At 45.5% G+C, this 118,450-nt stretch overlaps 2 protein-coding genes and 1 long non-coding RNA gene across 7 annotated transcripts in view; all 3 read left to right on the top strand.

Annotated features, from left to right (window-relative positions):
- Nucleotides 1-11,535: 11,535 nt before the first annotated feature.
- LOC123766863 (zinc finger protein 723-like) lies at nucleotides 11,536-44,533 on the top strand. Of its 2 annotated transcripts, XM_069339329.1 has the most exons (4): nucleotides 11,536-11,726; nucleotides 11,832-11,948; nucleotides 12,157-12,234; nucleotides 29,009-31,787. In XM_069339329.1, the coding sequence occupies exon 4, from the start codon at nucleotides 29,312-29,314 to the stop codon at nucleotides 30,530-30,532; it is 1,221 nt and encodes a 406-aa protein (XP_069195430.1). In that variant the 5' UTR covers nucleotides 11,536-11,726; nucleotides 11,832-11,948; nucleotides 12,157-12,234; nucleotides 29,009-29,311; the 3' UTR covers nucleotides 30,533-31,787. The 2 variants fall into 2 exon arrangements, with proteins under 2 accessions (XP_069195430.1, XP_069195426.1); XM_069339325.1 differs by having other exon boundaries at nucleotides 11,536-11,948; nucleotides 29,009-44,533.
- Nucleotides 44,534-54,331: 9,798 nt separating this feature from the next.
- Nucleotides 54,332-82,085, top strand: LOC138373270 (uncharacterized). The gene is made up of 2 exons (XR_011231095.1): nucleotides 54,332-54,699; nucleotides 77,153-82,085. It is a non-coding gene; the product is annotated as an uncharacterized lncRNA (long non-coding RNA).
- A 33,090-nt stretch (nucleotides 82,086-115,175) lies between these two features.
- Nucleotides 115,176-118,450, top strand: part of LOC138373253 (zinc finger protein 154-like) — a 12,056-nt gene continuing 8,781 nt past the window's right edge. For 2 of the 4 annotated variants that reach the window (XR_011231092.1, XR_011231091.1), the window contains exon 1: nucleotides 115,176-117,107. Coding sequence is in view for 2 of the 4 variants with exons in the window: in XM_069339307.1 (XP_069195408.1) it covers nucleotides 115,775-116,612 (838 nt within the window). In the remaining 2 variants the exon portion in view is untranslated. The remainder of the gene's footprint in view (nucleotides 117,108-118,450) is intronic. The other 2 variants (XM_069339307.1, XM_069339300.1) reach the window with 1 other exon arrangement.

Raw genomic sequence — 118,450 nt, 5'->3', positions numbered from 1 at the left:
CTAAGCCCCGGAAGCACTTCAAGGTAATTTCAAGGTAGCTAGTTGAAATCTATGACCTCTTGTTCTTGAAGTTCCAGGTCTCGGGAAATCTTCCCGATCGATTTTATCAATTCCTGTTACAATTTTTATGTAGTGATCATATCACCTCTTTTTCTTCTTTCTTCTAGTTTTGGCATACAGTGGGGCCTCGACTTACGATGGTAATCCGTTCCCAGAGACGGATCGTAAGTCAAAATATCGTAAGTTGAAGAGATTTTTCCCATAAGAAATAAAGGGAATTGAATTAATCCGTTCCCCACCCTCCAAAATATTAGCTTACAAATACATTTTATGCTGAATACAATTTTGTTCTCTAACTACAATAGAATACATAAGTTTATCTTACCTTTATGGAGGACTCTTGATGGCATATGGAAGATGGTGATGAGAGGGAAGGAGGAGAGGTGTTACTGTTTGGAAGGGGGAGTCCCCTTCCATTATAAGATCAGGCAGTGATGACTTTTCTGGGATACACTCTCTGGCATGTTTTGCCTGCATACCACTAGGACCTGCTTGTGGCTCACTGCTTGCTTACCTAGAGGTGCTTCCGGGGTTTAGCGTCCCAGCGGCCCGGTCGTCGACCAGGCCTCCTGGTTGCTGGACTGATCAACCAGGCTGTTGGACGCGGCTGCTCACAGCCTGACGTATGAGTCACAGCCTGGTTGATCAGGTATCCTTTGGAGGTGCTTATCCAGTTCTCTTGAACACTGTGAGGGGGTTGCCAGTTATGCCCCTTATGTGTAGCGGAAGCGTGTTGAACAGTCTCGGGCCTCTGATGTTGATAGAGTTCTCTCTCAAAGTACCTGTTGCACCTCTGCTTTTCGACGGGGGTATTCTGCACATCCTGCCATGTCTTCTGGTCTCGTGTGATGTTATTTCTGTGTGCAGGTTTGGGACCAGCCCCTCTAATATTTTCCATGTGTAAATTATTATGTATCTCTCCCGCCTGCGCTCCAGGGAGTACAGATTTAGGCGCTTTAGTCAGTCCCAATAGTTTGGATGTTTTACCGAGTGGATTCTAGCAGTAAAGGATCTCTGCACGCTCTCCAGGTCAGCAATTTCTCCAGCTTTGAAAGGGGCTGTCATTGTGCAGCAGTATTCCACTCTAGAGAGCACAAGCATTTTGAAAAGTATCATCATCGGTATAGCATCTCTAGTGTGAAAAGTTCTTGTTATCCAACCTGTCATTTTTTTTGCAGTTGTGACGGCTACTTTATTGTGTTCTTTAAAGGTAAGGTCTTCCGACATGAGTACACCCAGATCCTTTACATTGCCTTTTCGTTCTATGTTATGATTTTTGTACGTGGTTTCCATTTTTATATTTTCATTTTTTCCATAGCGCATGAGCTGGAACTTATCTTCGTTAAACACCATATTATTTTCTGTAGCCCATAGAAAGGCCTGATCTACATCTGACTGGAGGTTTGCCGTGTCCTCTATATTGCCTACTCTCATGAAGATCCTAGTGTCATCTGCAAAGGATGATACAGTGCTATAGGTTGTGTTCTTGTCTATGTCCAATATGAGGATGAGAAAAAGTACTTGAGCAAGCACAGTACCCTGGGGGACTGAGCTCTTCACGGTTGATGGGCTGGATTTTATTTTGTTGACTATTACACATTGGGTTCTGTTGGTCAGGAAATTGTAGATCCATCTGCCTATTTTTCCAGTAATTCCTTTTGAGCGCATTTTATGTGCAATAACACCATGGTCACATTTATCAAAAGCTTTTGCGAAATCTGTGTAAATTACATCAGCGTTTTGTTTGTCTTCCATAGCATCTAATGCCATATCATAGTGGTCCAGCAACTGCGACAGGCAAGAGCGCCCTGTTCTGAAACCATGTTGTCCGGGGTTATGGAGATACTGTGATTCCATGTGTTTTGTGATCTTGCTTCTTAGCACTCTCTCAAAATTTTTTATGATGTGCGATGTTAGTGCTATTGGTCTGTAATTTTTTGCCTCTGCCTTATTTCCTCATTTATGGAGTGTGTTATCTCTGCTGTTTTTAGTATATCAGGAATAACGCCAGTATCTAGGCTTTGTCTCCACAGAATGTGGAGGGCCTGCGATAGTGGTTTTTTACAGTTCTTGATGAATATGGAGTTCCAAGAATCCGGGCCTGGTGCAGAGTGCATAGGCATACTGTTTATGGCTTCTTCAAAATCTAGTGGGGATAGGGTGACGTCTGATATATGATTTGATGTTGGCATCATATCCATGAAAAATTCATTTGGGTTATCAATCTTTAGTGTGTTTAGCGACTCGCTGAAAACAGAGTCGTACTGCTTCCTCAGTAACTCGCTCATTTCTTTGTTGTCATCGGTGAAAGTTCCATCTCCCTTTCGCAGGGGCCCGATACTAGATGTGGTTTTTGATCTTGATTTTGCATAGGAGAAAAAATATTTCGGATTTCTCTCTATTTCACTGATGGCCTTTTGCTCTCTTTGCCTCTCCTGGGTTTTGTATGATTCTTGTAGCTTCCGGTCAATTGTTTCTATTTCTCTACCTAACCTTCTTTGCCGTTCTTGAGATAGGATGCGACTCTCAAACTCTCAAGTTGTTCCGCGATTCGTTTTCTGCACCTATATAGGGAACGACGTTCCCGTTCCAATCTGCATCTCTTCCTCTTTTTTCTTAGGGGTATGCGGTTTGAACATATTTCTAGTGCTACTGAGCTTATTTTTTCCAGGCACTGGTTCAGGTTTGCATTTTGTAGCTGTTCTTCCCAGTTTATTTCTGTGAAGTCCTGGTTTATTTGCTCCCAGTTTATCTGTTTATTATTGAAGTTGAATTTGCTGAAATCTCCTCCACCGGGAATCTGGACTGGTTTTGAAGGTCTATTCCCCATGGTTGTCATAACTTCATTTAAGTTGTGATCTGAGTAACAGGTATTTGTAATCATTATGTTCCTGATCAATTCATCATTATTAGTGAAAGTGAGGTCCAGCGTGTTCTCCTTCCTAGTTGGTTCTACTATTTGCTGGTTTAAGGCAAACCTGTTGCACATCCGTAGCAGGTCATTTGCATGTGCCTGTTCATTTAGGCTACTTCCTGGTTTTCTTTCTGATATTACTGTGTTAGCCAGGTGCTTCCATTTCAGGTGCCGTAGGTTGAAGTCCCCAAGCAGGATGATGTTAGGAGCTGGATTTGTGAGGTTTTCCAGGCAGTGTTCTATTTTCATTAGTTGGTCTTTAAACTGCTGAGGGTTTGCCTCCGGTGACTTGTATACAAGGACAATAACTACATATAGAATCTCTATTTTGATTATCAGCACTTCCACCATATCATTTGAGGTGTTTAGCAGCTCAGTACAGATGAGTGTGTCTTTGATGTAGAGGCTGACCCCACCCTGCAGCCGGTGTTTCCTATCACATCTGAAAAGATTGTACTCAGAGATCCATATTTCACCATCATGGTAGTCCTTTGTGTGGGTTTCAGTTAGGGCTGCAAACACTGCATTTGCCTCATGAAGGAGACCAGCTATAATGTGAACTTTGTTGGATTTACGTGTTTTTATACCCTGGATATTGGCAAATATAAATGATGTTATCGTGTTAGTGGTAGTGCTGGAAGCCTTACTTGGTGTTAATATCTGAGGCTCTGGTAAGGAGGCCACTGTGTTTGCGTCCAGGGTGTGTTGTTTTGGAAGTGATTCGTCCAGTTTTGGTAGTAGGACGGGTATTGTGTGGTGTAGTACCTGTGTGGTTGTTAAGTTGTATTCCAGTCTTGTGGGTATCTCCGTTCCCCTCTGTAATCCTGTAGTGGTTCCATCTGACTGTTCCTCTCTTATATTTACTACTCTGTTTCTGCCTTCCTCTAAAAAATTTCCAGTAGTGTCATATTGATCTTCCCGTCTATAACGCTGTGTACCTCTCACGTGGAATTCCGGACACTGAAGATTGTTGCATTTTCTGGGGGGAGCCCCGTCGGCTCCCCGGAGCTATCCCAGGCTGATATGCTAATGTCAGACTTTGGCATCAGTCATGTGTATGGAGTTCTTAGGCCTACCGGGGACCACGGCCAGAACCGGGCCCCCTCAGAGAGGCAAGGGGAGCAATGGCCTATAGAAGCCCCCGTGTAGTTGGAAGCATTCTATGTCTGCCATCGACCGGAACAGGCACCCAGAAAGGTAAGCGCCCCAAAACAAACCCCTATTCTGGTTAAAATTGCTACCCAATACCGAACTAGTGGATAGAACTCCCCAACCGAAAACAAGCAAATTAGTGTGACGTCACACACTGCCGCGCCGCTGTCTGCGCAGCTCCCCCCTCCCCAGGAGGGGGAAGGGGGAGCCCCAGACCCCCCGCGCCGGCTACCCACACCTCAGTTCTTGAGGCTGATGCTATGGGCGATGGTCGTGTGCTCTGGCTCCGGTGTCGCTACTGCACTGTGCTTTGAGTGTGGTGTTAGTTTTGTGGGTGCGAGAGCCAGGAGTTATCTTCAGTACTCGGGCTGCATGCGCCTAGGGCTGCCTTCCCTAGGTGCCCTGTAAGTACTGCCCTTGGGGCTTGGGGCCACCTTCCACAGGCTCCTCGGGGTCTGCCTCTGCTGGTCCGTTTTACCTTTCGGTTTTTCGGCCGCCTGTTGGGCTCTTGGGTGTTCTGTTCTCCCTTGTTACTGGCAGGTAAGAGGCAGTTTGCACTGGTAGGGGCGCAGGGTGCTGCTCAGCTTGTAATTCCCGACATCGCGGCCGGCTCTGTTCCTTGGGGTTCGCTGTCCTCTTGCGGGGTTTTGCTTTTCTTTTTGCCTGGTGGGGGGTTCTGTCATTTTATTCAGTTTGTTTTTGCCCTTCCACTGTTCTCCTCGGTGGCGCCCCCTGCTAGGTCCCCGTGAGTGTACACGTCCCTGGGGTTCAGCTTTAGAAGTTTGCTTGGTAGTTTTGGGCGCCGGTTTGCAGCACCCTGCCTGGGACTACCTGAGCGCGAGTCCTCTTAAAGTAAACGCTCAGGACCCTGGGAATCCCCTAGGGGGCGCGTGGGTCCGATGGATGTGACCCCGGAGTCCCCACTCGCTGTGTGCGAGTTTGAGGGTTGCTCGGTCCCCTTGTCTCAGGGTGACCCTCATTGTTTTTGCCTCTGCCACGCTGCCTGTTGGGTCGGTGATACTTTCGACCCTGAGTCCTGTGAGTGTTGCTGCTTGCTTGTGACTCAATTTACCCAATCCTCTGATGATTCTATTCGGGTACAGGCGGCACGTGCGTTGCAGTCTAGGTTTCGTCTGTTGCAACGCGCTCGGTTGGTTGCTTCCCCGGATGCCCCGGGGCTGCCCCGCTTTGCTTTTCGAGACCTGGACTTGGGGGTGGGGGTCGTTTCGATCCTGGTTCAGTCCGCACCTCCTCGTCCTTCCCCTTCTGTTCGTTCTGGTCCCCCGCCCCTGCTTCCGGCCCCGAAGCGTCTGAGGGTTTCGGGGTCGGAGCAGGGGTTACTTGATCTCGAGACTCGGGCAGCTTCGGGGGTTGCCCCTTCCGGGGGGGCGGCAGAGGCATTCGAGTCTTGTCTCCCGGCCGAAGCTTCAGGGTCTGACCAGTGGGCCCCCCTTCCTCCAGCTTTTCCGGCTGCTCCGTCCTTGTCTTGTGGGGTCGGGGCTTGGGGAGAGGACTCGGCCTCGGGTCCTGTGGTGACGGACCTCGAGGCTGGGGAGGGGCTGACTTGGGGGCCTTGGGCCCCGCTGGACCCCGCCTGGGTTTTTCTTCCCACTGAGCGGGGGCTTATTGTTACAAGGAGTGGGGTTTTCTTTCCCCCCCTCTGCGTACGAGTTGGATTTGGTGTCGGCCCCTCCCCGGGTACGGTTCCGTGTTCCCCCAGGTACGTCGGTTCCGTCCTTCCGGAGGTTTTCGGCTTATCGCATCCAACCTGGTGTGGTGCGAGCGGCCTTTGCAGCTTACCTCCTGCGTGACCCGGATTATGCCTCGGAAATGGATCCGTCCACGTTCAGGTTTGGGGCTTCGTTCCCTTTCTGGCTCCGTTACGAGGTTCCGGAGTCATCCTGGCTAGCAGACTGTCCCTTGTTTGGTCTGGATTCCTGGCATTCCTTCTGTCGTTCCCGCACGCTGGAGTGGCGGGAAGCTTCCACGGTGCTTCAGGTTTTCCTGGGGGGTGAACTTGAGTACCTGAATGAGTGCTTGTTTGCCCCTGCCCTTCCCCGCGATGTGGGCGTTATTCAGCTCCATGTGCAGGTTCCCTCCCTTTCGGCGGCGCTCGTGGCGGAGGACTTGCGCGCTCGGGGCCTTTTGTGTTCGGCCTTACGGTTCTTTTCCCTCCTGGAGCTGTCTTCGGATTGGCTCGTGGAGGATGTGGGGACGCTTGGGTCCGTCCCGGGGTCCGGCACCTTGTCCTCGGCTGCGCGTTCGTCGGCTGCCTTGTTGAAGCTGTTCACGCCGATTTTGCGGGATGCAGTTTCCCTGTTCTATGCTTCCCGCCTCGCGTGTCGGCAGGCGGTGCTGGGTTCCTCCGTGGAATCTGCTTGGGCTCTGGCTCTTAGGCGTTCTTCCCCTTTTTGTCCTCTCCTGTTTGGGGAGTCGGCCGTGGCGCAGTTTATTCAGGCTGCGTCGGCGGCTTGTCGTCCGATGTCGGACTTGTTGGTTTTCCGGGGGTCCCGGGGTGGGTCTTCCCGGAAAGGTCGTGCCAGGGCTCGGGGTTCCTCTCGTCGTGGTAGGCCTCGGGTGTCAGGTTTGGGGTTGGCTCCTCCTGCGGACCCTCCCTCGTCTGGTCGGCGCGGTGTTCGCGCTGTGCGGGGTTCTGGGTCTCGTAAGGGTCGCCGGCCTTTTCGCGGTTTGCCCCTTTGACAGGGCGATGGGGGGGCGGCTTGCGCTGTTCGCCCGCGCCTGGTCCCACGATTCGTGGGCCTTTCGGGTCGTGTCTCGCGGCCTGCGGTGGCGTTGGGTGGCCCCTCCCCCCTTTGGGGGGTCGGGGCTGGCGGGGCAGGCTTCTTCCCCTGCGCTCTGTCGAGTCGTCTTGGAGTGGGTACGCTTGGGCGTCGTCGAAACGACGTCGTCCCTCAGATGGGTTTCCCGTCTGTTTCCGGTTCCGAAACGGGACTGCGCGGACCTGCGGTTCATTCTGGACTTGTCCCGTCTGAACCCCTGGGTTCATTGCCCCTCCTTTCGGATGACTACGCTGTCTCAGGTTCGGCTCCTCTTGGAGCCGGGTGCTTGGATGGTGTCCCTGGACCTCCGGGACGCTTATTGGCATGTCCCGATTCATCCGCGGTTCAGGGACTGGCTCGGTTTTGTAGTGGGGCGTCTGAGTTACCGCTTTCGTTGTCTCCCGTTCGGGTTGAACCTGGCACCTCGCGTGTTCACACGCCTTACACGGGTTGTGGTGGCTCGTTTGCGTCTCCTAGGTGTTCGGGTGTTGGCCTACCTCGACGACTGGCTGGTTTGGGCTCCCAGCCAGTCAGCTTGCTTGCTAGCCAGGGATTTGGTTCTTTCCCAGCTCGCCGGGTTCGGGTTCTTGTTCGGGTGGCCCGCGGATCGACGATTCGGCTCCATTCGGACTGCTCTCCGGTGGTTCATTGCCTGAACCGCGGGGGTTCGATGCGGTCCTTGTCTCTTTGGGGTTGGTCGCTTCGGGTGACTCGTCTGCTGAGTTCTCGGGGTTTGGCTCTCCTGGCGGTTCACGTACGGGGCGTGTCCAACATCTTGGCCGACGCCCTGTCTCGCTTCGTTCCCCTCTCCACGGAGTGGACGGTCGGCGACGAGTCCTTCCGTTGGCTTTGCCAGACGTTCGGGCGCCCCGAAGTGGACCTCTTCGCGTCGGCGTGGTCGCGGCGTCTTCCCGTTTATGCGGCGCCCTTCCCCGATTGCGAGGCCGTCGGGGTCGATGCCTTTCGGCTCGATTGGTCGAGGTGGGGGTTCCTGTACCTCTTTCCCCCAGTTCGGCTGTTGCTCCAGGTCCTGACTCGCTTAGAGACTTACCGGGGGAGAGTTGTCCTTCTGGCCCCTTGGTGGCCGGCCCAGCCTTGGTTTCAGGCGCTGGTTGCTCGGTGTCCGAACCCGAGGGTTTTCCCGCGGCTCCGCCTCTTTCAGCAGATCGGGCCGGTACGTCACGTGGCTGGTTCGATCTTCTCCTCGAGTCTTCGCGTATGGTTTTTTTGACTCGAGTCTATCATCATCTCTATGGTGATCAGGTGGCCTCCTTGTTGGTGTCCCACCTGAGGGCTTCTTCTCGGCGGCAGTATGAAGTTTCCTGGCGGTCCTTCCGTTTCTTTTTGCGTCTTCGTCGTGTTAGCTCCTTGTCTGTTCGGGTGGTCTTGTCCTTCCTCTCGTGGTTGTTTCAGGACCGTCATCTTATGCCTAACACTGTCGCTTCGTATCGTGCGGCGCTGGCGGAGCCGCTTCAGCTTGCTTTCGGTATCGATGTTACGTCTGCGCCGTTTCGCAAGCTGTCTCGTGCATTGTTTCACCTCCGGCCTGCTCATGCGTCGCCTGAGCCGTCCTGGTCTTTGGACAGAGTGCTCGCTTTCCTTTCATCTCCTCGTTTCGTTGTGGCCCCTTCGGTCCAGGATTGTTTTTCCAAGGCACTTTTCTTGTTGGCTTTGGCCTCTGGGGGTCGGGTAGGGGAGCTTCATGCTCTCCTCCGGCGCAGGGGTTTCTGCTCTTTTGGTCGTAGTGATAGTTTTGTTCGTTTGCAGCCGTCTCCTTCTTTTCTGGCGAAGAATGAGACTGCTGCGTTCCGGAGGGGTCCATGGGTGGTTGATGCTTGGTTGGTCAGGCCGGGGGTGCATCATGTTTTGTGTCCGGTTGCGGCGCTTCGCCGTTATTTGCGCGCCACAGCTTCTGTGTCCGGGGACGCGCTGTGGGTTGATCCGGTTTCCCTTCTTCCCTGTTCGCGGGTTCGGGTCTCTCAGGTCGTCCGCAGGGTTATTAGGTCTAGCCAGCCTGCGGTCTATCCCCGTGCCCATGACGTTCGTAAGTTCGCGGCTCTTGCTGCCGTCTTTGGGAATGTGTATTGGTCTGATATTCGGGCGCGGGGATTTTGGCGGTCGAACAGGGTCCTGGCTGCTCGTTACCTTGTGAATGTCCCTGGCCCTCGTCGGGCCTGTGTTGCTTTGGGTCGGCGGTTGCAGCCAGTTGTCTCGGCTTCGAGTTGAGGGGTGAGCGACGACCGCCTCCCGGGTAAGTCCCTCTTTTTCTGTCTGTGGGTAGTTAGCTCCGGGGAGCCGACGGGGCTCCCCCCAGAAAACCAGCGTTGAATGTAATGAAACGCCATTTTCTGGGTGAGTCCCGGAGGCTCCCCGGCATCCCTCCCTCCCTCCGGTCGGCGGTTTTTCGCGTTTTTGACATCCAGCCTCAAGAACTGAGGTGTGGGTAGCCGGCGCGGGGGGTCTGGGGCTCCCCCTTCCCCCTCCCGGGGAGGGGGGAGCTGCGCAGACAGCGGCGCGGCAGTGTGTGACGTCACACTAATTTGCTTGTTTTCGGTTGGGGAGTTCTATCCACTAGTTCGGTATTGGGTAGCAATTTTAACCAGAATAGGGGTTTGTTTTGGGGCGCTTACCTTTCTGGGTGCCTGTTCCGGTCGATGGCAGACATAGAATGCTTCCAACTACACGGGGGCTTCTATAGGCCATTGCTCCCCTTGCCTCTCTGAGGGGGCCCGGTTCTGGCCGTGGTCCCCGGTAGGCCTAAGAACTCCATACACATGACTGATGCCAAAGTCTGACATTAGCATATCAGCCTGGGATAGCTCCGGGGAGCCTCCGGGACTCACCCAGAAAATGGCGTTTCATTACATTCAACGCTGGTTTTTTGTCCCTAATTGAAAATTGACATAATTTAGGGTGGAAGTATCTACACCCTGTTCCAAAACGGCATGTACCCCTCGCCAACATGTTCCTGCTTTTTCGGGGATGCAGAAAATGGCATTTTGCTCCTAATTTTCCATATTTGCATATTCCTTTAGCATAGAATTTGCAAATGTGTTCCGGTTTTGCATTTTTCAAGGTATTTATATGCGTCTGTCTTGTCTACCTCTTTATTGGAGCCATCTCCGTCTTTCGTCTCAATTCCTTCATCTATGCACCCTGTCTCACTCTTGCTCTCATTGTTTATATTACCTGGCTCTGCAATATTGCTGTTATTTTGTACCACAATACCCTCTTCCTCCACACTACTGCTGCGGTTCTCTAAACTATCTGTTCCTGAGTTTTGGTCGTTATCCAATGTTGTCTTTTCCCAGTCCGCATATATCACTGGTAGCTTGTCTGTGAATGATAATCTCTGTGACTCGGGAATGTTTTTCATCAGTTTAGTTATGTTCTCCAACATTAATCTGTCATCTTTGCAAACCCAGTAAATTCCTTGCCTCTTTGTGCATCCTGGAGACAATTCTGCACAGCCCAGGTGAAATCTTATGTTACAGATGCAACACTTGACGCCTACATTACGTCCTCCCAATACTCCCGAACACTCGCCACACCTCTCCATTGTCTGATGTATTGTAGTGTATTTGTGGTTCACTGTATGGATCACTTGTTGATGTCAGTCCTTTTAACTCTTTATAAAATTATATGTATATATTTATATATTTAATATTTGTAATATTATATGTATACCGTATATTTGTAATATTATGTATGTTATTTTGTTCAAACTTTATGGCACGTACTTAGCGTAGGGTAGCGAAGCTGGTCCCCGGTCGGTATAGGTGACCTCTTGTTGTCCCAGGTTGATGTCACCAGTTTCCAGTTATTCGATTTATAACACTGATTTATTCTTTGCTTGTATTCTCATTGTATTCTTGCTTGTCTTACTAAGAATCTGTCAAAAACACTTTTTTTTTTTCCTACATTTTAACACTTGTCTGTACTAAGACATCACATTATCATTTAAAAGGTCAATGCAACGGCCTGCTACAGCTTTATCTGGTGAGTTTTTTCAACAAAACTTTGCAGTTCTTCCCATACTTTACACATTTTCTTATTGAGGAAGGGACATTCTCTACTGCCTCGACTCACAACTATTTTCTTAGGTTGAACCTTACCACTGACTTTCTTGGGACCCATGGCTTGATATATAATAATCAGTTTTATGTTCAAAAAACAAAAAATCACCACAAAAAAGGAATTTCTTAAAGGCGTGATCGTCACTAAGCGGGCAGCTATAGTAAACTGAGGCAGGTTGGCCCGCGTGACCGGAAACGTTCTCGGTCGACCCAAACGTGTACCAACAAATATCGTTAGTCGACGACACTATCGTAAGTTGAGACGCATTTTTCGATCAAATTTACATCGTAACTCAAAATTACCGTAAGTCGAGGTGCCACTGTATTTAATGCCTCTAACCTCTCCTCGTATCGTAGCTCTTGCCCTTCAGTTCTGGGAGCCACTTAGTAGCATGTCTTTGCACCTTTTCCAGTTTGTTCATGTGCTTCTTAAGATATGGGCACCACACAACAGCTGCATATTCTAGCTTTGGCCTAACAAAAGTCATGAACAATTTCTTTAGTATACAGTATCACCATTCATGTACAGTATTTAAAAGCAATTCTGAAGTTAGAAAGCGTGGCATAGGCTCCTCGCATAATATTCTTTATGTGGTCCTCAGGTGATTCAGTACCCCCCTACAACACAGCGAGATAAGGAAAAACGGCAGAGGTGTAGAAGGAAAGCAGGCGACCAGCGGGAGATCAACAAGCGGAGAACCATGAGACCAGACGCTCTCTCGCACCCTCACAGTTGTAGAACATGTATGGGTGTATTAGAGACAAGTGTTTACTTAACCCTTGTCTGGTGGGTATTAGGGTACTAAAGCATCATCTGGAAGTCTTCAGCAAGTTGTGTTAACATTCCAGCGTGAGCATTGCGTGGTAGGTCGGTGCTGCTCGAGAGTAAGAGAACGCGTGGTCTTGCTAGTGTACACAGCTGTGTACTGGCAGGTGATGGACCAGTGAACTGAGGGTAGTACCAAGGTGAGTTATTTAGGTATTGTTTGGTAGCATTTTGTCAAAAATACTTAAGTAAATAAATAAGTAAATGCTGTACTTAAGTAAATAAATGTACGGAATTCAAGAATTCCGTACATTATATGATATACATGAACAATATTGTTACTGAGCTGATCTTCAGTGCATTAATTTTGTGAGAAAAGAATGTGTTTAATTTAATTTTCCTCATCAGCTTGGTATCTGCTGCAAGCTTCAAGCATTCCTGAGATTTTCGAGATTACTGCAGTCTCCTGATTTCATTAAATATAAGGTTTGATAACTACTGTACAGTATTTTAAATTTATTTAAATAGTATTTTGAGTACATTATATATCTTAGCAGCCTATTATAATAGCTTAATTGTAAAGATAGTGACACCTCGGCTTTCAAATGCCCCGTTTTTACGAACTTTACGGGTGACGAGCCCAATTTCTTTGAAAAATTTGAATCGGGTTACGAACTTTGCCTCGGGGAAACGAGTTTGTTGATACACATATGGGCCGACCTATCGCGTGGTGGCACGGCAATCGCATCTCAGTTTACCAGTGCCTCCTGCCTAGTGACTATCACACCTGAATTCTTTGTAAAGAATTACAGTTTTCGGATTTTTGGCTATTTGAACATAAAAGTTATTATATATCTCGCCATGGGTCCTAAGAAAGCCAGTGGTAAAGTTCAAGGCAAGAAAACACATGTGAGAATGACCATAGAGGAAAACAAGATTTCATTCGTAGACATGAAAATAGTATGAGGGTTGTTGATGTAGAGTAAAGGGTGTTCCTTCCTCATTTATTAAGAAAATGTGTGCAGTATGGGAAGAATTGCAAAGTTTTGCTAAAAAGTGTCGTCCAAATCAAACTGTAGCAGGCTATTGTGTTAACCTTTTTAATGACAATGTGATGTCTCACTTCAGACAAGTGTTACAATGTGGGGAAAAACAAGTGTCGCTAGACATATAGTGAGAAAACAAGCAGTGAGCTACATGCAGGTCCTAGTGGTATGCAGGCAAAACGTCCCAGAAAGTGTACCCCAGAGAAGTCATCACGCCTAATGTTATAATGGAAGGGGACTCCCCTTCCAAACAGTAACATCCCTCCTCCACACAGTCTTCCATATGCCAACAAAAGTCATCAATAAAGGTAAGTAAAAACTTGTACATACTTTAGTACTAAAGATTTGGGTGAATTAAGTGTTAAATTTACTTTAAAGTTAATTTTTTTGGGAGTCTGGAACTGATTAATTCAATTTCCATTATTTCTTATAGGGAAATTCGCTTCAGTTTACGAATTTTCAGCTTACGAACCGTCTCTGGGGACGAATTAAATTCGTAAGCTGAGGTACCACTGTATGGCAAAAGTGTATAATGTTTGGTGTAACAGTCTGCTAGTAATTACCCAAGTATAGATGCAGGATAACTACACCATGAGCATAGCGCTCTGTAGTTAGAGAGCTATGATCGTGTTGTCCCGTCTTGCCAGTACTGTACTCTTGTCATGTGATGTTTTGAGAATACTGACGGTTTTGGCCTCCACCACCACCTTACTTAATTTGTTCCAACCATTTGCCACTGGGTTTGCAAAAGTGAACTTTCTAATTTCTTTATTTGTTTTTTTACACCTTTGTTTCCTTAGTTGAAACCTAGGTTTTCTTGTTCTCGAATTTGCAGTTTTTATAAATTCCTTTTCAGGTTTGTAGATTCCTGGTACTATTTTGTACGTACTGATCATCCCTCTTCTTTTTCTTCTTTCTTGTAGCTTTGATATACTTATGCTACTAACCTTTCCTCATAACTCGTTTCTCGGTTCCGGGAGCCATTTAGTTGCTTGTCTTTACACCTTTTCCAAATTACTGATGTGCTGTTTAAGATATGGGTGCCATGCAACTGCTGCATATTCCAACTTTGGTCTCACAAAGGTTGTGAATAATTTATTTAATATTTGGCCACCCATGTATTAAAAAGTGACTCTAAAGTTGAAAAGCGTAACATACGCTTCTCTCAGTGTTCTTTATGTGATCTTCTGGTTTATAATATTATTATTATTATTATTATTATTATTATTATTATCATCTAGAACCTCCTCTAGATCACTTTCTTTATCAGAATTCTTTAAAGCTTTTTCACATAATGTGAAGATTTTGTGTGGCCTTTTTTTTTTTCCTGTTCCATATTCCATAACGTGGCTGCTGGAATGTAATGGGAATAAATGCCAAGTATTGCTCCATACACTTATTTTGTTCAGGTCTTCTTGAAGGGCATGACAATCGAGTTTATCATCTTACCCAGTAGCTTTGCATCATTAGCAAACGTGTTCATACAATTCTGTATGTCTTCTGGTAGATTGTGTGTAATTACCTAAGTGTAGTTACAGGATGGGAGCTACACTCGTGGTGTCCCACCTTCCTAGTACTCTTGTCACATTTGCTTTGAAACTACAGATGGTTTTGGCCTCCACAAATTTCTCACTTAATTTTTTCCAACTTTCTACCACTTGGAACGCTTTCTTTGACAATCAAAAATTTGTTTCATCACCTTTGTTTCCTTAGCTTGAATCTATGACTTCTTGTTCATGAGGTTGCCAGTTTCAGGAATTCCTCTTTTGTCAATTTGGTCAATTCACATTATTTTTTTGTAAGTGGTGATCAGTGTGTGTGTGTTGCGTGCATATGCAAGCAACAAATGGGGAAAACGTGCCAAAGATATGCGACTAAAGGGCTTCCAGAACTGAAAGACAGAGTTATGAGGAGAGGTTAGAGGCAATAAATGTGCCGAAACTGGAAGATAGAAGAAAAAAGAAGAGGCGATGTGACCACTACGTACAAAATAGTAACGGTATTGTGCAAAATTGATAAGAAAGAATTCCCGAGCCCTGGAACTTCAAGAACAAGAAATATTAGAATTAAACTAACTAAACAAAGCTGCTGAAGAAATTTCTGGGGGAGCACCGTCGGCTCCCCGGAGCTATCCAGGCTGAATGAATATGTATATCTTTCTGGCATTAGTCAATGCATGGAGTTCTTGCCTACCAGGGACCACGAGCCAGAACCTGGCCCCCTCTAGAGACACACGAGGAGCAATGGCTTAGAGAGACCCCCCCCCCTCCCCTGTGGTTAGGAGCATTCTATGTCTGCCATCGACCAGGACAGACACCCAGAAAGGTAGGCGCCCCAAAACAAACCCCTATTCTGGTAAAACTATTGCAAGCGAAGGTCGAACAAGTGGACAGAACTCCCAAGTGAAAATTAGCAAACGAGCATGACATCATCACGTTGCCACGCTGCTATCTGCGCAGCCCCCCCCCCTCCTCCCTGGGAGTGGGCAGGGGGAGCCCTGGACCCACCCGCCGGCGACCCAACCTTCAGTTCTTGCCTGATGGGAGTCTAAGGATCTCTGGTCGTGCCTTTGGCTTCAGGTTTTGTTTGTCCTGTGCCTTGTGGTGTGGGCTCTCTCTTCAGGTGGTGCGTGAGCCAGGAGTCGTATTCGACGGTACTCGGGCTGTATGCGCCTAGGGTTCCCTTCCCTAGGTGCCCTGCAAGTACTGCCCTTGGGGCTTAGGGGGCCTCCTTCCACAAGTCACCTCGGGATCTACCTTCGCTGTGCCGTTTACTGCTTGGTATTTGGCCGCCCTTGGGGTCAGCTGGAGTTTTTCTTATCCTTGTTTGTCTCTGGGTAGGGGGTAGTTTTTGTCACTGGCAGGGGTGCGGGGTACTGCACAGCTAGTTTTCACCTATAACAGCGACTGGCTCTGTTCCGCCTGGGTACATTCTCTTCTTGCGGGGTTTTTCTTTTGTTTTTGTTTTTTGCCTGGTGGGCAGGTCTGCCTTTGTGGTCCCATATTGCTGTTCTTGGGGTGTGTTTGTCTGTATTCTGTGTTTGGTGGTCCCCCTGCTTGGCCCCCCGTGAGTGGACATGTCCCAGGGGTTCAGCTTTAGAAGTTTGTATTTGTATTTGTTTGTTTGGTAGACTTGGGTGCCGGTTTGCAGTACCCTGCCTGGGCTTCCCTTAGCGTGTAACCATGGCTAAGGGCCCTGGGAAACCCCATGGGAGCTCCGTGGTTTGATAGATGTGACCTCCAAATCCCCCTGCTCATGTCTTGCGAGTTTGAAGGTTGCTCTGTCCGCTTGTCTCAGGGTGATACTCGCCTGTTTTGCCTCTGCCATGCTGCCTGTTGGGTCTTTGATTTTGATCCCGAATCGTTCGATGTGTGTTGTCTGTACGTACTCCAGTTCACCCAAGCCACTGTTCATGATATGCAGGTGCAGGCAGCTGCGGCTTTGCATGCTAGTTTAGGTTGCTACAACGCTCTAGGTTGGTTGCGGCCCCGGATGCCCCAAGACTGCCCCATTTTGGTTATAGGGGTTTGGACTTGGGGGTGGGAGTCGCTTCGGCTGCGGTTTTGTCCGCTCCTCCTCATCCTTCTCCTTCTGTTGTGCATACTTCCTTTCCCTTGCTTCCGGCTCCAAACCGTAGGCGGGTTTCGGGGTTGGGGCTGGGTCTGGTTGGAATAAGACTCGGGTGGTCTCGGGGGTTTTCCTCTTCCGGAGTGGTGGTGGAGGCATTCGAGCCTGTTTCCACAGCCGTGCTGTATGGGTCTGACCAGTGGGCTCCCTTCCTTAGTGTTTTGTACAGCTGCCATGGCTTTTCCTTGTGGGGCTGGGTCTTTGGGGGAACAACTCAGCCCTGAGTCCTGCTGTAGAGGTTCCCGGGGTTTGGAGGGGGTGGCCTGGAGGCCTAGGCCTTATTTTGCCCTGCTGGGGTTTTGTACCCTTGGAGCCGGGCTTGCAGTTCCCCAGAGTGGGGTTTTTCTTTCCCCTCTGCGTGTGTGTTGGTTCGAGTTCCATGTCCCTTCGGGTCCGTCGGTTCCGTCTTTCCTGGGGGTGTTTTTCATCCCTTTCTTCACCCTTTTCAAGCTTGTGTAGCGATGCTGTTCCCTTCGTATCGGGATCCCTGCACGTCGCATGGTCTGGGGTATCCTTGGGCCAGTCTGTGCTTCCGTGCATTTGTGATTGCTTGTCACAGTTCTCATTGGTTCGCAAACCTCTTCGGTACTTCCAATGTTACTGGAACGTCTGTTGGCTTCCGGTTTCCAGTGAGATTTCCCTCGTATTTTTTTTCTGAATCGTTGGTACTCTTCCGTTCTCCTTCTCCTTTGATCCTGTTTCAACATTCCTCATATTCGTTACGTACACATTGCTGGTGTATGTACGATATGTGTATATACGACTGGTTTGTTACATATTGTGTCATGTGCTACATTTGTATGTCTGGTGTACGAACCGTGCCACCCAGATGATGGGCGGTAAGGTTCGTACCTTGGGCGCTGGGGCTGGGGTGATCGTTTCGTTGCTGGGTGGTGTACATGTGTTCGTGTTCCGCGTTCTTTCTCGCGGATTCTATGCTGTTTTCGCTCTTATCTCCGGTCCTGACCTCCTGGATACTCGGGGTGCTCTGGATTTTATATGTGGAGCAATCTTTTGGTTCTTTTCTCGGCTTGCGAGTGTGGGGCGGCTCTGAGTGGCGCCGCCTCCGCCTCTGTCCTACATGCACCTCGTCTTCTACTGGGCACGCACCTCTGGACATTCTCCATTAGGGATGCTCCTGTTACATTGCACGGCTCAGCTGTGTCGTGACACAGTGGTGTGTCTTTTTCTGCAGGTGAGATTGTACTCTCTGGCGACTGTCGGCCCGGCGCTGGTTCTCGCTTTTGGTGGAGTACTCGCCTAGTTGTACTCGCCTAGTTGTACTCACCTAGTTGTACTCACCTAGTTGTGCTTGCCTAGTTGTGTTTGCAGGGGGTTGAGCTCTGGCTCTTTGGTCCTGCCTCTACTGTCAATCACCGATGTACAACTTCCTGAGCCTACTGGGCTCTATCTTCTCTACATTGCTACTGTGTATGGGGTCAGCCTCCACCACATCACTTCCTACTGCATTCTGATTCCTGACTACTGTCACTGAGGATGTTCTTTCTACTGTCTCTGTGGCTCATTTGGGTACTCGGCTTCTGCCTGTGTCCCCCTTGTGCATGTACCACCTGTGTTGCATACTCCGTCCTTGTCTACCCTATCACTTCCCTACTTGCCAGGGTAGCGTCATTGGCACTTAACAGGGGTGTTAGGTGTTGTGTGTTTGCTAGGACACTGTGTGTGTGTCTTGTGGTGACATTACTTTGTGTATCTAGTTCTAAGTTGTACTGTGGGGCCCTGCCCTGCATTTCGATGTTTTTTAGTTTTTCGGTGCCCATGTCTTTTCTCATTATTTAGATACTCCTTCATTCCCCTGGTCTGTGCTTTGTGTACTCCTTCCTTGTCTCGGTCTCTGATCTCTGGACACTCCTTCCTTGCCTATCTTCAGTGCCTGGCTGCGCCCTGATATCCATGGTGTCCCTCAGCGTATGTGTGACCATCCACACCCCACATTGTGGTTCGTCATGTACGTTGCATTACTGGCTGCTTCTTGGTTCGTATTCCGGTCTTTTCCTTGCCTATTTCCATTTTCCTCCCTCTGTGCTACACATGGCTGTGTATTCATCTAGTTGTATTCACCTAGTTGTGTTTGCGGGGGTTGAACTTTGCTCTTTCGGCCCGCCTCTCGACTGTCAATCAACTGTTTTTTACTAACTACTTTTTTTTTCTCCACACCACACACACACACACACACCCCAGGAAGCAGCCCGTGACACCTGACTAACTCCCAGGTACCTATTTACTGCTAGGTAACAGGGGCATTCAGGGTGAAAGAAACTTTGCCCATTTATTTCTGCCTGGTGCGGGAATCGAACCCGCGCCACAGAATTAAGAGTTCTGCGTGCTATCCACCAGGCTACCAGGCCCCCAGGCCCCATGTGTGTATCATGGTCGGTGCTTATTGGCTATACTATACTGTTGTTGGGTGCTGGGGTGGGCCTCTGTCCATGCTCCATTCCCTGATTTTGGCCTACCCCTGTGTTCAGTTTTGGTGCTGTGCTATGTCTGGGAAAAAGTGCTTTGGTGCACTTTTTCCTTGTCTCTCACAGCAGGCTTCTTGTAGCAATGTCTGCAAGTTGGTGTGGACTTGCGGTCACTGCTCCTGCCCTTCTGGTTCCTTTTCTTGGGACTGGGGTAGCTGGGTTTCTAGTCCTGGCTACTGCTTTTCTTGGTTCCTTTTCTGGACTGTACGTTTTTTCTGCGGTACATGTTCTGCATAGTTCTCCTCCTGTATACCCTGGAAACGCATGCGTTGTTCTTCCCTGCTGGAGCTGGTTGCGAGGTCGCTGTTTTTCGCTTCGCGTCTCGCACTTTAGTTCGTGGTACTCATTTTCCTCATTGGTCTCGGCCTGGGCCCTGGCTCTTTGGTGTTGGCCTTGTTGGTCCTTCAGGGGCCCGGGGAGGGGGGGGGGGGTTCCTCCCGGACGGGGCGTTTCTGCTCGCCCCCGGGTTGGTTCCTTTTTGGCTCGCCGGGATTGGGTTCCTAGTTACCTGGCAGCCGTTCCTTCTGGTTTTGCCAGCCTTGGATGGGGGTGCTGCTTCCTCAGTTTTTGATCCTGAGGGTCTCACGGCGGCTCTGCCCCTCTTGCGGGTCCGTACAGGGTCCAGCCCTGTACGAGGCTGGTTTGTTCTTCCCCTCCAGTCTTAGCGTCTCAGGTTTTTGTCTTGAGTTCTCGTCGCCTGTGTGGGCGCTGGTGGCTTCGTTGTTAGTCGTTGTTAGGGATCCCATCACAATGGTTGTACTCTTCAAGTCACTTGTGTTGTCCCATCTTGAGTACTGCTCAGTACTCACTCACCCCTTCAGACCAGGAGAGATTGCTGAAAGAGAGGGAATACAGAGAACATATTCGGCACGCATAGACGCGATAAAGCACCTAAATTATTGGGATCGTCTCAACGCCCTCCAAATGTACTCACTAGAAAGGAGACGAGAGAGATATCAAATAACATACACGTGAAAGATACTGGAGGGCCAAGTACCAAATCTACACAGTAAAATAGCAACGTACTGGAGTGAACAACATGGAAGAAAATGCAGAATAGAACCAGTGGAGAGCAGGGGTGCCATAGGCACAATCAGAGAACACTGTATAAACATCAGAGGTCCACGGTTGTTTAACACCCGCCCAACGAGCATAAGAAATATTGCCGGAACAACCGTGGACATCTTCAAGAGGAAACTAGATTGTTTCCTGCAAGGAGTACCGGACCAACCGGGCTGTGGTGGATATATAGGCCTGCGGGCCACTGCAAGCAACAGCCTAGTGGACCAAACCCTCACAAGTCGAGCCTGGCCTCTGGCCGGGCTTGGGGAGTAGAAGAACTCCCAAAACTCCATCAACCAGGTATCAACCAGTCTCCCTCCTGCATGCTTCATCTCAGCAGCAGTATGTACTTTTCCTGGCGGTTCTTCCGGTTTTCCAATCACTGTGAAGGGTTATCTTGAGATGATTTCGGGGCTTTTAGTGTCCCCGAGGCCCGGTCCTCGACCAGGCCTCCACCCCCAGGAAGCAGCCCGTGACAGCTGACTAACACTCAGGTACCTATTTACTGCTAGGTAACAGGGGCATAGGGTGAAAGAAACTCTGTCCATTGTTTCTCGCCGGCGCCCGGGATCGAACCCGGGACCACAGGATCCCAAGTCCCGCGTGCTGTCTGCTCGGCCGACCGGCTCCCCAGGGTTCTTCGGTCTCTGATAGGGTTGTCTTATCTTTCCCTTCGGGGTTGTTCCAGGACCGTCGTCTGGTGCCGTGTACTGTCATCTCGTCTTGGGTGGCGCTGGTGGGGCTGCTCCAGCTTGCGTTCGGTGTTGCTATTCCTTCTGCTCCGTTCTGTTGTTGTCTTGGGCGTTGTTCCCCTCCGGCCTGCTCTTGCGCTTCCCGTGCCGTCCGGGTCTTTGGCCCGGGTGGTCATTTCCCTCTTTTCCTCGGGTGGTCGTGATCCCTTTGGTTCTGGTGTTTTTGTTTGTCTGGTCTCCCTCTGTTGGTGTTGCCCTCTAGGGGGGGGGGGAGTTTCCGGCTCTCCTCCGGCACCCGTGGTTTTCTAACTCGTTGGTCCTCGTGATAGGTTGTTCGTTTCGTGCAGTCCCCTTCTTTCAGGTGCTGTTTGGGTCTGCTGCTTTCCGGAGGGGTCCTTGGGTTGCTGCTTGGTTGGTCCAGCCGGGGGTGCTTCCTTTGTTGTTCAGTTCCGGCTCTTCACTGTTCTCTGCGCATCTTGGCCTCTGGGGCCATGGATGCGTTTTGGTTTGCCCGGGTTCCTCTCCTTCCTGTTCTGGGGTTCGAGTCTCCCGGGTCGTCTGCTGGGGTTTTTTGTTTCGTCTGTAGTCTTGTTTTTATGTTAGAGCGCGTGGCGTCTGCCTCTCGGATCCTTCCTTCCTTTTCCTTATCTGTGGTGAAGTCGCTCCGGGGAGCCGACGCAGCTTCCCCCAGAAAACCAGTGTTAAATGTAATGAAATGCCATTTTCTGGGCGAGTCCCGGAGGCTCCCTGGCATCCCTCCCTCCCTCCGGTCGGCGGTGCTTTCACATTTTTTGACATCCAGCCTAAGAACTGAAGGTTGGGTTGCTGGTGGGTGGGTCTGGGGCTCCCCCTTCTCCCTCCCTGGGAGGGGGTGGGTTGTGCAGACAGCAACTTGGCGACGTGATGACGTCATGCTTGTTTGCTAATTTTCAATTGTGGGAGTTCTGTCCACTTGTTTGACCTTCGATCGCAATAGTTTTACCAGAATAGAGGTTTGTTTTGGGGCGCCTACCTTTCTGGGTGTCTGTCCTGGTCGATGGCAGACATAGAATGTTCCTAACCACAGGGAGGAGGGGTGGTCTCTATAGGCCATTGCTCTTCGTGCCTCTCTAGAAGGGGCCAGGTTCTGGCTCGTGGTCCCCGGTGGGCAAGAACTCCAAGCATTGACTGATGCCAAAAAGATATACATATCCATTCAGCCTGGATAGCTCCAGGGAGTTTGGGACTCGCCCAGAAAATGGTGTTTCATTACATTACTCTTTTTTTTTTTTCCTTTCGCGCACAGTGGTAGACGGTTGGAATAAGTTAAGTGAGGTGGTGGAGGCCAAAACCGTCAATAGTTTCAAAGTGTTATACGACAGTGCTGGGAAGATGGGGACACCATGAGCGTAGCTCTCATCCTGTAACTACACTTGGATAATTACACACCCGCACTCAACACTCATACTCACTCAATCACTGTAGGCCTAGAAACAATATCCTTCGTAGTTACTAATGTACTTAATCCATTTTTTGAGAGTTATGTGCTCGTAAGTCAAGTTATTCAACACATTCTATAATATATAAAAATGTGATAAAAAAATCATAAACAGTAAACACGGGAGTCGCGTGTGTTGCTGCAGTGTGGGCAAAGTTGGTGTCGGGTGTTTAGAGCTGGTGAGCCCAGAGTGCCGTCTTGCAGCCCTTCAAAGGTCCTCCATCCAGTTAATAGTAGATTCCTTTTTTTTCCATTTCTTTTATTTTGCATGTAGATTAATTATTCGACAAGGGAAAAAATTAATTTGATTTGTTAATTTTCTGTGGGGAGCCCCTACGGCTCCCTGGAGCTTATCGGGCTAATGTATGTTATGTTAGACCAGGACATTAGCTATGGAGTTCAGACCTACCAGGGACCAGCGCCAGAACCTGGTCCCTTCAGAGAGGTTTCAGGGAGTAATGGCCCTGGAAAACCCCATATGGTTGGGGTTTTTCCTTATCTGCCATTGACCGGGCTTAGGCACCCAGAAAGGTAGGCATAACAAAACAAACCCCACATGGTAAGAAACTACAACAAAAACTGAACAGAGGTAGAAAACTCCCTACAATCCCAAGGAAAACGATCAAACAATCAATTTACTGCCGCGCCGGTTGTCCACGCAGCTCCCCCCTCCCCGGGAGGGGGATGGGGGGCCCCGGACCTCACCACGCCGGCTGCCTTCAGTTCGCAAGCTAGTGTCAACCGGGATAGAGGCTTCTCTGGCCTCAAATTCCTTGGCGGTGTTTGCCTCATGTGGCGTTCTCTGCTGTTTTTGTGTGGTGTGCGGTGGCCAGGAGTACTTCATCAGCGCCTAGGGGCTTCTTCCCTAGGCACCCTGTGAGTACTGCCCTTGCGTGTCAGGGTTATCTTCTCTGGGGCGTTCGGGGACCGCTCCCGTAGAGGTTCTTGCTGCTCGGCATTTGCCTCGCCCTTGGGGCCAGCTGGGGCTTGGGGCCCTTGTTTGGCCTTGGGTAGGGAGTGGTATTGTGCTGGTTAGGGCGTCAAGGTGTTGCGCGGCCTGCCACCTAAGCGGCGACCGGTTCCTGTTGCCTCTGGAGACGGTGTACTTTTGCGGGGTTTTTCTTTCTTTTTTGTTTTGTTTTTGTTTGCCTGGTGGAGGTTCTGCCTCGTGGGTCCATAGTTTCCCTGGTATTGTTTTGGTGCCCCTCTGCTAGGCCCCCGTGCTTGTACACGTCCCAGGGGATTTCAATATTATCATTTACCCTTGTTTTGTTTGGGTTTCTTAACCATTTAGCAACACCTTGCCCGGGCTTCCCGTAGTTGCTAACCTACGGGCCCTGGAAACCCCTGTCGGGGCTCGGGGACCCATGGATGCATCTCCTGAGTTCCAGCCTGCCTTGTGCGGGTTTGAAGGTTGCAGTGTGCCCTTGTCTCAGGGTGACAGTCGCCTGTTTTGTCTCCGTCATGCTGCCTGTTGGGTCAATGACACCTTTGACCCGGAGTCTTGCGAGTCATGTTCTCTGCTTGTGCTCCAGTTTTACTCTGAGGATGTTCCTATTAGGGTACAGGCAGCATCAGCGTTGCATGTTAGGTTTAGGTTATTGCAACGCGCTAGGTTGGTTTCCCACCCGGATGCCCCGAGGCTGCCCCGTTTTGGCTTTGGGGACCCTGACCTGGGGGCATTGGTCGCTATGGCTTTGGTTCCAGCCGCGCCCCCTGGTCCTTCCCCTGTGGTTCTTCCTGCACCCCCCCCCCATTGTGTTCGGCTCCAAAACGTCTGAGGGTTTTGGCCTCTGCACAGAGTTAGTTGGTAGTGAGACTCGGGCTGCTTCGGGGCTGCCCCATCCAGGTCGGGGACGGAGGCATTTGAGCTGGTTCCTCCTGCTGAGGCTTCTGGGTCCTGCCAGCAGACCCCCTTCTTGTCTGCCTTTCCCTTGGACTCTGCCTTTTCTTCAGGGGTAGAGGGTTTGGAGGACGGCTCTGCCCCGGGTCCCGACGTGGGGATCCTGGGGCTGGGGAGGAGTCAACCTGGGGGCCTTGGGCCCCGTGACCCCGCTTGGTTGCTTTTGCCTTCCCCGCGGGGCTTATTGTTGCAGGGGGAGGGGTTTTCTTACCCCCCCTTCCCTGTATGAGTGTGATTTGGGTTCGGCTCCTCCCCGGGTTCAGTTTCGGGCACCTTTGGGTACCTCGGATCCGTCTTTCCAGGGGTTTCTACTTCCCGTATCTCCGCGAAGGTGGCTCGGGAAGCTCTTGCTGCATACCTCTTGCGAGACCCGGGTTATGCCTCCCCAATGGATCTGTCCTCGTTTGAGTTCGGTTCTTCTTCCCGTTTTTGGGTGCGTTTGGAGGTTCCAGAGTCTTCCTGGCTGGCAGACTGCCTGTTCTTTTCATTGGGGGCGTGGCATGGGTTCTGTCGGACCCGCACGCTTGATTGGCGGGAAACGGCTACTTTTATGCAGGTTTACCTGGGGGGGGGGGAGCGAGTTTGAGCACCTTAATGTGGGCTTATTCGCTCTCGTGCTTTCTCGGGATGTTGGCCTTTTCCAGTTTCACGTGCAGGTTCCTCAGCTTTCGGCTTCCTTGGTTGCGGAGGAGTTGCGCTCCTGTGGGCATTTGGCTTCGGTCTTGCGTTTCTTTTCCCTTCTCAAGCTGTCTTCTGCTTGGCTTGAGGAGGATGTGGGAGCGTTGAGTGAAGGGTCTTCATCCGGGGCGCTGTCTTCGGCAGCTAGGGCGTCAGCTGCACTGTTTAAGCTCTTTGCGCCCATCCTGAAGGAAGCGGTGTCTGTTTTTTGCTTTTCGCCTCGCGTGCCGTCAGGCTGTGCTCGCCCTCTCTTTGGAATCCGCTTGGGCCCTGGCTCTTAGGTTTTCGTCTCTGTTTTGTCCGTTGCTGTTTGCAGAGACTGCGGTCTCTCGGTTTCTGCACGCGGCTTCGTCTAGTTGTCGTCCTATGGCGGACTTGTTGATTCTCCGGACCGGTCGTTTTCGGCAATTTCGGGGGGGTCGTGCCAGGGTTCCGGGTTCCGTTGGTCGAGGTGGGCCATTGGTGCCAGTTTGAGCCATTGTTCCCTTCGGGGCCAGTGTCGTCTGATCGGCGCAGTGATCGCCCTGTTCGACGGTTGGGTTCTTGTAAGGGGCGTCGGCCCTTTCGCGGTTTGCCCCGTTGATGGGGCGATGGGGGGGAGGCTTGCTCTGTTTGTCCACGCTTGGTTCCACGATTTGAGGGCCTTTTTGGTCGTGTCATCCGGCCTGCGGTGGCATTGGGCGACTCGTCCTCCTTTGGGGGGTTCGGGGCTAACAGGGCAGGTTTCTTCTCCTGCGCTTCGTCAAGTCGTCTTGGAGTGGGTGCGCTTGGGCATGGTCGAAACGACTATGTCCCTCAGGTGGGGTTTCCCGTCTGTTTCCAGTGCCAAAACGGGACTGTGCGGATCTGAGGTTCATTCTAGACTTGTCCCGTCTGAACCCCTGGATTCCTTGCCCCTCCTTTCGGATGACTACTCTGTCTCAGGTCCGGCTTCTGTTGGAGCCGGGTGCCTGGATTTTGTCCCTGGACCTCAAGGATGGGTATTGGCACGTTCCTATTCATCCGGGGTTCAGGGACTGGTTAGGTTTCTGGTGGGGTGTCACGCTTACCATTTTCTATGCCTACCTTTTGGCTTGAATCTGGCACCTCGTGTTTTCACGTGTCTGACCCGGGTTGTGGTGACCCGTCTGCATCTTCTAGGGATTCGGGTTTTTGGCCTACCGCGACGACTGGCTGGTGTGGGCTCCCAGTCGGTCAGCTTGTCTGCTTGCCAGGGATATGGTTCTTTCCCAGCTCGCCAGGTTCGGGTTCCTGGTGAACTGGAGGAAGTCCCATCTGGTTCCGTCCCAGGTTCGGACCTGGCTGGGTCTTGTTTGGGATTCTCAGACCGCTTCCTTGTCTCTCCCTCCAGAGGCGTTGTGGTGGCTGCGGGACCGCCGTCAGCTGTTTCTGAGGGGGTCCCGGGTCACTCGGCGGTTGCTCGAGCGGTTGTTCGGGAGTCTGAGCTTCGCCGTGTTAGTCTACCCGCCGGGTCGGGTTTGGCTTCAACGTCTGTTTTGGTTCCTTCGGGGACGTCTTTTCTGCCTCTCGCGATCGTTGGGTTCATCCTCCAGGGGTCTTATGTCGGTTGCTGCGTCACCGGCTTCCTCTTCGGGGTTTTCGGGGCTCGGTGCCTTGGCGCCTTCCCGAGCCCTCGCTCGATGTGTTCATGGACGCGTCGTCTCATGGCTGGGGCTTTGTGACCAGTGCTCTCCAGGCAGGCCAGGGACGGTGGGGTCCGTCCTTCCATCGGGCTCACAGCACGGTTCGGGAGTTCGCGGCTGTCTGGTTCACGCTTCGGATGATTCGGGTCACTCGGGGATCAACCATTCCCCTCCATTCGGACTGTTCTCCAGTGCTTCATTGCCTGAACTGTGGGGGTTCTCTTCGGTCCTTGGCTCTTTGGGGTTGGTCCCTTCAAGTGGTTCGTCTGCTGGATTCTCGGGGTTTGGCTCTCCGTGCGGTTCACGTCCGGGGAGTGTCCAACGTTCTGGCGGATGGTCTGTCTTGCTTCCTTACCCTGTCCACGGAGTGGACGGTCAACGACGACTCGTTTCGTTGGATCTGCCAGACGTACGGTCTCCCAGATGTGGACCTCTTCGCGTCGGCGTGGTCTCGGCGTCTCCCAATATATGTGACGCCCTTCCCTGACTGCGAAGTGTTCGCGGTGGATGCCTTTCAGCAGGACTGGTCAAGGTGGGGTTACCTGTACCTCTTTCCTCCGGTCCAGCTGTTGCTTCGGGTTCTGGTTCAGTTGGAGACATTCCCAGGGAGAGTAGTCCTTGTGGCCCCTTGGTGGCCGGCCCAGCCTTGGTTTCCGGTGCTTTTGGTTCGGTGCCCGAACCCGGGACGTTTCCCGCAGCTCCGCCTCTTTCAGCAGGTCGGTCCGATCCGGTACGGGGCTGGTTCGACCTTCTCCTCTGCTCTTCGCGTCTGGTCTTTCTGACGCGGGTGTATCACCATTTCTATGGTGATCAGGTGGCTTCGTTGATGGTGTCCCACCTGAGGGCTTCGTCTCGGCGACAGTATGAAGTTTCCTGGCGTTCTTTTCGCCATTTTTTGGCTCTTCGTAAGTTGTCTTTTCTTTCGGATTGGGTTGTTTTGTCCTTTCTTTCTTGGCTTTTTCAGGACCGTCATTTGATGCCTAATACTGTCGCCTCGTATCGTGCGGCGCTGGCGGAGCCGCTCAAGCTAGCTTTCGGGGTGGACGTCACATCCGCCCCGTTTCGTAAGCTTTCCCGTGCTATGTTTCACCTCCGGCCTGCTCATGCGCCTCCTGAGCCGTCCTGGTCCTTGGACAGGGTGCTCTCCTATCTTTCCTCTCCTTGGTTTGTGGTGGCCCCTTCAGTTCCTGATTGTTTTTCCAAGTCTTTGGTTTTGTTGGCATTGGCCTCTGGGGGCCGGGTAGGGGAGCTTCATGCTCTCCTCCGGCACAGGGGTTTCTGCTCTTTTGGTCCTGGGGGTAGGTTTGTCCGTTTGCAGCCTTCTCCATCTTTTCTGACGAAGAACGTGACGGCTGCTTTCCGGAGGGATCCGTGGGTCATTGATGCTTGGTTGGTTCAGCCAGGGGTGCATCATGTGTTGTGTCCAGTTACAGCACTTCGCCGTTAACCTGCGCGCTTCAGCCGGGGTGGCTGGGGATGCGCTTTGGGTTGATCCGGTTTCCATCGTTCCCTGTTCCAGGGCTCGGGTCTCCCAGGTAGTCCGCAGGGTTATTAAGTCTAGCCAGCCTGCGGTCTATCCTCGCGCCCATGACATTAGGAAGTTTGCGGCTTTGGCTGCCGTGTTTGGTATTATGTCTTGGGCACATATTCGGGCGCGTGGATTTTGGAAGTCGAACAGGGTCCTGGCCGCCCGTTATTTGGTGAACGTCCCTGCTCCTCGACGTTCTTGTGTTGCTTTGGGTCGCAGGTTGCAGCCAGTTGTCTCGACTTCGCGTTGAGGAGTTTGTGGCCGCCGCCTCCCGGGTAAGTCCCCTTTTTTTTCCATCTCTTTGGGTATGTAGCTCCAGGGAGCCGTAGGGGCTCCCCACAGAAAACGAGTGTTGAATGTAATGAAACTCCATTTTCTGGGTGAGCCCCGGAGGCTCCCTGGCTACCCTCCCTCCCATCCGGTTGGCGGGATTTTTCGCATTGGTTGAAGCCTAGTTTCCGAACTGAAGACAGCCAGCGTGGTGAGGTCCTGAGCCCCCCCTCTTCGGGAGGGGGAGAGGGGGGCTCAGGATTTACTGCCGCGGACAACCGGCGCGGCAGTAAATTGATTGTTTGATTGTTTTCCTTGGGATTGTAGGGAGATTACTACCTCTCTGTTCATTTTTTTTTGTAGTTTCTTACCATGTGGGGTTTGTTTTGTTATGCCTACTTTTCTGGGTGCCTAACCCCGGTCGATGGCAGATAAGGAAAACCCCCAACCATATGGGGTTTTCCAGGGCCATTGCTCCCTGAAACCTCTCTGAAGAGGCCAGGTTCTGGCGCTGGTCCCTGGTAGGTCTGAACTCCATAGCTAATGTCCCGGTCTAACATAACATACATTAGCCCGATAAGCTCCAGGGAGCCTCCGGGGCTCACGCAGAAAATGGCGTTTCATTACATTCAACGCTGGTTTTTTTCTGCATGGGCATGTATGGGTCTAAAACAAATACTGCACATTGCAGGTTAAAGGCCACTTTGACCATGTTTTCTATACCCCCCAAAAATATATATATTTTTATATTTTTTATGCAGTTTGTAGGAGTAGGCATTTTACTAGGGATGTTATCAAAATGTGAATTTAAAAGTTTAATTTTTGGCTTAATTTTTTACCCCTTGTAGGACCGAAGAAAGATGTTCACGAGTATTCCAAATGGCTTTTTCCTTGTTGGAAGCACTGTAGCTGCTGAGACCCAGCTGGTGGGAACAGTAGGTCACGACCATTGTCTGTGCTTGTGCTCCACCACCAGGAGGTAACAGTAGCACACCACCACCTCCACCATTGTCTGTGCCTCTACTAGGACTGACCTCAGTATTGGCCCTAACTACAAGGCATAAGACAATGCTCTGCCTTCATTTCCCTTCATACAAGACAATTAGAGTCGGTGGGATGAGATAACGATCAGCCAAATTGCAGTTATAAAGATGAAGCCTCACAAGTGTCCAGTGTGTGGGAAAGGTTTTGATAAACTTACAAATATGAAATCTCACAGGCTGGTTCATATACGTGTTAAACCTTTTGAGTGTGAATGGTGTGGGAAAAGATTCACTAGACTTAACAGTATGAAATATCACCAGACGTTGCATACTGGTGATAAAAATTACGAGTGTCTAGTGTGTGGAAAAACATTCAGTCGTTTTGAATATGTAAAAATTCACAGGAGGGTGCATATGGATGAAAAACCTCATGAGTGTCCAGAGTGTGGGAAAAGGTTCAAGTATCTTCCAAGTATGAGGCAGCACAGGGAACTTCATATGGCTGATGGACGTTTTGAGTGTACCGAGTGTGGGAGGACGTTTGTGAGACGCAGCGGTCTTATTGGTCACATTTCGATGCATTCGGGGGAAAAACCATTCGAGTGTACCGAGTGTGGGAGAACATTCCGCAGTCCTAAGCACATGAAAAGGCACAAGATGGTGCATACGGGTGATAAACCTTATGAATGTCCTGTATGTGGAAAAAAATTCAGCCGTCTTGAACATATAAAAAGGCATAGTGTGGTGCATACCAAGGATAAACCTCATGAATGTCCAGACTGTGGGAGAAAATTTGCTTCTCTTGAATATGTGAAGCAACACCGGCTTGTGCACACGCGTGGTAAACCTCACGAGTGTCCAGAATGTGGGAAAAGATATGGTTATCTTGCAAGTCTGAAAAAACACAGGATGATGCACTCAGCAGCGAAAGAGGACAAAATAATTGAGAAAATTGTAGTTTTAGAAGGCCTCGCAACAAAGGAAAATCTTGGTGATTTTAGGACAATAGGTAAATATGGAAAAGATAAGAATCGCCACAAAAAAAATAAGAATTGCCATGAAAATGATAAGAAGCGATATGAAAACAATAGGACTCGCCCTAAAAAATATAAGGATCGCCAGTTGCAAGTGACAGTTAATGGCGTGTTTGAAATGACAGAACTGCTTAGAAACTTCAGGACATTTAAAAATGACGAGGCCGGGAAACAGTGGTCTTTAAGCCGAGACCTTTCAGAGGAAGACCGAGAGACACTAAAAGTTAACCTTGATGAAGCAAAGCGTCTAAATGAGGGTAGGAATGAAGAAGAAAGAAATTCTTTTTTCTACAAGGTCATAGGGATCGGGAAGCCTGTTAAATGGTACACAAAAACCAACCAACAAAATCCATAGGGAGAATTGGGAGCGAAGGACAAAGGACCTATCTTGCGGTGGTTCTGGGTCCACGTGGCCTGGTCAACCAGAACGAGAGTAGAGAGGCTGTGCGACTGAGAGAAGGGAGTTCTCCAGTTAGGTTATCTTGAGATGATTTTGGGGCTTAGCATCCCCGTGGCCCGGTCCTCGACCAGGCCTCCTTTTTGTTACACAAGGGAAAGAAACTCTGCCTATTTGATTTGCGTCCGCCGGGGATCGAACCCGGAACTTTAAGACTACGAATCTCGAGTACTGTCCACTCGGCCGTCAGGCCCTGTGCTGCTGTCAGTGCTGTCCTTTTGGTATGTATTTACCAGGAGTGACATTCAGCACCTTCCTCCCATTATCAAGAGTGGCCATGTCCTTTTAAAACTTAAATGTACTGTACTACTGTATGCATTATAATCTGGAAGAGAATGGGGATATTTAATGGTTGAAACTTAGTAAGTTCTTAAATGCATTTGACTGGAAAGATTTCTTGTTGTACAAGAAAGCAGATTAAATGTATGGCAAGTTATGTGAGATATATGAAGATAATTAAATGTATACAAGTATAGAGCTGCAGAACTAGAACAATCGAGAAGAAAATACAGGAAAATCGTGAGGGAGCCAGAGAAGAAAAGACAAAAAAAATGGAATACAGCAAGATGACAATCACTCAACTTTACCAATAACTCAAGCAGGCAGACAAGCAAGCATGCAAGAAGGCATGCAGGCAAGCAACAACAACTGTATGAGAGAGAAGAGAAGCAGAAAGAAGCTTTGAAGAAGGGGTAGAGAATGAATGTTAAAAACCGAGCCAGATGCCTTTTCTACAAATTAATTAAAAGCAAATTGCATATACAGGATAAGATTCAGATGTTGAAAAGGGGGGAACATATGTACAGAGAATAAGAAAGAAATGTTCCAAAGTGTGTTTGTGCAAAATTAAGTTTTCAAGGAACCAGACACAAAATCAATTTCAGAAAACGACGTAAAAGAGTACATAAAAGTTTTTCGAGGCAAAGTAGAGAAACTGCTCAAGGGGCCAGAAGGAATCGAGAGTTGGGCCAGGTGGAGTCTTACCCCCCCCCCCCCTTGGTTTGGAGGGAACCCCCCCCTTGGTTTGGAGGGAACCCCCCCCCCCCTTGGTTTGGAGGGAACCCTCCCCCTTGGTTTGGAGGGAACCCCCCCTTTGGTTTGGAGGGAACCCCCCTTGGTTTGGAGGCCCCCCCCCTTAATTTGGAGGCCCCCCCCCCTTGGTTTGTAGGGAATCCCCCCCCCCCCTTGGTTTGAAGGGAACCCCCCTCCTTGGTTTGGGGGGACCCCCCCCTTGGTTTGGAGGGACACTTCCCCCTTGGTTTGGAGGGACTCCCCCCCCCCCCTCCTTGGTTCGGAGGGAATGCACACATTCTGCTTCAATTGATTTTTCACATATCTTTATGTACAGGAATCCTAGCTGATACATACAGTATATGGAAAAAATGGCAAACGAATAGTGTTATTAGGTGAGAACTCTTCGATGAAGGCCCTGTGGTGCAGTGGTAAGACACTCGCCTGGCGTTCCGCGAGCGCTTTGTCATGGGTTCGTATCCTGGCCGGGGAGGATTTACTGGGCACAAATCCTTAACTGTAGCCTCTGTTTAACTCAACAGTAAAATGTGTACTTGGTTGTAAAAACGATTCTTCGCGGCGGGGATCGTATTCCAGGGACCTGCCCAAAACGCTACGTCTACTAGTGGCTGTACAAGAATGTAACAACTCTTGTATATATCTCAAAAAAAAAAAAAAATGAATTTGAAGAAAGCAGAAGAGTGGAAACAGGAACTAGCAGATACATTGTTTACCTCAATGAAATGTGTCAAAGGAGCAAGTAACAAAATCAGCAGACTAACAGACATCATCACAGCTCGAGCACAACTTGGCTGCATGTATCTCTGGCAATTTGACTTGTTCAGGGATCTAGAAAAAGCAAAGTGTGTGGACAAAAATATGGACACACACATTAGACCATTACATCTTAGACTGAAAAAAATTACTCATTTAAAGATTAATGTAAACTCACTCTGTGTGGAATGGTAAACAATCTGGACCCAGATTTACAAAGCCGTTACGCAAGTACAGTACTTACGAACGTGTACATCTTTCCTCAATCTTTGACGGCTTTGGTTACATTTATTAAACAGTTTACAAGCATGAAAATTTCCCAATCAACTGTTGTTATTATTATAAAAAGCCTCCTAGTGCTTCGGAGCTCATTAACTGTTTAATAATTGTAAACAAACTCGCCGAAGATTGAAAAAAGATGGACAGGCTCGTAAGTGCTTGCGTAATTGCTTCGTAAATGTGGCCCCTTATTACAAATGATAAAATATCTGAAATTCCTGCACTGTATCCATGTTTTGCTTCCAGTAGATATTACACGAGATTAAGGAACAAGCAGTGTAAAGACTAATAATAAACACCTTTTCTATGACCCTGTAATACCTTCATAGCTGAAACAGTTATGTACTGTATTAGCGAAAAGACCTACCATTAATGTATAATGATTCATTGTAAATATACAGCTATTGTACTGAAATAAAGCGTACTAACCAGCTGACATTATAATTATAAGGAGTGCAGGATAGATGTAATTGTTAATGTAATAATCTCCATTGAGGTCTGATAAAGGTCTTTGGTGCCCTCTGTGATCCTTTTTGCGCCACCACTCACTTGACGATTATGTGGTGCACAATAAACCAGCCGCTTCTGGCAGCAAAAATCAAATCCGGTTCAGTCTGCACAAATGGTAGCAGAGCAAACCCCCTAAATTATAAACCTGAATTGCAGACAAGTGTAGTTTTCAAATCACTAGAAAAAAATTACTAAACCAAGTGGGTAGAATACCATGAGAAAAATGTCAAAATAAGACTGACCTTATGGCTTTCGGACAAGGAAATCCTGTGTAACAAATATTTCTATTTATAGTTGAGCCACAGAGGTCTTAAATGAAGGCGATGGTTAGGTTGACTACATTTATCTGGAGCCTAAAAATAGTGTTTTGACAGTCCCACAGAAGAGGTACTGGAAGCTGGAACTTGCAATAGGAGGAGGAGGGGTGACCTACCTTTCTGTTACCTTGCATTGATTTTGGGATCAATGTCCCCATGGCTGGGTCCGGTCTCTGACCAGGCCTCCTGGGTGATGGTGAGGTCAACCGGGCTGTTGTGGCAGGAAGACTTGACATGGATGAACAATTTTAAAAGAGAAATAAGGGCAGTAATAAGAGGCAGTGTATCATATTGGAGAAATGTTACTATTGGTGCCATACGTGCAGTTCCAGCACCAGTAATGTTCAATGTCCTTTAATGATTTTCCAGAAGAAATACAGAATTATATGTACATGTTTACTGATGCTAAGGTACTAGGGAAGATAAGGAACTTGGACAACTGTCATCTTCAAGATGACCTGGACAAAAGTGTATGGAGCAATACTTAGCAAATGAGAGTTCAGTGTGGAATAGGAGAAAAAGGCTATACACAACCAACAAATTATGTGAAAAAGGCAATAAGTTGGAATAAAAAAAAAGATATCTGGGGGTTGATTTGGGATATCAAATTGTCACCAGAGGACCACATGAGGACATTGTGCAAGGAGCCTCCGTTATGGTTTCCAACTTCAGAATCGCTTTTAAATACATGGATTGTTGAAATATTAAAAAAATTTCTACCTCTTTTTGTGACACCAAAATTGGAATATGTAGCAGTTGTATGGTGTCTGTATAATAAGTAGTATGTCAATAAACTGGAAAAGGTGTAAAGACATGTTATGAAATGGTTTCCAAAACTGAGAAACATACTATGAGGTGAGGCTAGAAGTTTAAGTATGGAAAAGCTAGAAGATAGAAGGAAAAGTGGCAATATGATCTCTCTGTGCAGCATATCAGGAAGTGACTAAGCCGACAAAGAGGAATCCTTGAAATCTGCAACTTAAAGAACAAGAGGATCATAGATTCAAGCTAAAGCAACTAAAGTTTAGAATTTTTTTTGGAACATTCTCTCATTGCAAACGGTGTGATTGGTAATTTTAACACATTAAGCAAGAAGGTGGTGGAGGATACCCAAATCAGTAGTTTCAAAACGTCTTGTGACGGAGTCCAGGGGAAAATGGTACACCACGAACGTACAACACCTGAGTAATCACAGGTGATGAATGTGAGCCCATCGTAGGCAAAGATTTACGGAATGGATTGAAATTTAATAGGCATGTAATCATGCCTATAAAGCTCTTGAAGCCTAGTGTCCTGTCTTGATACAAAATCTTAGTAGCCATAAAAATTTTCATAGGTAGCCAATGGGATGTGTACTGTACCGAGACCACTGCCCACTGTACTGTACCGAGACCACTGCCCACTGTACTGTACCGAGACCACTGCCCACTGTACTGTGCCGAGACCACTGCCCACTGTACTGTGCCGAGACCACTGCCCACTGTACTGTACCGAGACCACTGCCCACTGTACTGTACCGAGACCACTGCCCACTGTACTGTACCGAGACCACTGCCCACTGTACTGTAACGAGACATCTGCCCACTGTACTGTACCGAGACCACTGCCCACTGTACTGTGCCGAGACCACTGCCCACTGTACTGTACCGAGACCACTGCCCACTGTACTGTACCGAGACCACTGCCCACTGTACTGTACCGAGACCTCTGCCCACTGTACTGTACCGAGACCTCTGCCCACTGTACTGTACCGAGACCTCTGCCCACTGTACTGTACCGAGACCTCTGCCCACTGTACTGTACCGAGACCTCTGCCCACTGTACTGTACCGAGACCACTGCCCACTGTACTGTACCGAGACCACTGCCCACTGTACTGTACCGAGACCTCTGCTCACTGTACTGTACTGTGCCGAGACATCTGCCCACTGTACTGTACCGAGACATCTGCCCACTGTACTGTACCGAGACATCTGCCCACTGTACTGTACCGAGACATCTGCCCACTGTACTGTACCGAGACATCTGCCCACTGTACTGTACCGAGACATCTGCCCACTGTACTGTACCGAGACCACTGCCCACTGTACTGTACCGAGACCACTGCCCACTGTACTGTACCGAGACATCTGCCCACTGTACTGTACCGAGACCACTGCCCACTGTACTGTACCGAGACCTCTGCCCACTGTACTGTTCCGAGACCTCTGCCCACTGTACTGTACCGAGACCACTGCCCACTGTACTGTACCGAGACCACTGCCCACTGTACTGTACCGAGACCTCTGCCCACTGTGCTGTACCGAGACCTCTGCCCACTGTACTGTACCGAGACCTCTGCCCACTGTACTGTACCGAGACCTCTGCCCACTGTACTGTACCGAAACCTCTGCCCACTGTACTGTACCGAGACCTCTGCCCACTGTACTGTACCGAGACCTCTGCCTAGTGTATTGAATTGTGTGCGTGCGTGCGCGGGATAAATCTTGCAAGTGTTATTAATGTTGAGAGTATTATATGATATGCATATCAGGACATTATCTTAACATTAATCTTACATACAATTTGTAAAGTGTGAGCTATGTCTTGAAGATGCTGTGTTGACACCTTGTCAGTTGCATGTCTCAAGTTATTTTTTAGTTTACATACTGCATGGTATTTAAGTTATATTTTAATCTTGCGATCCATTGTAGACGTTGGATGATCGTCAAAGACCAAGCACAAGCAACGTGGAAGCCGCCACTGTGGAGAAACTGAACACTTTTTATAAGTAAATATATATTTTTATATTTTTACAGAGTTAATATAAAAACAAAGTTTAGAATGTGTATTTTTGTATACTGTGTATGAAAAATACTTTTCCCCTTAGGTCCTATTAAGAAGTACAGTACAAGCTATGCTGTGTTTAAAATATGATTAGTCTAAAATGACTAGTTTAACAATGTTTTCTTTTTATTCAGTATTAGTGTTAGATATTTTAGCAAAGGGGGGTTAGTAAAACAGTTAAATATGAACACAAGATGAGCCCATTTTATTGACAGACATAATTAAAACTGAATTTCATTTAAGATTTAGAAAATTATTCTCGTCAAATGATTGACTTTTTTCATATATACTGTATAAGATTTATCAAAGTGTCATATTTATATTAGCCTCGTGATTGGAAAATAACCCTGATTATTATATCTAAATCACTATCTGTAGTGATTTAGATATATTCTTATCTATCTATATCTCTACAGAATGTATACCTCTTCAAGGGTACTGCCTTGACGCGGTGAAGGTGTTCGTGCTCACCATCCTTGGCTCATGTTGCCTTGACGCGGTGAAGGTGTTCGTGCTCACCATCCTTGGCTCATGTTGCCTTGATGTGGTGAGGGTGTTCGTGCTCACCTTCCTTGGCTCATGTTGCCTTGACGCGGTGAAGGTGTTCGTGCTCACCATCTTTGGCTCATGTTGCCTTGACGCGGTGAAGGTGTTCGTGCTCACCATCTTTGGCTCATGTTGCCTTGATGTGGTGAGGGTGTTCGTGCTCACCATCCTTGGCTCATGTTGCCTTGACGCGGTGAAGGTGTTCGTGCTCACCATCCTTGGCTCATGTTGCCTTGATGTGGTGAGGGTGTTTGTGCTCACCATCCTTGGCTGGGAGGTTCCGGGAGGCCTGACTAAACTGGCTCATCTGGCTGGTGAGTCTGCTCTGACTTGGGTCAAGTGGGCATTGGGGAGTTGGTGTACGTATTGGCTCTCTGGGCTCCAAATTCAGAGCCATCAGCAATTACTCGCATATACTGTACAGTACTCTTCTTGTTACTCGCATATACTGTACAGTACTCTTCTTGTTACTCGCATATACTGTACAGTACTCTTCTTGTTACTCGCATATACTGTACAGTACTCTTCTTGTTACTCGCATATACTGTACAGTACTCTTCTTGTTACTTGCATATACTGTACAGTACTCTTCCTGTTACTCGCATATACTGTACAGTACTCTTCTTGTTACTCGCATATACTGTACAGTACTCTTCTTGTTACTCGCATATACTGTACAGTACTCTTCTCGTTACTTGCATATACTGTACAGTTCTCTTCTTGTTACTCGCATATACTGTACAGTACTCTTCCTGTTACTCGCATATACTGTACAGTACTCTTCTCGTTACTCGCATATACTGTACAGTACTCTTCTCGTTACTCGCATATTTGTATCCTCCCTTGTTGGGATCTGTGGTTTATGGGTGTGCAAGGAAGCCAAGTTCAATTTATTCTAGTACAATACCACCTCCTTGATACATGGCTCCTTCTTCTTGGGCTTGTGTGGTGGACAATCAGGTTCTTAAAGTTGCTTTGTGACCTAGAAGACTAGTTCCCCCTCTACTTGGGGAATGCTCAGCATCTCTGGCTGTGCTGGTCCCTAACCCTGCTCTATCCTAAGGTTTCCATTCCGATTCTCTCCCTGCCACTACTGTGTCCTTGGCAGACATGTCTCCCACGTCACCTGTGGTGACTAAAACCCCTAACTCATTTTTAACTATGGTATCTTAATGCAGTTTCCTTGCAACTGGTGGGGCTCTGCATGGTAATTGCAATCACCTTTGCTCTGCCTCCTTCCAGTGCTCCTTCAACAATTTGATTGGTCCACCTACATGGGCAAAGTATTTTAATCCTTTGTATTCTGATGGAGCTGCCGCCTCTGATGATTTTTCCACACATTGCCACCTCGCTCAGTTGGTCGATTAAAAGGTCACGTTCCGTCCCAACTGATCTGGGGCACACGTTGGTGAGGTTCCAGTTCTAGTCTTCAGAAATGTACATATGATTGACAGCAGTGACCTTGTCATCCTCCTATTCCATGTTGCAACAGAGACCAGGAAGTTTTGAGAATGTCATGGAGACATGAAGGTCATATTTGAGTTCCAGGGACATGCTATTATCCAAGTTGATTCGTTCACTTGACCCCCCTCTCACTGTCAACATTCATTACTTCTTTGGATTGTTAAAATCACATTCGACAGTTATGCCCACTTGTCTTCAATAATTCTTACTGGTGCAGTGTGTGACACAGAGTAATACATTCCCTCTGCACCTCTGCAATAACTGTTTTAAATATGGACATGGTGCTTTGATTTGTCATAGTGGTGTGTTCCTTTGCCTGTTGTGTGGTGTACTCTACTCTTCCCCTACACACATCATTAACTGTGGTGATGCTGACTCTTGCCTTCTCTTGGTCTTGTATGCATTATAAGTCCATACAAGCCATCCTCAACCATAAACATAAAGACTATGTATCCTTCCCTGAGGCGAGATGCCAGCTCAATTACCTTAGCCTCTTCTTCAGCGTGACTTGTGCTCATGTAGCACATGAGCACAAGTGGACCTTACGGTTCACTTTTATCTGTATCTACAGTTACAAAATTGTTTCCAGGTTCTGGGTTGTGATGTCTTTGCCTCCCGAGTCTGATAGAGTGAGCATTCCTCTCCGTTCTCCTTGCAGTGTTCCCTTGCTGTCTTCCTAGTCTTCTGTATGGCCTCCGTTTCTTTGACGGCAAGGGTCGTTGGTCAAGTCTTCTCTCTCGGGGCAAGCTTTCCCCTAGCTGTGTTGCAGGAGTTAACGTTCCTTTATTATGGTTAAGTTTCATAATGCCATAACCCTTTCTATCCTGTAGTTGTTGGACTCCAACACTGGCTGTTTCTCATTTTTAGTAAATTTAAGACAGTCAGATGTTGCTGGGTTACCCCTGCCATGTTGGTGTTACCTCTTATGAACTTATAGATAACTTACAGATATGAACTTACTCCTGAGGGGCCATTCATACTTGTCTCATTTGAGGTTGGGGATACTGTACCTGCTTTATGGGAGTTCTGGGAGTTGTTCTACTCCCTAAGCCCGGCCCGGCTTGACCAAGCTCTCACAAGTCAAGCCTCTCACAAGGCTTGACTTGTGAGAGCTTGGTCCAACAGTCTGTTTCTTGGAGCGGCCCGCAGGCTCACAGGATACGGCCGGGACAAGAACAGAGACCATATTACCCTACGGGTAGACAAAGGAGAGATCGGTCATACATTTCTGGTCAGAGAAGAAGCTGGGAGCAGCAAATGCAATGAATTGTGCAGTGTCTCATATTGCAAATATCAAACTTCCTGCTATTCACTGACCTCGCCCCATGGATTTTCTTCTGCCTCATAATAGAAAGTGGGAAATGGCTGTCGACTTTATTGTGTATTTGCCACACGCACATAACTCCTGATCATTTAATGGAACCCACGTCCTTCTTTTTATTTGAACTACATTGTTTCACTTTGTCGAGCACCTACTTGAGGAAAGTCCCGAGTCCTTACAACTGTGTAAGTCTTGCTACAACTGTGTAGCAAGACTTACACAGTTGTAAGTCTTGCTATCCTACTGTTTCTTTGGGGTCACACATCCCTCTCGAGTGATATATATGGTGCCTTTTCAATGTTTCGTGACACAGATTGTGCTACATAGTCTTCCTAGCCGAGTGTCGTCTTTTGATACTGTAATTACTAACATAATGGAACAACTCCATGTGCCTTGTCTGAACACATGTCCCACTTACCATTGTGCACCTCCTCTTGGAATGTCCTGATCTTAAGGATGATTGCAAGTCTTATTTTCCCAATGTCTCACTTTGGGTTAGTTGTACCAAATAAATCTGATACCTTTGACTTTGCCCCATCTTACATCTGTTTGCTTTAATATTGGCATCCCAAGTGATGTTTAGGACCTTTTGAATATTCCACAACACGACCGGTGCTAAATTTGTAGTCTTACCAGCTTGGTGCCATCTTTTGTTAATTGCTTGCTTGCAGAATACATAGTAGCTTGACTTACATTTATTTATGCTAGACTATGGTACTGTACAAAATTTATATTTACCCAATGAAGTTATATATATATTTTAAGATATCCAAACTTCAGCAGAAAAATTATCACGAATCCAGCATTTCTGGGGGGAGTCCTTTATGGCTCCCTGAAGCTACCATTTCCGATGTAGGTGCCATCAGTCGTGGAGTTCTAAGGTCTACCGGGAACAGAGAGCCAGAACCCGACCCCCCTCCTCACAGAGGTGCAAGGAACTGTGCCATTTATATATATTTTTGCCACCACCAAGGAAGGCACCCAGAAAGTCAACAAGTCAGAACAAACCACAGCTGGTTTCCTCAAAGACCTGCAGCCTCAAAAACGGGCCTAGAACTCCCCCATACTATGTAAACAAATCATCGAAAATGTTATAAAACTAACGCTCTCTCATTCACTCCACCCTCCTCCACATTTGGGAGAAGGAGAAGCCAAGCTGCAGCTCGCAAGCCACTCTACTCTGTTGTTCTTTGATGTGTGGCCGGCGTTGGGTCTGCCACTGTTGCTCTGGCCCCCATTACTTCCCCCACCCATGTGTTGCTTGTGCACATGCGTGGTTTGGGGCAGGCGTTTAGTGCGCTTGGAGCTACAAGTGTTCAGGGGTTCTCTTCCCTGATGCTGCCCTTGCACTGTCAGGGGTTTCTTCCCTGGAGTGTTTGGGGGGACGCTCATTTAGAGATCTATCTCGCTTGTGGGTGGCCTTTGCCTGGGGGGTGTCCAACTTCCTTGCCAACAGTTTGTCCCATCTCCACGAAGAGGATCATCCGATTGTGAAGCCCTCATGGTGGGTGCCTTTTAGCAGGACTGATTGAGGTGGAGGTTTCTTTACCCTTTCCTTCTGGTCCAGATGTTGCTCCTGGGTCCTGGAACAATTGGAGACCTACAGGGGAGAGGATGATCTTTTTGGCTCCTTGGTGGCCTTGGTTTCCGGCGCTGCTTGCATGGTGTCCGAACCTGGTCATTTTCCTGCCTCTGGTCTGCCTCTTCCACAGGGTCGGTCCAGTACTGGTTTGAGTTTCTCCTCCAAACTTCACGTCTGGATTTTCTAATGCAGGTATACCACCATCTTTCTAGCGATCATGTTGCTGTGTTGATGGTGCCCCACCTGAAGGCTTAAGATGGCAGTATGAAGTTTCTTGTCGTTTAGGCGTTATTCTTCTGTTTCCGAGCAGGTGGTTCTTTCCTTTTTATCCTGGTTATTTCTTGATCGGCATCGTTTGCTGAATATTGTTGCTTCATATTATGCAGCACAAGCAGAGCCGCTGCAGCTTGTTTGGTGTCAATACTTCTACGGCTCAATTTTGCTGGATGTCTTGTGCATTGTTTCGCCTCTGGCCTGCTCATGTGCCACCAGAGCCTGCTTGTTTTATGGTGCTATTTTCTTTTGTTCGGTTTAGGGTTACCCCTTCAGGCCAGGATTGTTTCCTTAAGCTCCAAGCTCTCTTCTTGGATTCCCTGGCCTCCAGTTGCAGTGTTGGTGGCTTTATGCTCTTCTTCAGCACTGAGGTGTTTGTTCTTTTGGCTCTTGGGGGTCAGTGTGTTTGTCTCCAGGTGGCTCCTCTTTGGCAGAGAATTGAGTCGGTTGGCTTCCAGAGGGATTTGTTTGTTGCTGATGCTTGGTTGGTTCGGCCAGGGGTGTATCATGTTTTGTGTCCAGTAGCGGCTCTCCATCACTACCTTCGTGCCACCGCTTCTGCTTCAGTGGATACCTTTACAGTTCATCCTGTTTCCTTGGTCCCCTATTCCAAAACTAATCTTTCTCGAGGTCATCCAGTGTCATTAAATCTAGTTAGCCTGCAGTCTTCCCTCATGTGCATGTCCGGAAGTAGTGTATGCTGCTCTGAAGTAGTGTATGAGTGTGTTTTTTGCTAATATGTCTTGGGAAGATACTTGGGCACTGGCTTCTGGAGGTTGAACAGGGTTAGGGGGGCTCTCCAAACTCTCACAAGTCAAGCCTGGCCTCGGTCCAGGCTTGGGGAGTAGAAGAACTCCCAGAATCCCATCAAGCAGGGCCTGGTATCTGATCAATGTTTCTGGGCTTCGGTGCTCTTGTGTGGCTTTGGGTCGGTTTTCACAGCCGACAGTCTCTTCGTTCTGACTCCTGCGGTGCTCCTTCCTGCCTGGTGAACACCCCTTTTTCTTTTCCATAAGTAGTTAGCTTCAGGGAGCCACAAGGTGCTTTTCTCTCAAAAACCAGCATTGAATGTAATAAAACTCCAATTTCTAGGTGAGCCCCAGTGACTCCCACATGGAGTCAGGTCTATTTACATCATTCGTCGACTTGATGGTGGATTGGCTTGCAAACCACAGCCTACCCCCTCCTTTCCCCCAAACAAGAGGGTAAGGGGAGAGAAAAGCTCCACCCACCTTATGAAAAGCTTATGACGGTTTTAATCGTGTGTTTAAAATGTTTGGAGAGTTATAAGTACTGTCTCCACTCGATTATCCGGACTATATGGGAAGGACCCCCAGCCGGATAATCACATGTTCCGGATAATGGTACTTTTTCACCTCCGAGTCCAAAAGTAGCCATTTCCAACTATTTTTATACTACAAACAACATAATTTGAATTGCCTTGCCACATATAATTATTAAATATTCAACTAGAAACCTCAACTTACCTTGTTGTTGTTCATCTTCTTGATTGATGCCACACATCTTGAAATTTAGAATTCTTGACAATTTACGTAACCTATACTAACACAGCACTAAAATTAACACTTAAAATTACTGTACAGTTCATTAAGCAAAGTTAGTTTTGACTGCCAGCTGCTGAAACCTCACTGGTTGAAGGCGCTTGGCTTGCCTGTGGCGCCTCACTGGTTGAAGGCACTTGGCTTGCCTGTGGCGCCTCACTGGTTGAAGGCACTGGGCTTGCCTGTGATGGTAGTCAGATGAAGACCAGGCTTCATCTGACTACCCTTGTTGACTTTCTCCGTTCCCCTCCCACTTCCACCGCTGGGTTGACCCCTCAAGCCCCCAGTGATGACTGCCTCATTCACTGGTGCAACTCCATCATCCATTGTGACAACTGCTTCATTAATCATCCGCTTCCCCTCCTTCGTGGGGGTTCCCAGCACCATCACCTCGCTTGCACTCATTTGTTTCCTTTATTACTGCATTTCGCAATTTGTTTAGCCCGCTACATAGCCTAAATATTTTGATCTTTGTCACGAAAAACATATGCACCCTAATGATGTGCACATCCATAAGGACATAGTTTACTATGTGGATTGCCAGGTTACTTTTAACCCCCACCTGGATTGGCATACAGGTAGTTGTGGCCCCTTCTCAGGAGACTATCATGCGCCTAGTTCCTCCGTACTGCATTGGTGAGACCCCGGTTTGGGTGTCCAAAAGTACCCTGATGAATACCAGCATTGGCACTCTCGTTATCCCGCACCATGTTGCAACTGCAGCTAGGGACCTCAAAGCCTGCCATGAGGATATTATATACACCCTCGAGGCTCGGGAATTTCTGTCCTGCAAATTGACTCCTTCACTCATCCCTGTCTTTGTGATTATTGTCACCAAACCCTTAATATTGTTAAGATCACTTTAGATGGTAGGCTCCTGTTTTCTGCCTGTTGAATACCCAGCGACACTGATGGTGCTGCATAGTCATCCTGGCTTGGTGCCTTATTTTGATAAATATTTAGTATGTTTAATCCATGTAAACCTCTGGTTATTTAGCATGTACAATCCATATGAACCCATGGTTACAGTATTTAGTATGTGCAATCCATATGAACCCATGGTTACAGTATTTAGTATGTGCAATCCATATGAACCTATGGTTATTTAATATGTGCAATCCATATGAAGCTATGGGTATTTAGTATGTACAATCCATATGAACTTGAGTTACCAGATATGAGAGATGCCTATTTTGTGGTAATTGGTTATTTAATATTTTGTTTTGATATGTTTAATGTGAAGCTATTATTTGTTACTAGTTTATATTTATAGGTAGAATAAGGTATAATTTGTTGTCCTATAAGCTTATTAACATTTTATATAAAAACTTTGTTGACATTTCTCGCATAAAAGGTCACCGTCCACTGTTCTCTTGTTTAGCATTCAATGTTCATACATTTAATGAAATGTAGTTCATTAAAGCTTTTTAATTTATCTTTTTGTCTTTCTCATACTTTTTGGTTATTAGAGGAATTGGGGAAGCAAGCAAGCAAGAAAATGAAATCACAGGCGAGTAAATCATTTATAATGTTTCAGAAAGCACTTGAATACCAAGTTACTGTACTAGTCGATAAGCTGTCAATAGTCGCCAAGAGATAAGGTCAATATTACCTGTGCAAATCCTTGCTAGTTTATTGCACTCTGGCTCTATACTCGCACCTATACCCCTGAGCACCTTGAAGTGGTTAGTACCTTAGTTCAGGGGGGGGGGGGACTAGCTTTGATTGACGAGGTATGATTTACTCATTTTTTACTTGATGGAATAAGCCTCCTCTTTACTCTGTGCCCTGCATTGTTCCACCAACAGTTGTGCAACTTGTAGAATTCCTCCATTGCAACTACTTTATTGGGATGGTAGAGCTTGAGTAGGGCATGGCAGAATCTGTTAGGTGCCTGGAAGGGCCTGGGGCCAGATTCATGAAACAGTTATACAAGCACTTATGAAACTTCATCTTTTGTCAATTTTTGGCAACTTTGTTTACAATTATTAAACAGTTAATGAGTTCTGAAGCACTAGGATGCTGTTTATAACAATAACAACAGTTGATTGGGAAGTTTTCATGTTTGTAAACTGTTTAATAAATGTAATCAAAGCCGTCAAAGATTGAGGACAGATGTACATGTTCGTAAGAACTTGCGTAATTGCTTTATGAATCTGGCCCCTGGTTGCTGGGGAAGAAACGGATCCCAAAGCTGTTTGTGGTTTCCACCACTGTGCGGGTCATGCATGGAGATCTGCATGTGCCATTTACCTCCATCTTTTAGTCGATTGTGACTTGTTGTGGTGGATTATTGTTCTACTGTTGCGTCTTGGCCGGGTGCATTTTCGCACTGTGGTCACGTGATAGGACCTATCGGGGATTTTCTTCCGTTTTCATTCACTATTTTATTAATTGGGAGCTGAAACGATATCTACAGTACTAGTAGAAGTGTTCAGGGTAAACCAGGAAGGAGGAGATGAGATATTTTAACATGGGAGAACAAGAAGTGGTGAGTGAGAGCAGGTGTGGGGAGTGGCGAGTGAGAGCAGGTGTGGGGAGTGGCGAGTGAGAGCAGGTGTGGGGAGTGGCGAGTGAGAGCAGGTGTGGGGAGTGGCGAGTGAGAGCAGGTGTGGGGAGTGGCGAGTGAGAGCAGGTGTGGGGAGTGGCGAGTGAGAGCAGGTGTGGGGAGTGGCGAGTGAGAGCAGGTGTGGGGAGTGGCGAGTGAGAGCAGGTGTGGGGAGTGGCGAGTGAGAGCAGGTGTGGGGAGTGGCGAGTGAGAGCAGGTGTGGAGAGTGAGAGCAGGTGTGGGGGAGTGGCAGGTGTGAGGAGGGGGCAAGTGAGAACAGGTGTGGGGAGTGGTGCTAGTGAGAGCAGGTGTGGGGAGTGGTGCTAGTGAGGGCAGGTGTGGGGAGTGGTGCTAGTGAGGGCAGGTGTGGGGAGTGGTGCTAGTGAGGGCAGGTGTGGGGAGTGGTGCTAGTGAGGGCAGGTGTGGGGAGTGGTGCTAGTGAGGGCAGGTGTGGGGAGTGGTGCTAGTGAGGGCAGGTGTGGGGAGTGGTGCTAGTGAGGGCAGGTGTGGGGAGTGGTGCTAGTGAGGGCAGGTGTGGGGAGTGGTGCTAGTGAGGGCAGGTGGGGGAGTGGTGCTAGTGAGGGCAGGTGTGGGGAGTGGTGCTAGTGAGGGCAGGTGTGGGGAGTGGTGCTAGTGAGAGCAGGTGTGGGGAGTGGTGCTAGTGAGGGCAATCTGCTGACAATGGTTCAAAGTGACAAATTTTCAAACCTTCAAAGTGTAACAAGGAATTAGATGAGGCTGCTTGTATAGTTATGGAGCGGCATTTTGTATGGTGCTTGTTTTGTATTAAGTATAGTATTACTGTACTGTTCTGTATACTGTATACTTTGCCCTCCCCAAACACACTGTTTTAATATGCACTTCTCAAAAATATATAAGAATTTTACATTTGTTCTAATTTAGAGAACATATGTATATAGCTCTTTATTTGATTTAATCTTTGTCTATTTAACAGGAAGATATTAAACATTGTAAATATTATTTGGGCCATTTACAAATAATTATAATACTACATAAACGACCCACCAGATGGAATACAGAATGATATGACGGTGTTTACTGATAATGCTAAGATACATAGACGATTGTCACGCCCTTAAAGAAGACCTGGGGCCAGCATAAAGCAGTTACGTACGTACTTACGAATGTTTTTCTTCTTAGCATCTTCGTAGGGGCTACGTTAGTATTCAGGTAGGCATTTAAGAAGGAAAATCTTCATAAGTACACCGCCTCGATTTAAGGACGGGCTCAACCACTTGTAGCTTTACGTAAACTGGATATTACTCAATTTTTCTCTACTACACAACACTGGGGATCGATTTTCTTATAAACAAAACATTTTAGTTGCCGAATCTCGTGAAGAGGAGTCCTTCATGTTATATATATGCGTTCTCTGCTTGAAACTTGTAGTAAATATGTCTTTTATGATATGAAAATTAATTTTATAATAACAAGGTATTATACCAGTGGTTAAGTAAATAAACACTGGTGAACATGAAATATGAGAAGGTGATGAGCCCCGCCTGATGGGAGCATTTACTATCACCAAATGCCCCTGTTCACCTACTAATAAATATAGCAAAGGGGTGTACCTTAGCTATACATATCCATTTTTTATTTTTTTGTATTGTTTTATTTTGAAATTAAATCTGGGTGAGACACAAAAGAAAAATATCCTGCACAAATGATGTTAGGGTTAAAACTTCTAAAACGTTTGTTATTGAATACTTAAACATATAATTACGACTATACGGACTATTATAGCCTGTTAAAAAAGAGAGGGGGGAAGTAGGGGTCCAAAACCTCTTCCTGTTACAGAATTTGGCTGTGTGTAACAATAAGTAATTATCAAAAGAAGGCACCAAGCTGGGAAGGCTATGAGGCAGTGAGGTGAGGCAGCTACTTATTTGAGGAATGCTTATTTTATTTTATTTACCTTATAAGCTGAGGCAGGCTATTTTATTTGAGGAATGCTCAGCTGATTCTTCTACATTTATCATAACACAAATTTGTGTCCAAGACCTCTTCCTGTTACACAATTTGGCTGTGTGTAACAATAATCATCAAAAGAAGGCACCAAGCCGGGAAGGCTATGTAGCACCATTGTGTGTAACAATAAACCAAATTTTTTTTTAACATAATGCACCTTTGAGTAAAACAAATCCTGTCAGCTGTAAAAATATTGATCCAGTTATTTAAATAAAAAAAAATATAATGAAACAAATGTTTATGGGTTGTTTATCCCATTTTCTTCTAATGTATATCCAAAGAAATGAAAAATTGAAACATACTGCACAATTTAATGATTCATAAGAAATATTAATAACATTGTCTTTTTATTTTCTAGTGTGGTTTGGTCAACATTACTAACATTACATATCAATATGAGATCTTAATGATCCATAGTTAACATTTATGATTTAATAAGGATAATACTGGTAATAATAATACAAGCTATAATTTAAAACCTTTATTACTGATTTCTTTTTAGTGACAAGCTTCGGTATACACAGCAATGTGCTGCTACCCTATTCCAGATGAAAGATTACACAGTGTAGATCATAAACTAGCTAAAGCTCATCCAACATCCCCACCTCACAGGACGGCCAGTCATACATGGAATCAGGAGAGAACAAGAATTGTAAGGCTGATCTATTAGCCTCCACTGGCAAAATCTGGGTACAGCACAAGAATATCTTCCAATATTCCTGAGTGTATGAAGTAATTGCAGAGCTCAAAGTACTTCATACCATTTGGTTTGAAGTCACTGATAACAAGGCAATCACAGATATAGTGTTGAAGAGTATGTCCTCTCAAGTAGGACTGAAAACAGATGGTTTTTCACTCAGAGGGTTATAAACCCATGGAACTGCCTACCCGCTGAAGCCGAAAATGCCAAATTCCAGCTAGAAAATATCATTAGGACAATTGGCGGGACTTAACAAGACCCCGGCTTTTTGTCCTTTAATTGTCCTTTTTGTCCACCACTTTGCAAATGAAATTTAACGTGAATAAGTGCCATGTTGTGGAATGTGGAATAAGAGAACAAACTCCCCACAACCTACAAATTATGTGAAAAGTCTTTAAAAAAAAAAAGTTATGTTAAAGAAAGAAATTTAGAGTGGTTCTAGATATAAAACTATCACCACATCACATCGTGCGAGAAGCCTATTCTACACTTTCTAGTTCCAGAATTTATTTTAAATACATGGATGGTGAAATATCAAAGAAATTGTTCACCACCTTTGTTAGACCAAAGCTAGAATGTGGAGCAGTTGTATGGCGCCCATATCTTAACCACTGAACTGCGCAATGTGCCTGCAGGCGCTCGACGGGGATGCGCAAAGCGCCTCCGGGATCTTATATTTTTAGCGTTCCATTCAAAACTGGTGTGCGGTGACACAGGTACAAAATGGATGCCCGGGGGCCCCAGTGATCATCTGCCAAATTGAAAAAAAATCCCAGCATGCCCTTCGGCCGTGGGGGGAGCCTCGGTTTCAAAGAAGCAACCAAGTTTGACGCATTGTCTACGAGCTCCTGCTCCACGGTAACCCGCGGTCATGGCCTCTCTCGCCGCCCTGGGTCAACACTGTTAGTCACCACCACCATGTGTATTTACACAACCCATTCTCACACTTGCTTACAGTCAATATTGGCTTATATAATAAGTGCATATGTGACATACTAATTGATTGTGAATATTTTAGTTTACCTTGAAAAGCTTCATAAAAAACACCGACCTCACCTAACCTTCTTAGTATGTTAAGATTGATTGACAGTTGAGAGGCGGGCCGAAAGAGCAGAGCTCAACCCCTGCAAGCACAACTAGGTAAATTAACCTGTTCTCGCACTTGCATATAGTCAATATTGGCTTATTTAATAAGTGCATATGTGACATACTAATTGATTGTAAATATTTGCAACCCATTCTTGCACTTTCTTTAAGTCAATATTGACTTAGTATGTCACATATGCACTTATTTAACAAGTCAATATTGACTATAAGCAAGTGCGAGAACAGGTTGATTTACCTAGTTGTGCTTGCAGGGGTTGAGCTCTGCTCTTTCGGCCCGCCTCTCAACTGTCAATCAACTGTTTCTACTACTACTATTGTTGATAGGTTAAGTAATAATTGTAAATAAGAAGCAATAAGATGCTTATCTTAACATACTAAGAAGGTTAGGTGAGGTCGGTGTTTTATATGAAGCTTTTCAAGGTAAACAAACATTCACAATCAATTAGTATGTCACATATGCACTTATTAAATAAGCCAATATTGACTATATGAAAGTGCGAGAACGGGTTGTTTTTTTCACACCACACACACACCCCAGGAAGCAGCCCGTGACAGTACTGCTAGGTAACAGAGGCATAGGGTGAAAGAAACTCTGCCCATCGTTTCTTGCCGGTGCTCTGGATCGAACCCGGGACCACAGGATCACGTGTCAAGCATGCTGTCTGCTCGCGGCCACCGGCTCCCGGTAGATGTGTGTTCTCTGACGCAAGTTTATTCAGTGGTAGTACTTGTGACGAATCTTTCTCGGGCTTCCTTTATTTTGTTCCGGAAGGCAAGTGCGGTGGCCCGTAGGACCATCCGTACAACTAAACGTGAGAGTTGGAAATCTTATGTTTCCACCATTACGTCCGATACTCCTCTGCCGCAGATCTGGAAGAAGATCCGCAAGATTCAACTATAGTGTACTTATAATAGTATAGTAAGCAAGCTTTTCATCTTATAGATTTCATAATTGTTTTTTTTACTTTTTTGGTCATCTATTGTTATTAATTATTCTAGTTAATTTTTTACATTCCTAGTTCCCATTAAGTTTTTTTCTTTTTACTTAAAATTACCATTAAGTTTATTTTACTTTAGAATTTTTAATCTACTTTTTTCTTTGTTTTCTATTTTGTAATTTGCCATTCTTGCCTTGTTTTCCTGCAAACAGCCTTTTTATGCAGACAAGTATAGACCCAGAACTAAACCTCTTATCCACTATCTATGACAATCATCACTTCAATGATCAAAATTGCAGATATTTTACAGCACATGATGTAAACAATGTATTAACACATAATCACAATATCTCTGTAATCAACTTGAACGTTAGATCCCTAGGTAAACACTTCGATGATGTTAGTGCCTTGATTGAAACTATTGACAACAAATTCTCTTTTATTATACTTACTGAAACGTGGTTGAAAGAGGATACTACTCAACTCTTTAACATGCCTAACTACTCGGCAATTCACAACTGTCGTCAACTTCAGAGAGGTGGTGGTGGTACTGCTCTTTACTACCACCAAGAACTAACATGCTTAAAAATAATTAGAACTAGAGACTGCTGTGGGGAGTATATCTTCGCCAGTTTCAGAGTCAAGGGTGCCGAGTCTGTCCTGTCTGTGGGTGCAGTCTATAGAATTCCTAACACTGATGTGTCCGAATTCAACTCAAACCTTAGAAATCTAATACTAGATAACAGATTTAACAAAAACCATCTAATTATCGCAGGGGACTTTAATATTGACCTCTGCGAGCCTGAACACCCTACTGCTGTTAGCTTCCTCAACTGTATGAATTCCTGCTTCCTCATACCCTTAATCACCAGACCAACTAGAATCACTGATAGTACTGCTACGACTCTAGATCACATCTGGACCAACATAACCTCTCCGCTTACTTCAGGTATAATCACCGATAGCACTACAGACCATTACCCCACATTTCTCTTAACTAACATTAGCAAACCACCTCTAGAGACAAGGGAGTTAAGCTTTAGGCTGCACAATGAAACTGCTATAAACAATTTTATACCTGCTGCTGATAATGTCAACTGGGAGTCCGAGTTAGGTAACATAGGGGACATCAACCTAGCAGTGCAATCTTTTCTACAAACAACTCTTAGCCTTTATAACACCCACTGTCCTATGCTTACAAAACAAGTCACAAGCAAAAGACTTAACAATCCTTGGCTTACAAAGGGAATACTTAAATCCATTAACAAAAAAACACGACCTTGAGAAGAAGTATAGGCTAGGAACAGTCTCCAAAGAATTCTCAAAGAATTACTCGTTATTGCTATCTAAAATAATTAGACGAGCCAAAACTAAATACTATGAAGATAAATTTACCCAAATAAAGAGCAACATTAAAAAAACTTGGAGCACAATTTCACAAATATTGGGATCAAAGAAGATTTTAAATAACAAACCAACACTCCTTTCCAATAACGTTGGTCAGCTTTCAGCCTCTGATTCTGCTATTGAGTTCAATAGGTTCTTCTCTTCCATTGGGTCATCCCTTGCAAATGATATTCCATCTTCCAGTACTGATGTTAAGGACTATCTCACAGGTAACTATCCACAGTCTCTGTACCTAAAGCCTACTAATTCCACTGATGTCAATGACATAATCCTTTCCCTTAAAACCAAGTCTAGTGCCCTCGAGGAGATACCAACTTTAATTTACAAAAAAGCCTCCAGATCTCTAGCCCCTGCTATTGCATTGCTCTTCAACAAGTCACTTGAACTCCAAACCTTTCCTGACATTCTGAAAAAAGCAAGAGTAACCCCTGTCCACAAATGTGGTGATCTCACAGATGTTAACAACTACAGACCTATATCAATCCTGCCTAACTTGTCAAAAATATTCGAAAAGCTAATCTACAAGCAGCTTTACTCTTTTCTAGCCAAACACAATATACTTAGCTCTTGTCAATATGGCTTCAGACCCAAAAAAAGCACTAACGATGCACTTATTAGTATGATTAACTTAATTCACGCAGCTCTTGATAAAAAGGAGTTCCCTGTTGGGTTATTTGTGGACCTGCGTAAGGCTTTTGACACTGTCAACCATCAAAACCTTCTTCTTAAATTACATCATTATGGAGTCAGAGAGCACTCCCTGCAATACCTCAAATCTTATCTTACTGACAGGCTCCAGTATGTTTCTGTGAATAATACAATTTTCTGACCAGGGGGAGAAAGATACTGGCAGTATGGGGCGTTAAAGTTTATTGAAGATTAAATTCTGCAGAACATGTAAATGTATAAAGTTCAAATATAAAGTAAGTAATTATATAAAGTTTATATTAAACACGGTTTATATTATAGGCTTATAACAAAGTTGCGAGGGCAGCGGCGAGGGCAGGCGGAGTGAGGCAGAGCCCCAGCGTGCGCCCGTATTTATACGACGGCCCCAAACTGCCCGCGCAACGCCGCGGGACGCGCTGCGCAATTGTTTCTTTCTCCCCCGCCAGAAAAATCCCCGCTTGCGATCAAGCAGTGACCATTTCTCCCACCCTACCCATCAACATTGGTGTTCCTCAGGGCAGCATACTTGGCCCTCTCCTCTTTCTCATCTACATTAATGACCTTCCAAATGCCTCCCAACACCTCAAACCAATTCTATTTGCTGACGACACAACCTTCATTTACTCCAGTCCTGACCCCCTTGCTCTAAATGCCACAGTAAATACTGAGCTAGAGAAAGTCCATCTTTGGCTAACTGCCAACAAACTCACCCTTAACATTGACAAAACGTTTTATATTATGTTTGGCAATAAATCCTCTAATCAGATAAATCTCAAAATAAACAATACCCAAATTTGTAACAAATTAGATGGCAAATTCCTTGGCGTTCTCATCGACCACAAGCTGAATTTCCAGGGTCACATTCTAAATATATCAAAAAAAGTTTCAAAAACTGTTGGCATTCTTTCTAAGATCAGATATTATGTACCCCGCCCTGCCCTGGTTACTCTCTATTACTCCCTCATCTATTCATACCTCAACTATGGTATTTGTGCTTGGGGTTCTACTACCCAAAATCATTTACGTCCTCTAATTATTCAACACAAAGCTGCTATTAGGACAATATCCAACTCTGGCCCCAGACAGCACTCGGTACCCTTACTCAAATCTCTGAATATGTTAGACATTAAGTCACTGCACATTCTCTCTTGTGTATTATACATATATAAAACGCTGAACTGTAATGCCAATCCTGACCTCAAAAGCTTCATTGAAGGTTGTAACAGAACCCATGAGCACTACACCAGAAATAAATACAGTTTTGATATTCCAAGAGTACGACTTAATCAAACTAGAAATGCTCTATAAATCAAGGGACCCAGAATGTGGAATGACCTTCCCAACCATGTTAAAGACTGTACCTCTCTCAACCAGTTTAAGATAAAAACTAAACACTACCTAATAAATTCCCTGTAACCTACCTCACTCCTCTATTGTCAACCCATGTCTGTTATTTTTTTTTTTAATCAACACTGTTTGTCAACCTATTGTATTTGTGCTGCTTTTTCAGTCATGTTCCCCCCTTTTTTTTTATCTTTATTTGTATTTGTTCTCAACACTTTTTATTCTTTATGCTCAATTAGTATTAAGTACTAGATATTAATGTTTTTCTTGCCCGAAACGCATTGCGTAATAGTGGCTTTAGGCATTGTATGTACTAGCTCTATCTATATATTGATCCATTAATGTAACATCACTTGTATGTATGTACCTTACCTGAATAAACATATTTATTTATATACTCGACTGAAGTAAATTTGATTTTAAGGCATTTTTCCATGTTTAATATACTAGACTATACCTGCCCCTGGGAAACAATTCACAAAAGTTCTCTAATTCATGGGTACCGAGTTACTGTTAGGGAAACAAAGGCATCAGGTGAATGGAAACGCCTGAAAACGTTTGTCTCGTCCCCTTAAATACGAGTCGAGAATGTAGCCTATTGTGCTACAGGACCCTTACCCAGGCAGCGGTTTCGTATATAAAATTCGAACACAATCATAGCAAAATATTAATTCAAGACGGATTTTGTAACTATTTAAATTTAAATGCATAATGCAAACAATATGTAACTGAAAATAAGGGAGAAAAGAGTGATAATGTATATTGTTTAGATACGAGTAAGAGGCCATTGTTATTGTTCCGCCGAGCCTCAGATGTTGACTCTCCAGCCTTCCTCCCGCCTCCCCTGGCTCCCTTATGGCGGTGGTCCTGGCCTGCGGGGCTGGTAGTCAGTCGTTGTGGTGAGAATTTGATTGTGTTGTGGTGGTAGAGTGACTCCATATCTCTTGACACTTGAGCCTCTTACCTCCACCTTAATGGGGGGAGCTCCTACCCGTCATCTTGGTGTCACTTCCCCACCTCCTCCGTCTTCCCTGTCAACCCTTCCCATCTCGGCCCCATCATTCTTCTCAGCCCTTCCTGTCTTTTGGCTCTCTACAATACCTTCCCATCCAGGCCATAGTCCATCTGCTGCTTCCGGTCATCTGTGTGTTGTCCACTCTCCTGCCCAGACTGTGTTTACTAGTTGTGTTTACTAGTTTTGTTTTTTGCGGGGGTTGAGCTTTGCTCTTTCGGCCCGCCTCTCAACTGTCAATCAACTGTTTACTAGCTACTTATTTTTTTTTTTTTTTCCCACACCACACACACACACACACACACACACCCCAGAAAGCAGCCCGTGACAGCTGACTAACTCCCAGGTACCTATTTACTGCTAGGTAACAGGGGCACTTAGGGTGAAAGAAACTTTGCCCATTTGTTTCTGCCTCGTGCGGGAATCGAACCCGCGCCACAGAATTACGAGTCCTGCGCGCTATCCACCAGGCTACGAGGCCCCTATAGAATGGAAGCCCCAGCTACTACTGTGGAAGCTGTCACAATACAGTGCATTGCTACTGGTACGGCTGTCTCTCTCTCGGTCAGAAATATAAACCTGGCTCCTCTCCTAACTCCCTGCCGGGTTAGAAGACATTGGTATGTCCTTCGCCTTCTGACTCCAACTCTGTTCCTGCGTCTCCTCTCATTTTCAGTGGCGGAGTCGTCTGTCCTAGCTGTTGGAGATTCTCTTGACCTTTGATTCTCTCTCAGATGCCGTCCTTAATCAAGTGCACTCTCTTGTTTCTGTCCTTCTTCACCCCAGTTTTCATGACTGCCCCTCTCTGATGCCTCCTCCTGCTCCAGACTCTTGTCAGTCCACCTCTGCCTCATCCTACCACTCCATTTACTCCATTGTCTTTGCTAGATTTACCTATGCTCTGTAACTCCGAATTCACTGAACCTGAGTGGGATCCTGATCCTATCCAGTATACAGTACTGTATACACTATATTCTTTTCACCTCTTTGCAAGTTGACGATGTCTTTCTAACAGCTCCGCTCTGACTTCCAACTCTTTGGATCGCCTTAAAACTTCCTTCAATCGCCAACTAAGATAGCTCTCTAGTCTTTGTCCTCCTGACTTTGATCTTATAAAATATTTCCGTGTCATCTGCCCATCTCTTCGTTATTTCTATGATCTACCTATGACTCTCAAACCTGGTGTTCCTCTTTGTCTTATCATGTCTTCAATGGGCTCTTCAATGGCTATCCTCTTGCCTCCTGGCTAGCTAAAACTCTGACGCCTTACCTTGGCACTTTTTCTCCTGCCCACCTTCGTCACTCTTAAGACTTCATAGAAAGACTACGCCTGCAGCCCTCCTGTAAGATGCTTAGTCTCGATGTCGACTCTGTTTACTAATGTTCGCCTTGACGTTCTCTCTTAACTTAACCAGAAGGCGATTGAGGACCTTCTTTATCTCCTGCTTTCCACTGACGTTTTTCTCAAACTCATCAGACTGTGTGTTGACTCTTTAAGTCCTTCTCTTTCAACAGTAAACACTTCTCTTAAACTTTCGGTGTCAGTATGGGTTCCCCTCTTTCCTCGGTTCTTGCCAATCTCTACATGGAATTCTTTGAAACCATTCTTCTTCCCTTCTATTGATACTCGTCCCTCTCTCTGGCTTCGCTATGTTGATGACATTTTTGTTTTATGGCCTCATTATCTAAGTCTTTTCCAGCCTTTCCTCTCCTCTCTTGACAATCTGGCTCCTTCCATCCATTTCAAAGTTGAAAGGGAATCTAATTTCCTCCTTCCTTTTCTTGACGTTCACAGCTCTGTGTCCGGGGTCTCTTTCTCTGTCTACCGCAAATCCATACATAGTGGCATGTACATTCACTTTTTTTCTTGCCATCCTCCTCCTGTTAAGAAAAGTGTCCTCGTCTTTCTCTTCCTCCGCACTCTACACATCAGTGACCCTCAGTTTCTTCATTCTGAAATTTCCTTCATTTATAAATCTTTCTCTTGCCTTGGTTACCCCTCACATTTTATCAACTGTGCCTATTCTCTAGCTAAATGAAATTTCTTTCATCCAAAAACTGCTTCCAACACTATTAGCTCTGTGCTTTGCCTTCCTTTCATATTTGAACTCAAAACACTTATTAACCCTTAAACTTCGCAAAACTCATATGGTGTGTGACATTGAACTCAGTTTTTAAAATTTTCTGAAACTCTTTCAAATGTTTTGTGAATAATCTACTAGGCAAATGCTCCAACTTTGTCTAAGTGATATCAGTGTAACTTGAAAAACAAGAAAATAAAAAATAATTATAAAATTGAATATTGAAACCTTCAGATTTTGAAATCAACTGCAAAAATTTTTGGATACTGAAGTAAGTTGAAATTCTAGTTATAGATATAATTGCAGTTTAAGTTATTGACATTGAATAAGGCAGTTCTAATTCATGAATTTACTTGTACTGTACAGTATGTTGTAATAAATATTGTTTGGCATTTGTATTCAAGTATGTGAAAGTTGTAGGTCAATGTGTGTAGAAATGAAGTCAAGAAAAAATACCCCCCCCCCAAAAAAAACACAAAATATAGGGATAATTATAATAATTATAATGATTTAGGGAATATTTTTGGGGTATACTTTATATAAGTAAAAAAGCCCTAATCTGGTCCCTAATCATCAAAACAACCTAAAGAAACGAGGAAAATAGAGTTTGAAATCTGTGAAAAAATTGACCAAAAAAAATTGACCAAAAGTCCCAAGTTCTGAGAGTTGTAACTGATTTATTTGTTAACAATTTAATTCTGGCTTCACATAGTTAGGGATGAGAATGCATTTTCCAGGATGTAAAGGTTAAAACAAATTCAAATAATAAACAAACGAGGAAAAAACCTAAAATCCTAAAAAAAAAAAAAAAATTCACATAAAAAATATTTTTTGGACATTGTTGAAAGTAACAGATAATAACATTGGGCAATGTATTTATATGATATATAACAAAATAGAGCATAATAACATAATTACTCATTATTAACCTAACCTAACCTAACCTTTGTGTTATTATATATTACTCACCAATGCTATGAAGGCACCAGCTGCATATCCACTTTGTGATCACTTCTTACTACTATTCTTCCTCTTTGTTCCTCAGACAGGTACTTGCATCTCTTTATTATTGCTGTATCCATCAGTTCCAGTTAATAGGATCTGTTCTCTTTATCAACAAAACGTAATTTTTTTTAAATATTTGTGTAAAATCAATTTCTGAAAATATTTTGATGAAAGTTTCAGGAAGCTGAAGCCAATAAGTTGAAGATTTGTTTAAAATTTTTAAGGAATGTTTACATAATTTGAATATTTTTCGAATTATACCCCCCCCCCCTTCAATGTCACATATCATATGACATTTTGTGCAGTTAAAGGGTTAATACCCTTCGTCCTCTTGACATAAAGCTCATCTTTCATCAAACTAACACTCTTCATACTAATCTAGTTCACACTGTACTCCTGCTTCTAATACTGCTGGTGTCTACTCTATTTCCTGTGTGTCTTGTCTTCTCCAATACTTTGGGGAAACTGGTCGTACACTAAATGACAGACTTAAGGAACACGAAAGAAGTGTTAAGTGTGCAGACACAAAATGCTCTCTTCTGTATATTAGGGATTCTAATCATCCTATTGATTGGTCTTCTTCTAAGATAATCTTTCCTGCCTCTACTCTACACAGACGCCGTCTTGTCGAGTTGGCTGTGATACACAAGGTACCCAACAAGTATCTTATTCCAGGCTTTGTTACTGCTGACTCTTCCTCTTCACAGTACACACTTAAATGTTCTAAAATTTCTAACAAACGTGATCTAACATAAGCCCACCCCATCCTTATTTTTTTTTCTTTTCTTTTTCTTACGTTCCCATTCTTACTCCTGTTATTACCTCCTTACACCCTTTATTACACCTGTCCCTTCATACCTTTCACTTTACTCTTACCTTCCTCTAAGTTTTCCTCCTCACCTCTCTCTTGCCTTATTTATGCCTGTGCCTCCCTCGTCTCATCACAGTCGACATGATAATGGTGTTGGATGGACCAAAACATCGTCGTTTCTTCATCTTCTAATGTGTGTGGTTTGGTCAATATTTCTTCATCCACATTATTGTGACTCATCATCTGCATACAGTACTATGTTCTTTGTCTTTCCCTTGTTTTCTCTGTCTTTGACAGTGTTTGTTCTTCAGTGGAATATTCGTGGTTTTATGCCAACTTCCATAAACTCCAGTTTCTGATCACACAACTTTCACTACTTTGTGTCTGTCTACAGGAGCTGATGCTTGGCGCTCGTCCTGGTAACTGTCCTGGGTATTCCTTTCTTTCTCTGTAGATGATGAGTCACAATAACATGGATTGAAGATATGAGAATTAAAACCACACACCAGAAGATGAGGAGACGACGACATTGATAAAACACAATTGACTTGATAATGATCCAGGATGGACTGAAACTCGTCATCTCCTCATCTTCTGGTGTGTGGGTTAGTTCTCTTATTCCTTTCTCTCTTTTCCCCTCCAGCTTTTGCTGGGGTCCCTAACTCTACTGCACTCTTGATCTTGATACTGCACTTACGTAAAGTAAGTAATGACTTGTACTGTAAAGGCCCCTTTGTTTCCCTTCTTTTCCAGTTGCTCATTTATTCTTCTGATGCCTGTATCTATGTGAATAAATGGAAACCAACACCCAAATGTTCCACTTTCTCTTCCTGATATATATATATATATATATATATATATGTGTGTGTGCGTATATATATATGTGTGTATATCACGAAAATAAACACGTGATTAAAAATGTGACAATGTCAGACCACGGAGGAAAAATGAAACAGGAATTTCCTTAAGTACTTTCGTATATTAATATTTCGTATTATTTTGACTCCTTCTGAAGATGTATTAATATACGAAAGTACTTAAGGAAATTCCTATTTCATTTTTTCTCCGTGGTCTGACATTGTCATATATATATATGTCGTACCTAGTAGCCAGAACGCACTTCTCAGCCTACTATGTGAGGCCTGATTTGCCTAATAAGCCAAGTTTTCCTGAATTAATATATTTTCTCTATTTTTCTGGGGGGAGCCCCGTCGGCTCCCCGGAGCTATCCCAGGCTGATATGCTAATGTCAGACTTTGGCATCAGTCATGTGTATGGAGTTCTTAGGCCTACCGGGGACCACGGCCAGAACCGGGCCCTCTCAGAGAGGCAAGGGGAGCAATGGCCTATAGAAGCCCCCGTGTAGTTGGAAGCATTCTATTTCTGCCATCGACTGGAACAGGCACCCAGAAAGGTAAGCGCCCCAAAACAAACCCCTATTCTGGTTAAAATTGCTACCAAAAACCGAACTAGTGGATAGAACTCCCCAACCGAAAACAAGCAAACTAGTGTGACGTCACACACTGCCGCGCAGCTCCCCCCTCCCCGGGAGGGGGAAGGGGGAGCCCCAGACCCCCCGCGCCGGCTACCCACACCTCAGTTCTTGAGGCTGATGCTATAGGCGATGGTCGTGTGCTCTGGCTCCGGTGTCGCTACTGCACTGTGCTTTGCGTATGGTGTTAGTTTTGTGGGTGCGAGAGCCAGGAGTTATCTTCAGTACTCGGGCTGCATGCGCCTAGGGCTGCCTTCCCTAGGTGCCCTGTAAGTACTGCCCTTGGGGCTTGGGGCCACCTTCCACAGGCTCCTCGGGGTCTGCCTCTGCTGGTCCGTTTTACCTTTCGGTTTTTCGGCCGCCTGTTGGGCTCTTGGGTGTTCTGTTCTCCCTTGTTACCGGCGGGTAAGAGGCAGTTTGCACTGGTAGGGGCGCAGGGTGCTGCTCAGCTTGTAATTCCCGACATCGCGGCCGGCTCTGTTCCTTGGGGTTCGCTGTCCTCTTGCGGGGTTTTGTTTTTCTTTTTGTTTTTGCCTGGTGGGGGGTTCTGTCGTTTTATTCAGTTTGTTTTTGCCCTTCCACTGTTCTCCTCGGTGGCGCCCCCTGCTAGGTCCCCGTGAATGTACACGTCCCTGGGGTTCAGCTTTAGAAGTTTGCTTGGTAGTTCCTGTACCTCTTTCCCCCGGTTCGGCTGTTGCTCCAGGTCCTGACTCGCTTAGAGACTTACCGGGGGAGAGTTGTCCTTCTGGCCCCTTGGTGGCCGGCCCAGCCTTGGTTTCAGGCGCTGGTTGCTCGGTGTCCGAACCCGAGGGTTTTCCCGCGGCTCCGCCTCTTTCAGCAGATCGGACCGGTACGTCACGTAGCTGGTTCGATCTTCTCCTCGAGTCTTCGCGTATGGTTTTTTTTTGACTCGAGTCTATCATCATCTCTATGGTGATCAGGTGGCCTCCTTGTTGGTGTCCCACCTGAGGGCTTCTTCTCGGCGGCAGTATGAAGTTTCCTGGCGGTCCTTCCGTTTCTTTTTGCGTCTTCGTCGTGTTAGCTCCTTGTCTGTTCGGGTGGTCTTGTCCTTCCTCTCGTGGTTGTTTCAGGACCGTCATCTTATGCCTAACACTGTCGCTTCGTATCGTGCGGCGCTGGCGGAGCCGCTTCAGCTTGCTTTCGGTATCGATGTTACGTCTGCGCCGTTTCGCAAGCTGTCTCGTGCATTGTTTCACCTCCGACCTGCTCATGCGTCGCCTGAGCCGTCCTGGTCTTTGGACAGAGTGCTCGCTTTCCTTTCATCTCCTCGTTTCATTGTGGCCCCTTCGGTCCAGGATTGTTTTTCCAAGGCACTTTTCTTGTTGGCTTTGGCCTCTGGGGGTCGGGTAGGGGAGCTTCATGCTCTCCTCCGGCGCAGGGGTTTCTGCTCTTTTGGTCGTGGTGATAGTTTTGTTCGTTTGCAGCCGTCTCCTTCTTTTCTGGCGAAGAATGAGACTGCTGCGTTCCGGAGGGGTCCATGGGTGGTTGATGCTTGGTTGGTCAGGCCGGGGGTGCATCATGTTTTGTGTCCGGTTGCGGCGCTTCGCCGTTATTTGCGCGCCACAGCTTCTGTGTCCGGGGACGTGCTGTGGGTTGATCCGGTTTCCCTTCTTCCCTGTTCGCGGGTTCGGGTCTCTCAGGTCGTCCGCAGGGTTATTAGGTCCAGCCAGCCTGCGGTCTATCCCCGTGCCCATGACGTTCGTAAGTTCGCGGCTCTTGCTGCCGTCTTTGGGAATATGTCTTGGTCTGATATTCGGGCGCGGGGATTTTGGCGGTCGAACAGGGTCCTGGCTGCTCGTTACCTTGTGAATGTCCCTGGGCCTCGTCGGGCCTGTGTTGCTTTGGGTCGGCGGTTGCAGCCAGTTGTCTCGGCTTCGAGTTGAGGGGTGAGCGACGACCGCCTCCCGGGTAAGTCCCTCTTTTTCTGTCTGTGGGTAGTTAGCTCCGGGGAGCCGACGGGGCTCCCCCCAGAAAACCAGCGTTGAATGTAATGAAACGCCATTTTCTGGGTGAGTCCCGGAGGCTCCCCGGCATCCCTCCCTCCCTCCAGTCGGTGGTTTTTCGCGTTTTTGACATCCAGCCTCAAGAACTGAGGTGTGGGTAGCCGGCGCGGGGGGTCTGGGGCTCCCCCTTCCCCCTCCCGGGGAGGGGGGAGCTGCGCGGCAGTGTGTGACGTCACACTAGTTTGCTTGTTTTCGGTTGGGGAGTTCTATCCACTAGTTCGGTTTTTGGTAGCAATTTTAACCAGAATAGGGGTTTGTTTTGGGGCGCTTACCTTTCTGGGTGCCTGTTCCGGTCGATGGCAGACATAGAATGCTTCCAACTACACGGGGGCTTCTATAGGCCATTGCTCCCCTTGCCTCTCGTAGGGGGCCCGGTTCTGGCTGTGGTCCCCGGTAGGCCTAAGAACTCCATACACATGACTGATGCCAAAGTCTGACATTAGCATATCAGCCTGGGATAGCTCCGGGGAGCCTGCGGGACTCACCCAGAAAATGGCGTTTCATTACATTCAACGCTGGTTTTTTTCTTATGAAATAATAAAGCTACCCATTTCTCCACAATGTTATGCGGCAATTGGTTCCACAAATCAACAACCCTGTTACTGATCCAGTATTTACCCAAGTCTTTCCTAAATCTAAACTTATCCAATTTATACCCATTGTTTCGTGAACGTGTCCAGCCTAACCAACCCTACCTAACCTAACCGTTAGGTTAGGTTAGGTAAGGTTGACCCTACCTAACCTAACCGTTAGGTTAGGTTAGATACCTAACCTAACCGTTAGGTATCTTCTTGAGGCTTCTCTCTCTCTCTCTCTCTCTCTCTCTCTCTCTCTCTCTCTCTCTCTCTCTCTCTCTCTCTCTCTCTCTCTCTCTCTCTCTCTCTCTCTCTCTCTCTCTCTCTCTCTCTCTCTCTCTCTCTCTCTCTCTCTCTCTCTCTCTCTCTCTCTCTCTCTCTCTCTCTCTCTCTCTCTCTCTCTCTCTCTCTCTCTCTCTCTCTCTCTCTCTCTCTCTCTCTCTCTCTCTCTCTCTCTCTCTCTCTCTCTCTCTCTCTCTCTCTCTCTCTCTCTCTCTCTCTCTCTCTCTCTCTCTCTCTCTCTCTCTCTCTCTCTCTCTCTCTCTCTCTCTCTCTCTCTCTCTCTCTCTCTCTCTCTCTCTCTCTCTCTCTCTCTCTCTCTCTCTCTCTCTCTCTCTCTCTCTCTCTCTCTCTCTCTCTCTCTCTCTCTCTCTCTCTCTCTCTCTCTCTCTCTCTCTCTCTCTCTCTCTCTCTCTCTCTCTCTCTCTCTCTCTCTCTCTCTCTCTCTCTCTCTCTCTCTCTCTCTCTCTCTCTCTCTCTCTCTCTCTCTCTCTCTCTCTCTCTCTCTCTCTCTCTCTCTCTCTCTCTCTCTCTCTCTCTCTCTCTCTCTCTCTCTCTCTCTCTCTCTCTCTCTCTCTCTCTCTCTCTCTCTCTCTCTCTCTCTCTCTCTCTCTCTCTCTCTCTCTCTCTCTCTCTCTCTCTCTCTCTCTCTCTCTCTCTCTCTCTCTCTCTCTCTCTCTCTCTCTCTCTCTCTCTCTCTCTCTCTCTCTCTCTCTCTCTCTCTCTCTCTCTCTCTCTCTCTCTCTCTCTCTCTCTCTCTCTCTCTCTCTCTCTCTCTCTCTCTCTCTCTCTCTCTCTCTCTCTCTCTCTCTCTCTCTCTCTCTCTCTCTCTCTCTCTCTCTCTCTCTCTCTCTCTCTCTCTCTCTCTCTCTCCTCTCTCTCTCTCTCTCTCTCTCTCTCTCTCTCTCTCTCTCTCTCTCTCTCTCTCTCTCTCTCTCTCTCTCTCTCTCTCTCTCTCTCTCTCTCTCTCTCTCTCTCTCTCTCTCTCTCTCTCTCTCTCTCTCTCTCTCTCTCTCTCTCTCTCTCTCTCTCTCTCTCTCTCTCTCTCTCTCTCTCTCTCTCTCTCTCTCTCTCTCTCTCTCTCTCTCTCTCTCTCTCTCTCTCTCTCTCTCTCTCTCTCTCTCTCTCTCTCTCTCTCTCTCTCTCTCTCTCTCTCTCTCTCTCTCTCTCTCTCTCTCTCTCTCTCTCTCTCTCTCTCTCTCTCTCTCTCTCTCTCTCTCTCTCTCTCTCTCTCTCTCTCTCTCTCTCTCTCTCTCTCTCTCTCTCTCTCTCTCTCTCTCTCTCTCTCTCTCTCTCTCTCTCTCTCTCTCTCTCTCTCTCCTCTCTCTCTCTCTCTCTCTCTCTCTCTCTCTCTCTCTCTCTCTCTCTCTCTCTCTCTCTCTCTCTCTCTCTCTCTCTCTCTCTCTCTCTCTCTCTCTCTCTCTCTCTCTCTCTCTCTCTCTCTCTCTCTCTCTCTCTCTCTCTCTCTCTCTCTCTCTCTCTCTCTCTCTCTCTCTCTCTCTCTCTCTCTCTCTCTCTCTCTCTCTCTCTCTCTCTCTCTCTCTCTCTCTCTCTCTCTCTCTCTCTCTCTCTCTCTCTCTCTCTCTCTCTCTCTCTCTCTCTCTCTCTCTCTCTCTCTCTCTCTCTCTCTCTCTCTCTCTCTCTCTCTCTCTCTCTCTCTCTCTCTCTCTCTCTCTCTCTCTCTCTCTCTCTCTCTCTAAAAATTGGCTTTAAATACAATAGCTGTTGACACATCCTTGTACCTTACCACTGTTAATTGTGGTCTGTTTAATGTCATTAGTAAACTAGATACAAATCTTGTACAGTTATTTGTATGGTCTAGACAGCCTGCCCCTTAATACTTCCTAAATTAACTGTTCTTCTGTGGGTGCTAAGTTGGGGTAAAGGAAGTGTCCTTATTAAAGCTATCACTAAGAATGACCTTCTTGTGGTCCTGTCTAGGGTAACATGTACGTAACTTCTTGTGGTCCCGTCTAGGGTAACATGTATGTAACTTCTTGTGGTCCCGTCTAGGGTAACATGTACGTAACTTCTTGTGGTCCCGTCTAGGGTAACATGTACATAACTTCTTGTGGTCCCGTCTAGGGTAACATGTACATAACTTCTTGTGGTCCCGTCTAGGGTAACATGTACATAACTTCTTGTGGTCCCGTCTAGGGTAACATGTAACATGTACGTAACTTCATGTGGTCCCGTCTAGGGTAACATGTAATATGTACGTAACTTCATGTGGTCTATCTTTAACACTATCGCGCACCCCATGAGCGTGCCACAGACTTTGACGTCATGGCCCCAATGGTGCGGGCGAGCGGGGAATTTAATTGTGTTCGCAATTAAATTCCCTACAGGTGTGTATAAATATAATGTCCAAAAGCCTGGCGTGACTCCCAACAGCAAAGCCTAAAGTCAGAAAAAGTTACCCGTGAGCGCACAAAATCAGTAAAATGTGCATACTCGTTGCATTTTTCTCACCTTAATTAACGTGCTATGTCGCTTGTTTTGGTATTATTGTGTTCGCAATTAAATTCCCTACAGAGGTGTATGAATATAATGTACAAAAGCCTGGAGTGCTTCCCCTCAAAAAAGCCTAAAGTTACCCTTGAACGAGCACCAATTTGTATCTTCTTGAGGTTATCTTGAGATGATTTCGGGGCTTTAGTGTCCCCGCGGCCCGGTCCTCAACCAGGCCTTCACCCCCAGGAAGCAGCCCGTGACAGCTGACTAACACCCAGGTACCTATTTTACTGCTAGGTAACAGGGGCATAGGGTGAAAGAAACTCTGCCCATTGTTTCTCGCCGGCGCCTGGGATCGAACCCAGGACCACAGGATCACAAGTGCTGTCCGCTCAGCTGACCGGCTCCCCATCCACTGCAACCTAATGCGTTTATTCGTTCAGTTTGATTACATCAATTTTCGTGTTACGTCTTTCATTTTGGTATCAGTCGCAATAAAAAGGCGCATATTTTAAAACTAGTCCCATAATAATAGAGCAATAACTGGAATTTTAACAAATATTTTAATTCTGGAAGCTCATCATCAGAAAATTATTTATATCTTTCCAGTGTTCTCACATAAATTTTTGTGTTACATCTTTCATTTTGGTATCAAATTGTTTGCGACGTAAAGGCGCGCATTTTAAAACTAGTCCCAACATAATAGCACAATAAATAGAATTTTAACAAATTCGAACCCGCCCCTCGTCTGGTCAGCGCGGTGTTCGCTCTGTGCGGGGTTCTGGCTCTCGTAAGAGGCGCCGGCCCTTTTGTGGTTTGCCCCATTGTCTGGGCGATGGGGGGGAGGGGGGGGGGAGAGCTTGCGCTGTTCGCCCACGTCTGGTCCCACGATTCGTGGGTGTTTCGGGTCGTGTCTGTCGGCCTGCGGTGGCGTTGGGTGGCCCCTCCCCCCTTTTGGGGGGGTCGGGGCTGGCAGGGCAGGTTTCTTTCCCTGCGCTCTGTCAGGTCATCTTGGAGTGGGTTCGCTTGGGCGTCGTCGAAATGACGTCGTCCCTCAGATGGGTTTCCCGTCTATTTCCGGTCCCGAAACAGGACTGTGCGGACCTGCGGTTCATTCTGGACTTGTCCCGTCTGAACCCCTGGGTTCATTGCACCTCCTTTCGAATGACTACACTGTCTCTGATTCGGCTCTTCTTGGAGCCAAGCGCTTGGATGGTTTCCCTGGATCTCCGGGACGCTTATTGGCATGTCCCGATTCATCCGCGGTTCAGGGACTGGCTTGGTTTTGTTGTGGGGCATCTGAGTTACCGCTTTCGTTGTCTCCCGTTCGGGTTGAACCTGGCACCTCGCGTGTTCACGCGCCTTACGCGGGTCGTGGTGGCTCGTTTGCATCTCTTAGGTGTTCGGGTGTTGGCCTACCTCGATGACTGGCTGGTTTGGGCTCCCAGCCAGTCGGCTTGCTTGCTAGCCAGGGATTTGGTTCTTTCCCAGCTCGCCGGGTTCGGGTTCTTGGTGAACTGGAGGAAGTCCCATCTGGTCCCCTCTCAGGTTCGGACTTGGCTGGGTCTCGTTTGGGACTCTCGGACCGCCTCCTTGTCTCTCCCTCCGGAGTCTCTCCTGCGGCTGCGGTCCCGCCTTCGTCTGTTTCTGGTGGGCCCTCAGGTCACCCGGCGGTTGCTTGAGGGGTTGTGCGGGAGCTTGAACTTTGCGATGGTAGTCTACCCGCCGGGTCGGGTTTGGCTTCGTCGGCTGTTCTGGTTCCTTCGGGGTCACCCCTTCCGCCTCTCTCGCGATTGCTGGGTTCGACCCCCTGGGGCCTTGCATTGGCTGCTGCGTCACCGGCTTCCTCTTCGGGTTTTTTGGGGTTCAGTGCCATGGCGCCTATCCGAGCCCTCGCTCGATGTGTACATGGATGCGTTGTCTCTCGGCTGGGGCTTTGTGACCAGTGCTCACCAGGCTGGTCAGGGGCGTTGGGATCCGTCCTTCCGTCGAGCTCACAGCACGGTGCGGGAGTTCACGGCAGTTTGATTTGGTCTTCGGAGGATTTGGGTCGCCCGCGGATCGACGATTCGTCTCCAATCAGACTGCTCTCCGGTGGTTCATTGCCTGAACCGCGGGGGTTCGATGAGATCCTTGTCTCTTTGGGGTTGGTCGCTTCGGGTGACTCATCTGCTGAGTTCTCGGGGTTTGGCTATCCTTGCGGTTCACGTACAGGGAGTGTCCAACGTCTTGGCCGACAGCCTGTCTTGCTTCGTTCCCCTCTCCACGGAGTGGACAGTCAATGATGATTCCTTCCGTTGGCTTTGCCAGACATTCGGGCGCTTCGAGGTGGACCTCTTCGCGTCGGCGTGGCCACGGCGTCTTCCCGTGTATGCGGCGCCCTTCCCCGATCGCGAGGCTGTCGAGGTCGATGCCTTTTGGCTAGACTGGTCGAGGTGGGGGTTCCTGTACCTCTTTTCACCGGTTCGGCTGTTACTCCAGGTCCTGACTCGCTTGGAGACTTACCAGGGGAGAGTTGTCCTTCTGGCCCCTTGGTGGCTGGCCCAGCCTTGGTTTCAGGTGCTGCTTGCTCGGTGTCCGAACCAGAGTATTTTCCCACGGCTCCGCCTCTTTCAGCAGATCGGGCCGGTACGTCACGTGGCTGGTTCGATCTTCTCCGTGAGTCTTTGCGTATGGTTTTTTTACTTGAGTCTATCATCATCTCTGTGGTGATCATGTGGCCTCTTTGTTGGTGTCTCACCTGCGGGCTTCTTCTCGGCGACAGTATGAAGTTTCCTGGCGGTCCTTCTGTTTCTTTTTGCGTCTTTGCCGTGTTCGTTGTCTGTTAGGGTGGTCTTGTCCTTTCTCTCTTAGTTGTTTCAGGACCGTCATCTTATGCCTAACACTGTCGCCTCGTATCGTGCAGCACTGGCAGTGCCGCTTCAGCTTGCCTTCGGTATTGATGTTACGTCTGCGCCGTTTCGCAAGCTGTCTCGTGCCTTGTTTCACCTCTGGCCTGCTCATGCGCGGCCTGAGCTGTCTTGGTCTTTGGACAGAGTGTTCGCTTACCTTTCGTCTCCTCGTTTCGTTGTGGCCCCTTCGGTCCGGGATTGTTTCTCCAAGGCTCTTTTCTTGTTGACATTAGCCTCTGGGGGTCAGGTAGGGGAGCTTCATGCTCTCCTCCGGCACAGGGGGTTTCTGCTCTTTTGGTTGTGGAGATTGTTTTGTTCGCTTGCAGCCGTCTCCTTCTTTTCTGGCGAAGAATGAGACTGCTGCATTTTGGAGGGGTCCGTGGGTGGTTGATGCTTGGTTGGTCCGGCCGGGGGTGCATCATGTTTTGTGTCCGGTTGTGGCGCTTCACCGTTATTTGTGCGCCACAGCTTCTGTGTCCGAGGACGCTCTTTGGGTTGATCCGGTTTCCCTTCTTCCCTGTTCACGGGTTCAGTTCTCCCAGGTCGTCCGCAGGGTTATCAAGTCCAGCCAGCCTGTGGTCTATCCTAGTGCCCATGACGTCCATAAGTTCGCGGCTCTTGCTGCCGTCTTTGGGAATATGTCTTGGTCTGATATTCGGGCGCGGGGTTTTTGGCGGTCGAACAGGGTCCTGGCTGCTCGTTACCTCGTGAATGTCCCTGGGCCCCGTCGGGCCTGTGTTGCTTTGGGTCGGCGGTTGCAGCCAGTTGACTCAACTTCGAGTTGAGGAGTGAGCGACGACCGCCTCCCAGGTAAGTCCCTCTTTTTCCGTCTGTGGGTAGTTAGCTCCGGGGAGCCGACGGGGCTCCCCCTAGAAAGCCAGCGTTGAATGTAATGAAACGCCATTTTCTGGGTGAGTCTTGGAGGCTCCCCGGCATCCCTCTTCCCCCTCCGGTCGGCGTTTTTTTTTGTTTTTGACATCCAGCCTCAAGAACTGAGGTGTGGGTAGCCGGCGTGAAGGGTCTGGGGCTCCCCCCTTAACCCTTCCCGGGGAGGGGGGAGCTGCGCAGACAGCGGCGCGGCGACATGTGACGTCACACTAGTTTGCTTGTTTTCTGTTGGGGAGTTCTATCCACTAGTTCGGCTTTTGGTAGCAATTTTAACCAGAATAGGGGTTTATTTTGAGGCGCTTATCTTTCTGGGTGCCTGTTTCGGTCGATGGCAGACATAGAATGTTTCCAACCACACGGGGGTTTCTATAGGACATTGCTCCCCTTGCCTCTGGCCGTGGTCCCCGGTAGGCCTAAGAACTCCATACACATGACTGATGCCAAAGTCTGACATTAGCATATCAGCCTGGGAAAGCTTCGGGTAGCCTCCGGGACTCACCCAGAAAATGGCGTTTCATTACATTCAACGCTGGTTTTTTGGCTGATTTTTTCACAGATTTCAAACTCTATTTTCCTTGTTTCTTTAGGTTGTTTTGATGATTAGGAACCAGATTAGGAATTTTTGACTTATATAGAGTATATATATTAAATATAGCCCCCAAATCATTATAATTTTTATAATTATCCCTATATTTTTTGGGGGGATGGGGTATTTTTTCTTGACTTCATTTCAACACATTTTGACCTACAACTTTCACATAATTGAGTACGAATGCCAAACAATGTTTATTAAAACATACAAGTAAATTAATGTATTAGAACTACCTTATACGTCATTGATAACTTCAACTTCAATTATCTCAAAACTAGAGTTTCAACATTGAGTCACTTTAAAAAAATTCAGTTTCTGACTGATTCTCACCATTTTTACATATACAGTACAACCTCGATTCAACGTACTATATGGGACCAACCCCAGTTTGTTGGAGCATTGGATTCGTTGCAAGAGGTGACCTTCAGGAGGCATTTGTGTCAGTCTTTTTTTTTTTTCTTGTACACAATAAAAATGCATTATCATATTACATACTGTACCTATATATTACTTCTCTACTAAAAAATACTGTAATTCATAAATTTACCTTATTGTTGAAGTTATGTCCATCTTGAAGTTTCGTAAAGTTGTGAATGCTCTACAGTAAATACGTACTGCAGTACATTATGCCGTTAGCACTGTGTTGATTAAAAGTAGTTCTGCTGTATGTTGAATACTACAATACTGTTTATGAAAACTATTGTACACTAAAATTACTGCAACTTTAATTTTAACACTATGTACACACTTAAATTTAACACTTGTTCTAACTGTTCACGCCGCACACGATGTTTTTAGATGTTTGCATCAGCTTTGCTGGTGCTCGCTGCTGCTGTGGGTTCAGCTGCTTCTGAGCTGGTGCTGGCTGCTGTTGTACGAGTGCTGGGTACAACTGTGCTCGTGCTGGGTATGGCTGTTGTACCAGTGCTGGGTACAACTGTGCTCGTGCTGCGTATGGCTGTTCTCGTGCTGGGTACGGCTGTTCTCGTGCTGGGTACGGCTGTTCTCGTGCTTGGTATGGCTGTTCTCTTGCTGGGTACGGCTGTTCTCGTGCTGGGTACAGCTGTTCTCTTGCTGGATACGGCTGTTCTCGTGCTGGGTACGGCTGTTCTCGTGCTGGGTACGGCTGTTCTCGTGCTGGGTACGGCTGTTCTCTTGCTGGGTATGGCTGTTCTTGTGCTAGGAACAGCTGTTCTCGTGCTGGGTACGGCTATTCTCGTGCTGGGTACGGCTGTTCTCGTGCTGGGTACGACTGTTCTTGTGTTGGGTATGGCTGTTCTTGTGCTGGTTGATTTTCTGCTACTAGTTCTTGCAAAATATTGCTTCATTTTTGGCATTAATAAGGCACTATTAGTAAGCCCCTGAGACATTTTGTTTTATAACCAAAGAGCTGTAGTAAAAAAAATGGTAAATTCCACAATTATTCTTCCACCAGCGGATAAATACTGTACGTCAATCGCAGACAAAGCTAAGGGCACTGGGTGCATACCGTACGAACGCAGACAAAGTCTACACGTACACCATTCAGTAGGCTGGTGTTTAAGCCAGATCCAGTAACATAAATTTCTCTTAAATATTTAATTTACATCAAATTATATATTTTTGGGTTATATATTTAGTTTAGCAATATTATTACGATAATAAGAGCTATAAAAAATACTTATTTTGGAACTGATTGATTAATTTTATTATTTTGAAGCTGTAGGTCACTGAACTGTGGCGACGAAATCGAACAAAACACCGCCTTGTGTTGTGTTCGATTTCCAGTAACATAAATTTCTCTCAAATATTCAATTTACATCAAATTATATATTTTTGGGTTACATATTTAGTTTAGCAACATTATTACGGTAATAAGAGCTATAAAAAATACTTTGGAACTGATTTATTAATTTTATTATTTCAAAGCCGTAGATCACTAAACTGTGGAGACGAAATCGAACACAACAAGCATGGCGTTGTGTGGACAGGGATTAGACCCGTCCACTCGTGCCGGAGTTGTGCCGCCAATAACGTGAATAATTTCTCAAATACTGTAGCAGATATCTATCTTATTACAGTATATTTTTGGTTTTATTTAGTTTAGTTTAATTAGGATAATAAAGAGTTATTAAAACACCAGTTTTAGAAATGATTTATTAATGTGAAACGTTCAAAGTCATGGGTCACTGAACTAAGACAACACAGACGAAAGTGAGTGAAACCTCACTGTAAAGTGAGGTTTACTGTACAGTATTCCCTTATCTGTCCACCCTCACTCGTCTTGTTTCATCACAGAAAATGTATATAAGAAGATTTCAACACATTAGCTAGCTATTCACGCTTCAGCCTTTAAATTAATTTACAAAGATACGTGTGCCACAAATTGGTGAACGAAAATCATTGAAACTCAGTCGTTCACTTGTGTGGACGACTCTGGCTGGTGTTTGGTTAATATGCGTCACTTCTTGTGGACCATTCTGGCTAGTGTTTGGTTTATATGCTTCACTTGTTGTGTGGTCCACTTGTGTGATCCAACTTGTCTTATGAAGGAATTATTAATTGTAATCTGTGATAGAATGAGACAGTTTTCCACCACTCTGTGAACTCTGTCCCAACATCGTAAGCTTGTGGACTACTTATGGACCTTTTGTGCGGTCCACTTGTGTGGTCCACTTGTGTGATCAAACTTGTCATATGAAGGAATTAATAATTGTAATCTGTGATAGAATGTGAAAGTTTCCACCAGTCTGTGAACTCTTGTCTCGACATTGTAAGCAAATCCGAACATCCCCCACTTCGATGAACCATTGTTCGTCGAGCCGGGTGAGTAAATCCGGCCTAAAAAGTGTGCGAACTAGCCGGAGATTCGTTGAATCGGGGTACATTGAATCGAGGTTGTACTGTAGTGTGCGCCGCTGTCTGTTCTACAATCCTATTGGGATGGATTTTTCATAAACACTAAAAGTTTTGCATTATAAATTTTGTCTGAATTTGGTGAATATTTCAAATGCTATCTTGACGATTTTTTTTACAGTAAACTAAACTGAAAATCTATATTCTAAATCTATTAAAATGATGATCATATACTATTTTGAGAGCATAATATCACCTAATGAACAATTGCAGATATTTAATATTTATGCAGCTGATCTGAAAAGCTGAAATTTTCAATATTAAATTTTATAATTATTTTTAATTTCCTTGTTCTTCAAGTTACGTTGATGATCATTTAGACAAAGTTAGAATATTTGCCTAGTAGATTATGCACAATAAATTTGAAAGCGTTAGAACAAGTTTGAAAAATTTAACTTATGGTAATATCAGGCCTTGGCGTATATATATGCCATGCGCAGTTTAATCCTTAGACTGCACAATACATATATATAGATGATTTGGGAAACAAAACCGGAACTGCGCAATACATTAACCCTTTAACTGCGCGGCCTATAAATATGACACCCCCAGTGCGCAGGAAATAAATTCTCTTTAAAAAATTCTTTTGTTTTTTTTAAAAAGCGTCAAAAACCCTTCCCCTAGTATGGGTATGTCAAAAAAAAATTCGAACTTGTACTTACTTTGGCTGCTATGGGGTCCGTAAGTTGGCGCGTGACGTCATCATTTCCCGTTCGCCCGTGCAGTAAGCTCCTGGGGCCGGTGAGGTGCCCAGGGCGGGGCGCGCGAGTTGCCGCAAATATATTTTTGTTCATTTTTTGCGCACAGTTCCAAATACATTTTATTTGTTTTTACGTGCTAATCCTATGTATAATGAACACGTGCACTATATTATGGCAGTAAAACATCCGTGCTGTCTGAGGACACTGTGTTACGTGCATGACACTTGTGTACACATATGTTGCACATATTTACCATGTATCATGCTAATTTATGTATATATACAATATTTACAGACCATACACTGTCACACACTATATACATTCACCATCAACACATTCAGAACACCGCGAGTGTGAGCAGCCACACTCAGCCAGCCCTCCCTCACTCCACAAACATCTTACTCGCCAACATTGCTCCTCCAAATCATACAATTATTCACACCAATGTTTCATGTTCATTTATGTATATTTACAACATATGTACACACTATACACTGTCACACACTATATACATTCACCATCAATACACTCAGAACACCGCGAGTGTGAGCAGCCACACCCAGCCAGCCCTCCCTCACTCCAACATCTTACTCGCCAACATTGCTCCTCCCACCATACTGTTATTGTATTTATTACACGATTTACACTTGTTATATATACCTATCTACATGTTTTATTTACCAGAACTATGCAAGTAAGCCAGTATTGTGTCCAAACAGTACAATGGCCACCATACACTGCATGACAATTCACACAGCAGACAGCAGACGACGCCACGATTACGACGTCACCTCCCTCACCAAAATAGCTCCTCACAACATACTCCTGGTGCTGTTATTACACTATTCACACACACTGTATATACCCATGTACATATGTGTTCCCATAGCGAACCACGAAGCTAGTACGGTGAGCAAAACAAGAGTTACTGCCACACAGTGAGGCTACCTCAATTCTCTCCCTTCCTCCCTCCCTCACCAAAATTCCTCCTTCCTACGCACAACACTCATTATAACCACAATCCTGGTCACTAATACCTGTAAATGAATAATTGACCACAAGTTTATTTTGAAAAGGAACCTAAAAAGTCGTTTGAAGATTCCTAGATGGACGAAATAATGCTGTGGTGCTGTGGCTAGTGCTGTGAACATCGTGAACAGCATTGAATCACTGATATTTGAACATTGTACCCAGTCATTATCACACTCGGGCTCTTCTATAATACTATCATGGCTAAATAAAACAGATTATATATATATTTTGACAATATTAGGTGATGCTGTGGTCACACACTGAACAGTAGTGCTGTGTGCTCATGCTGCGAGTGCCAGCCTTGGTTGCTCACTCACTACTGAGGCTCTGACACCCGGCAATGTGGACCATGATTTTTTTTTAAGATGGCGTCTGTTTACAAGAGCCCTGAGGAAGCTGATGTGAACCCCATGTATCCGCGGGAGTTTTGAATGGAACGTGAAAAATAAGGGCGCGTTGCGCACCTGAAGCCTGGGCCTGCAGGCGTGTTGCGCAGTTAAAGGGTTAATAGCTGTTTTAGTGTCTAGCGCCTTAATTTAAATGCCCCGCATGGGATAGGGGCAGCTATAGTGCAGCCACGACCGATAGTTAACAGATGCCACCTAGAAAAAAAATCGTGGCTAACATTCCTGGGTGTGAGAGCTTCAGTATTGAGCGAGCCACCAAGGTTGATGTACGCACCATGAGCACACAGCACTTCTGTTCTGCTTGTGACCACAGCATCCCCTAAAAATGTCAAAATATATATGTTCATGGCATTATTTAGCAATGATAGTATTACAGAAGACCCCTGACTGTGATAAAACTGACCCGGATTTTGATAATAGCAGGATTGTGGTGATATTCAGCGCTGTGCTCCATGGAGGGAGGAGTAATGCTGTGGGAGGGAGGGTGGTGGTGGCATCGTCTTCTGACTGTGTGTGGCCACCTTTTATTGACTGCACTCACCATACCAACTTAGTGGTTTGCTATGGTGAACACAAATGTAGATACTTATAAATAACGTGTGTCTAGAGTGTAATAACAGCAATAGGAGTAGTTTGGGAGCTGCCATTTTGGTGAGGGAGGTGCGTTGTCTGCACGACTTATCAAGTTGTTTACTGGTGGCCACTATGGTCTTTGGGCACCATACCAGCTTATTTGTACAGGTATGGTGAATAAAACAGGTAGATACTTATATATAATGTGTGTGTATATAGCATAATAACACCACAAACAATATTGTTGGAGGAGAAATATTAGTGCGTCTGGCCTTGAGGGCAACCGCCACCAGCTGACTGTGTGAGTAGCTACGTCTTATTGCCTTTACTCACCATACAAGCTTAGATGTACAGTTATGGTGAACATTATTGAATGTGGGCGAGGAGGCATGGGTGACAAACTAGACCTGACCCTCATGGCACCCCCGCGTGGTCACTCTCATTATCTGTTGTATCCACATCTGAGGGCTGTGTGTAGTCCTGATCTATGTCGGAGTAGTCAATATCAGGTTCATCACCCCTCCTGGAACAATTCCTGATGAATTTCCTCCTCAGTCAAAGCTTGCGATGAATGCTGCGCTGAGCGGGTTCAATTGCTGGTACATGATGCCTTCGCCATGGTCTCTGTCAGATAACTGAGGCCTGCAGACAATGGTGTCGTACGGTGGATTTTTTTTAAAGATGGTGTCTGTTTACAATCGGGGTCCTCACGGGGCATTTAAAATTGTGTGCTAGACCCTCAATCGTATATATATATATAAGTACTGCGCCATTTAAGAGTTAATGTTCCTTGGTATGCAGCTCTCGCCACTATGTTCGGGATCATGTCCTGGTCCTGGGCATGGGGGCTTTGGAGGTCGAACAGGGTCCTGGCCACCCTGTACTCGGTGAATGTTCTTGGTCCAAGTCGTTCCTGTGTAGGGCTCGGGTTGCACATTTCAGCCAGTTGTCTCGTCTTCGAGTTGAGGCACGCGGTGTGGCCTCCTTCTTGATAAGTCCCTCTTTTACTTATCTTTGGTAATGTTGCTCCAGGAAGCTGAAGAGGCTCCTCACAGAAACCCAGTGTTAAATGTAATGAAATACCATTTTCTAGATGAGCCCCAGAGGCTCCCTGGCACCCTCCCTCTGGTCGGCAGTTTCGTTTTTGTTTTTGATGCTCAGCCTCAAAACTAAGAAGTGGGGGTGGGGGAGGGGGGTCTGTACAGTTCACTTGTTTCCTTGTTTTCTTTTGGGGGAGTTCTGTTTCTCAGTTTGGTCTTGGGTTTGCAGTATACTACCAAGTGGGGTTTGTTTTGAAATGCCAACTTTTCTGGGTCCCTAACCTCGGTCGATGGCAGATATGGAATACTCCCAAATGCAAGGGGGTTTCCTTAGGCCATTGCTCCCTGCGCCTCTCTGAGAGGGCCAGATTCTGGCTCGTGGTCCCCAGTAGGCAGAACTCCTTTAACTGAAAGCCCCAGACTAATATAGCGTATATCAGTCTGATTGTTCCAGGGAGCCTCAGGGCTCACGCAGAAAAGGGCGTTTCATTACATTCAACGCTGTTTTTTTGCACAGTAAGAGTAGGCATTTTAATGTAATGTTCTAAATATGTGAATGTAAAAAACTTTAATTTTTGGCTGCATTTTGACCTTCGGTAGGTATAGGAGCAAAGAAATATAGTTGCAGCCCTAAATCAACGACAAACAATGTGGCTGGTTGTCAGAGCCGCCTCGGCCACCAAGAGAAACCCAGTTGGAAAGAAGAGAAAGCCACCACCTCCGTTGTCTACCCGGACTGGTCTCTGCTACTCCCCAACTCCAAAATATAAGACAACATGCCTGGCTTAATTATCCTACCCAGTGGGAATATTGCATCTCCAGGAGATTCCCCCTCAACAACTTGTGCAATCATTGTGAAGAGATAAGTTTCACAAAGTCTGCACTAACTAAAGGAAAGAAACCCCCCAGCAGCAGTGTCTAGAGTGGGACTCTTTTTGAGTGCCAAGCATTCAAGAAGATTTGTAGTACAGCAGTATTAAAATTAACATGATAGTGCATAAGGATAACCTCTACAGTGTGTGGTACAAACATTCATTTATCTTGCACATCTAAATAGGCACAGGATGGCGCATACTGGTGATAAACCTTACGAGTGTCCAGTATGTGGGAAAAGATTTGGCTATATCGGGCATATAAAAAGGCACAGGATGGTGCATACGGGTGATAAACCTTATGAATGTTCAATGTGTGGGAAAACATTCAGCCGTCTTGAACATGTAAAAAAAACACAGGATGGTGCATACTGGTGTTAAACCTTATGAGTGTACTGAGTGCGGAAGAAGCTTTACAGACCGTAGCACTATTATAAGTCACATGTTTGTGCATACAAGTAATAAACTTTTCGAGTGTCCAGAATGTGGGAAAAAATTTGGTAAACTTACAGATATGAAGACTCACAGGAAGTTTCATACGGGTGTTAAACCTTTTGAATGTGATGAGTGTGGGAAAAGATTCACAATACGTAGCAGGATTATAAGGCACATGTTAGTGCATACAGGGGAAAAACCTCACGAGTGTCCAGTGTGTGGAAAAAGATTCAACCGTCATGAACATATGGAAAGCCACAGGATGGCCCATTCAGGTGATAAACCTTACGAGTGTCTAGAGTGTGGGAAACGATTTGGCTATCTTGGACATTTAAAAAGGCATAGGATAGCACATTCTGGTGATAAACCTTATGAGTGTCCAGTGTGTGGGAAATCATTCGGCCGTCTTGAATATATAAAAAAGCACAGGATGGTGCATGTTAGTGATAAAACTTATGAGTGTCCAGAGTGTGGCAAAAGATTCAGTCAACTTGGGAATATGAAGATTCACAGAAAGGTTCATCTGGGTGTTAAACCTTTTGAGTATGGGAAAACATTCAGCCTTCTTGAACAATTAAAAAGGCAAAGAATGGTACACATCAGTGATAAATCTTGTTAAACCTCTGTCCTGTCTTGACAAAAAAAGTCTTGGTAACCATATTAATAATAAAAGGTTATTGTAAGTATGTTGCATAAATGTTGCAAGTATCATTAATTTTAGGAGTAATGTATAATATACATATCAAGACATTACCTGAATATTATTCCAATAAACAATTCAGAAATTGTGAGCAACCTCATGAAAATGCTGCACCGTCACTTAATTAGTTGGATGTCCATAAAGGTTTCTCATTTACGGAGCGAGTAATATTTAAGATATATTATGCTGTTCTTCTATAGAAATTACGTGTCTCATAGACGAAGCATCAGAGCTAGTGTGGAAGGTTAGATTTACTTCTACACCAGCAGCTCCCTGGTGCCTACTTGGTCTATTATGAATACATAACTTCTATTCTGGCAGTTTCCTGGTGCTTCCTTAGTCTATGAGGAATATCTAACTTCTACAATGACAGTTTCCTAGTGCTTGCTTGGTCTGTGATGAATATCTAACTTCTAAACTAGCAGCTTCCTGGTGCCTGCTTAGTCTATGAGGAATATCTTGCTTCTACACAGACAGTTTCTTAGTGCTTGCTTGCTTGCTTGGTCTATGAGGAATATCTGACTTCCACACTGGCAAGTCCCTGGTGCTTGCTTGGTCTGTGAGGAATACCTAACTTATACACTGGCTTGGTTTATGAGGACCCTCATAGACCCTGGTGCTTGCTTGGTCTATGAGGAATATCTGTCTCCTGTACTGGCAGCTCCCTGTGTAACACCACTATAAATATAAACTAATAATGTAACACTACTACTCATTTGTAACACCACCATACAGTACCACTAATGGTTACACTGGAACCAAAGGTACCCTTTCAAGGAAATGCTACATAGGATTAACTATGCTGCCACCATCTGCCTTGTCCATTAACTATATCAAGCAACAAGGCAAGAAACATTGCTTGACTTGGAGAGTCCTCTTTCTTTAACTGTCATTAATTATGGGACGGTTGTTAGCAAACTATATCCAGAGGTCAACATTCAATTCAACAATTGACACAGACGTGATGTTTAACATGAGTTTATTGAGAACAAATTACGCTAATCACCACTATAAATCCTACTCTAACACTGGCCAATAGTTAAGAAATTTAGACATGGAACAAAACCCTCAGAGATCACACTTTACCTTAAGACCTCTGTCTCCATCCGATGGATTCACTCTGTCTCTCCCGGGCTGTGTGATGTTCTTCACAGACCCACTCTGGACCCTGGTGTCTGGCACTCTCTCTAAAACTAAGTCTGCTACAGGACCATATATATACCCCAAAAGGGGGAGGGGAGATTTGCTGTTGTTACCTACAATAATGCAAGAGGTCGGGCCACACGTGCACAAACACTCTAAGAATTTTTCCATTAAGCTTGTGTGACATTCACCATACACTCTTCAAGAGAGGAATTATTAATTATGTGTGTGACTGACCTCTGACCTGGCTAAAAGGGGGAGATCCATGGGGTCTAAATCTGGGGTCTAATTCCATTGCAATGTTTGACAAGAGTATCATGAAATATTACATACTTGAAACTAGCTGACTAAGACTAACCCAGGAATTTTTAATCAACATACAAGATGATCCAGAGGTCATCTGGGCTGACCTCTTGGAGAAGGCTTCCCTGGGTGTGAACTCTAGGAGGGAAGGTCATGGGTGTTACAGCTCCCTTTCCCCGGAGTTAAGACAAAATCGGGTGTATGATAATTAAGCCCAATTTTGTCTTGTCCTAACTCATCCAAACTATACCATAACTAAACCCCTAAAAGAAAAAAAAATGCCAGTGACATATTGTTAAACGTAAACTAACTAAATTAACGTGATGCAAAGGACATTATACAGTTACCCTTCAGTAAGAACAACACACAAATGTGCAATGAAAGAAACAAAAGTACAAAAAGAAATATTGGCAAAAATACAAGCAATGATACCCCTCATACATGATACAATTCTGAGGATCATAATATGATGATAAAGTATATTAATGAAAAAAAGACAAATCCCGACTGCACCCTAGGCAGTCCAGCTAGGTGTTACACCTGGTGCTTGCTTGGTTTATGAGCAATATCTTACTTCTACACTGGCAGTTCCCTGGTGCTTGCTTGGTCTATGAGGAATATCTAGTTTCTACACTGGTGCTTGCTTGGTCCATGAGGAATATATAACTTCTAGACTAGCAGCTCCCTGGTGCTCTCTTGGTCTATGAGGAATATCCAACTTCTACACCGGTCCTTGCTTGGTCTACGAGGACTATCTAATTTCTAAACTGGTGCTTGCTTGATCTATGAGGACTATCTAACTTCTTCACTAGCAGCTCCCTGGTGCTTGCTTGGTATATGAGGACTCTCTAACTTCTTCACTGGCAGCTCCCTGGTGCTTGCTTGGTGTATGAGGACTATCTAACTTCTTCACTAGCAGCTCCCTGGTGCTTGCTTGGTGTATGAGGACTATCTAACTTCTTCACTAGCAGCTCCCTGGTGCTTGCTTGGTGTATGAGGACTATCTAACTTCTTCACTGGCAGCTCTCTGGTGCTTGCTTGGTGTATGAGGACTATCTAACTTCTTCACTGGCAGCTCCCTGGTGCTTGCTTGGTGTATGAGGAATATTTAACTTCTACACTGGGAGCTCCCTGGTACTTGCTTGGTGTATGAGGAATATCTAACTTTACACTGGGAGCTTCCTGGTACTTGCTTGGTGTATGAGGACTATCTAACTTCTTCACTGGCAGCTCCCTGGTGCTTGCTTGGTGTATGAGGAATATCTAACTTCTTCACTGGCTGCTGCATAGTGCTCGCTTGGTTTATGTGGAACATCTAACTTGGTCTATGAGGAATATGAAGGTGCCGAGACAATCAAATTTTTCGTAGCAGATGATTCAAATAGAATTTGCTAGTGCACATGGCGGGTGCATTTTGTTGAGAGGGGTAGGGTATCGGACTGCAGCTAGGACGCATAGAGTTCATCTCGGAGTGCCAGCCGGGACGCCTCGCTTGTTCATGCTGTTATATATATCGGTGAGAAGTAGCACTTTCACCAGTGTTAGTCCTCATTGTTACGTATATTGGTGAGAGGTGGCACTTTCACCAGTGTGTAAGTCTCCATTGTTATGTATATTGGTGAGAGGTGGCACTTTCACCAGTGTTAGTCCTCATTGTTACGTATATTGGTGAGAGGTGGCACTTTCACCAGTGTGTAAGTCTCCATTGTTATGTATATTGGTGAGAGGTGGCACTTTCACCAGTGTAAGTCCTCATTGTTAGACTTACCCTCTGGAAGTTACACAAAAATAAATAAATATTCCCTTGTTATACTCACCAAAGTTTAATATACAAGGTTAAGCTTCAGGTTATTTTAATTCATCAAGTTACAGGGCATTGTTAACTTCCATTGTTAATGTTATCAAAAGTTATTTTACCCTGTGTAACTTTACCAATGTTAATTACCCTTATTTTACTTTCCAAGGTTAATGCACAAGATTAGTTTACCCAATATTAAAGTGCAACTTATTTTATTAATTCATTATACAAAATGTATAGAATTTATAAATAAATTTATTAATAAACTTTTATCGCTATAAAGTGTTTGAATTACCGAGACAAAAAATCTGACTTCTACACTGGCAGCTCCCTGGTGCGTGCTTGGTGTGTGAGTGTCAGAGTTGGCAATTCACAATGTCTTGAAATGTTGTTTTGTGCACAAGTGGAGCATTGGAGTGAGTTTGTCACCTAGTGTGCACATCAGTGCAGTGTGCACGCATGTGCACAAGCTTCACAGTGGGGCATCATTACTGTGTTGGGTGTTAGCCCCTTGTTTCAACAAAACAATGGCACCATGATGGTTGTCATGGTGTGTCATTGCAAGCTTGACAAGAGGTAGAAGTTAAAGTGTCTGGAGAACACATGCATTCAACTGCTAGCTGTAGATGTATTCACTTAGTTGTATTCACTTAGTTGTGCTTGCAGAGGTTGAGCTCTGCTCTTTCGGCTTACCTCTCAACTGTCAGTCAGTTGTTACTAACTACTAACCTAATTTTTTTTCACACACACACACACACACACACACACACACACACACACACACACACACACACACACACACACACACACACACACACACACACACACACAATGTATGCCAAATTTTTAAAACTATACGAGGAAGGCACACAAACATTCATACCAAAACAGAGATGCAGGACCAGAAAACAGGATTGGTTTGACAGAAATTGTGAGAGGGCAAGAGACCAAAAGACACAAAAATGGAATCAGTATAGGAAGAGGCCAAATCCCCAAACATACCAGCGATACAAAGATGCGAGAAACAATTATACAGCAGTAAGGAGAGAGGCAGAAAGAAATTTTGAAAAAGGGATAGCAGATAAATGTAAAACAGAACTGGGCCTATTCTACAAATTCATAAACAACAAATTGCAGGTAAAGGATAATATCCAGAGGTTGAAAATGGGAAACAGATTCACGGAAAATGAAAAGGAAATGTGTGAAACATTAAATGAAAAGTTCCAAAGTGTGTTTGTACAAAATGAAATCTTCAGAGAACCAGACACAATAAGAATTCCAGAGAACAACATAGAGCGGATAGAGGTGTCTAGAGATGAAGTGGAAAATATGCTAAAGGAGCTCGGGAGGAACAAAGCAGCTGGCCCAGATGGCGTTTCACCATGGGTTCTGAGAGAATGTGCATCTGAGCTCAGCATTCCACTTCACCTGATCTTTCAGGCATCCCTGTGTACAGGAATCGTAGCAGACGTGTGGAAACAGGCTAACATAGTTCCAATCTACAAAAGTGGCAGCAGGGAAGACCCCCTCAATTATAGACCTGTATCATTGACAAGTGTAATAGTGAAAGTATTGGAAAAGCTAATCAAAACTAAATGGGTAGAACACCTGGAGAGAAATGATATAATATCAGACAGACAGTATGGTTTTCGATCAGGAAGATCCTGTGTATCGAATTTACTCAGTTTCTATGATCGGGCCACAGAGATATTACAGGAAAGAGATGGCTGGGTTGACTGCATCTATCTGGACCTAAAAAAGACTTTCGACAGAGTTCCACATTAAGAGGTTGTTCTGGAAACTGGAAAATATTGGAGGGGTGACAGGTAAGCTTCTATCATGGATGAAAAATTTTCTGACTGATAGAAAAATGAGGGCAGTAATCAGAGGCAATGTATCGGAATGGAGAAATGTCACAAGTGGAGTACCACAGGGTTCAGTTCTTGCACCAGTGATGTTTATTGTGTACATAAATGATCTACCAGTTGGTATACAGAATTATATGAACATGTTTGCTGATGATGCTAAGATAATAGGAAGGATAAGAAATTTAGATGATTGTCATGCCCTTCAAGAAGACCTGGACAAAATAAGTATATGGAGCACCACCTGGCAAATGGAATTTAATGTTAATAAATGTCATGTTATGGAATGTGGAATAGGAGAACATAGACCCCATACAACCTATATATTATGTGAGAAATCTTTAAAGAATTCTGATAAAGAAAGAGATCTAGGGGTGGTTCTAGATAGAAAACTATCACCTGAGGACCACATAAAGAATATTGTGCAAGGAGCCTATGCGATGCTTTCTAACTTCAGAATTGCATTTAAATACATGGATGGCGATATACTAAAGAAATTGTTCATGACTTTTGTTAGGCCAAAGCTAGAATATGCAGTTGTTGTGTGGTGCCCATATCTTAAGAAGCACATCAACAAACTGGAAAAGGTGCAAAGACATGCTACGAAGTGGCTCCCAGAACTGAAGGGCAAGAGCTACGAGGAGAGGTTGGAAGCATTAAACATGCCAAAACTAGAAGACAGAAGAATAAGAGGTGATATGATCACTACGTACAAAATAGTAACAGGAATTGATAAAATCGACAGGGAAGGATTCCTGAGACCTGGCACTTCAAGAACAAGAGGTCATAGATTTAAACTAGCTAAACACAGATGCCGAAGAAATATAAGAAAATTCACCTTCGCAAATAGAGTGGTAGACGGTTGGAACAAGTTAAGTGAGAAGGTGGTGGAGGCCAAGACCGTCAGTAGTTTCAAAGCGTTATATGACAAAGAGTGCTGGGAAGACGGGACACCACGAGCGTAGCTCTCATCCTGTAACTACACTTAGGTAATTACACACACACACACCAGTTGTGTGTGTGATCAGATCACACAGATCACACAATGATCTACCAGTTGGTATACAGAATTATATGAACATGTTTGCTGATGATGCTAAGATAATAGGAAGGATAAGAAACTTAGATGATTGTCATGCCCTTCAAGATGACCTGGACAAAATAAGTATATGGAGCACTACTTGGCAAATGGAATTTAACGTGAATAAATGCCATGTTATGGAATGTGGAATAGGAGAACATAGACCCCACACAACCTATATATTATGTGAGAAATCTTTAAAGAATTCTGATTAAGAAAGAGATCTAGGGTGGTTCTAGATAGAAAACTATCACCTGAGGACCACATAAAGAATATTGTGCGAGGAGCCTATGCCACGCTTTCTAACTTCAGAATTACTTTTAAATACATGGATGACGATATACTAAAGAAATTGTTCACGACTTTTGTTAGGCCAAAGCTAGAATATGCAGTGGTTGTGTGGTGCCCATATCTTAAGAAGCACATCAACAAACTGGAAAAGGTGCAAAGACATGCTACTAAGTGGCTCCCAGAACTGAAGGGCAAGAGCTACGAGGAGAGGTTAGAAGCATTAAATATGCCAAAACTAGAAGACAGAAGAAAAAGAAGTGATATGATCACTACATACAAAATAGTAACAGGAATTGATAAGATCGACAGGGAAGACTTCCTGAGACCTGGAACTTCAAGAACAAGAGGTCATAGATTTAAACTAGCTAAACACAGATGCCGAAGAAATATAAGAAAATTCACCTTCGCAAATAGAGTGGTGGACGGTTGGAACAAGTGAGAAGGTGGTGGAGGCCAAGACCGTCAGTAGTTTCAAAGCGTTATATGACAAAGAGAACTGGGAAGACGGGACACCACGAGCGTAGCTCTCATCCTGTAACTACACTTAGGTAATTGCACTTAGGTAATTACACACAAACCAACCACATAAAGAATATTGTGCAAGGAGCCTGTAACGTACGATTATGTTACGTTGTTGGGTAGGTTAGATACACAGTGTTTAGTGAGTTTCATATTTATTTAGTAGTCCTGGGTACAGCAGTGTCGTAGAAGTTGAGACGAAGCCTGGAGCAGAGCAGAGAGCTGAGTGTGGCCGGAGTCGCGGAGCTCTATGTGGGAGAGCGTTGTAGCTGGATGAGGTCGTAGTCTGCTGCCTGTTCTGTGTCGAAGCTGTAGCGTCTTGGGTCGATTAGAACTGCCTACACCGAGTACTACATTCTTGACTGGAGATTGTACTGTTTTGCTATTCTCATATCGCTGGTTATATGGTGATTACACCTCAGCTTCCTCCAACAAGGTGAGAAGAGTATTACCTGTAATTGGGGAAAGGATTGTAGCTTCTGTAATTAGTTATGCTATTAAGATAATGAGATAATGGAGCGAGTATAAGATTAACTCGCTACAGGACTCCCCCTGCCAGGGAATGGAAGAAAAGCAATACATAAAAAAAAACGAGGCTACTGTTCCCTGGGTCGCTGTGGAACATGTAGTCTGGTACCAAAAGATAAAGGCAGTGTGTGGACAAGCTCGGTGTAGCAGGAGAGAAGAGTGTGCATGATTGTTGCGTCCTTGGGTCGTTGGTGGAGCATTTAGATCCGGAGCGGATGGGCTCGGGCACCAGGACAAAAGGAGGTAATGTAGGCACGTAGTTAGGACAACGAGGGAATCACTGCTAGAGCTGAATTGTCCTGGAGGCGACGAAGAGTCGGAAACGCAAGCTGTAAGTCCTGTACTGCGCAAAGTGCTTGAGTCGGCAGAGTATCAGAATGCAGTGAACGTGTAGATGAATCTGACGAAAGAGCAGCTTTCGTGGGCGCCCCTGTAGGACAAGCAGTGCCCTGGCTGCGATGGAGAGTCGGCAGGACAGGCTGTAGATCCCACATTATGTAGTTACTGATGAAGCTGCCAGATGAGCGAGTAGTGATCGTGGAGCAGCAAGCCGTAGTAGATGAAAATGCAGAGATGATCGTGATGAAAATCATAGCTGTGGCGAGGGTGTTGGCAGCGTTCCGTGACAGGTGGCATGAGGTGGTCCACAGCAAACAACAGCAGGAATGAAGGTCCAGTGAGAATCCATGTTGTAGTCCATCGTGGCTGGGTATGGTCGAAACTCTCTGGGGTCACCAATGTAACGTACGATTATGTCACGTTGTTGGGTAGATTAGATACACAGTGTTTAGTGAGTTTCATATTTATTTAGTAGTCCTGGGTACAGCAGTGTCGTAGACGTTGAGACGAAGCCTGGAGCAGAGCAGAGAGCTGAGTGTGGCCGGAGTCGCGGAGCTCTATGTGGGAGAGCGTTGTAGCTGGATGAGGTCGTAGTCTGCTGCCTGTTCTGTGTCGAAGCTGTAGCGTCTTGGGTCGATTAGAACTGCCTACACCGAGTACTACATTCTTGACTGGAGATTGTACTGTTTTGCTATTGATTGATTGATGACGATTAAGCCACCCAAGAGGTGGCATGGGCATGAATAGCCCGTAAGTGGTACAATTTTTCTTCTCAGTATTCTGAGGTTGCATTTAACCATCAAGCTGTTATCGCAGGGGAGGATACTGCTTCACAGTCTTTATGAGGGTGTCCAGCTGCTGAACACCTTTGTTGACCAGGAGAGTGGCTGTGTTGATGGCTTCAGGGTGGCCACTGCATGATTCAGGAACTCTTAAAGCTCTTCTAAGGTCATTGGTTGCTTCACATTCCAAAAGATAGTGAAGTAGTGGCTTTTCTGTGACAGTTTGGCAGAAGATGCACTCTCTCTGTCGGGGTTCACCAATCTCCCAGTTGCATCTGTAACCTAGACGTAGTCTATATAACCTAACTGCTATTTCCCTGTGGATTCCCCTCCGTAGTGCCTCCTTGCCATGGTGAGGGGCTCACGTACACCTCCCTGGGACCGGTGTGGGTTGCCTGTGCCCCCTCTCCTGCCCCCTCTTTGGGTAGTGTACGTGCTGAAGGGCACCATGTAGGGGCCTTGTGAGCCATCGGACCACCCGCTGGAGGGGTCGCCTGTGAGAGGCCGCCCTGAGTGGATGGTTGGGTGTCCAGGCTGGGGCGATAGGGGGACTGGGGTCTTAGCACCAGTGTGGGAGAATGAACGAAGTAGTAGGACTCCCCTGTTGAAAAGGGGGAGCACCGCTGGGAACGACACACACCCTTCCTGCACTGGCCCGCGCTCGGCCTCCCTGGCTGCCCTGGTAGGTGGTATCCCTTGGTTCCAGGTCCCATCTCTTTTGTTTGGTTTGCTGTATGGATGACGACTTGCCTTCTATTGCCCAGGCTCATGGAGTGGGCGACCAGGCCCCTGAGTCGGACCGTCCTGGAAGACCGGGATCTGTAGCCCCCGCTACGGGACCCGGTTTAGGCCCAGACCGGACTCTTCCTCCCTGCTCCCCTCCCTCCTCTGTGGTTGGGTCGAGCCCCAAGCCTGCTGTGGTAACTGTCTTGTCCCCTTGTACGGCTCCATCCTTTCTTGTGACTACTGCACCTTTCGACCCGTCTCTCTCTAAGGGTTCTCATCGCCGTCCCCGCCATGGCCGCTCTCGTATGCTCCCTTCCCATCCTACTTCGTTCCATGCTTTGTTTGGTCCTGATACGTGGACTAAGTACTTTGACCTCCAACCTTTGGATTCAACTCCTCCTGATGATTTTTCCCTTCATAGGCATCTTGTCGATTCCGTGGATGCCTCTATCACTTTCAACCCCACTCGTCTTGGTACCCGTGTCGTTGCTGCTCCTTCTCAGGATGCGGCCGCCCGCTTGGCCGCCTTATCCTGCCTTGGCGAGACCCCTGTTCGGGTCTCGAAGAACGCCCGATTGAATGCCAGTGTTGGCACTGTTCTCCTCCCGCACCATGTTGCGACCGGTGTTAGGGATCTCAAGGACTGCCACGAGGATATCAAGCATATCCTCAAGGCTCAGGGTCATTCTGTACTCCAGGTGGATACATTTACTTGTCCCCCTCGTGGTCATCGCCGTCTGCCCCTTAGGGTTGTGAAGGTTACCTTTGATGGTAGGTCCCTTCCGCCCTCTGTCATTCTTGCTGGTGTCAGATGCTCCGTTCAGGAATATATTCCCTCTCCGAGGCTCTGCGGTAAGTGCTGGAGGTTTGGGCATGGTACCCTCAAATGCTCTAGTCCTGTGTCTCTCTGTCCCCTGTGTGGAAGCGAGGGTCACTCTAAGTTAGAGTGCACTTCTTCCCAGGCCCGCTGCCTCAATTGCGGTGAGGCCCACCCTACTTTCTCTCGTGCATGTATTCGCTACAAACTTGAGGCGGCTGTCCTCAGCTTGAAGCACCGAGACCGTTTGTCTTTTCCTGAGGCTCGGCGCCAAGTTCATCGTCTCCCCTCTTTCGCTGGCATCTCCTATGCTCGCGTGGTGCGCTCTTCCTCTCCTCGTCCTTCCCACCTTTCTCAGTCTCACAACCGTTTCCGAGCCTTAGACCCGGACACACCCACCACCACCTCCCCTGTTTCCCTCCGTTCTGTTCCGAAGGGTCCCCCTCCTGGTTCTCTGTCTAGGGCTCCCCTTCTTTCTACCCAGTCTGTCATGTCTCCTGTGTCTTCTATTTCCTCTCCTTCTAGTCCTCCTTCCCGTCCTTCTCCTCCGTCTCCTGGCTCTCCACGCCGCCTGACTGTGCGGGCCGACGTCCATCGCTCTCCTGATGGTTGTATTGCTCGCTCTCGATCTTCTCCTATCGAGACACTGGAGTCTGTTGCCCAGTATGTTGCTGCTGGGACGCCTGTATCTTTGAGTCAGAAGCGGAAACCTGGCTCCTCTCCTTCCTCCTCCCCTGTCGGTAAGAAAGCTTTGCTTTCTTCTTCACCCCCTATCTCTGATTCTATCATTCCTTCCCCTCCCACTTCGGTGGTGGTGCCCCCTGTTCCTACTGTGGGGGTTTCTTTAGCCCCTGGTTCCATCTCGGTTACTGCCCTTGCTGAGGTGCACCCCCCTCTTTCTGCCCCCCCCCCCCTCCTCTCCTTCCTTCTCCTCCAGACCCTGCTCGTCCGCCTCTGGTCTGTCCTCCCGCTTCTTGCCCTCCTTCTTTACTCAGTTTACCCATGCCCCCTAACCCTGACTTTGCTGACCCTGATCCTGACTCTGCTTTTTTTTTTAGCATGGTGTGTTCCTTCTTCACCTTTGTTTCTTCTTTGCTTCCTGTTGCTCTCCTCTCTCTCTTTGCTGATGTCTTTTCTCCAGTGGAACATCCGTGGATTTTACGCCAATTTCCTTGACCTCCAACTTCTCATTTCACAGTTTTCGCCCCTTTGTGTCTGTCTCCAGGAGTCGATGCTTGGTTCTCGTCCTGGTCGCTTCCATGGCTATTCTTTTCTCTCCACTCCCCTCATAATTCTTCTGCTCTCGTGATTCATTCCGATGTTCCCTTTGTCCCCTTACTTTTTTCCTCGCCTCTCCACTGTTCTGCCGCCCATATCTTTGTGCGTAGATGGTACACGGTTTGTTCTATTTATCTACCCCCCACTGTCCCACTTTCTCTTCCCGATCTTAAACACCTCCTAGACTCCTTGCCGGAGCCTGTGCTCCTGCTGGGTGATTTCAATTGTCGTCATGCCCTTTGGGGTGATGTGCTGACAAACACCCGGGGTCGCCTCCTTGAACCTTTCATCCTCTCTTCTTCCATGTCCCTTCTTAATTCTGGTGAGCCCACTCATTTGGACTCTCAGACTCGCTCCCTTTCTTGTCTCGATCTTCCTCTGTGCTCGTCATCCCTTTCCTTAGATTTCGGGTGGCGAGTCCTTGATGACCTCCATGGCAGTGACCATTTTCCTATCCTTGTCACTTTTTTCTCCTTTCGCCCTCCTCTCTCCTTCCCTAGGTGGCGGTTTGCCGAGGCTGACTGGCGCCTCTTTACTCTCCGTGCTACTATTTCCGACCTCTCCGTTTTACTTCTCCCTCGCGCCCTCCTTCTCTTTCATGACACTGTCTTTGACGCTGCCCTCCACTCTATTCCTCGCTCTTCCTCTCGGGGAACGAGGAAGTGCGTTCCCTTGTGGAGTTTGGACTGTGCTCGGGCTGTCCGCTGTAAGCGTGCAGCCTGGAAGAGATATCACCGCCGGCAGACGGTTGAGTCTTTTCTTTTGTTTCGGAAGGCAAGTGCGGTGGCCCGTAGGACCATCCGTGCGGCTAAACGTGCTTGCTGGGAGTCTTATGTCTCCACCGTTACATCCGAAACTCCTCTTCCACTGGTCTGGAAGCGTATCCGCAAGATTGCGGGTAAGTTCGTTCCCGATGTCTCACCGGTCCTTCGCCTTCATGGTACTCTTGTGGCGGACCCGTTGCAGGTTGCGACCGAACTGGGTTCCCATTTCTCCTCTGTTAGTTCTGGTTCTCATCTCCCCCAATAATTCCTTCTTCGTAAGCCTCTCCTTGAATCTCGTCCTTTAAATTTCTGTACTTATCTTCACCTTCCCTATAACGATCCCTTCTCTCTCTCTCAACTTCAATCTGCCCTAGCCCTTTGTGGTTCTACGGCAGCGGGCTCCGATGGCATTAATTATGAAATGCTTCGCCATCTCCCTCCGTGCACGTCTCAGTATTTACTGAGGCTGTACAATCGGGTCTGGGAGTCGTCGTCAGTCCCTGAAGACTGGCTCGATGCTGTTGTCCTCCCTGTTCGGAAACCAGGGTCTCTCGGGTCATCCCCCAAGGACTTCTGCCCTATTGCTCTCACGAGTTGTGTCTGCAAGCTCTTTGAACGTATGGTCAACGTTCGTTTGATGTGGTTCTTAGAGCACTATCACCACCTCTCCCCTTCTCAATTTGGTTTTCGCAAGTGCCGCAGCACAACAGATGTCCTGGTGAACTTGGAGGTCTATATTCGTACTGCTTTTGCTGCGAAGACCTCCGTTGTTGCCGTCCTTTTTGACCTGGAAAAGGCTTACGGCACTACCTGGCGGTATCATATTCTGTCTCAACTTCATTCTTTTGGCCTTCGTGGGAACCTCCCTCTCTTCCTCCGGAGCTTCCTCTCTCGTCGTTCCTTTCATGTGCGGCTTGGTACTGCTCTCTCTGCCCCTTTTCAGCAGTATGAGGGTGTTCCCCAGGGTAGTGTTATGAGCACTACTCTATTTTCTAGTTGCCCTCAATGGTCTTCTTTCCTCTCTTCCTTCTGGCGTCTTCTCTGCTCTCTATGTTGATGATCTTACCCTTTGCTGTCGGGGTGATGATTCCCCTCTCCTTCAACAGCGGCTTCAACTTGCGATTGATGCCGTTCGTCTTGGGCCACCAATCATGTCTTCAAGTTCTCTGCGTCTAAGACTTGTGCTATGACTTTTACTCGGAAGCATGTCGTTCTTCGTCCCTCTTTGTCGCTTTATGGTCATCCCATTGAGTACAGGGATTCCGCGAAGCTTTTGGGGTTGGTCTTTGACACTCGTTTGTCTTGGTCAGCCCATATCTCTTACCTCCGAGTTGAATGCTCTAAGGCCCTTAACCTCCTTAAGGTTTTGTCCCATACTTCTTGGGGAGCGGATAGGTGCACGCTCCTCTATTTGCACTCCTCTCTCGTCCTGTCTAAACTCGATTATGGTTGCCCTGCATACTCTTATGCTTCTCCTTCTACTCTTCGCCGTCTTGATGCTTTGCACCATACGGGATTGCGTCTCAGCTCTGGTGCCTTTCGTTCGACTCCCGCCCTTAGTTTGTATGTTGACATTGGCTTTCTCTCTCTTCAGGACCGCTGTGATCGCTACTGTCTTTGCTATCTTGCGCGGTCCTTCCAACATCCTTCCTCTCGCCTCTGTCATGCATTGACTTTTCCTCCTCCTGTGGTTCCTGTTCCTCTTCATTGTCTCCCACTTTCTGTCCGGTTATCTCGCTTACAGGATTCTCTTTCTGTTCATATTTCTAATGTTTCTCCTCGCATTGTTCCTTCCTTACCTCCGTGGAGAGTCCCCCTTCCCAAGTTTTGTACGTCCTTGACTTGTATTACTAAAACCTTTACCCCTCCTACTATTCTGAAAAGCCTCTTCCTTGAGCACTTTTCTTCGCACTTCCACTCTATTTCCATCTTCACCGATGGGTCTAAGTCTGCGGATTGTGTGGGCTACTCTGTTGTTTTTCCTGACCGTACTTATATGTGTCGCCTCCCTTCGGAGGCTAGCGTCTTTACGGCAGAACTTTATGCTATTCTCTATGCTCTTCGTCTCTTGCTTTCTCATTCTCTTTCCTCCTTTGTGGTTGTAGTTGATTCTTGTAGTGCCCTCATGGCTCTAGGGTCCTTTAATCCTGTCCATCCGGTGGTCATCGAGATTCAACATTGGCTGTTTCTTATTTCTAGTAAATTTAAATCAGTAGAGTTTTGCTGGGTTCCCAGCCATATTGGTGTTTCTTTCAATGAGCGTGCGGATTCTGCCGCTAAGGAAGCTATCCGTTCTTGTCCCATCTCCCGTAAAAGTATTCCTTATTCTGACTTTTATCCTGTTATTCATTCTTCCATTCTTGCCCGTTGGCAGGGTTGTTGGTCCTCTGTGATTGGTAACAAGCTGCGTACTCTCAAACGTAGTGTGTCCCCGTGGCCTTCCTCCTACCACCGTAACCGACGGTGGGAAACTGCTTTGGCATGGCTGCGGGTTGGTCATACCCGCTTAACCCACGGTCACTTAATGGAGCGCCGCCCTGCTCCTTATTGTCCGAGTTGCATTGTCCCTCTTACAGTTGTGCATATCCTTGTTGAATGTCCTGACTTTCAGGACGAGCGTGTGTCTTGCTTTCCGACCGTCCCTCGCGGTCACTTGTCCCTCGATAGAATTCTAGGTGAATTGGATACTTTTGATATCGTTCGCCTTATGCGTTTTTGTTCTCGTATTGGCATTCTTGGTGATATTTAGAGCCCTCTGATTATTTCGCACTTTGATGGTGCTACATAGTCTTCCCGGTTTGGTGCCTTCTTTTGATAATTACCTTACCTCCCTGTGGATTCCTTTTGGGATATTTAACCTTTCTAATTTGGTTGCCTGAAGATACCATGTTGCAGATGGCGAACCTTCAACTATTCTCTGGTGAAGGTAGGCTTTGTTGAGATGTGAAAGTTTTTTGGTGATGATGTTTTTTATGTTCTCTAGGCTGGGTTGAATTGTTTTATGTATCGCTGGATGACAAGTTGCCAATTTAACAATTTCATCAGCTTTTTCATTTAATGGGATTCCAATATGGGATGGGATCCAGTTTAAGGTTATGTCGAGTCCTTTGCCTTTAGCGACTGCTCCAAGATACAAAATGGTGGTAATTATTTCCACGTTATCTTTCCACTGTTTTTGTCCTAGTATTTGAAGTGCAGCTTTTGAGTCTGTGTGTATGATTGCATTTTGAGTGTTTTGTGCAATCACATATGCGAATGCCTGTTGTATGGCAAACAGCTCAGTTTGGGTTGCTGATACTAGTCCTCCCAGTCTCCAATATGCCTGTACGCTGGCCGTGCAAAGAGCAGCGCCAGCACTTTCATATTCTGTGTCCACCGATCCGTCTGTGAAGATGTGGGTGGCTCCTGCTACTGCTATGCTATACATTTGCTCTTCTATTATGCGCCTTAGGATTGTCGGATCATAGGCAGCCTTTTTCATTGGGAGACTTTCTATTACAATTTTGAAAGTAGGCTCTTTCCACGATGCGGAAGGAGTGTAATTTGGGTGTGGATGATCACCCTCTCTATCAAGAATCATGCTTTTTAAATGTAGTCTGTTTACGACTTTTCCTGCTCTTGCAGCCCAAGAGTTTCCATTGTTTTGGCCTAGTCCAACCACCAAGGCCTGCCGTACTGGGATTGGATCAGAAGAAATAATTATCTTACTGATAATTGTAGCTGTCCTTTGTGATATTCTTTCTTGTAGAGAGGGCAAACCCGTCTCCAGTCTAAGGGTTTCAAGCCTGGTCCACATGGGGGCTCCAAGTGCAGCTCTCATAGCATTGTTTTGGGCAACTTCAAGCTTTTTCCACTGTTGGTGTGATAGATTTGTGAGTGCAGGTGCGGCATAATTGATCACAGATCTGACTGCCTGTATATAGTATGTGCGAAGGACTTGCAGATTGGCTCCTCCAGAAAGGGAGGTTAGCGACCTGAGGATTGCCGTCCGGGCCGCAGTTCGCTCTCTCAAGTAAGTGACCTCAGCATTAAAATTCATGTGTGTGTCCAGGATGATTCCTAGATACTGATAGGTGTCGACCCATTCAATTGGTTGACCCTGTACTGTGAGTTGGATGTTGGGCTTCGCTATTTTTATTGGCATGGCCTTTGATTTTGAGGAGTTGAGTTTGATCCCAATCTGTTTTGCCTCTTTACTGATGCAGTCTTAGCATTTGGGTGCAAGGCGCGCCGGTTTGCTATTCTCATATCGCTGGTTATATGGTGATTACACCTCAGCTTCCTCCAACAAGGTGAGAAGAGTATTACCTGTAATTGGGGAAAGGATTGTAGCTTCTGTAATTAATTATGCTATTAAGATAATGAAATAATGGAGCGAGTATAAGATTAACTCGCTACAAGCCTATGCTACGCTTTCTAACTTCAGAATTGCTTTTAAATACATGGATGGCGATATACTAAAGAAATTGTTCATGACTTTTGTTAGGCCAAAGCTAGAATATGCAGCTGTTGTGTGGTGCCCATATCTTAAGAAGCACATCAACAAACTGGAAAAGGTGCAAAGACATGCTACTAAGTGGTTCCCAGAACTAAAGGGCAAGAGCTACGAGGAGAGGTTAGAGGCATTAAATATGCCAAAACTAGAAGACAGAAGAAAAGAGGTGATATGATCACTACGTACAAAATAGTAACAGGAATTGATAAAATCGACAAGGAAGATTTCCTGAGACCTGGAACTTCAAGAACAAGAGGTCATAGATTTAAACTAGCTAAACACAGATGCCGAAGAAATATAAGAAAATTCACCTTCGCAAATAGTTTTTTTTTTCTACCACAGACGTGGCCACACATTTACAATGCTAACCAGCATATACATTTTCTTCTGTCCTCCATGGACAGGGTTAGAGAAGTGTTAAACATATAGTTCAAGGGTTTATTGAACACTCAACCACAGAAGGTGATTCGGTGCTTTTAAAATGCTAAGCTAACCTACATACGTAAATACATAAATACATAGATACACAGATACACAGATTTACGTATGCCCTACATAAAGTGTTAGATGTGTCTTTTACATAGTGTCATTAATGTGCATTCACAAAGGTGAAATGTAATTCTGATCAGCTTCCATATATACTTTATACCCATACATATACATACACACACATATACATACATATATATACACACACACATGCATTCACATACATTTGTCTCATTTACTCTGACAGGGTGAGGTAGCTGATAAAGAAACTAGTGTGCAATTAAGCACTTAATCACTGAAGGTGATGAAGGTGCTTTTACAAGCTCAGGTTATATAGTTACATCATATATATACATTGTATGATTGATATATTACATGGTCAATCTTGGATACAAGTCCAATATATCAAGTGTTCCAGTACTCATATAGTAACTACAGAGTTCAGCATACCTTAGCCCAGGAGGGCGAAAGTCAGTCAGTATGGGACATTCTACAATATAATGTTCAAGAGAGTGCATGTTTTCTCTCTCACAAAGTTGACACATTGTGTACTCGACATTTGGGTTTTGAGAAAGCTGCCAGATACGTCTATATCCCAAGCGTATTCTGGCCACTATAACATCACATTGCCGGGTTCTTGTTCTATTAGTCCCATATGTGAATGTCTCGTCACGATATCTATCATAATATTTAATGCTACAACTTTCAGGTCTTTGAGAATTTGTTAGGTCGGTGAGATTTTCATTAGATATTTGTTTAAGTATTCTCTTTGTCACTGCTAATGAAACACCCATATCAATTTCTACCACTGGTTTTCTACAGGCTGACTTAGCAAGCATATCAACAGTGTCATGCCTTGAGATGCCAACATGTGATGGTATCCATAGGAATTTAATCTCAAATCTGTTTTCTTTGGCAGCTAAAACATTCATTCGAATATCACTGACTATTTTCTGGGTGTCACTACTATCTGCGTTCAATGCCAGGAGTGCACTCTGCGAGTCACAGTATATAAGTCCACTGCCTTTGTCTTTTAAAAATTCAGTGGCAAGGTATATGCCTGCGAGTTCGGTTTGAGTTGTACTTGCCCAGTCATTGACGCGCTTCATTGCTGTATGTACGAGAGAAGATTGTTCAAATATGTTACATGCACATCCGGTACATCGTCCACCTTCTTCTACAGAGCCGTCGGTATAGCACTGATAAACATCGTTACCCATACTCTGAGTACTTTCAGTGATGCTTTTCAGTGTTAACTGTTTTAATAATGTAGTGTGCACACTATCTTTCTTGGGCGCATTTACAAAATCAACTGATAGATCCCAGTTATCCCATGGAGTAATTGGCTGATTAATCATTAGTTGAGTTGGGTACATATTTAATATTTTGATGGAGTTGGCTACCTTGTAGAACCAATATACATAATCAGATTTCGTTCTTCTTCTATAGACCTCAGGTGAGTGCAGCATATTAGAAAGTTTTGCTTGAAACTTCATGTGTTGTCTAGATCTACTCAATGCCTTCACGCCGAAAACTGTGCTAATAGACAAAATTCTCTCAATTATGGTAGGTAATTTTAACTCTGCTCTCATATTAACTATTCTCGTGGACTTTGGAGCCCCAAGGATGAGACGCATAGCTTCATTTTGCAAGGTTTCAAGAGATTTCAGCTCTTTGTCAGTATACAGTGTGAGATGTAGAGCATTGTAGACAATCACAGAGCGTATAAATGATACATAAAACATTCTAGCAAGTCTCACGTTAAGTCCATGATTGACACCAACAAGGACCCGCAAGGGCTTTAATCTCTCCCAAAGTCTCCTCTTGAGAGAAGAAAGGTACCCAGGGTCGTTAATGGGGACACTAAGGTATCTGTAAGACTCGCAGTTCTCAAGTGCTCGCCCATCTATATGATAATTGGCTGGTGGAATACCACATGGAATGAGGGCACGAGTTTTCTGTACAGAGATAAGGAGGCCACATTCCTCAGCTCTAGTAGCAAAAGCGTCGAGCAGAACTTGCATTCTAGGCTCGGTGGCAGCCTGTATTTATTTATTTATTTATTTATTTATTTATTTATTTATGCATATACAAGAATGTACATAAGGAATGTGAGGATACAATTATGGTAATTACAGTCTTGTAAAGCCACTAGCACGCGCAGCGTTTCGGGCAGGTCCTTAATCTAAGAAAATTTTAAGGAGGTAAATACTTGCAAAATTTATAGACAAAAAAAATGATAACAGATTACATGGAATGAAAAAAAAAAGATGAGAGAAAATTATAGGTACAGTATATTAAAGCACATAGGTAGCTATGATTGATTGCAATGACAGCTTAAAATGGTAGTTGACAACAAATTGGTAGGCACAATACAGTAGAAACAATATAAGATTGATTGCAATGACAGCTTGAATGGTAGTTGACAAAAATTGGTAGTCACAATACAGCATATGGCTAGCACATAAAAGAAGACAGCAATGAACACAATGATAAGGTTGTTTGATATTACATAAAAATTAGGAGATTGGGTACCAACTAGGTACAGAGCAAATTTAAAGCTCAGTGTAGGAAACTAAATAGATGAAGTTAGGTACTTTTTGGTTTTGCTTTTAAATAAGGCAAAAGTTTTACAGTTTTTCAATTCACTAGGGAGTGAGTTCCATAGACTAGGTCCCTTAATTTGCATAGAGTGTTTACACAGATTAAGTTTGACCCTGGGGATATCAAAGAGATATTTATTTCTGGTGTGGTGATAATGGGTCCTATTACATCTGTCCAGGGAGAGTTTCAGAGCATAGTTTGCATTTAAGAACAGGGTTTTGTAAATGTAGTTGACACAAGAGAATGTGTGGAGGGAGTTAATTTTTAGCAAGTTTAGAGATTTAAACAAGGGAGCTGAGTGTTGTCTGAAAGCAGAGTTAGTTATTATTCTGATAGCAGATTTTTGCTGTGTGATGATGGGCTTAAGGTGGTTTGCAGTGGTAGACCCCCATGCACAGATACCATAATTAAGATAGGGGTAGATTAGTGCATAATATAGTGAGAGGAGAGCAGAGTTAGGAACATAATATCTGATTTTGGAGAGTATACCAACTGTCTTAGAGACTTTCTTAGTTATGTGTTGAATGTGGGTGCTGAAGTTGAGTCTCTTGTCTAGGAATAGGCCAAGAAACTTGCCATCATTTTTATTACTGATGTTAATGTTGTCTATCTGTAGCTGAATTGCATTTGATGATTTGCTTCCAAATAAGATGTAGTAAGTCTTTTCGATGTTTAATGTTAGTTTGTTCGTTGACATCCATAAGTGGACTTTTTTTAATTCATTATTCACAACATTATTTAGTGTATGTGGGTTGAGGTTTGAGTAGATAAGGGTAGTATCGTCAGCAAACAATATAGGTTTGAGAATATTAGAGACATTAGGCAGATCGTTTATATATATAAGAAATAGAAGAGGTCCTAAGATGCTGCCCTGTGGCACTCCAACGGTAATTGGTAGAGTGGAAGAAGTTGTATCATTGATGGTTACATATTGGTGTCTGTCACTAAGATAGGATCGGATGTAGTCAAGGGCAAGGCCTCGGATTCCATAATGCTGGAGTTTAAGTAAGAGGTAGTTGTGATTAACAGTATCAAAGGCTTTTCTTAGGTCAATGAAGAGTCCAATCGGAAACTCATTTTTGTCAAGGGCTGAGTAGATAATGTCAAGGAGACTAATGATTGCATCATTGGTACTCTTTTGGGACCGGAAGCCAAACTGGCAGGGGCTGAGTATGTCGAATTTTACGAGGTAGGAATAGAGCTGTTTGTAAATAATTTTTTCAAATATTTTTGATAGAATGGGTAGATTTGATATTGGTCTATAATTGTTTATGTCCGCCGGATTGCCTCCTTTATGGACTGGCGTTACTCTTGCTTTTTTGAGGATATCAGGGAAGGTGTGACACTCTATAGATTTGTTGAACAGTAGTGCTATGGGTGGGGCAAGGGCATGGGAGGCTCTCTTGTACACAATGGACGGAATTTCACTGGTGTTCCCTGCCTTGGTTTTTAGAGAGTGTATGATGGACACAGCATCTGCCGGGCTGATTGGTGAAAGGAGAAGAGAGTTTGGATAGCTGCCTGAGAGATATGTGTTAATATGTGCCTGAGTCTGTGGGATTTTACTGGCAAGATTAGCACCAACCGATGAAAAGAAACTATTAAATTCATTTGCCATTTCTAAATCAGTTGACGGTATATCCCCATCCTTGTAGAGTTTTATTTGGTTATGTGAGTGTTGTTTAGTTCCTAGGATACTAGAGATAGTTTTCCAAGTGTTTTTCATGTTGCCTTTTGCTTCATTGAATCTATTCACATAATATGCAAGTTTTGCCTTTCTTATGATACTGGTAAGCATTGATGAGTACCTTTTAGCTACTTCCTTTGAAACTAGGCCAATCCTAACTTTCTTTTCATATTCATGTTTCTTGTTGATTGAGTTGAGAATGCCACTTGTGAGCCATGGATTGTTTAATCTTTTGTCAGTTACTTGCTTTGTAAGAAGGGGACAATGAAGGTTGTAGAGGCTTAGAGTTTTGGAGAGGAAGAGGTTAGCTAATGAATTTATATCATGGGTATTATTGAATTCAGAATCCCAGTTAATATTGTGAAGTGCCTCTGTAAGATTGTCTAAAGCTGATTCACTGTGTAGCCTAAATGAAAGTTTCTTGCTTTTTGGTGGTGTTATGTCCATGTTCGCTATGAGAAAGGTAGGATAGTGGTCAGTTGTTCTGTCGTAGATTATACCAGATACAAGGGGAGCTGTTATGTTTGTCCATATGTGGTCCAAGGTAGTGGCTGATGTTTGAGTGACTCGGGTAGGTTTGGTGATAGTGGGGATTAGCATACAGGAGTTCATGCTGTTAAGGAAATAGTCAACTTGAGAGCAGTTTTGTTGACCCAGGTCAATATTAAAGTCTCCTCCCAGAATGATGTGGTTTTTGTTGAGATTGTTGTTTATAATAAGATTCCTTAGGTTGTCTGAGAAAGAAGCTATGTTAGTATTGGGAAATCTATAGATGGCTCCAATAGTCAAAGAGGATTTAAGGGATTTAATTGTAAACTGAGCAAAAGTATATTCACAGTAGTCATCTCTGTCACTAATAACACTGTTGCAGATAAATGTATCTCGGTAATATATAGCTGTGCCACCACCTTTTTTATTAGGCCTACAGTTATGAATGGCTTTATAACCAGCTAAGTTGTAGAGTTGGGTATTGTCTTTATTTAGCCAAGTTTCTGTTAAAATAATGAACGATAGGTTAGTACCTATTGCTGTGAGTAATGCATTTAAATCGTCAAAATGTTTACCAAGTGATCTAACATTTTGGTTATAAACTGATAGACAGGTGCTATTTTGGAGTTTGTTTTTAGCCTGGTGTGCTGTGAAATACTTGCAATAATGATGATCAATGTGCTGGTTGGTGTAGATATGAGACAGAAGATTTTGATCAGGATCAATATCAGTGTGCATAGAGATGCAGAGGGATCACGATACAAGATACACGATAAAGCAAAACACAAGAATAAGAGCAGATACAATAAGATAGTAACAATTTAGAAGTAAAATAAAGATCCAATAGATAGCCAGGGAGGACACAGAAGTTACATAAAATAAAACACAAAAAATCAGTAGAGACTGACAATATAAATGTAAAATAAAAAATAATAAGAAAAATAATAATCATAAAAAAAATGATCTTGAAGATAATTAGCTTAGTAATGGTTAATTAACAGGGTAATAAAAAGCCCTAGGTTTAGTGACAAGGGGATTAACTAAGAACAAATAATTAAGAGTATAAAACAGGCAAAGATGACAAACAAAAAATAAAGTAAAAATTAAAATAAAAATAAAAATAAACACCTTTGGAAAGGAAAGGCAGAGCTTAAGTACACTTTGGTTGTATGTGAGACTACAAATTATGTTCTGGTTATTCAGCTGATATCCCACAGTCATCCAGGAAAGAAGTGAGGTGTGCTTCAGTGGTTATGACATAAGTTTTTCCAGAGTCAGTCTTCCTAGCTATTATTTTACCATCGCGCACAAAACAATGTTTAATAGCAGTGGATCTATTGCGAATTCCACGTAGTTTAAATAAGAGATTTTGTCTGAATCTGGTAAGACATTCGTTCACATAAACCTTGGATTTCCTAGCGACTGCAGCAGTGATAAGGTCTAACTTGCGGGAGCAGCTATCTAACTTCACGCGTATCCTTCTGTTGTTTGCACCAGATGATTTGGTACCCACTCTATAAGCTGACTTAATGTCTCTTGCTTCGATTGAATAATTCAACTTAGTACGCAATTCCTGGATCACGATGGCAGTACAGTCTTCTCTGTCAGTTTCATGGGGAAAATCCTGTGATGAGATGATGACAGAATCAAGGAGCTTAAGTTGGTCTGATTCGTCTTGGGTTGCAGTTTGTTGCTGTTGTAGGGAGTTAAAGTGGTTCTCTAACTTTTGTAGCATCTCTTCTTGCTTCTTAGAGGTTTCTGCTGGTTTAAAGTTAGTAACCGAGATCCGAAGAGAGCTTAATTCATGTTCGAGGTGGCCGACTCTGGCAGACAGATCTTGGTTAGCCTTGTGCATTGCCAAAGCATCACTCTGAAGCTTCATTATCAGGTCCGACTGCTCTCGGATTATAGACTTTTGGTCATCATGTATTTGAGTCAATAATCTGAGCCATGGATTATCAGCGGCACGCTTAAAGTCAGTACATGGGGAGGCAGCTCGTTTAAGTTGCTCCATATGGTTACATAACTGTTGTAAGGCTCGAGTCAGTGACGACGCTTCAATCAGCTGGGAAGGTTTGTTATTGTTGACGCAGGGAGGGTCGGTACTTCCCCCGGTAGCCCCTAAGGTGGAGACAGCCGCATTATTCCTGTTGCTAGCTTGGCTGGTTGGGTTCATCCTGATAGGTGTGCTATCATTCTTTACGGCCTTGCCGAGCTTAGAATTGTTTAGCATGGTAGCAGCAGAGATGTATGCAGCAGATGGGGTAGACTTGTTGATATGGCAGCAGCAAACGTCAGGTTAGCTTCCTCCAGGGAGCAACACTAATGAGGTCAAGATGAGGTAGTAGGTTAGGTTTTGTCGAATATTTCGGTCACATTTAGGTCACTGGGTACTTAGCTGCCTTCGGGGGTTGTTACATCATGTTAGGGATGTTGTGGGCTCAAGGAGCAGCTGATAAAGTTGGAGGGGGAGCAGGGTCGTCAGGAGCGGATGAGCGTTCGAGCGTGCCTGTAAACATATATCATCAGCATAACAAATGACAGTGTCTTCATTATTAGTTGGAAGATCTTTAATAAGTTTATGCATCAGAACGTTGAATAACAAGGGACTGAGGACCCCTCCTTGTGGAGTTCCCAGTTCAAAGTGTTTGCTCTGTGCTTTTAACACCATTAAACAAAACATATGCTGTTCGATTAGACAAATAGCCCTTTATCCATTTCAGTAATTTTCCTTGTATTCCCAGCTCGGCAAGCTGTTCCAGTATGATTTCTCTGTTTGCTGTATCAAAAGCTGCTGCTAGGTCGATGAAGACTGTTTGAGGGGAAGCTTCAATATATGCGAAGTACTCAGCAAAACAGTGTTGTGTACTGAGCCCAGGCATAAATCCAAACAGTTAGGGTGACAGGGGCCCCTGTATACGATACATGAGTCGGTTAAGAACAATACGTTCAAGCACTTTACAAACACACGATGTTAGAGATATGGGTCTATAATTATCTGAGTGTGGTTTGGGGATGGGAACAATGACACTCTTTGTCCAAGCATCAGGTAATACTCCTTCACGTAAACTCATTCTGTACAACACTAATAGTGGATTACCTGGTACGTGTGAGACTAATCTCAGTAGACTGTAAGTAATACCATCCTCTCCAGGAGCAGTTGATTTTCCCATGATTAGTGCATGATTTAATTCCCATTCAGTTACACCATTAAGGTCCGACACGTCGATAGCTGTACAGGCAAGATTGATGGTTCGTTGTCTGTTGGGGGCGTGTGTCATCAAGTTTGTGCTGTATGTTACTTGGGAGTGAGTCGTAGCTCGATGTTAGTGCCCATTGATCAAGGAGAATGTTTGCTTGTTCTAGTGGGCTGTGGTGTAGCGGTTTGGTTGGCTGCTTCTAGAGATTTTTCGTATCTTTTCCCAAACTTCAACAAGTGTTGTGTGGTCATTTATACTTTATAGGAACTCTTCCCAATGTTTATTACGTATAACGTTGCTCATGTCTCTCACCTCTCTATTTGCAACTAGAAATGCATGCAAGTCACCTTGTGCTTTGGTTCGTTTGTACGTATCTCCAAGTTGCTTTACTCGTTCATGTTCTTTAACAAATACGGGGTCAAGGACCCACTTGGGTGGTGGTAGGTGTTGCCCACTTTTGCTAGGCTTACGACCTGTTCCCCAACACACCCATGTGTCATAGTAGGTAGTAATCGTATCAACGAGATCTCTGGAGAAGGCTTGTACATTCGTTATTGTGTAATCTTGATACCATTTTGATATACAATTAATAAAGTGGTCATGCAAGCCATATGGAATATTCATTTTCCGTCTCTGATGCCTATTAGGTACATCACACTGTACCTCATAGGAAGCAGAAACTGCATAGTGATCACTAACCAAGTGATTTACCAACGAACATTCCATCCTATCTTGCACAAGGTTTCTACCCATTACATAATCAAGTCTGCCTCCCAATAAATGAGTTTGGGTATCCGTAGTATACACGGTTAATCTGTTGTCATAAACATATTTGATAAATTTGCATCCATTATCGTTGTTAGTACTGTCTCCCAGCGTAATATGTCTAGCATTAAAATCTCCCATGTATATTGTCCCATGATTGTCTAGATCTGGGAACAATCAAATAGAGTGGTAGACGGTTGGAACAAGTTAAGTGAGAAGGTGGTGGAGGCCAAGACCGTCAGTAGTTTCAAAGCGTTATATGAGAGTGCTGGGAAGACGGGACACCACGAGCGTAGCTCTCATCCTGTAACTACACTTAGGTAATTACACTTAGGTAATTACACACACACACACACACACACACACACATATCCCCAGGAAGCAGCCAGTAACAGCTGTTTAACTCCCAGGTACCTAATTACTGCTAGGTAACAGGAGCATCAGGGTGAAAGAAACTGCTCATTTTGCTTCTTGCTTCTGTCATCACCAGGGATTGAACCCAGACCCTTGGATTACGAGTCCAGAGTGCTTTCCACTCAGCTATCAGGCTCCTACATGTTCAGTGGATGTGGTAGTGGAGTGTAGTGGTACTGAAGGTGACTCACTGAATGTGAAGTCATTATCTGACCCAACTTGCCCTCCAGAGGGTGAGGTCCAGTCACACAATGTGCCCCGGCTGGGTGAGTAAGGTTAGCCAACCCTATTTGGAGATCACATACTCAACTGTAGAGCTTCTAGAAATTTCCAAACAATCGCCCAATGTGCATAGTAGATACCCTGTGATTGGTCGGATCAGAAAGCCACATTTCGATTGGGTTAGGCACGTCTGTCTTGATGGACAATGACCTAGGGTCTACCAGCTCATGTGGCTGGCAAAGGTTTGGCATTCCGTGTAATAAGTACCCACAGTGTTACAAATGATATGAGTGGGGCTTCTATGGGGTACTGGTACTATTAAGGGGTATAGGTAGTTAGAAGACAGGAGTATCAAATATGGGAGAGCTAAAAGGCCCGGCCCCCAAAATAAACTATCCACAGTAGTAATAACTTGCTACAAGACCAAATATGTTCGTCTAAGGGTTGATCACTGCGCTCCCACCTTGGAAGAAGAGATACTCTGTAATTCATGTACTTATTTATTAACCCGTTAACAACCCCCCATATACACTCACACCAATAACAATAATAATAATAACTTTACCACACTATCTTACGTTAAAAGCCTTGGTCCACGTAGGCAGGATACAAGGTTTACACTAATAACAAGCTAGGGTAAAGTACTACTGGATAAGCACTGAAGCTGGATGCAGCTTAGGGTAGTGAAACCACGTGGGACCCTAATACAAAACACAACACTTAGGGGTACCCAAACACTGGCAAAATACTATCCCCAGGTCTCCCCAATCGTTACTACCAGAGTAGGCACACTTACACCATATAATACTTAACTTAAGGGTACAGGAACTTCAGGTAAGGGAAATAAGTAAGAGGAGAAGGAAGGAGAGTAGGGATACAGCCACAGAGTAGGTCTTAACCTCACGCCACCAGCCAAGAGAAGAGCGAGCTAGCCACCAGCTGCCTCCCTCATGTCGTGGTGCCGGGAGGAGCCTAATTGATCGTGCAGCTAAGCACATTAAAGATCTTCCCCTATGCAACGTATTGTTACTTTATGAATGATTAGAAAGTATTAGTAAGCAAAGTTGGTGCCTATGTTATTATTTAATAATCAACCCCCAGCTCAGTCTTTAAATGCTCTTTGAGAAACAATAATAGTCTTACGTCTGGCAGGGAAGATACAAACAATTGCTATACGAGATGCCCAACTGTACTACCAGGAAGTTCAACAGCTCAATTTTGACCTCTGGTTTCCACTGGAGAACCCAGGGTCGTAACACTCAGGAAAGACGTCTCTTGATGTGGGTTGTCAAAGCGACATCCTTTAGTCTTCTGTATGTAGTTCCCAAATCATGAGACCTTGCTTGCAACTCGTCTGAAGAATCACCGAGTCGTGTGCAATAAAGTTTTTTTTTTATTTTTACATGCAAAGCATGCAAATTAAATACAATAAAAACAAATACAGAATACATAAAGGAAAACAATAGACCACCGGCCAGAAGGGCCGACAGCAGAGCACAACAAAGCACACACGAGAAAAGCATAGAAAATGACAGCATATATCAAAGTACAAAACATAATACAATGACAAACAAGCAAACACAGTAACATCACAAAACAAAACCTCCAGAAACACAAACCATACATCAAGAGGCATAACAGGAAACATAACAGGACAAACACAATACAGTCCAAACAAAACATTAAGGACAAACACGGACAACAGGTAAAGCAATATAAAAACAGGCCAAACGCACAGCACAAACAATACAGGAACAAAAAACACACACACCAAACCACCCGCCCCGTAAACACACACACCAAACCACCCGCCCCGTAAACACACACACCAAACCACCCGCCCCGTAAACACACACACCAAACCACCCGCCCCGTAAACACACACACCAAACCACCCGCCCCGTAAACAAAGGGCGAGGCCAAAATAAACAATAAAAAATCATCAATAAAAAATTAACAATAAAAATAAACAAGCAAAACACGCACACCTGAAAACAAAACAGGCACAAACACAACAACACACATGCACTGGCCTGAAGGACCGAGAATAAAACAACAAAGTATATCATGAAACAAAACCAGACACTTCAACACAAAACAAAACAATACAACTTTATACAAAATTTGTCAAATACACTAAACACCGGCCTGAAGGGCCTACAACATAAACAACCATGAACAGAAACATAATGAAACAAAAAAAAGAAACAATACCGGAAATATAAGAAATACAACAAAGCACCGGCCTGAAGGGCGCACAATAGGTACAACACATTACAAAACAAACCACAGGTCCAAGCACACACCAAGCACACAGACTACTCTAATGTCTCATACTTATCCGGCCACTCCGCCGCCGGGAAGCAAATACAATACACCTCCCAAAGTAACATGATGTCCTCCGAAATAGGTTCAGTACGAACTGTACGAGGATCAGGCATGGACTCCGGCACACCCACAATAAAACACTGAGCCCGTCGAATCCAGATGGTAGAAGGGCACCACGGAACCGGACGCACGCGGTCATCAATGTCAAACCGCAAAGGATGTTGATCATCGTGCGCCACTCCGGAGGCCAGGATGATAGGGAGAGGCTCCTTCCCACGAGGCCGGGCAATGGGCATCGCACTGGGAGCCTCCTCAGCTGTCTCACAGGGCCCCGCGTCAACCACCGAACGTTGTACCTGCTGGGACCCCCCACGCTTGGCATCCTTCTTCAGCACCAGCTTGATGCCTCGGCTCGCACCAGGACCCACACCATCCACGTCTGTAGGAGCAACCACCTCCCACTGCGCAGAACCTTCTGCAGGAGAAAGAATAGGAGGTAAATCAGACGCACAATCATTGTCAACAGCAGACACATGGACGTCAGCAACCACCAGCGACGTAGAGCGCGAAGCACCCGGAATCGCCACATCTTCTCCCGAAGCGCCACCTGCGTCGTAATCCTCCGCATCAGCCCAGGCAGTAGAAGAACGCCTGGAACGCTTGGGCACTGGCCGCACATCCTCACAGCCGGAGGCGGACCCAGAACCATGGGCCTCACGAACCGGGCGAACCAACGCCCGACGCAGTACGGCAGCAGCCTCAACCACAGGGGGAACCGGGCCGCACACAACAGGACGCTCCGCAGCCCCCCTAACACCCAGCACAGCCGTAACACCCGGCGAGGGTTCAGGACCAGGCACAGCAGCAGCAGTCGAGGAAGACGCAGACGACCCACAGAGACCAGCCGGAAGACCCTCGGGAGCAACTGGCATAGCGAAGTGACCAGCGACAGGAGCCACCGGAACACTCGGAGAAGGGACAACAACCACCGGGGGCATGTCGGGTGACGCAGGGGGGGCCGCATCAGCAGCGAATGGGACCTGCCCCTCATCATCTCCGGAATCCACGCCCTGAGTGAGCGGCGGGAAATCCTCTTCCCGAAACAAGTTAACAGGTGCAGCAGGGGCCTCAGAGCACCCGGCAGCCTGATGCCCTAACTGGCCACACCGGAAAGAAGTACGGGACTGCCGGGCATAATACACCCGAACGTAGTAACCTAGCAGCCGGACAGAAGATGGGATATCCGACCGCAGGCGCATACCTAATGTACGGACGTTCGTCTGCTTCCCAGCATACTTCCCCGAGGAAAGCTTGTTCACCCGCACACTGATGACTGCACCATACCTCCCGAAGAAGCGCCGGAGAAGGTCTTCAGGGAACTCCAGGGGCGAACCATGCACACTGACATATGTCGGAGCACCACTTCGATCCGAGATCGTTACGGAACCGGCGCCATCCGGCAACTGCAACGAACGCCCTTCGTTCCGCCGGAGGAAGTCCCGATACTCCTCCTCCCGCACGAACTTGACAATCACCCGGTGGGCCGTAACAAGCTGAACTCCATATACAGACTCCACCGGGACACAAAGCATGTCGCACATTACCAACTCAATGGCCGGATAACCAGCCTTGCACGAGAATTCTAGACCCACAGAATTCTCCCGCAAAACAGGAGGAATTGCAAGGTCCCCCATGTCAAAACAGCCACGTCAGCATGCCTGCTCATGTGGCTGGCAAAGGTTTGGCATTCCGTGTAATAAGTACCCACAGGAAAGACGTCTCTTGATGTGGGTTGTCAAAGCGACATCCTTTAGTCTTGTGTATGTAGTTCCCAAATCATGAGACCTTGCTTGCAACTCGTCTGAAGAATCACCGAGTCGTGTGCAATAAAGTAGTTGATACTAGAGGAACTCCATTTAGACAAGTAATAGATAATAAATAATTTTAGAGAGCCTAAAGTCGTCTACAGGAGTACCGAACTGTATATGGTTTGTATCGTCACCTCTGATGGTATTGTGTTGATGCACTGCGTACACCAGTTTAATTGCCTAATGATTAATTACCATGTGCTTGTCTGCATTAAGTGCTCATCACGTGACTAATCAAAGTACACAGGTCACCTGCGGCCATTACATGGTTGTGTCATTGTCAACGTCAGGAAACACCACTCACTGCTACAGCGGTGTGTTGACGCACTCAGAGCCGTCCTCGTGAGCAACGAGGTGTGAATGAACGTGTATAACTGTCACTGAGGGAAACAGAAGGACGATCATACATATGAGTGCAGTGTACTCTGTCATTTGTTCTAATAGGTTCCCTTGTGTTAGATTCTTAGGCTTCGACCATCCGGTTTGTATGGGCTTGGAGTCTAATGACCGAGGCAATGGGGTATAGAACTCACCAACTCTCATTAGCCCGCGTGCCTGTCAGCTGAGGTGTGTAAGATCGGTTAAGGTCTAGACATTCATGGTCATTTGTGACCACAGTGTTCAGTGTTAAGAGTTTGGTTGACTCGTTAGTACGCAGTGTAGGTCATTGTGTATTTTCTACATACACTACTACTACTGCTCAAAGGACCATTTGTGTAATATTAATTGTGTAATGTTATGTGCTATCTCATACAGGAATTATTACTGTTGTGTACGAGTCATGTAATTCTGTGTCGAGACGGGATTATCGCTGTTGATACATGTGTTATCGTCTGACATTTGTGTTTTAAGTGTACTGTGATACACCAGTTCATTACCCTTATTTTGCTACTGTAAAGAAAGTTTTAACGAGTGTATCAGTTAGATCAATGAGTGAACTTTGCTGGTGAAGAGAGGCAAGTTCTCTGTTTGCTTAGTTTTGATGGTGAAACTCTCTGTTAACATAAATTAACTGTAAATATACAAGGGTTCATTATTTTAATAAATTAGTGTTAAGTTACACACACTTTCAATTAAACCCTTTTCCCAGTACCACTCTCATAATTAACTTATACAACTCCCTTATTCTCTTAAGACAAATCTCAAAGTTGAAAGTGCCCATAACATACTTAGCTCCTGCCAATATGACTTCAGACTAAAAAATGCACTAATGATGCATTGATTAGTATGATCAACTTGATACAAGCAGCACCTTACAAAAATGAATACCCTATAGGTTTATTTGATAACCTTTGGAAGTCTTTTGATTGTTACCCAGGGGGCCGGACAGCTGAGTGGACAGTGCTTGGGATTCGTAGTCCTAAGGTTCCGGGTTCGATCCCCGGTGGAAGCAGAAACAAATGGGCAGTTTCTTTTACCCTGATGCCTCTGTTCACCTAACAGTAAATAGGTACCTGGGAGTTAGACAGCTGCTAGGGGCTACTTTCTGGGTATGTGTAAAAAAAAAAGTCGGGTCGAGGGCTGGGCTGCAGGGACGCTAAGCCCCGAAATCATCTCAAGATAACCCACAGTACCCTTCTTAAACTGCAACACTTGGGTCTACGGTCACACTCTAATACCTGCAATCTTACCTCAGTGACAAGCTTCAGTTTGCCTCTGTGAATGATGCCGCTTCTCCCATCCTACCCATTAACATTGGTGTTCCACAGGGCAGTATACTTTACTTGGTCTTCTCTTCTTTCTCGTTTACATCAATGACCTTCCAAATGCCTTCCAACACCTCAAGTAAGTTATATTTGCTTATGACACAACCTTCATTTTCTCCAGTCCTAGCCCTCATATTCTGAATGACACAGTGAATACTGAATTAAAAATTTGTCCATCTTTAGCTAACTGCTAACTCATCCTTAATATTGATAAAACCTTCTATATTTTGTTTGGTAATAAATCCACTGATCAAATTAACCAAAGATTGAACAATATCCAATTTAGTAACCGAGTTGATGGTAAATTCCTTGGTGTTTCTGACCAGGGGGAAAAAGACACAGGCCGATTGGGGCTTAAGTTTTATAAGTAAATTAAATTCTGCAGAACATGTAAATAATATAAGTAGGAATTAACAAATGTAACATGTCCATGTCTGTGGACTAATAATTAACTTAAAATGTACCCCGTAGTAGTAAGCATAGCCTAGTGACATGGCAAACACGTTCTGCAGAAACCTAATGGCAGATGAAATGTAATTAGAACTAGGTATAACAGTCTGGGCGTCAAAACTTAAGTTAGAGATAACTGAGACGGCGAGTAGCAACTCGCTCAGCCTACTGGCCTTACCTAACAACTTAAACAAAGTCGAGCGAACAAGCATAAATTTCCACCGGGAAGTAAAACCTGCAGCTGGTGTTGGGAGGGCATCAATTGAAGAATTAAATTGTGATAGGCTAAATGTAAACATTTAGGCCGTAAATGATAAACCACATAACGTAACCAGGAGAAACAACAAATATGCCGCAAGGCTACCCGCAATAACAGTAATAATTTACAGAAGAAAATAAACATAAATGCAGGACCAGAAACTTAAAGCAGGAGACAAGGGCCCGTAACACCGCGACTAGCACATCCTAACTGACTTTACTTAATAACTTAAGGCAAAGCAAAAGTTAAACAAACATACTGTAAACACAGTAAAAGACACATGCCACAAGACAAAGCATCCTGAGCGGAAATAGTGAGTATATGGCCCTTGGCATAGGACCACAGCAACCTGTCCACGTGGGGGCGCCTCCAAGGGCGACGCCGGGCTGCTCGCAGGGGGCCCGGCCAGGCACGCACGTCCGAGCGGGGCACGAACCGGGGCCCCTAGGCGCACGCCTAGGGAACACAGCTGACCAGTGCCCAAAGTGCACGCCTGGGAGAATACACTACCAGGGCGGTTCACTCGGGACACGGCGTAAACACACGCCGACTCGGGGCATTGCGGCAGCAGCAAAAAGCAGCCGCTGCAGCACCTGGCACAGACTGAAAGGCGCGCCTGCATACCTCAAGACAGGCGAACGTGCAGAAGGCACTAGGGAACTAAGGCGGCCCACACGGACCGCGGGGGGAAGGTGCCAACACACGCCAGACACTGGACAGTCCTGACTAAACTTTAACAGAAATTTTTTACATTACCTTAGAGTGGGATGAGTAGGGCAGGGGGCCCCCTGCCGTATCGACAGACTGATGAATGCAGGACTGGTACTGGTCCACGTGTCGTTGAGGCGCAGCGCGGCGCAGTTTCGAGTACTGCGACGGTCGGGTGGAAGTGAGGGAGAGCCCCGATTGATGATTAATAAAGATTAAGCCACCCAAGAGGTGGCACGGGCATGAATAGCCCGTAAGTGGTACAATTTTTTTTTTCAGTATTCTGAGGTTGCATTTAACCATCAAGCTGTTATCGCGGGGGAGGATACTGCTTCACAGTCTTTATGAGGGTCTCCAGCTGCTGGACACCTTTGTTGACCAGGAGAGTGGCTGTGTTGATGGCTTCAGGGTGGCCACTGCATGATTCAGGAACTCTTTAAAGTTCTTCTAAGGTCATTGGTTGCTTCACATTCCAGAAGATAGTGAAGTAATGACTTTTCTGTGACAGTTTGGCAGAAGATGCACTCTCTCTGTCGGGGTTCACCAATCTCCCAGTTGCATCTGTAACCTAGACGTAGTCTATATAACCTAACTGTGGATAACTAACCTATATTTCCCTGTGGATTCCTTTTGGGATATTTAACCTTTCTAATTTGGTTGCCTGAAGATACCATGTTGCAGATGGGAGAGCCCCTCTCTACCACAGAATTTATATGGCCCCAGACTTCCCGCGTATCTGCGCAACTGTCTCTTTGTCCCCCTCTTCAGAAACATCTCCGATTTGTATTTCAAATCAGAGGCCATTTTAGAACTGCATACCCCGAGTGCTACATTCTTGACTGTGGAAATTGTCCTGTCAGCTATTCTGATTGATAATAATAATAATAATATAATAATAATAATAATTTTTATTTAGGTAAGGTACATACATAAAGAGATTTTACAAAGTTTGTTGGCTTTATAGATAGAGCTAGTACATACAATGCCTAAAGCCACTATTACGCAAAGCGTTTCGGGCAGGAAAAACATTAATTACTAAAGCTTAAAACTAATGGGTAAAAAGAATAAAATGTGTTGAGAACAAATAAAAATAGAGGTAAAAGAGGGGGGAACATGGTTGCAAAAGCAGCACAAATACAATTACAAATTATTACAGAAAATTACATTCAAACAGCGTTGTTTTGAAAAAAAAAAATTGATTGATTGATTGATGAAGATTAAGCCACCCAAAAGGTGGTACGGGCATGAATAGCCCGTAACTGGTGGGCCTTTTGAGCCATTACCAGTATCAAGAGCTGATACTGGAGATCTGTGGAGGTGCGAATGCACCCTGCGTGACGGGAGATGTCTCCCTTGTAAATGTCTTAAGATGAAGATGAAGCCACCGAAAAGGTGGCACGGGCATGAATAGCTCGTAAGTGGTGGCCCTTTTGAGCCACCACTTACTGTTCGATAGATGATACTGGAGATCTGTGGAGGTGCGACTGCACCCTGCGTGACGGGAGATGTCTCCCGTGTGAATGTGTTAAGATGAACATGAAGCCACCCAAAAGGTGGCACGGGCATGAATAGCCCGTAAGTGGTGGCCCTTTTGAGCCATTACCAGTATCAAGAGCTGATACTGGAGATCAGTGGAGGTGGGAATGCACCCTGCATGACAGGAGATGTCTCCCTTGTGAATGTGTTAAGATGAAGATGAAGCCACCCAAAAGGTGGCACGGGCATGAATAGCCCGTACGTGGTGGCCCTTTTGAGCCATCACCAGTATCAATAGATGATACTGGAGATCGGTGGTGGTATGACTACACCCTGCGTGACGGGAGATGTCTCCCGGACCAAATGGTGACCAAATGATGTCGGCTATTCGATTGATTGATTGATGAAGATTAAGCCACCCAAGAGGTGGCACGGGCATGAATAGCCCGTAAGTGGTGGCCCTTTCGAGCCACTACCAGCATCAAAAGATGACACTGGAGATCTGTGGAGGCGCAACTGCACCCTGCGTGACGGGAGATGTCTCCCGGACCAAGTGGTGACCAAATGGTCGTCGGCTATTCGATGATGATGATAATAAAGATTAAGCCACCCAAAAGGTGGCACGGGCATGAATAGCCCGTAAGTGGTGGCCCTTTTGAGCCATTACCAGTATCAAGAGCTGGTCGGCTATTCTCATATCGCTTGCTTATATATGGTGACTACACCTTAGCTTCCTCCAAATAGATAGGAGGATGGAAGAACTGTTATCTGTAATTAGGGAAAAGATTACAGCTTCTGTAATTAGTGCTAATTAGTTATGCCATTAAGATAATGAGAGATTGGAGCGAGTATAAATTGAAATTGAAATAAGTTTAATGAGGTAAAATACACACAAAGGGATGAGGTAGCTCAAGCTATTCTCACCCCGTTCAGTACATCGTGTTAATACATACATAAACACACATCACATACAGCGAGTATAAGGTTTTCTCGCTACAGTAATAATGCAGAAGGGTTACTAGATTTAGTTTCAAGTGAGAGGATAATATAAATAATATCTGAGGACCTAGCTGGGGACAGGTAAAAACTCCCTTTCCCTGACAATTAATTACCAATTCGCAGACACAATTAAATTAAACCATATATACTACAGTTAACCCAAAGCTTTTGACATAAAGAATGTATCCAGGCAGACACCGGAGTGTAAGCGTCCACCGCCATTTTGCAACGATCAACAAACAATAATGGCGGGTGAGTTTCCACATATCGACATTGCGGAAAAACCTTGACACAAACTGCACCTATCACTAAGAAGAAGTTCCACTATTGACGGCCAAGTGGTCATGTCGAGTCTAACTCTAAGAAACAACACTCGAGCCAGGCCTGACCCTCAAAATTGACTCTCCACCGTGACGCATCTCCCATCACTTGCAGATAACCAGAGGTGAAATCCTCCACACAAACTGAACCCGTCATAAAGAGAAAGAAGAACGATTGACTGTCCACCTTCATAAATACTGTCAAGCACTATCCTCCCGCACGATAGCAGCCTGAAGATTTAATGCGATCTCAACACACAGTATACATTTACTAAAACAAATCTACCACTTACGGGCTATTCATGCCCGTGCCACCTCTTGGGTGGCTTAGCCTACATCAATCATCAATCTTTTGATTGTCAAGCTCTCACACAAAGTCTAGCTCTAGGAAACAAACCTCAAGCCTAACTGTAAACACACAGGCTTCACTGTGATCCGTCTTCCAACACTAACACACTCGCAGTCACTCGGAGGGAGAAAATCCTCACGTATCATAAAGAAAATGAAAACTCACTCATGTCCAGAGTGTGGGAAGGGATTCAGTCGTCATCGAGATATGAAGTCTCACAGGTTGGTGCATTCGGATGATAAACCTTATGAGTGTCCAGAGTGTTTGAAGACATTTAGACGTCTTAGAGATATGAAGTCTCACAGGTTAGTGCATTCGGTTGATAAACCTCACGAGTGTCTAGAATGTGGAAAGAAATTCCGTCGTATTGCAAATTTGAACAGTCATAGGATAGTGCATACAGATTTTAAACCTTTTGAATGTCCAGAATGTGGGAAAAAATTCATTTGTCTTGGTGATATGAGTAGGCACAGGATTGTACATACGGGTATCCGGCCTCATGAGTGTCCAGAGTGTGGGAAGAGATTCAATCAGCTTAGAAATATGAAAACTCACAGATTCGTGCATACTGGCATAAAACCTTTAGAGTGTGATGAGTGTGGGAAAAGATTTATTGAACGTAGTAATTTAATAAAGCACATATTAGTGCATATGGGTGGTAAACCTTTTGAGTGTTCAGAGTGTGGAAAAAGATTCATTTCTCTTGGACATATGAAGACTCACAGGATGGTGCATACAGGTGATAAACCTCATGAGTGTCCTGAGTGTGGAAAAAGGTTCAGTCAGCTTGGAAATATGAAGAGACACAGGGTCATTCATACAGGTGATAAACCTCATGATTGCCAAGAATGTGGGAAAAGATACAGTGACCTTCATAGCTTGAAGATTCACAGGATGGTGCATACAGGAGAGAAACCTCATGCATGTCCAGATTGTGGAAAGAAATTCAGTCATCATGGACATATGAAGACTCACAGGATGGTGCATTCAGGTGAAAAGCCTTTTGAGTGTACGGAGTGTGGGAGAAGATTTAGGGATCGTACAGCTATAATAAGGCATATGTTAGTTCATACAGGTGATCAACCTCACCAGTGTCCAGAATGTGGGAAGAGATTCAGTCAAATTGGTAATATGAAGAGGCACAGAATGATTCACTCAGGTGATAGGCGAAACATTTTTAATGAGGGAGAACATTCAGAGAATGCTGAAGTATAATAAGGCACATATTAGTACATTAAATTAACATTAATCCAATATTCAATTGGGAAATCGTAAGCTTCATATTGAACTAGCTTCATGCTATCACCTTGTCAATTGGTTGTCCTACAAAGATATTTTTTGTTTTTATTTTTGTGTGAGAAATATGAAAGTTAGATGCTCCTCATATATATATGTGAAGCTGTCATTGTAGAAGTTAGATGCACTTCATAAATCAAGCAAACACCAGGAAAGCTATCAGTGAAGAAAAACTTGAAATCATTCTCAGGTAAATATTAACAAAGATAAAACAATTTTGCTCTTTTTGATATATATATATTTTTATTTGAGTAATTATGTGCTTTACAATTTGGTTCTCTTATTAAAGACATGTAAAATATAATACATGGTCTATGACTAAGTTATGGATATGGATACTTATATTTGTAATAATTATATATTGTATTAAGCACTGGAACTGGGAGTAGGTACAATATTATATAATATATATGTTGTTGAATATGACTGAAAAGGTAAGATTAATCATTCTAACACAAATTTTCTCAATATTTCTTATGTTTCTCTTCACTGTCGACGGTAATTGAAAAATCAATTCTCCAAAACTCATTTTTATTTCTGATCTGACACCTGAATGCGTTTTATAATAACTTATTACATTTTCAAAGACTTTAGTTTACACACACAAAATACATCCATACTTATACTCGTTTTGGGTGAGGTGATATGATACAAAAGTTTTGGGTGAGGTGATTGACATTTACACATGATTGAACATGAACCAATGGGTATAAAAACATAAGAATGGAGGTAACTGCAGGAGGTCTATTCTTCATACTTTCTCTTGCTGCTTCTATATTGGTTTGGGGTCTTGAAGTGGGTAGAATATAGTTGTGCATTAATTGGCTGTTGATTGCTGGTGTTGACTTTTTGATGTGTAGTGCCTCGCTGATGTCGAGCCTCCTGCTATCGCTGTATCTATCAATGATTTCTGTGTTGTTTGTTAAGATTTCTCTGGTAATGGTCTGGTTGTGAGAAGAGATTATATGTTCCTTGATGGAGCCCTGTTGTTTATTCGTTGTTAATTGCCTGGAAAGAGACGTTGTCTTGCCTATATATTGAGTTCTTTGGGGCTTATAGTCCCCAAGTGCGCATTTGAAGGCATAGAAGACGTTGGTTCCTTCAAGGCGTTCTGCTTGGTGTCTGGAGAGTTTTTCATGAGTAGGTTGGCCATTGACCAGACCACACACTAGAAGGTGAAGGGACGACGATGTTTCAGTCCATCCTGGACCATTCTAAAGTCGATTGCAACACAATCACAATTGACTTGAGAATGGTCCAGGACGGACCGAAATGTCGTCGTCCCTTCACCTTATAGTGTGTTGTCTGGTCAACATACTTTAGCCACATTATTGTGACTCATCGCCTGCATAGGATGGCCATTTTTTTTGGTTGTAATTGTTAATTGTATTTTCTGATTTTTGTCTGTAGAGGATAACATTCCTATCAACAATATCTTTCAGGACCCTTTCCTCAGTTTTATGAGCCATTGAAAAGAAGTTCCTGTAAAATAGTCTAATAGGGGGTACATGTATTGTGTTTGTTGACTCTTCA

Source organism: Procambarus clarkii, chromosome 5 (genome assembly GCF_040958095.1).
Source record: "Procambarus clarkii isolate CNS0578487 chromosome 5, FALCON_Pclarkii_2.0, whole genome shotgun sequence".
Lineage (NCBI taxonomy): Eukaryota > Metazoa > Arthropoda > Malacostraca > Decapoda > Cambaridae > Procambarus > Procambarus clarkii.
This window is presented reverse-complemented; position numbering and strand designations above follow the sequence as displayed.

What these genes read in the sequence shown, in the direction of transcription:
- LOC123766863 (XM_069339325.1), top strand. Translation starts at nt 29,312, where the DNA reads ATGAAGCCTCACAAGTGTCCAGTGTGTGGGAAAGGTTTTGATAAACTT.